Below are 144179 nucleotides of genomic sequence, written 5' to 3' on the forward strand. Positions count from 1 at the left end.
GACTGCAAGTTATCAATGTTCTTAAATTTTCTGTAATAGTAGCTATCAAGGACTAGAACTTTACATTTTTAAAATGGGTTGCATAGGTATAATATCTAAAACAAGGGTTGAAACATATATATATAGTCAATAATGTATAACAAAAATAACCTTAAATGTGTATCAATATATAGAGATCCATATAATGTAAATTGTCTTTTTGATGTTCTTTAGTTTAAAAGTAGATTCAATAATGTACCCCTTTATCCTATCATTCCTATATCCCCTCTTTTTTCTTTTCATTCTCTCTCCCTTTCTGCTTAACATTAGATAGGAGATAAAGAAGAATAGAGCAAAGGAAAGGAAATAAAAAAGGGGTCCCTAAATCTAACCCCCTTTAATTTATTTTTCCCTGACCAATACCATTAACAACTTGCAACCAACACCCCACCCCTTAAATGATGAAAAACATCCATCACCCACCAAATGACCAACAAGTACCTACCCTACATTTTGGGAATGGGGCGCCATTCTCTTAAAATTTCTTTCTGCCATCTGAGGGATACATTCTCTTTTGGGGACCCTAAGAAAAACTGGGATATTGTCCAGTCTTAAGAAAGTTAGTCACAACATTGGCTGTCCAGTTTCTATGTGATAGGAAAGTCCTGGCTGGAATAGTCTGTGAGGTGGGAAGATCTTAGCTAGCTGTTTTAAAGTTTTTCTGGATGGAGATTTAGGGGGAACTGTCATGGAGGCAATATGGGAGGGTGATCACGTGGGTTACTTGTTTTGTTTTCTTTGTTGTCTTTCCTTTTGCCCTGTAAACATATAAACTTGTGTGCTTTTTTTTTTTTCCGGAGCTGAGGACCGAACCCAGGGCCTTGCGCTTGCTAGGCAAGTGCTCTACCACTGAGCTAAATTCCCAACCCCAACATATAAACTTGTAAAGATAATATACACCTCTGTAATAACATATGAAAGGAATGTGCAATTCTGCTAAAGATTTTTTTGTTCTTTGTTTGAGCAGGTGAAAGGTATTAAACTTTATAAATTCGTTTGAATTGTAGAGTCAACAGTGATATGAATTTTTATCCATGACATATGAGAGGTTGGCATGTCATACTAAGTCTTGAGGACTCTGTAGCCAATTAAGTTTATTGGCTTCACAGAGACATTTTCAGCTACTCTGAGAGCTGTTCCCAGTAGAGGAATCAGCATTCATTTTACCCATTTTGTTGTTCTTCTTGATTTCTTTCTTCATGTCTGCAACCAAGTTTTTCGGGAGATCTCCCTTGGTAAAATTTAGTTTATTAATTTTGGTGGAATCCATAGCTTTTCATCTCCTGTGGAAACAAATACAAAGTTTCTCCCCCAACATGCATGCACATACACACACAAACACATGCTAATTAATACACACTCCTTTCTAACAGTCAGTATTTTTTTTTAGCAGCTGTGTTACCTGTTTCATTGACATTTAAAAATTTAAAGTCAACAAAGCTTCATTTAATCTCTCTATGGGAGATCCCAATATCTCTCTTCTGTTTTATGAGCATTCCCTTCAAGGTGTAGTTAGACCTTTTTAAGATCGTTTGACACGTAGGCATGTTATGCCATAATGTCTAAAAAAATTGCTGTAGTCTATTGGATACGTATGTCAGAGCATCATCAACTTCAATCTGCAAAGGCATCTCCAAGATAGCCATCATTTCTAATAAGTATGCAATTTCAGAATCATCCTTTTCAGAACTTACAGCAGAAGCCTCTTGGAATTCTGAATATGTATCAATAGTATGATGTATTAACACATACTTTAAATATTAACAGCACCAGCCAGGTTCCCCCTACAAATCTTCCTCCCAACTTCATATCTTTCGTTTCTCCCTTCCTTCCTTCCTTCCTTCCTTCCTTCCTTCCTTCCTCCCTCCCTCCCTCCCTCCCTCCCTTCCTTCCTTCCTCCCTCCCTCCCTCCCTTCTTTCCTTCCTTCCTCCCTTCCTTCCTTCCTTCCTCCCTCCCTTCCTTCCTTCCTTCCTTCCTTCCTTCCCTCTCTTTCTTTTTTAGTTGTTTTTTGTTGATTTTTTTAAAAAAAATATTGCCTACAGAGTCAAATTAGTGCTATCTATATGTACATGGTTGTGGGGTTGATTCTTGGGGTGTGGGTAACCTGCCAGAGTCCATACACTTAGGGATCATTTCAATTTCATTCCTGAATTTCTCTTTCATTTTCTTGTTTTATTCCTATTGCTGACCTGCTTATCCTTTTAACCGGGTTCGATTTCTTCTATGTTACCACTTTCCTCTCTAGGTCCTGGAATGGATTCTTCTGGTTGAGTAATCATTCAGGCCACTGATAATTAAAAAAAAAAACAGAAAACTTAAAATTTTCATATTACATTTATTCCAATATCTTTTAATTCTTTTGTTGATGAAATATTTGAAGAGCCCTATATGTCTTGTATCTTCATGTTTCTTTTTCTCCTATTTGATTTGTGTCTCTGTTGGCTTGGATATCTTTTCAGTTTTGGAATAGGAAATTGAATTATGCAGTCTACTCTTGATGATCCGGTTTTCAGTACCACCCAGCAAAAAGAAAACAGATACTTTAATAGAAAAAGGCATCAAATTATCAAAATACAGAAATACATTTAAAATCAAGACAAGCTCAATAATAGATCATCAATAACCACAACAGTTAAAAATTTAAATTGACGTCCCAGGTTGTTTGGGTAAATGTGCAAATAGTAAATGAATGAGATAAAGGAAGGATGGAGAGAAAGAAGAGACTTGGTGGAGAAATAACAGTAATGGGAAAATGAAAAGAAGAAGAGGGATAGAGAGGAGCATTATGGAGTCCAAGAGAAAGGAGCAAGAGAATTTACAAAAAAAAGGACAAAGACAACAAAGGAAAAAAAAGGTAGGACCAAAGACAAAAGGTTTCTCAATAGCAACAATGTTCAAAACACAAATCAAGTAACTTTAAGAAGAAAATTGAAATATAAGTGTATTTTAAGATGAAAATAATAAGATAAAGTAAAAATATAAGTATAAATGTCGAGGTGATGGGTATGTTGAACTGGTGGGCTCTTGCTTGTGTGCTTCTAGTTGGTGAATCTGTATTGGACAAGCAAGCATTTGATGTCTGCCAGAGGACCCTCTGCTGGCCACATAGAGTTTTGCAGTCTGTGGGCTGGGAATGCTCTCTTATCCAGATCAGACTTGATACATCATACTTACAGCTTTAGCTGAAGAGCGTCTCCAGGCACATTGAGATGCACCTTAGTAAAGAGATGTGTACCGGTGCAGGTTTTTGTTATACTTTCAAGGTGCTTCAAAGATTAGTCTTTTACATCGACTTTGATAGCCCTGTGGGTATCAAGTATATTCCTGAAACTCCTGAGTTGTTAGAATATGCAGTACTCAACAACTGCCAGGTTCCAGAATTTGATCCACTTGCAGGACTCATACTTAGAGCTATCAAAATTCAGAATGGTTCTCAGTTAATGAGAACAGTTCCTGGCTACCTTCCCATGTCCTCCCAGCCTGAGCCAAGTCCCCGTGCTACCTGTACATATGTCTTGTCAGGTTCTGAGACTTTGTTCTCCATCACTGCCCCTCCCAGCCTTCCCTCACCCAGTGGTGAGGTAGACCAAACTGAGACTCTCTGACACATGACCATTTTCTGTTCTCAGATGCATGGATAGCTCAAATTTTAGCAACAGATCATCTCTCAAAATGAACTTGACTGCTGTTCTATGAGTCATTTAGGATGACAAAGTAGGATTTCTCTACAATACTGACCCATCTGCTAGAAAAATCACTATCTCATTAAAACCTGGAACTAGGTTTAGGCTTGCGAGGGCTTAGGGCTTGTCCTGGAGGTAGGACCATCTGTATTTTCCCTTAGCCTACTTTCCAAAAGTAACTGCTGCTCTCTCTCCCCTGGCAAGAACTACATAGCCAAGTCTGTAATTAGGTTTCTTTCTCCAAGTCACCTGCTTATTTTAGGTTATCTTTCTCTTTCTTTGTATATTTCCAAATATCTTCCCCCTTTCTATTTATAAGAGGTGCCCTTTCTTTTTATCTCTCTTCTTCCCTGGCTCACGCAAAGTTGCCTCTAGTCTACCATCTTCTTGACTTTGGTTAATTTTGTGAACTAAAATTCCTAGAAAGAAGCCATGTCTGCAAAGACAGATTGGCTATTTAAAACTGTCATAATGTAGAGAGGTTAGGATGTTGCAGGTCCGGAGTCTAATTATGGTCTCTGTGCTAGCTTTAGCCCCTCTCTCCGACAACAGTCATTCTCTGCACATGTCTGTGTCTGAACTAACATCCCGTGACTATGAGATAAACCCTTTCTGAAATCTATTAATTTATCAGACCACTGGCTTCCACTAACCCCAAAGCTAAGAATGTCATCGCATGACATCCGAGGCTTATAGAAAAGCTTCTCCCAACTTTCTGTAATCATCCCTCTGATGTACTCACCAACATATTGAAACTTGTCTTGATTTATGATTTTTCTTTGTTCCATTAGACTATAAAGGTTCATAAAACTGCTTCCACGTTGCAACATGGAATTTGGAATAACTTAAGTCTGTGCTCCCAGAACATGCTTACTCAGAATGGTTCCAGAATAAACTTTCTCTTATTCATTTTAGGATGAGAACATTTTTTCCACCAATAATTTTATCTACCTATCTACTAGTGGAATCCATTTGGTAGTAAGCTTTTAATTTATTTATTTGATTCCTTTAAAAAATGAAGGCAGAGATAAAAATGCCTTGTACTGTTGTATTATCACAAAAATTACAACATCAAGACAAAAAGAAAGCTAAATATGGCCAAATTTATTTTTGGCAGATATTTATAATTTTTTCATAATGCAGTGCAACATACTACAGCTTCCAGTGCCCTATGGTGAAGATTGTTTTTTAAATTATGGTCAGCTATGAGGTATTCTTCCCCCTTTAAGTTGGGAAATGTTTCTTGAGTGCATCATAATATCTCACAACTACTAACTATTGGGACAGGTATTAATTATCTTCTGTAATATATACCTACTACTAAGTTTTTGTTTCATATATATATATATATATATTTGCACTTAAAATTATTGTTAAGACTTGTACTTCATTATTTTATAATGATAATGGGCCTAAATTAAAAGTAGTCATTTAGAGAGTGTACTGGCTGGTTTTGTGTGTCAACTTGACACGAACTGGAGTTATCACAGAGAAAGGAGCCTCCCTTGAGGAAATGCCTCAATGAGATCCAGCTGTAAGGCATTTTCTTAATTAGTGAAATGGTGGGGAGGGCCCAGCCCATTGTAGGTGGTGCCATCCCTGGGCTGGTGGTCTTGGGTTCCATTAGATAGCAAGTTGAGCAAGCCAGGGGAAGCAAACCAGTAAGTAACATCCCTCCATGGCCTCTGCATCAGCTCCTGCTTCCTGACCTGCTTGAGTTCCAGTCCTGACTTATGTTGTTGATGAACAGCAATGTGGAAGTGTAAGCTGAATAAACCCTTTCCTCACCAACTTGCTTCTTAGCCATGATGTTTTGTACAGGAATAGAAACCCTGACTAAGACAGAGAGTAAAGTATGTTGGGATTATTTTTACTTCCACCAGATGATTCTCATCTGGCTGGTGCTAACCCTTGCTGGCCAGGCTGAAGTCCAGGCTGGCCAATTCAGCTACCACACAGGCCCAGATCCAAGCCTTTGAGTTGGTCCACCCTAACATCTTGTATTAGTCAGGGCTCTCTAGAGTCACAGAACTTATGGAATCTCTCTATATATTAAGAGAATTTATTGTAATGATTTACAATCTGCAGCCAAACTAAGCCAACAGTGGGCAGCTGTGAATGGGAAGTCCAAAAGTCTAACAGGTGCTCAGTCCAGGAGGCTAGTTGTTTCATCTGGTCTTCTGTGTAAGCTGGAATCCTGAAGAAGATAGATAGATAGATGTGCAAGGCAAGCAAGCACAAGCAAGGGAAGACAAGTGAGCCTTTCTTCTTCCAATGTCCTTATGTAGGCCTCCACCAGAATGTGTGGCTCAGATTAAAGTTGTGTACCACCATAACTGGATCTGGAGCTCGTTTTGTCCCAGGCTGACCCTGAACTCAGAGATCTGCTTGCTTCTGTCTTCTTGGGTTAAAAGTGTGGTACCTTGCCTGGGCTTATGCTTTTTAGGGCCACTATACCTCAGATCTTCATGTCAAGATCTGGGTCATAAGCCTGTGTCTTCCAGCCTCAAGATCTGAATCACATGTGTGGACTCTATTTCTGGATTGTAGTTATTTCAGATGTAGTCAAGTTGACAACTAGGAATAGCCATCACATATCTACTCCATCTATGAGCTACTGGAGCATATTAAGGGGTCGAGCCTGCAGAACCAGAGCCACAGGATCTCCATTACTCTGGGCAATAAGATATCTGAGAGAAATCTCAGCCATTGATGATGTGGCAGAAGTCAGAGGCCTTGAAACAGACCAAGGACTTACTACAATGAAGGTTTGTACATAAAGCCTCAGCACATCGCAGCTTCCCATGCCCTATGATGTCATGGAGAGGTGAGAAAGATGGAGGATCAGAGTGGTGTGTGTGTGGTGGAACTGGAGAAGTGACAGCTGTTAGTTATATGAGAGAAGGCTGCAGTTGCTAGAGGTGCAGGTCACTACCCAGTAGGGTCTGCAAGGTTCTGTGTAGCAGCCTGGAGCTTGTGTAGACTCAGCTCCAGAACCATCTGCGGAGGCACATGCTTGCCCTGGTTCTGAACAGTGATGGGATGTTCAAAATGAAGGACAGTCCATTTATTGGATTGTCCTTCCTTGAAAGACCTCCATGGTCTATATTTCTCCTGGAGGACATGGTGATAATGGCTGGTGTTTCAGCTGAAGATGGTGGTGATGTCAACAAGCTGCACTGCTACTGGAGACCAAGCAGAGATCCTTGACATGTACTGATATTGGAGATCATGCGCGTGTTCATAGCCTGTACTCTAACCAAAAGCCATGTAGAAGCCCAGGATCCATGGTCTCACCAATTGTAAAGGGCATGGAAGCTATTTCTGTGACAAGGAAGCTACCCTCTGTCTGTAGGTGCATAGTTGAGAAAGAGGAAGTTGGAAAGCTTCTGTGACTGTCACTACCTCCACCCCTACCTCCAAAAATGTAACAGTCTAAAAAGGCAAACCATCCAAGAGAACTCTTACAAATTGCAATAGGGATGCTGATATGTAGCTCTCCACACTGATGGCTTCTGGTTGGGGTGTGGGTGGAGAAGGACTCAGCTTTCCTTAGAGGACTGGCCACTGGGAGTTGGGCCATGCTTATGGACAACACAAAGTGAACTTTTGTTTCCTTTTTCCCCCTTTTGTCTTTTGCTTTGGTGTGGGATAGGTCAGAAGGGAGGGAAAACAGACGAGGGAGGACTGAGAAGCGAGCTTGATTGGAGTGCATGATGTAAAATTCCCAAATAATTAATGAAAATATTATGTTAGAAAAACAGAAGGTCCTCATCCAATTAAGAACAATACCTCGCATGGGCAGTTGTGAGAACAGAAAAATCACTCAAAATATAGGAAAATTCCATATATTTGTATCTCTATCTATCTATCATCATCTATCTAACCATCATCTGTGTATCTGAAATAAAACACTCATAAGATTCAAATCAATGAAGATAAGAGAAAGAAAGTCAGCCTTTGCCGAGATGTGAGTCATAGGCTCCACACTTCATCAGAGACTTAAGAAGCAAAATAAAAGAAAGACAAAGAAAGAAACCAGATGCACACTTCAGCTCCCTCTATGGAAAATATTATATTTTTATAGTGTCCGCAAAGATACTAGAATAACAAAACGGTCATCATGCTCGGTAGGACTCAGTGAAAGTGAGAAAGCACAGAGCTGCCTAACCAAGACCACACTCACCTTATAACCACTGGTTGACAGTGCTTTTGTGAATTCCCCCACTGTGGTAACTGACTTCAGTGATGTTTTCAGAGTGTTGCTTTTGTCACGTTGGGAACAGATAACTGAACAGTTGCTTGTACACACTTGGTGGGATGGTGATGCTAAGTTAGAACAAAGGGCCTCACATTTGAATAAGTCACTGCAGAGCGTAAGTCAAGAGTACTATTGGGAACACTTAAAGGGGGGGGTTGGTTCTGATTTTCTATTACATGTATCTCTCTATCATTTATCTATCTATCATTTACCAATTATCTCTATCATCTATTTATCAATCAATCTATCTATCATCTATCATCCTCATCATCTATCATGCATCATTTATTCATCTATTTGTCTAATCTTAATTGAAGTACAATTTATACACAATCTGTGTTAAGTTCACAATTGCTTGGGCTTTGTTATAGGTATAAAATTGTAGAAATACTACCAAGGAGATCCTATATTTTCTTGTCAGACTCTTCATGCATTCCCTAACCCTGACCTTTGGTTATGGATACCTGCTGTATTGCAGGCTCTTACTTATGTTTTTTTCCCCTTGGTCTAAAATTTCATTTAAGTGGGATTAAATAGTATGTACCTTTGTTCACCTTTTTGATTTAGTATAAAGGCTTTGTAATTCCTATCATTCACTACATTTTCCTTTTTTTCTTCTATCACTTAGTGATGTTCTGGTATGTGACTACATTGTGAATTGTTTATTTCCTCCCAGGCTAGTGGACATTTTAGTTTTTCACTGTTATGAATAATGTTGCAATAAGCATGTGTTTGTCCAGGTTATAATTTTCATTTCTCTTGAATAAATCTCTAGGAGTGGGTTTTCTGGGTTCTATTTTGTCCTGATAGAGAAAATGGCCAACACAAGAATGAAATGAAGCCCCTTACTCTGAAGTCTGACTTTGTTGTCAGATGAGAATCAAAATTCCAACACAACAAATCTGTTTAGAGCCTTTCTCTTCCCAACTGCAGATTGAGCACTCCTTTACATCTGCTAGAATCACTTTATTATGGAAACCTTTTCCCCCCCGTTCAGCCGCATTAATGTTTCCCCCACTCCTTGATAAACCAGATGGATGAGTATTTGAACATTCTGTAGAACTCTCAAGAACTCCTGATTCTTAATGAATTTCTCCCTTTCCAATAGTATACCTCAGTATCTAGGAGGCTGGTCTATGCTTGTCTGATTTGAACAGCTGAGCAATGTTTTGTTTGTCTATGGGAGTATTTGCACATCAGAAAATGAGTGTATTCATGATCACTAGCAGTGCATGAGAAAATGCCCTCATGTTTTAGTTTTGTCCCTACTGTGTAGAGATAATCTCTTGTGCACTGTGTAAAAGGCACTCACCTGTTATTAAAAGGCTATTAGCCAATGAGCTGAGGCAAGATTAGAAGGTGGGACATCTGGGAGAGAGAGAGAGAGAGAGAGAGAGAGAGAGAGAGAGAGAGAGAGAGAGAGAGAGAGAGAAGAATTCTGGGATTTCATGAGGGAAGGGGGAGATTTTCACAAACCCTGAGGAAGACAGTTTCATGAAACTGAGGACCAGGTAACCTGCCACGTAGGGGGACTTTAGGGTAGAATAAATGGGATAAGTAAGTTGTGAGCTAGTTGGGGGAACTTATGGCCTAAGCATTTAGACATAAATATAATTAAGTCTTAGAGTTGTTATTTTGGGTAATTGATGTGCTGGTGGGAAAGCCTGCAGTTACATTACTGTCGAATGGCTATCCTACTGAGTCAGAGGCTAAGTTGCCTTTCTAAGTAGAAAGCAGATTTATACATAAATGTGTACTTCTGTGGACTTTTGTGTAATGCTAACTATAGCTGGTGTTTCTGAAGCAGTGAAGGCCCATTGAGTGAAAGCTGTTACTGCCTAGCTAAAGGAATGGAATCTACCAGTCAGTCCTGCAACTCTCATCTTCTCTTCTCACTTGAGTACTCAGAACAGCATCAAGGAGAAAATGCCAATCTTTGCTTGCCTTAGAGGTCTGTGATTCACCTGTGCTCACAGAGGGTCGCTGTTGGAACAAAGTCCTGTTGAATCTCAGAAAGTAAAATGTTAATTATAATATAATTTTGACGAAGCTCATCAGATATACTTTTTAGTAACATTCTAAATTTATGTAAAATGGTTTATTCTAATATACTATCTATTAGTATAGTTTTGACAAAATGACATTTTAAATTTAGGCATTTTCATTATTTAGTAATGAAACTTCCAAAAGAGGTTATCTTCTTAAATTATCATCTAGAAAATAAACATACCATTTTCTAATTTAAAAAATGATGTAGTTTTATATTCTGCTTTATGTAGTATGCCAACATTATGTTAGGAAAGTGGACTGCAGTTTTCAAAACAGAGAAAACAAAATACTTTTAATTTAGTAAAGTTCTAGCACATGCTTTTCTAGAACATATAGGAAAGAAAGTCACTCAATTTGGATTTTAACTATTTAAAGCATAAGACATTTTATTTTAAAAAATATGGTTACTACTAAGCTTAGCCCTGTAAACCTAAGCATAGTAGTTTTAGCTCAATTACATAAGTAATAAAATTGTTCTAAGTAAGAAAGAAATTTCAGAAATGCTATTCAATAATAATTCAGCTCACAAAGTTTTTAGTCACTTAAAATATAACATTTTTCAACAATCCTGAGATATCTATGGTACTTATTAGACTTTTAAAATAAAAATATAAAGGTTCATGTAGCAAAGAATATGATATAGTTAGCCATTTTCCTTTATTTCCTTCTTTATATACATTACAGAGGTCGAGAGAATCTGTCCCCTAGTTGGGTGCAGAGTGGCCCCCAGTTAGCTGCTGTGAATGGGTGTCTGCTGGCAATAGTTGATAGACATGGCATGAAACCTGTAGGCTCCTAGGTTGTAGCTCTTCGAAGCACGTGAGAGAACTTTACGTCCATCCTATTTCACACGTGCATATGGCACTGAACCACCATCTGGGGGGCACATGTTATGAACTTTGTTGACAGTAGGGATGAATTCACAATGATTCAGTCTTAATGCTTGCCAAGATCCTCTGACAAGCTATCCAGAATTAAGGGCTGCTGCTTACATGCGTGTTTCAGGAAAAAAAAAACTAACTACAATACTTGGTGGAACCCTTTTCACCAGTCTAGTGTTATAACCAATTAGAGTTTTTATACTTTTAGTCCCTCTTCTGAGGAATACAATCTGTGGGGAAAATCACTCAGCTGTGTTCACGTAGGTATATCCTGCTCACCACCTAGTCCTTTGGCATTTGTTCTGAGAGGGTAAGATATATCAGTACAAAAAGATTTCAAGGCTGCGAAGCTATTCCAGGTGTTAATAGTTAATCTATCCTTAGCATAAATGCCTTTGGAAGGCTCTCACAAGGGTCAACAATATTAAAAGAAAAGCATCTAAAAATAAATGATATGATCATGCATGTGAAATATAAAAACACATGTACATTTACTAAATATTCACCTGAAAACAACAGTAAAATATGATACTTGCCTAGCTGGCTGACATTTAATGCCAGAAACTCTTTCACAAATTTATTTTTATTAACTATTGTTAATGTACAAAAGCTTAATAATTTAAAATTTGACAACCATTTTAGGGATAATAACTTACTTAAAATAACCTATAAGTTACACTTAAAGTAGATTTCAAAGGGAACATCATACTTGCTGCTGTCTGGTCAGCAGCAGCAGCAGCAATGAGGCACAGGCTGGAGTCACAACATAATACCATGCTGTACCCTGCCACAGCCCAAGGATTCCTTTCAGAGTCCCTTATTCAGACCACAATAGGATAAGTGATTACTTGATATCATCTCAGAAAAGAATTTCAGGACAAGTCAATATGACATAGAATGAATTTTACTGAGTTTTTATAGAGATTTGAACCACAGGGGTTGCTAGGATCTCAGGGAAACAATTAGTAATGACAAACAATGTAGGTCTTTCAAAAAAGAGTGGCAGCTAAGTATGTCTACAATCCTTACTTAGGACGTGGGGTGGACTGTGAAGTCACATTTCACAAGATTAGTAAGAAACTTACCTGAGATCATACACCGGTTCATGAAATACACCAAAGAAGCTTCTAGTTCTTGACGTAAAACCTCAGGTCACAAGAGATGCACTGAAAGTTAAGGTTTTGGTTAATTAATCAACTAACTAATTTGTTTATTTAAGGTGTTATTCATTATACATGGTATCATGTTACACGAGGATATTTTCATGTATGTATTATATTCTGAGCTTATTCTCCCACTCCTCCCCTCATTTCTCAACCCTTCTATCAGGCCCTTTGTTCTTCAGTCTAGACAGTTTGATTTCTATTTTTATATCATATATACATATATATGTGATTTTATGTTTGATATTAAAAACTCTAGGAAGCAACAATGAGAAAAGCCTGTAATATTTATCTTTCTGGGGCTGGTTTAATTCATTTAGCATGATATTGTTAAGCTGAATCCATTTTCCTCCAAATGATAATTTTGTTATTCATGACTAGAAACATTATCTCTCTCTCTATCTCTTTATCTATCTATCTATCTATCTATCTATCTATCTATCTATCTATCTATCTATCTATCTATCTTTCTATCTATCTGAATGAACATTTGAACATTGCCCAGTTCTTATTCAAGTTTTTTAATCCACTGTCTAGAGGTATTTGCCATGCAGGTTTCAGTATACAGTCCCATGATACTATTGGTTTTGTGAGAGTGTCAAGTGTCTATCAGTATTAAGACAGTGACCCTGAAAAATGTCTTTTAAAAGTAGTGTTTTGCCTTTGCTCTAGTGAATTACCCAGAAGAAAAAAGTTTTCCCAGTGTCCCCTGCTTCTGCTACAGACCATGCATGGGTATTAGAACTGTCCCGGTCTTCTACTTGTGTTCACACTTTTTTTTAAACCATAAGCAAAAGTTTATAGGCATGTTTGTGAAATTCCCAGAAGAGAATGGGATGGGAAAGGAATAAGGGCTTAAGCACGATGCATTTCTATTTTAAACATTATTATTTGAAAATATATGCAAATTATTAGAATTAAATTACCATCTCAGTTTTGAGAGTTTTTACCCAGACTTCAGAATGAAATGCTTCTTACCCTCCTTTGCCATCTCTGTACCTTACCTCATCATGTAAACTCTGTCCCGGGAGACTGGACAAGTTCAGCAGTTGGGACTCTGTGCTACTAAAGCACAGGAAGTACTATAGTTGCTCTATTCACACACCTAAGATTCCAGGAGAGGTCTGTTGACTCAGAAGACTGGAGTCACTGACACATACTTTTGGTTATGAAATATATATTCATTAGTTTCCTTAACTTGGAAAACTCTTAAGGGTGAAGGGTCCAGCTTAAAGGGTCCAGCTTAACACTACAAACTCCATTTTGCGTTCATACTCCATTTTATAATTAACTTGCCCTCTAAATGAACTCAGTTACTGGAAAAACCCCAGCTTGTTCCAGAAGCCATGTAACCTGGTAGCAATTCAATTCCCCCAGTAGCAAACAGCCACTTCACTCCTAGCAACAACCAATCAGTTCTTAAGGGGAAAATATTTAATGTCTAAAGTAGATTGAGGAAACTAGCAACCATTGTTCAAACCAAGCTGTAATCATTACTAGCAATGCAGGTGCATCAAGCAAATGTCAGCCAATCACGTAACTGTCAGGTTGGAAAGTCCCTCCCCCTGCTACCATGATAAATGGGCAAAGCTTGTACCGGCTTAGGACCCTTCCACACCTTCTACTGTGGAGAGGTTTGAGGGTCCGAGGTTCAGCTTGAATAGAAACTTTTTGCTTTTGGACTTCTGGTGATATCTGGTGGTCTGTGGAGACCTTATGAACTGCAATAACAAAGAGTTAAAGTAGATTTCTCTGTGTGAAAAATAAACTGAAAACAATCAGCATAGGCATTGTGTTCAGGAAGAAAACCGAACAGGTTTATGACTCGCACCCACCCTACTCAGATACTACTGAGTGATTCAGCATTTAAACAATGTCTTCTGGCACACAGGGCTTTGTTTATCTCCTGTCTGCTTTCCATTATGCTGTTCATCACAGATTTAGACTGCTACAGGTATATTTAGAGCTTAGTAATCTATTATTTATAGTTTAAAAATTTAGTCAAAGTACTTAAATTGACAATTAAATCTTATTTATTTAGCATGTATAGCATATTGTAAAACGTGTCTGTTCTGAAATGTCTCAGTTGAACCACTTAGGTCATGCATTCTATCTTGTAATTATAATTTTTATAGTATATTTTATAATATAATTAATACTATTCATATTATATTATAAATGAAACATTGATATAAATATTTTATAAATAGTTAATATATTTATACATAAATAAATATAGAAATATATAGAAATATTTTATGAATATTATATCAACATACTATATTTATATTATGTAGCATATAATAAAACATTATCATAATAATATTTTATAATATATAATGTATTTTTTATAATGAGACTATATGAAATGTATGCATTATAAAACATATTGTTTTTAGCTATAATTACTGTATTGTATAGTAGAGCTGTCTTAGGGTTTCCATTGCTGTAAAGGGACACCACAACCAAAGCAACTCTTAATTGGGGCTGGCTTGCACGTTCTAAGGTTCAGTCTATTATCATCATGGAGAGAAGCATGGCAGCATCCAGGCAGGCATGGCACTGGAGGAGTGGAGAGCTCAGCATCTTGATCTGAAGGCAGCCAGGTGAGGACTGGCTGCCATGTGGTTAGGAGAAGGGTCTCAAAGCCCGCCCCAACAGTGAAACATTTCACCTACTCCTACAAGGTCACACCTCCTAATAGTGCCACTCCTTGGGGCAAGCATATTCAAACCACCACAAGAGCTTTTGTTGTTATCTTTCCCTGTTGATCTGGAATTTGTTTCCTGTGATCAACTCAGAATCCCATATTTTAATTTCTCCATCCAAACTTTATTCTCCTCTGCTCTGAGTACAACCTTCACATATGAGTAAGACCATGGTGGTAGCTGTGTTTTCAAACTTCACTTATTTAACATAGTATAATATTTTTTACATTTCTCACATTAGGATTTTTCTCATTTACTGTCTTAAAATTTCATTGTGTATATTGATAGTATATGGTGTTGTGCTTCAAAGGACCTTTGTACACAAATATATGTTGTTCACTAATTTTCTTACCCCCATAACTCCTCCTCTTTTCTCCTTCTCATTAGTCTTCCTTATGCCTTAGTTCGGTTTTGCTTTCATTCATACATGTAAACATAATTTTATGTATCTATATAAAATCTAGAAATCATAAATGAGAAAACACAACATTTAGCTCAATTCAGTTAATATGATTATCTCCAGTTGTGTCCATTTAACTGTAAATAATATAAATTTGTTCTTTTTGTGACTGAACAAAAGTTCCACAGTGGATGTATGCTGTATTTTCTTCTTTATCCATTCTTTGTTGTCATATACTTAGGTTGATTAAATAGTGTACTGCTTAGTTTTGTCTCCACATCTGGTAAGAGAGAGCCGTAACTGAAAATTTCCTCCATTTGATTGTCCTGTGGGCATGCCTAAGGAGAATTTTCTTCATTGTTAATTGATACAGAATCACCCAGCCAACTGTGAGGTATGCTATCCCTGAACAAGTGGACCTGGGATATATAATAAAGATAGCTAAAATTGGGGTTACGAGCCAACCTGTAAGCAGTATTCCTGCAAGGTCTGCTTTAGTTCCCGCCTCTGGATTCTTGATTTGGATTTCTACCTTTGCTTCTCTCAATGATAGACTGTAATCCATAAGCCAAATAAATTATTTTCTCCTCAAGTTGCTTTTTGTTATAGTGTTTCATCAGAGCAACACCTAACCAAGACACCAAGGTTGCAAATACGCCATGTTAATATAAAGGTGTTAATAAAATGAAAAAAGTTGAGTTTGTTATATGGAAATTTTGCTCTTACAACTATCTTTGCACCTTCTCTGTGAACTTGGTATTATGCTATAATACTTAGTTTTCAAATGGGAATCAAAGAGTTTGGCCTTGAATGTGAAGAAATTTTAAAAATATATTTTACATATATTGAATATATACTTTATGTCTTAGTTTCTTTTCTTCCCGTTGTGTTAAGACCCTGTGACTATGGCAATTTATTAAAGAATAGGTTTAATTTGACAGAGGGTTAGAGTTTATGATGATAGAGCAAAGGCTGGCATCAAACAACTGGGGCTGCAGCTGAGAGCTCACATCTTGATCCAGAAGCAGGAAACAGAGAGGACACTGGGAATTGCATGAATCCCTTGAACCTCCAAGCCCATCCCCAGTGACCCATCTCACACAAGGCCACACCCTCAACTCTTCCCAAACAGTTCTACCAACTGGGGACCAAGTATTCAAATGTCCAAGAAACTTATAAGGGTCATCCCATTCAACCCACAACAATGTAATTATAACTGTAATTAAACTCAAAATGTGAGTAACGCTTTGAACACTGTGTATGGGAGGAGGGTGTGAGTGTGTGCTCACATGGAGGCCACAGGTTGACATTAGATGTCTTTCATCTACTTTATTTTTAAGATGGAATTTTACTGAACCTGGAGTTTGCTATTTCTGCTTGATTGTCTAGTTAGGGAGTCCTTGGGGTCCGCTTGTCTCTATCACTTCAGCGTTGGGATAAAAGTTGTCGTCATCATGTACAGATTTTTATATGGGTCTTGGAGATTTGAACCAACGCCCTCATGACACTTTAGCATGGAGCCACATCACCAGTTTGAACACACTTATCTTTTTTTCTTATAAGACTTTCAAAAACATGTCTAGTAGACTCAATATTGTTAATAACGGTTCATCAATAAAAGCCAGTACCATATCCATATTTACTTTTCACCACTTTGAAAAAGTAAATTTTATAATTGGTTTATAGAAACCACGTTTCAATAAATCTGTATGTCATATTCAGTTAATATTCTTCAGTTTGTTTTAATATATAATAGGTAATTTCTTCCTAATGCTGTTTTTGATTTAAAAAAAAAAGAGTTTCATTACAGAATGGAATTGCCATTATATTCCAAATGATAAAAACGGTGTTCAGGTTTAATTTATAGCACTCTTTCCTTTTGTAGAAATATATAATCCATGGTGCAGTTCACAGTGGTACTTAAATCTGATCAAATAGAAGGCAAGGAAGTCAGTTACTTTCTCTATGCTCAGTTCCTCTTCTATGCAGAGAGGCTTAGATAAAAAGTGGAGGCTTCTTCCATGAAAACACACACACACACACACACACACACACACACACACACACACACACACACACACACACACACACACAGAAGGAGAGGGAGGAAGGGAGGGAAAGGGAGGAAGGGAGGGAGAGGGAGCTTGGAGGGGCAGATCTAGTAAACAAGTAATTAGCTGAATCAGAGCTCAAAACTCTGCTGAGGCTCTATGTAAATATTTGCCTTTCTTTGTTATTTTTACATTTCTATATCCACTATGCTGATCATCAATCTAGTTTTCCTAGAAGAAAAGCAGAAAATTTCTTTTTCCTAATCAACATCTTACCCAGGCAACACATGGAAATCATGCCCTATGAGTACTCTGCACCAGGAATTAAGCTAAGTGCTGAAACAGTAAACTAGCAATGTCTGTTTCCTTTTCCTTTTGAATTTATAGTCAAGTTATGTAGAAGAGTTAGTAAGAAGCCAAGGTTATGCATGGAATGAAAGTCAGTGTAGTGTGATTAAAGAAAGAAGATAAGTATTGAATCTTCCTTTCAGGCCAGCTTTGCATGGAACATTTGCATATTCCCTAACCATTCTGGGTGACAGGAAGCTGTAGTGGAACCAGGACCCTTGGATTCCATCAGTAGTTAAGAACTGGCACCTTGTCTCAGACTGTTCTCAGAGCCAGGACAAGAAAGCTTTGCCACAGGAAATGAGATAATGCATCTCTAAATTCATGTATCACCTCAGGAAGATACATAACCCTAAGATCTGTGTTTAGACTCTAGATGTCTTAGACATTCTAGTAAATATACAGCAGCTGCCCTTGGTTCCTCTTTTTTTTTTCTGTAGAGCTACCGATTCACATCATAATTAAGACTGCTCTGTATACTTTCATGTGAAGCAGCACATCTCCCTGCATTCTAAGAGAGCAGTACCTAATAACCCAGTTTTCTATAGAAAAAGAGAGAAAGGTGGCATGAGAGAGAGCTAGGGCACTGTAGGGTTAGATGCCCCTGATTTGCTCTTTAAAAGCTACACAAAGACCAGGCGTGGTGAGGTAGACTAATCCCAGCAGAGAAGATGTGGGATCGAGGCACTGGAATATTGAGCTCAAGAGGAATAAAGAAGACGCCACATTACCTTGGCCACTCTGTACTCATTGAATAAATAGAAAAAGGTAATCTCCAATTTGTAGAGTGCACACGGAATTTGAAAAAATAAGCTATACAGTACAAATAGGAAGACTTACAATGTTACCCAGCCGTGCGAACAGGGACTTGGGCTTTTTGGTTTAACAGAAACTGAAAGACACGATAGGACCGACCCCTCCTTCAGCGGTTTTATGCTAATATGAGAAGTTCAGTTGTTAACATTAAGAGTGCAAATGTTCGACATGTAAAAGTCGGCAGTGACGTCACTGACTGAATAGAGTCCGAGTTCAGCTTCAACCCAAACTGGTGTGTTATGGGAGCATCTTCCTTTCACAGTAAGAGTCCCTGAGCTGACCAACGGCCTGGAACAGGATTTCCTGTTTACCTTGAAGTGGATGTTGTGGTTTGTTCTTAATGATTGGAGGGCAGCCCAGTTCTCAGGGAAATGCTCTCACTTAAACGTAGAGCAGGAGAGGAGAAAGAACAATTAACTCTGATTTGGTTGCATACTTCACAAAACTGAACAAATGTGTGAATGTCACACTGACAGATTTATTTCAATACTCTACCTCCCTCTACCAGCATTCACCGCATACTAGAAGCAGGCATTGTTGTAGGGATTAGTAACGATAACAATGAGCAAATGTTAGGTCTTACTTTCAGGGAGACCATATTTTTATTTAGAAAGTCAACAAGATCATCTATGGTCATAAGATGATGTGGTGATGGTCTTTGTTGTAACTTATTTAGTATTACATGTCTCTCGGCTTCTGCCTCTAGGGGCAAATATTTCTGCATAAGAATCCCAGCAATCAGGGCTGGAGAGATGGCTCAGTGGTTAAGAGCACTGACTGCTCTTCCGGAGGTCCTGAGTTCAATTCCCAGCAACCACATGGTGGCTCACAACCATCTGTAATGGGATCTGATGCCCTCTTCTGGTGTGTCCTAAGAGAGCAACAATGTACTCACATAAAATAAATTAAATCTTAAAAAAAAAAAAAAAAGAATCCCAGTAATCACTGAAGTTTGCAAAGGAAGGTCTAATTTTCAGCTCAAACTTCTAATTTGTTTCCCACCCCCCCTCCTTGCCTCCAGAAAATACTCAAGGAGTGTGCAAACATGACAAAGAGCACCCAAATCTCCCTGCTATCAGTGCTCTCTTCGCCTTCTGTGTCTTGTTTCTTATTCACAAACTATCCATCAGAATAGAAAACAGTCCCCAGACCCACAGATTACAATTTGAAGTTAGATGAGAGGACGATTAACATTGTCTGCTTGGAGCCAATAGATTATTAACTAGGTTGGAAGGCAGCTGTAACTTCAGTAGGGATCAGTTGGTGACCAGACAATGACAGCTAAAGTTAGAACAGGGAAAGATGGTTGTTTAGAACTGAAGACTCAGAAGCAGCCATATCTGTGCTGACTTCAGGGAGCAAGATGGATAGAGACATTGTGAGGAGGCCAGCTTTCTGGGTCTGGTGATGCTGTTTTCTGTAGAGGGAGAACTTGGAAATCAGAACTTACTGAACATATTAAGCACGCCACTGTTTAGAAGGTCCTGTTTCACAGAGATGTGTCCAAATGTAACTCTGTCTTACAAATGATTTTAATCTCCCTTCCTGAGCATTCAGTCTGGATGATGGTAAGAAACACCACACAGTTCCAGATCAGCTCAGATACCTTCCAGAGTTTCTCCAAATTAACCTGCCTCTGTAGCACAGACTCTTCAGAAATCAGATAATCTCTGGCTTTGGGAGAACTCTCAGGCCCTCTGAGGCACTTGAGATGCCCTGTTTACAGCTATTTGACTTCTTCTTTTGGTTGTGAATCTTTTCCGATCTGATCATGATTCACCTCACACGAGGCTTTGTTGCTGTCCCGCATTTTTTTTTTCCGGAGCGACCTTTTTTTTTTCTAGAATGTAAGCCCACTTTTCCTAATTGAACATAGAAGCCCAAGGAAGTCTTTCATGTCTTCTTCTACATAAGCGAGTCCCCTGCTTTTCTGGGCCTTCACAGAATGCTGGAAGAAAACATCTCCTCTATGGTCTAGATCCTAAGGGTCTAGTTTATAATAGGAGGAAATGATGAAAATCTATGATAGCACTGTTAAAAATGTTACTCCTATATTTCTAGACTATGAATATATTTCTGAGAATTTATATATTGCTTGTTATTAGATTCTGCTTTTCTTATGGCATTTAAGGACCTATATCCAGTTTGGTAATAAGGAATGAAACTCATCTTTTTTTCCACGTACAACTAATCATTAATATGTATTGTGAACTGAGGAGACTTTGCATTTCAATATACAATGTGGTTCTTGAGATATTTCATGATTACCTTCATAAATACTGTTTTGTAACTACTAAGGGTATTGTCACAGATAAATGTACCCACTATGTTTCTCTTTCATGCAGTTTTAATGTCTAGAGTGGGTAAATATGATACATGCTGTTCTGAGATTATCTGGTTTGGCTTTCCCTGGGATTGTGACCATTTCTTAGGTGTAGAAAGTAAAGGCTTGTAGAAGGTTGATTACAGTAACACTATCTTTGGAAGAACTAAAGCATTCTAGTCACTTGTCATTTGGATACTCGTGTCACTGTAGCAGAGAAGCTGATATTGGTGTATATTGACTGCTCGAGGGATACACTGATGTTGATGCATATTGACCATCCTAAGGGATGCACTGATGTTGGTGAATATCAACTGCCTGAGGGATGCTCTCAGGAAAAGGCTTCACTGCAGGTGTCACAGTGCCCCTCAGTTCTTCCTTGGAAAGACTGTATAATAGGCCCCCGTAATTTTAAAATAAACCAAAATCTCAAGCTATGAAGTTCCTAGTTGCTGGTAAATTTTGTTAGATTTTTGCATTCTCCTGTCACATTCTTCTCTTTTCCTAGGTTTTAGACTCTATCACATTAACCTTTTCTATGACATTGGCTATAGTTATTTTGATGATTGTTATATTTTTTGCCTAATGTATAATTTCATGGGAACGTTTTGGGGGAAATAAGGAGAAATCAGGATAGGCTTTTGTTTGTAATTTGTCTTTCATAGGACTACTACTTGACAGTTTTAATCCTGTTTTTCATATAAAAATTCTCAGTGATAAAAAAAATGAGGTGGAAAGCTTTCAAAATCTTAAGAGGAATATGTAATATTTGATACTAATATCAACCATAAATTATTTGATGTATTTTCTCACCGATGTTTCTACTTACTGAAAGTCATATGAAAATTAACTTTCCTGGCTTCTTCAAGCCTGCATTTGATTGAATGAAGTAACTTCTACCAGGCCTTCTGTCATAAATTTTTTTAAATTGGGAAATCCTAAATTAAAGGAAGGAAATGATCACAAATTGATAGGAATAATTCATTATATGGCGAGTATGGATTGTTACTTAGATTCTCTAGTTCCGAAAGCTCCATTTCTCACAAAAAATGGAAGGAGCCTATTCTTTCACTTGAAGGGCCATCATGAATGCAGCAAACACAGCTGTAATTACTATTCCAGTCCCAAAAGCCACTGTGATGAAGTCATGGAATCGCAGTCTCTTCTAAGCTTATAATTGTGTGTGACCATATGCACAGTTTATATTACTATACTGGTGTCCTCTGAAAGAATTATGCTCTGGAAACATTTAAGTCAAAATTAAGCTTTGCTGATCTGTTAATAAAGTAAACAACCTTGATTTAGTGAAAATAAATCACACACCAGGGACAAAACTATCAGCTCCTTTGTGTGGGGTCACAGCTCAGTGTTCTTTAGGAACAGGAGAAAACTTACACAGCTGTTTGACTGTCTCAGTGTCAGTCAGTAACTGCACTCCACCCCCACCCCATTCCCCCAATATCTTTAGGCTAAATCAGCATCATCCTGGGTTCCTCTTCCTCTTTATTTTGATTCTGGCTCTGGGGCTTCTCTTGTCAGAGTAGGGTTTGTTCTTCAGACCGGTGGGGCACTGGTTGCTGGTCAGGCTGAAGCACAGTGGGGAATGAGGACATTTGAAGCTGTTGTACACCCGTCACTGTGCCTGAGGCCAGGTGTTCGTGAGAGAATTCATGAGGGCTTGGGCATCTGAATGTCTGCTTTTGTAGACACTGCAACAAACTCTCACCTTTCAGGGATTGCTCTAAACAGCGCCCATTTCTCTCTGAGAAGTGGCTGGACAAAAATAAAGAACTGTAAACCAATCTTCCCCTTCAACATGGCAGATGTTCAAACACATATTCATCTGACCCTTCTGACCACTTCTGTCTGAGAGACCAGAGGTATTTGGCCTTTTCTTCCACATTTTTTCCTACTTCTGCAAATTGTCATGAGTTGTGAATTTGGAAAAGACTTTTAAAAATCTCCTTTGGGTTTAGACAAATTCAGGAAGAAAAATTATATCCAAGGAGCTATAATTCAGAATTTAAAGTGAAAAAAGTTCTAAATGTAGCCAGTCATATCTTTTAAAAGAAACCATGAAACCATAACTTAGATTAAATGGCTAAAATGTTTCAAAGTGTTAAAAGTTCACTTATTGCAATAATTTGATTTTACTTATCAAAAATTGTACAACTAGAAGAATATGATAAAGAACAAAATTCTGTCTGGTTTATTAACCAGACTGGGTTTTCTTTTTGTGCTTTTCCTGTATACGTATTCTACATTATGTGGCATATAATTTCTATCTTTCAATAACTTTATCTGTGTCCCTGATTTGAGACTAGTCAACTCATTCTGGTGTCTCTAGTGACTATCATTAGCACACTTGGGTTTGGAGGATGCCTGTGTTATTGTATAACTATTTTCAACAGCTCTATGAGCAGTCTTGGAAACTGACTTTCTCCTTCAGTCAAATGTTCTTTCAAATGTTCTCTCACCCTTGGTGGCTGCCTAGGTGCAGAGACATTGATTCAAGCTCTAGTTGCAATTCCAACTCACAGAACTGAGATTTAATACTGTTTAAAACTACTAAGTGCTGGTGTCATTTATTATCCAGTAGTGGATAAGCAAGGCATAGCATATTTGTAGTGTACTCTTGGTCAAGTCAATAAATTTGCCTGGTTAATGTCTTTTGTGGTAAATTTTAACTAGGTTGATATTTCCCAAACTTAATCAAGGACTTAAACCGTTTTAATGGTTTCATATCTAGCTGTAGTCTCTAGACACAATCCCCTAAGTGTGCCAAAGTTTATTGCCTTGCAAAATTACCTAAAAACAATTTGAACGTTCAGCAAACCTCTCTCTGTGGAATACTGGTCATCTTCTAGAATCATAAGTGTTAAACGATTTGGTTTCCTCTGTCAATTCTGTGTCCAGATGATACAGTAGAGCTCTCAGACTAAATCATGTGCAATGGGAAGTGTTATAGACCTGAGGTGCCATTTTTATAACGTGCACAAGGATTTTATTGAGCACTGAGGGTAAAAGCTGTAGACACACTGCCAATCACATACAAAATGCTGATATAAAGAACCCCAGTCCTGAACTTAATATCAGATGAGAAAACCATGCACTTTGGAGGCTAACTCATTAGCAGCTAAACACAGAAAGAGCTCTCCAGTCCACTGTGTCCTTTGAGGTCTTGTTTGTGTCCTAAAAATATAGCTCTACAAAGAAATTCTGAGTGCCAAGAAGGACATCTTGCTTTTCTGATACCAGGATCATTCATTCTTATAAAAAGACCAGGCTATCTGGTTCTCCATGGGAAGGACTAAAGCAGGATCAGTATAACTGTCCACCAGGAGTTCCTCCAATCTTGAATGTTACAATGTGGCTTGTAGGCCTAGGCAAAGGGACTCAGTGTGTTCAGTATTACTAACTAATCGTTATCTTGAAGAATATACATTTAAGCAGGCAAGGATTATTTCAGATCTATTATAAACTTATTAACAAATCTTTTGGAGTAAGGGCATGCTATCTCGTATTTCTCTCTTTGAGCACTGACCTCTGGTTAAGACCTCACATAGTAGTTGGGCTATGAATGGGAAGGTAAGTGCAAGTGCAATCAGCAATCATCAGCCAGAGCTTCCTTTAAGGCTTTACTGTTAGCATTAATTCTCTTCAGTTCATTGATTCACTATGCTTCCAGGTGTCCCTGCATTACTGATCACTGCATAGATGTGTCAATTCATCACTGGCCACTGTATCCTTGCATCATCCCTGCATCATCCCTGCATCACTGACCACCGCATCACTGGATCACTGGATCACTGCATCACTTCATCACTGAACACTGAGTTCCCATCCTCAGGATTCCAATATGTTACTCCCACGTGGGTTGTTGCAATACCATTGTCACCTGTAAGACTTTAGTTTCTGACAGCTAGAGGCAACAATGGAGTTTGGCAATTGCTTTTTATCTAATCCAGTGTAGTGAGGGCCGGCAGGGTCCTTGGGGTGTGTTCAACTGCACTACAGTCTCAGTACAGCCTGTATCTGAACAACTGCTCATTGTCCCGAAGCTTTGTGTTCACATTCTTAACAGAGCTTTCTCTTCCTAAAGAATGTGTTTTTCATTGACGTACAGGCATGCCAAGTCTGAAACTTAAAATCGAAAACATACTGTGTTATCTGAAAGCAAGGGCTTTGGAAAAAGTTGCCTGGTGGAAAATTACTAGGTTGGTTTTTCCTGGTGCCCAAGTATATACTTTTTTTAAAAAATAATCATCCACTAGTCATTTTGTAGTTTTAAAAGAAATCAATAGTTATGTGGGAAAAACATGCTATTAAAGTGAGTAACCGATGAGATGATAATACAGGAAACTTATGCATGTTCTCATCCCAGGGGCCTCAAGGCTGTCATAGACATTTGTTTTCTAAAAACATATCACTTACTTAGTGGGACTTTTGCATTGAGAAGTGTTATGGGAAAGCAATATGATCATAGAATAAGACTAGTTCAACATGAACTGTCTCAACCTGACAACTGTTATCTAATATGCAAATTATATATAAATGTAATACATTCCATGTATATAATTATATACATAGTAAATAGTAAAATGCAATTTTCATAAAACATTTACTTAAGGATATCATAGCTTTTATTTTACTTGACCTGTGTTGGTTCTGACATCTACTCAAGGCAGAAAGGACTTTTCCTGAGTAGAGCTGATCCTATAAGAATGTGGCTTTCAAACTCTCTTCACTAGTCTTTCTTTAGCACACTTGGATTATGACTGGCCTAATGGCGGTAGTCACTAACCCTGTGCTTGGCACATAGAAACTGCACAACCATACTACATTTCATAGAGTTGTGTTTTAGACTTTCAGAATTAAAACTGCACTGCTGATGCTGAGAGTTGGAAGGAGGGTGACAACTTGGTTGGTTTATCCTAGACTCAAAGATAATAATGCTCACTTGCACTGGTGCCAACACACACACACACACACACAGACACACACACACACACACACACAGACACACACAGACACACACAGACACACACAGACACACACACACGCATACACACACACACACGCATGCATATATATGTACTGTACACCCAGGTATATGTATATATGTATAAATTTTTAAGTCTTGAGCTGATTTTTTTCCTTAACAGACTAAATTAGGTTGAAGTAATATGGAAGTGCACTCAGATCTAGATCAGATCAGGCTTTGGTCTCCAGCTTTGGTCTTGCTGCCTTTTTTTTTTTTTTTTTTTTTTTTTTTTTTTTTTTTGTGATGAGCCACTGTGAGCCAGCTGGTGATGACGTCAGCCTGGGGTTTCAGTGCTTGATCTAATCAGTGTGCCTCCAATCCCTCATCTTTCCCAATTGCAGTCTTCCAGAGTCAGGAAAATACAGAGGTACAACCCTGTATAGAGAGAGGGATTTGCTAGGAAAGGCTCCCCTGTAGGAGTCTCTCCAAATTACTTACTGACCTCTGCTTCCAAAACTGCAATAGTAACAAAGTTATGCCCAGTGGCCTCTCCAGTGCTTCCTCAACACCCTGCAAACGACATGAAACTTTTATAGTTAAAAAACAATGTCATTTTAACCTTCCCTTAGGTATCAAATAAGCTATTCATGGCCAGAGGCTCAAAAGAGCTGCTACAATCGTGCAGTTCTTGTGTTGGTTACATTTTTTTGCTGTTGTTATTGCTGTGATAAAACACCTCCACAGAAAGCAACTTAAAGGAAATCAGGTTTATTTTGGTTCACCATTCTGTGGGGATGTACGTGTAGGCTATTATGGTTGGAAGGCTTGGTCTAGGAGTATGGAGCTGGCATGTGAACCAGGAAACAGATCAGTCACATTTCCTTCCTATACAGGAAGCAGAGAAAGACAACAGAAAGAGCCAGGCTATGAAACCTTCATGCCCTCCTCTCTGGGACACATTTCTCCTAGTAATGCTCTACTTTCTAAAGGTCCCATGACAGAAACTGGCATGACCATCAGGGGGCCAAGTGTTCAAACACATGGCCCTGTAGGGGGCCTTTCATATCAAACCACAACCGTCCGCAAAAAGCAAAATATAATAAAAGTTTAAAAAAAGTAAAGCCCCTCCCATTTTTTACAGCCATGTTAAAAGTCTTCAGCCTTCCCAGAGTTCTTGAAGTTGGCCAGAATATGTCTCTCCAAGTGTCTAGAGTTGACATAGAAGCTACAGCTGATGATTTTCTCTAAGGCGTGAGATATGATATTGAATTTGGGATGCTGGCCTCATTTTCTTTGTCATGTCCCAAACTCCATAGTATAGACCTTATATGCTGGTCCATGGGGGATTTAACAAGGGTCCCAAAGAGTATGTGGTTTCATCTTTCCCCAGAAATTCCATTTTCCTCTCCAGTTTGTCCTTACCACCCACAGCTTCCTAAGGTGTTAGCATTGTTAGCATCATAAGAGAACTGCTGATAGTCACTCAAAGTTTGGGAATGTGTTATTTTTCCCATTAACCATGCTGAGACAAAGTCCCCTCCTCTCCCTGACTCTTCCCTTCCTTTCTTTTCTTTCCTTTTCCTCCCCCTTCCCTCTCTCCTGCCTCCTTCTCTGCCTTCCTGTGTTTTGTAATATTATAGTGTTGATTCTTTAACCGTTAATTGAAAGAGATCATACAAACACACAGAGCACACAGCTTGATGAATGAACCCACACCATGTGGTTGCCCACCCTGACGCCTTTATCAAGTTTTCACTTAGGACGAGAAACAGTCTTGTTCTCAGTTGAACAACCGAGTCTGAGTAATCTTGCTGGGTGAGAGCTTTTAGTGTAGCCGTGAGTTGGGGCTTTGCTCAAGGCTTGTGCTCATAAACATGTTCACTATTGATGCCAGTAAGGCCTCCCCAGGCAAGGCTATCCTAGTCAATGGAAGAGGGGAATAAAGGAAGACTGACTTTGCTTTCTCAGTATAGTGATGGCATCACTTCTCCTCTTGATTCACACTTTTCCTCCTTTGTCAGTTCAAGAATGGTAGGGAAATAGATTAAGGGACAGCAAGTTCCTAATGGCATTGGTGGATAGTCAGCATTTTTTCCTTTGAAGCTGACTGATTTAAATGACACAAAAAATGCCTTTGTATGTGTGTATATCATGAGCTTCACTTTTAGGGCAGGTTGTTTCTTTTTTTCTTTTTCTTTTTTTTTTTCTTAACAGTTCCCAAGAGTACAACATTGGCTTCATTCTAAGAGAAAATAAATGAAAGAAGAATCTGGAAGAGCATACATTGTTCTGCTTTGAGGCAAGCCACCGGGGCAGTTCTGTTTACTAATACCTGGCTCCCCCAGCTGTGGTAGATTTAGCGTCCCTTTGGCTCAGTTGTCCTTGTTCCTGTGCTTTTACTGTCTCCAAGCAGATGTCCTGGCTCCGCATGACCTTCTCCACCAAGCAGCTCTTGGCCCTCAGTCAGTCACCCCACATCCCAAGCTTCTCTTGGGTAAAGCAAGGCCAGAGTCCAGCCCCTGGGAAGGGCTGTTTATGGCCTTTGCTCTTGCTGTTTTCCCCTTAGTTGTCACAGGATCGAGTTCCAATGCTGCCAGAGATCTCTCCAGCCTGCAGTTTTACACTCAAGGACCCGCCTCTTTCAGAGTCATTATAAATAATCCAGAGACTGCATTTAATTAGTTTTTAATTTACACAATGGTAATTAACCTGTGATGAATCAATAAATGAATAGAAGTCCCAATATTGCTAAGTGAATATTTTAGAAATGTCCTCTAAGAAATAAAAAAAGGAAGCTCATTAGATCCATTGTTTTTTACATCCACATGTTTTCTACTCTCTACTTATAGAAAACTTCACTATGTCTCGCTGTGGAGTGTATTCTATATTTGCAGGCAGATTTATGTATCTATGGCCTGGAGCGACACTGTCAGAAATTAGTGGGCCTGGATCCCTCTTGATTTAGGGGGCCTGGGAATATCTCCTGTTCTTATCTGCTTCTCTCTCTCTCTCTCTCTCTCTCTCTCTCTCTCTCTCTCTCTCTCTCTCTCTCCCCCCCCCCCCCGTGTGTGTGTGTGTGTGTGTGTGTGTGTGTGTGTGTGTGTCTATGTGGGAGGAGAGGGAGAGAGACTGAAGGAGACAGTCAGCAGGTAGAGGACACAAGCCTGAGAGAATATGGCCATTTTTTTTCACACATAAACTGGTAAGCCAATCTGTCCTTCGTTTTTTTTAATCTATCATTCCATTCCTTTACATCTTAAATGATATCCCACTTCCTGGTTACCCCCTCCCCCCACAAGCCTCCCATCCCACAATCTCCCTCTCCTCCCTCCCCTTTGCCTCTTGGAGGGTGCTTCCCCACACACCCACCCTCTCCAGCATCTCCCTATGCTGGGGCATCAAAGTTCCACAGGACCAAGAGTCCCCTCCCCTGTTGATGTCAGACAAGGTCATCTTCTGCTACATATGTATCTGGAGCCATGGATCCCTCCCTGTGCCCTTCTTATTTGAATAATAACAGGGGTTCAGTGGAGAACATGGAGTTCCTATGAGGACATGGGCAAATAGACACAGTTCTTGGTGAGAGCTGGCATTTGTTGGGGCCTTAGTGCTAAACCCTATGCTTTTCTCTCTCTTTCTTCCATCTTTTATTTTGTCTCTTTCTTTTGAGACAAAGTCTCTTGTAATTCAGATCGGCTTTGAACTCACTGTGTAGCCAAAGGTTCCTTTATACTTGTGGTCCTTCTGCGTCAATCTCCAAGTGCTGGGATGATTTCTGGTTTATATCACCATGCCTGGTTTATTTTCTGCCAGGGAGTGTATCAAACCCAGGGTTTCACTATATGGGCAAGCACCAATTGTGCTATGTTACTGGATCTCCAGTTTTTCTTATAAGAAAAAGAATTTTAGTGTTGCAGTATTCTTAGAGGAAATTGTAACACATTAAAAGAGACATATCCACGAAAGCTGTGCTTCCAAGGAGTCTTTCCTGTTGCGTGCTGGTTGTATGTAAGCTGCTTCTCTTACTCCCAATTACTCCACAATGTTACTTGCTTCCAAGCTCACACCATTCAATTTAGCTACAAATTTTATGTCCAACAGCTAAGATATTAACAGCATCAAGAGAAACAAGATACTATACACTATAATAAACTTTACAAATAAGCGAGATGGATTATAGCTGTATATTCAAGTTTCAGGCTTTTAGGTTGAGCTTGAGCCCAGGAGAGTTAGTCAAACTCTACTGTGGCTAGAGGATATTTTTTAGCTATAGTCAATCAGAATTTGAGAACTGTTTTGTATGTGTTTGTTGTTTACAAATCCCAACTTATCAAAGTAGAAAAACCATTGAACTGAGAACGGGGTCCCCATTGGAGGTCTAGAGAAAGAATTGAAGAAGCTAAAGGGACTTGCAATCCCATACAAACAACAATGCCAACCAACCAGAGCTCCCAGGGACTAAGCCACCATCCAAAGGGTACACATGGACAGACCCATGGCTCCAGCTGCATATGTAACCAAGGATGGCCTTGTTGGGCACCAATGGGAGGAGAAGCCCTTGGTTCTGCCAAGGCTCAACCTCCCCCAGTGTAGGGGAATGTTAGGGCAGGGAGGAGGGAAGGGGTGAGTGGATGGGTGGGGGAATACCCTCATAGAAGAAAGGGGAGGAAAGACTGGATAGGGGATTTATGGATGGGAAACCGGGAAAGGGGATAACATTTGAAATGTAAATAAATAAAAAAATCCAATAAAAAATAGATAAAGTAGAACTGCTTTGCTAAAAAAAGAAGGAAAGAAAACAAAAATAATTAGAAGTCCCAGTTCCTGTTTGAACTGGTGCATGTCTTGTGTATGCTGTCACAGTCTTTGTGACTTCATATGTGCATCGGTCCTGTTGTGTCTGCATGTGCTGTCTCCTGGAAGTCATACACTACATCTGGCTCTTACAATCTATCCACCTCATCTTCCACTTATATCTCTAAGTATGGGCAGGAGAGATTTGATAAGAATATTCCACTTGGAATCGAATACTTCAAAGTCTCTTACTCTCTGCACCTTATCCAGTTGTGCACTTCTTTGTTACTTACCATCTCCTCTCAGAAGAAGCTCTCCTGAGCTATTGGTAAAGCAAAGTGTTATTAGGAGTCGTTTTATTGCTACATTCCTTTAGCAGATCCTAGCCCCTAATCTATACAGTCTCAGGGTCTTGACCATGTTTGTAGTGTCAGGTGTAGGTTCCGTGCAGGTTGAGAAAGGGAAGGGGACACAAAGTCCTACTTTGAATCAAGACACCATTTACGACTGATACTTTCTTGGAAAGGGAATTTCAGTTTTCTCTGATTTATCTGATTCAGTGTTACTGGGTGTCTCTACCACATTCCATGGTGGGCCACATGGCCAGGAGTAGTTGGCTAATAAAAAAGTTAACTCTGTGCATGTGCACTTTTGTTTTGTTTTGGTGCTTTTTCTTCTTTTAGTTTGTTTCACTATTTTTCTCCCTTTTTTCTTTCTTTTTTGAGAGGGAGGGAGGAAAGGAGGGAGGGATGTAGGGAGAGAGAGAGAGAGAGAGAGAGAGAGAGAGAGAGGGAATTGGAACTCAGTGTGACCATAGGTTGCAGCTCCTGACATTTAAAGAATACAATTTAAAACCCTGCCTAGGACTGTTTTTCACTCTGTGTAAATTCAGACACATTATGTGAGAGAACTAGGAGGAACCTGGTCTCTTTATGGCAAAGTCTCTACTATTAACACCTTGATGCAGGGGAGGCGGAGGGGACCTGGATATATGAAGGCATTTCCCGCCTTTTCCTGGACTTCATGTAATCTGAAGAGAATGTCAACTGGAAAAGAGAGGAATAGCAACAAAGAGACCAGCACCACAACAATAGAACCCGATCCCAAACCAATCCACTGCCACCATCAGAAACTGAAAAGAATCTAGTACTACTAGGTTTTGTTTTGTTTTGCTTTTTCCAGCTCAGTGGGTCATTTGTAATCTAAGGGTAAGTTTGAGAATAGTTTTCAGGAAAAATAAATCAAGAGACAAATGAAACTAGAATTCTCTCTGTTCATTTCCACCTTTCCTTCCACTTTGGTGTAGCTCTTCATTTGCAGCAGGTAGCATTGTGATTTAAAACAAGGAAACAGCTCCCCGCTTCTAGCTGGAAGATTAACAGCTCTGGCAACTGGATGGGAAAGGGAGGTAGAAAATGAACAGGCAGTTTGGAACAGAGATTATTATCCTTACCTAGGAATGCTTTTCTCCTGCCCTGGCCAAAAGCCAGATATGCTAGAATGGGCTTGTGATTTCTGTTCTGGTTCCTTTTTTATCTTTCTTCTCCTTTATACAACCTAAGTGAGCCCCACTGCCTAGAAGCCATAGTAGAGGATGTGACTGAAATCGAGAGGCTTATGTACACCTTATTGGTAAGCCAGCTGGATTGGTACCTTCTCTGTGATGCACTCCAGTCATTTCCAGGCCAGACTTGAGTGCAGAAAAATATCTACCAGGCATTTCTTTTTCAAGGTCTGTGGGTCAAGAAACTTAGTTCCCACTGTCTATGATGTCTCTGGAATTGGACTGAGCATGCAACCCCAGTTCCTAGTATGATTTTCAAAAGTTTACTCCAACCAAATTAATTCCATAACTGAGCAGCACTGTTGAATTCCAGATTGATTGATTTTCCCTTTCTCCTACTGATTAAAAGCTAACCCGATAAAATACACCAAGATCACAGCACAGGGAACACAAAGCCGTTTCAGAGAGCACAGACTAGTCCAACAGACCTTCCTTCCCCTTGAAGGGTCACACGGAAGGGGGCCATCAGGAAAGTAGTCAGAGGAATTCCTGGTGGAAAGGGGGAACAAGATGTTCTACCATACTCTTTTGGTCTTACATAGATAACTGTTCATTCTTTGCTCTTTCTTTTCTGTTGTGTATGTGGCCAGGAGCCAAGGGTTGATACCAACTCTTTTCCTCATTACTCTGAGGATTTAGAGCCTTCCAAGACCCCTTGTGTTTCCTCACAAGTACATTTTTCTCTTCTCTTCATACAGAGAACACATGTTGTCCAGACTGGGAGATGTACCCTTGTACATGTTCTCTTTTCCTTACAGTGTCTGAGACAGATACCAAGTGGTATGAGAAAAAAAAAATCTCAGGTGACCCAGACAAGTACATGCTAGTTTTCAGGGAAGTAATTAATTCTTCCAGAGGAATATATTACTCTTGAGTTTGAAACATATTCTGGACTGCTTCCTTAAAATCTCTTCTGAAATCTTTTCAAAGTGTAATCAGGAGGAGATTAGACAGAAGAAAGCAAGAGAAAGGGGGGAGATGATGGCCCTTATGGCCACACTACAGGGATTCAGCTAGAGGCTGGGTCCCTAGGAGGAAAAGAAAATAGCCTTTGGTCAACTTAGTTATGGGCAGAAGGGTCATATCAAACAGGAACATCCCAACAAAAAGAAAAGAGTCTTCTAAGCCAAGTCCATTTGCCAAAGAATCCATTGGATGGTTCAGTGTCCCCAGAAGCAAGGTCCCCAAGTTCCGGGGTCTTTCAGATGGTCCAATAAGCAGAATAGATGGACTGAGGGGCCCCAAACTTCTCTGTGACTATACATCTCAGATAATCATTTCTAATGAAAGGCTTTAGATACCTATGTCAATGGAAATGTTTCTTCAACCATCCCTTTCAGACTTGTCTAAAGGGTTTCTAGATCAAAGATACAATCACACTAAGACAAAGAGTTAGACTCTTGTCAGCCCCCATTCTAATACACAGAAACTCATGCCTGCTCCTGCTAGAATGGAATGCTTTCTGCTTCCCCAAGGACTCTCGTTTGACTCATCCTGATCCCTCTCTTACCTTTATTCTTTTGCTCATGTTTCTGTCTGGCCACCAGTCAATGCCTTTCTTTCCTCACTTTTCTGGCTGTTATGCAAGTGGAACCAACCTTTGCACTTCCAAGGTCCCTTAACTGGGGCTTCAATTGCCATACCTAACAACTTCACTCATCAGGAAGATCGGTCCCCACCCAAGTTTCCCAACAGTTAGAGTTACCTCTTCAGGAGAGAAAGCAAAAAACAGGAGATAGAAACTCATCAAGAGCTTATAGACAGTAACACCAATTCTTATCCTTGACCATAAATGTCTTGGTTTTATCCAGGCCAAAGGCTAGAAATGCTTCCAGTTGGCTCCCTTTCCTACTCTAGTTTCTTGTTATTCTTTTCCTTCTTTTGCTCTCTTCTTTACAGTGGAAATGCACTCTATTGCTATAAGCTATAAAATAAGACTGACTCAGTTACCTAGAAACTCTTGGAATGGGCCTACTGGACTGATTGGCCTCATGCTTTACCACAATATCCGCTAATAAATCGTAGGCAAAGCCCTAGACCAGCAGCACCATGTTGCCTGATTTCTGGGACTGACTACTGCTCTACTCTACTTTCTTTCTCTCATGTGTTCTTGAATCGAGTTTGCAAGCTTTTCTGAAACATTTTTATATGTGTTCATCAGAGATAATGACCTATAGTTTCCTTTTTGGTTCTTCCTGTTGCATCTCTATTGGATTCTGATGTCTATAAAATTCATTCTTTGGGCGTATGGAAGAAAGCACCAGGAAGCCACTGGTTTAGGTTTGCTCTGGTGTCTGTTGGTTTGTACAACACCTTAACTTCCTCTTAACTAACTCTGGCTATGCACTCCTAAGGCAAGAAGGCCTCTGTTGCTCTCAAAGATCCTCTTTTGCACAACCAGATTTAAAAGTGAAAACAAAATAGGCCAAACCATTCAGGTCCCCAAATCCCTACGCTTGGTTTCTATTGCTTGGTCTTGAAAGCTCTTTTTTTTTAAATCTTTATTAATTGAGTATTTCTTATTTACATTTTGATTGTTATTCTCTTTCCCAGTTTCCGGGCCAACATCCCCCTAACCCCTCCCCCTTCTTTTCCTCCCCTTCTATATGGGTGTTCTCCTCCCCATCCTCCCCCCATTACCGCCCTCCCCCCAACAATCACGTTCACTGGGGGTTCAGTCTTGGCAAGACCAAGGGCTTCCCCTTCCACTGGTGCCCTTACTAGGCTATTCATTGCTACCTATGAGGTTGGAGCCCAGGGTCAGTCCATGTATAGTCTTTAGGTAGTGGCTTAGTCCCTGAAAGCTCTGGTTTGTTGGCATTGTTGTTCATACGGGGTCTCGAGTCCCTTCAAGCTCTTCCAGTCCTTTCTCTGATTCCTTCCACGGGGGTCCGGTTCTCAGTTCAGTGGTTTAATGATGGCATTCACCTATGTATTTGCTGTATTCTGGCTGTGTCTCTCAGGAGAGATCTACATCCGGTTCCTGTCGGCCTGCACTTCTTTGCTTCATCCATCTTATCTAATTGGGTGGCTGTATATGTATGGGCCACATGTGGGGCAGACTCTGAATGGGTGTTCCTTCTGCCTCTGTTTTAAACTTTGCCTCGCTATTCCCTGCCAAGGGTATTCTTGTTCCCCTTTTAAAGAAGGAGTGAAGCATTCGCATTTGGTCATCCTTCTTGAGTTTCATGTGTTCTGTGCATCTAGGGCAATTGAAAGCTCTTAAGAATTTCACAATTCCCAGAAAACCCAAGTAGATGAATGAAGGGCCTGGGAAACTTTCAGGGAAGGACCCAAGGCAATGGATAATCTGAAACAACTGCTCTCCACAGTAATCTGAGATAGTCCTAGGAGCTAACTGTATTTACTCACCTATCTACCTTGCACTACACATTTTGTGTGGCTAGAGGAAAGAACAATTATTTCAAGTTTAATTTTTAAAATTTTATGGATTTATTTCTACTGCGTAAGCTTAACAGAACAAGACAAAACAGATCAAATATCTATGAAATCAATTTTTTGTGTGATTATCTTTGGTGAAGTAGAAAAGGCTGGAATCTTTTCAATCCAGTGGTTTTTCTGAATACAGTGGTTCATTTGAATGTTAACAAATTCTTCGCTGCCTTTATATATGAGTCTATAATAAGCCCCACTTGCACTTGAAGAACATCGCTCATCTGGGTAATTGATAACAGAAGCTTCCGTCCTTCCACATCCCTATGGTGATCTCAGTGTTTATTGTTCAAGCTGAATGGTGGCAGCTGTTTACTTGCTTGTGTATACAATGGCTTATTGGAATGTTCTCTCCAAATTGAGATTGTTTTTGTTTCAAATTTTGTATTCACTTACTATCAGTGTGAAACTGTGTGATTATGCATTTTCCACTGCAGATGCGGCAAAATGATATTTGAAGTGCCAAGAGTGATGCTTGTCTTCTTTATATATGTTTATCACACTGTTACTCTAAGCCTGTTGACATTAGTTAAATATTGTTGTTTCCTAGCAATGATACTCTTTGATGCGTGACATTCTTTCTGGAATCCAGCCTTGGCAGATGTGCTTGCTTTTTCACCCCTTGTGGTGTTGAGGATGGAGAACAGAGTCTCACAGCTGCTAGGCAAGTACTGCCTGCTGACTCCTTAGCTGAGGGCTCAGATCAGCTGACATCAGTCCAGATCTTGGCTTTCAAGCCTTCTAATTGAGTCTAGGTCATTTTATTCTACTTTTGCTGGGGGTAAAGATTTCACACAGCCACAAAACTAGAATTGAGCGCATTCTGCTTTGATGAGATATTTTAGAGGAAACATTCTCTCTATAGTAAATAAAGTAATTTATTTACTATAAATAAAAATAAATAAATAAAAATCTGGTTATGGTAGCTCACATCTGTAATCCTAGCACTTTGTACGTAGAGGTTAGTGGATTAGGACTTGGAAGGCAACCTCAGCTACATAGGGAGTTCCGGGTCAACCTAAGCTGTCTGGGATTCTATCCTCTTCATAACAAGTAAAATAATGATCTCAATGTCATTGTGCTTAACTGATATAAAAAATTAGTTCACATGGGCACTGGAGAAAAGCTCCTGAACAAAACACCAATGGCTTATGCTCTAAGAGCAAGAATCGACAAATGGGATCTCATAAAACTGCAAAGCTTCTGTAAGGCAAAGGACACTGTGGTTAGGACAAAATGGCAACCAACAGATTGGGAAAAGATCTTTACCAACCCTACAACTGATAGAGGGCTCATATCCAAAATATACAAAGAACTCATGAAGTTAGAATGCAGGGAGACAAATAACCCTATTAAAAATGGGGTTCAGAGTTAAACAAAGACTTCACAGTTGAGGAATGCCGAATGGCTGAGAAACAGCTAAAGAAATGTTCAATATCTTTAGTCATAAGGGAAATGCAAATCAGAACAACCCTGAGATTCCACCTCACACCAGTCAGAATGGATGAGATAAAAAACTCCAGTGACAGCAGATGCTGGCAAGGATGTGGAGAAAGATGAACACTCCTACATTGTTGGTGGGATTGCAGACTGGTACAACCACTCTGGAAATCAGTCTAGAGGTTCCTTAAAAAATTGGACATTGAACTACCTGAGGACCCAGCTATACCTCTTTTGGGCATATACCCAAAAGATTCTCCAACATATAACAAAGACACGTGCTCCACTATGTTCATAGCAGCCTTATTTATAATAGCCAGAAGCTAGAAAGAACCCAGATGCCCTTCAACAGAGGAATGGATACAGAAAATGTGGTACAGCTACACAATGGAATACTACTCAACTATCAAAAAATGACTTTATGAAATTGATAGGCAAATGGTTGGAACTGGAAAATATCATTCTGAGTGAGGTAACCCAATCACAGAAAAACACACATGGTATGAACTCATTGATAGTGGCTATTAGCCCAAATGCTTGAATTACCCTAAATGCAGAGAACACATGAAACTCAAGAAGGATAACCAAAATGTGGATGCTTCACTCCTTCTTTAAAAGGGGAACAAGAATACCCTTGGGAGGGGATAGGGAGGCAAAGTTTAGAACAGAGACTGAAGGAACACCCATTCAAAGCCTGCCCCACATGTGGCCCATACATATACAGACACCAAACTAGATAAAATGGATGAAGCAAAGAAGTGCAGGCTGACAGGATGTGGATGTAGATCTCTCCTGAGAGACACAGCCAGAATACAGCAAATACATAGGCAAATGCCAGCAGCAAACCACTGAACTGAGAATGGGACCTCCATTGAAGGAATCAGAGAAAGGACTGAAAGAGCTTGAAGGGTCTTGAGACCCCATATGAACAACAGTGCTAACCAACCAGAGCTTCCAGGGACTAAGCCACTACCTAAAGACTATACATGGACTGACCCTGGACTCCAACCTCATAGGTAGCAATGAATAGCCTAGTAAGAGCACCAGTGGAAGGGGAAGCCCTTGGTCTTGCCAAGGCTGGACCCCAGCGAACGGGATTCGTGGGGGAGGGTGGTAATGGGGGGAGGATGGGGAGGGGAACACCTATATAAATGGGGAGGGGGTTAGGGGTTAGGGGGATGTTGGCCGGGAAACCGGGAAGGGGAATAACAATCGAAATGTAAATAAGAAATACTCAAGTTAATAATAAAAAAAAGAAATGTAAATAAGAAATACCCAATTTAATAAAGATGGAGGAAAAAAATAAATAAAACTTAAAAAAACCCCAAAACAACAAAAAATTAGTTGTCAAATAATCCAGAAACCTATACTGGAGTAGGAGCCAAGGACATCTTCCTATGATGGCCCCTGGAATGAGTGATGTTTAATGCAGGGCAATAGTATTTATTCTCTGAAGCTAGAATTTTATAGATCTCAAAAACTCAGTAGAGATACAGCAAGAGAAACAAAAAGAAGGCATCAGTCTGTTATCTCTAGAAAACAAAGACACAAATTTCTCAATAAAAAACTTACAAATTAACTTCAAGAGCACATGAGAATATCTATTTTGATCAAATTGCCTTCATTTGGAAATTCATGAATGATTCAATATATTTGAATTAATAAATGCAATCTACCACATTAATAGACTCAAAGACAGAAATCACATAATCATTTTAATAGATGATGAGAAAGCCCCTGAGAATATTCACTGTCCTTTCATGTTATAAATTTTAGAAAAACTAAGAGATAGAATACATTTTAATATACTAAAGGATATGTACAATAAACCTATAGCCGATATTATGCTAAATAGAGAAAGCTCAGAGCCTTCCAACTAAAATTTGGAACACACTCTCCACTCCTGCTCCATATAGTGCTTAAAGCTAGGGCCATAAGACAAAAAAAGAGAAAGAAAATGGGAAAGAAAATAATAAAATAAAATAAAAATAGGAAATTAAATTATAAAGGTCTAAATATAAATTTATATATAATGTACAAAATATAAAATATTAAGTATAAAATATAGTTCATAATGTATAACCTACAATGTATAACATATAACCTGTAAAACACAATATATACATATAATTAATATTCAATAATTAATGTAATATGCAATACATACATGTTATACAGAATATGGAATACATAATATTGAATACAGAATATGAAATATTTAACATGTAACATGTAACATATAATATAGTATAAACACATAGCATATAACATGTAATATACAATGTATAATACATAATAAATATATAATATACAATTATCAACATATAACATATACATATAACACATCAAACATCACATATAACACATAATACATAAGATATAACCAACATATAACACAACATGTAACATAATTCACAATACATAATAAATATATAATATACAATATATACTATATAATACATGATACATAATGTATAATATGTAGTATATAGTATATGATATATGATATATAGTATATACCATATATAATATATGATATACAATATATGATACATTTATATGTAATATAATATAATCTATAATGTTTATGTACAATATATAATGTATAATATGTAAATATATAACATTTATCTATAAATAAATATATACATATAATAGAAAATATAAGAAAGGAAGAACCCAAAATAATTTTACTTGCAGATGACATGACTGTATGCACAACAGCTACTGAGGATTCTACCAGAAAAAATTTCAGAGCTGATAAACACTTTTGCAAAAGGGGCACAGCATATATATATATATAACATTCCTATGTGTCTGTGCCAATGACAAGCATACTGCGAATGAAATTAGGGAAGTAATGTCATTCACCATAGCATAAAAAACAAGAAACAATCAAGCTTGAAATAAATCTGATCATCAAAATGAAAGACCTGTGCAATGAAAACCCTAGCATAGACCAAAAGATTGACTCGAGGAGGACAGTAGGTGATGAAAAGACCTCGAAAGAATTAACATTACAGAACTGGCCAACCATTGAAAACCAGTCTGCTGCATCACTGTAATCCTCATCAGAATCCCAGTGCCATTCCTTCCAGAAATAGAAAAAAATGTGAAAAATTTATCTGGAGGAGCCGGGGCGATGCTCATCATTTGGCTGCAGGTAATATTTAAAGACATCAGATGGGAGAAGAGAAAGGGAGAAAGAAAGCCCCATAGCTGAGGTACCGTCAGAAAACTAAATAGTGCTGGAGGTGTAACCACACGTGACTTCATGTTATACTACTGAGCCATGGCAGAAAAAATAGTAGGTGGAGGATACCAAAAATACATCCTGAAGGAAAGACGTCATCTTTAATGAGTGGCTCTAGGAAACTGTATATCTACATGCAGAGAAAAGAAACTGAATCCTTATCTCCCATCCAGCATACAAATAAACTCCAAGACCTCAAAAATTGAAACAAAACAAAATAAAACAAAAAAAAAACAGCCAAAATTCTTACAGAGAAAGCTACTGAGTGCTCTCAAAGACAGAGACAAAGATAAGGGCATCATAAGTTAAATTTTGGATCATTTGTTGGTTCAGGGAAAAGGACAACAAGAAATCGAAAGGTTCCTGTATGGCAAAGGGAAGTATGGACTGAAAAGAGAGCTGGCAGAACGGGAAGGCAAACTTGCTAGCCATATATCTCACAGAGAATTAATATGTAGAATACACGAATAATTCTAAAAACTAAGCATCAAAAAAAGAAACAGCCTACGTAAAAATACGTCATAAGTCTGGACAGAGTTGAGGTTTGGGTGGGAGAGCCATAGAAATAAGGATAGATGACAGGGAAAGTCATCTGACCTGGGAAGTGGGCAAAACAAAGGGGGAGAAAAGGAGGATAAAATAACAGTAAGAAGGCCTGAAAAAGTCACAAGGAATCATACCATTAATCACCTACCTAAGAACACCTATAATACACGTACACCAATCTTTACACATACATATATAGTTTAAATATTTGTTTTCCATCAGGGCTGATAATGGTAACTCTAAGAGCCACAGACCATTTAACAAAACCCCAAACACTATGCATGAGAAGCCCTCTCTTGAAGTTTTGGTCCGTTTTTTTCAAGAGACTCTCAAAATGTTATACATTATACCGATTGCCTTTGGCTGCTCCTCGGGAGTAGAAGGCAAGGCACCAGGCACTTAGTACCTCAGACATGGGACCTTCAAGCCCTTGAGCTGAAACTGACCTGGAAACTTTTCCAAAAACGCACCATACAAACTTCTGAAGCAGGGAAGCAACTAAAAGTCTCACCCAGCCATGACGCCCATGAATGACAGCAATGACCAGCACGGCAAGAGAAGCCTAAGTGTTCAGTCGCTGCAGACACACCTTGGCAGCAACCCTGATCTCTAATTCTACTAAAGATGCGCTCCACAACAGGAAACTGATGCCTGTTGCTGGAAACGTAGGCAACTACTCCAGGCTAGTGAAGTCATGAGTCTTAGAGGAAAATCTACAACCACCCAATTTACTAAATCTGCATACTTTCTAACTGCATTCTAAATATTTGTCTGTGTGCCCACAGCTAAGTGTAGCCCTCACCCCTTATCAAGGACACTTCCCTTTGCAATAGGCAGAAACTGTTACAGGAAACCATAATCAATCAAAATGCAGAGATGTGGTCCCCAGCCCTAACTGATACATATGCATCGCAACTACTGGACCTAAGGCTCAGGGATCATTTTGGAAGGGAGTTCAAAAAGATTGACAGAGACAGAGGAACAAAGAGATTGTATATCCTAGGAATGTCAGAAGCTACACCCACAAAAGTCTCATGAACATGATTGTCTAAACATGAGCTGAACAAGAACAGCACTAATAGACACACTAGCCCAGGAGATTTCAACTCTCCTCAAAAATGAACCAAATAACCAAACAAGCAAACGAACAAAAACCTACAGGTAACTAAGGAATGCCGAGAGCAAGAAAAATCTTCCACAGAGAAGAGTATAGCAAATGGTTGTCTGATACCAAATGGTTAGCCCATTATATAGACTGAGAAGGTTATATTTATATATTAGGAACACACACACACACACACACACACACACACACACACACACACACACACAATAGCAGTTAATGAAAAAAAGAGGTAATAAATTTGAAAGAAAATGGTATATGAGAGGGCTTGGAGCAAGGAAAGGGAAAGGGGAAATTTGGCAAATATCTTATTATTTAAAAACATAAAATAAGCAATAAAAACAAAAGAAATTCATAGAAGTAACAAACACCTTACAAAGTATTCAACATTTTTGACCATCAGGGAAATGCAAACAATGTAAATGACTTTGAAATTCTATCTCACCCCAGAATGTCTACCATTAGGACAGCATTGGAGGACAAGCCCTGTTGACTAGATGGGGAAAGCAGAGCCCTTGTTCACTATGGAAGGGATAGTAACTTGGTGTAGCTAGTATGGAAATTATTTTGGAGATTTCTCAAAGAGGTAAAAATAGAACTACCATATGACCCAGCTATGCCACTCCTAGACATACAGCCCAACGCCCAGACAGGTGTGTATGCTCATTGCTGCGATACTCACAGTGCTATGAAATAAAATAATTGGCCTACATGTGCTCACTGGTACAGCAATGACATGGTTGTTTTGAAGGCAACTCACCTCTTTCTGTTTGGATTTGAGGCTCTGTCCACTGGAAATACCTGGTACTGTAAGCCTGGTTAAAAGCCCATGATTGGGAGGGTCATGGCCTCTTGTAGGCAGGCTTGATACTGATGTTATGCTAAATGGACCTGTAACAGACTGCTTTCTAAATGTTAATGTTTTTTAAATCCTTAGACTAGTGCTATTCTTAGCCTTGGCCAGAGAATCTTCTTTTGGCGTTGGGATAAATTTAATTCAGAGACCCATAACTTGTCAAAGGGCTGAGAATAAATGACTAATGACTGCTGAGCCCTCATTTGGACATATGTACTTCCCAGGTCCAGGGACCATCACAGCAAAGGTCATATATGGGAAGATTGTGTGAGCTGGAGGATGGGCAGGAGTGCTCTGAAATATTGTCTTCAGTTGACACTGGCTGATGTTCATTGACGTGGCCGGTAAGATCACAACAAACAGCAGGGAGGGGTCTGCAGGGAAGAGGAAGGGACTCTACAGGTGTACGAGTGGGTATCAGAGGGCAATGGAGGTGGGCATGTTCACAGGACATTGTGTACGTGTTTGAAATTGTTAGCGGTTAAATAAAAATTGTTAAAAATGAGCAAGCGAACATCTTGCAGGAGTCTATTGAGTTGTAACTCGGGTTGTTGGTATAAGGAGAGAGTCTTGAATATGCACTCGATGATTTCTTTAAAGGCAAAGGGACAAGATTTCTCTTGGGAATGATACATTATATTCAAGGTTTTCTTACACTTGGATCTATTTTGTTTGTTTATGTCATATTCAATATTTTTACTCTGGGTCACCACAACGTTTTATGTCACAGTGGTGTGAGGGGAATTTCCAATATGTCTGTTTAGGCTGACAATATGGATTTAGACTGATGGTGAATAGTGGCAGTGATAGATTCATGAATATGGCTTTACTGTGTTGGACATGTTATTTCTGGAATTAAGGATATTATGGGATTATTATGCTTAATCAAAGGAACAAAAATTACAGTCTAAAGGGAGAGACTACTGTAGCCACATCAGAGTTGTTTTTCTTCTATTGAAACTTAGTTCTTGGAACCATGTATAAATCACAATTCTTTATGTATGAATTTGAAAGTAGATTTTTAAATCATAGCACACTTTAACATTCTCTTTGTTCTTCGCTAAGCAAGATTAGATTTTACAATGATTAGGTTTACAATTATTTGAGGATGTTTCCATATAGAGTAAGAAACTCATTTTTCCTTGTGAGTTTTTGAAGATCAAGAAAGCACCTTGTGGGGTTGGAGAGATGGCTCTGTGGTTAAGAGTACCGACTGAGCTTCCAGAGGACCAGGGTTCGATTCCCAGTACCTTCATGGCAGTTTACAACTGTCTGTGACTCCAGGATCTAAGCATCCTCACTCAGGCATGGATTCAGACAAAATACCAGTGCTCATAAAAAAGAAAGCATCTTGCCTAGATGATCACACCCTGTACATGCAGTTTAAGAGTTACTATGTATCCTCCCTTATTTGTATCTGAACTCAAATTAAATGTATAGGATGCACATAGAAGAATGATGTCAAGTTGGGTACACAATTTAGCCTTGCAGGCAATAAATACATGTTTTAATAACTTTGGTTAAAAGAAAAAAACTCCTAAGCTACCCATCAAGCTACTAAACTAGATAATCTATTGTAGAATGCTTGCAATTATCAAAGTCATTCTTGACATTGTTTTCAAGTGAAACCCGAAATAATTTTATAGGCAGGTTGTATGTCATTTGAATTGTTAGCATTCTCTTCTAATTTCCTCCATAAACCAGAAATTATTAAGTGTCATGCTAACATCTGTGGCTAAACATAAAGTTGACAAAAATCAACTTTAATGGCTTTTTCCACTCTTCAACACTGCATAACTTCAATCTGGCTTTAAAAGAAAGTCTGGAGTGTCAGAATAATATGCGCTTCATTTTTCTAACCATTTTTGTGTTCTCACAGTGAGCATAGCTTTGATGGAATTTTTTTAAAAAAATTGGTCTATGATGATATTTTGTTTTCATGGGGTCTCAAATGTTCTTTGTGTCAAAATCTCAGAGCCTTGAGGGCTATAGCAATCATCTGGCTTAAAATTTCAGTTATAGTTTGACAGAAAAAGATATTTCTATATCATGGGGGTCTAACTCAGTGGGAAATTTATTCAGCACAACGTCTGGATTTCAACGTGGTGGTAATTGATGAGTGTAGGGGTACACAAAACCTGAATTTATATTGCTTACTTGAAAATGTATATAACACAATGTTTAACATCATTTTATGTTATTATTGTTAGAATTTTCTATATGTGAGAGGAGTTTATTGCATCACTATCTCTTCTTTGCTTGTCACTGAAGTTACATTTTGAGACATTTTTGACTGAAGTGTTGACTGGAGTATTTTCTCCTTGGTTTTGACCTTCATTTCCAATAGGAAATGGGTGTCTTTTGATCCTGTTCACCCAGCAGGGATGCTTTTCTCATCCAGAAGTGATCTTTTTTCCCCTTCTGGCTCTTCTATTTGTGGTTTCCATTTTTTTTGGCTTTTCATTTTGAGTTGCTCCAGGGTTCCTCTGTCCCCTCTCTGTCACATACATGTAACAGATTAGCCAAGTGGCAGCAGGCCACTGGGACTAGTGCACTCCAAACATCTGACATTGTTCCTTGGATAAATTTTTGTCTCGTTATTATTGTTGATGTGGTTTCTAGGTGACCCTGGTGAGAATGTCCAGAAGGTTCTTTGTACTGTTGACAGTTCCAAGGCTTAGCAGATGCTTCCTGTGATAGACAGATGACTATCTGGTGCCTCAGGACTTTGCTAGGACTGCGTACTCCACCGATTACGTTGTGCTAGATCCTGTGTCTCACAAACACACACCCTGCTCTTCCCTCTGGGAGATGACGTCGATTCACAGAGCTTGGAGAGACCCAGGGTCACCCACTCTATGTCTGGAAAGCTACTTTTGATTCTGTTTCTCTACTTTATTTAATTAAGAATTTTAATTCTTTTTAATGGCATGCATGCGTGCGTGCGTGCGTGCGTGCGTGCGTGCGCGCGTGCATGCGTGTGTGTATGCGTGTGTGTGTGTGTTCCTCTGTGTGTGAGGGGATATGTGTCTGTGAATTCTGGTGCCCTCAGAGGCTAGAAGCTCTGGAGTACCTAGAGGCTAGGTTCTCTGGAGTTGGAATTGCAGGTGGTGGGATGTGGGTTCCGGTAAACTCAGGTCCTCTGTAAGATCAGTCTACACTTCACGTGGCTGCTGGGAAACGCAGCAAGAGCAGTATGCAGTCTTTATTGGCTCATCTCTCCTGGTATCATTTCTTAGCGTTCTCCTTGTTTGATCACCCCACTCACACTCTAAGAAACACATGAGAGACTATCTTTAATGAAATCAGTTGAATTTTAACACCAGAGCTTATCTCAAACCTATAAAAGCAAGTTATATTATTTGAATTTCAAATATCAATGGCAGAGGTATTTTACTCATTTCCTGTGTGGACTTTTTGGGATGGGCTCACTGTGCTCTTTCAATAGGATGATTTTATATTAACCTGTGTACATGTATATCATTCTAAATAACTTGTTAGGACTAGCGATTTCACCAAGAGTAAGAGGAGATTGTAAGAGGATTTGAATATTTGGCAATCACACTCAGACACACTATTACACTGTTCATCATCATATTTGACTTAGTGTTAAAGGGATGCTTTTGACCATGGATATCTTCAGGTTGTGCATGAAATGGAGTTGTAAATTCACCTGAATATTTAAGGACACAAATACTTTATTGCTTTCCTGTTGCCACATAACAAATAATTCTAAAACCCGGTGACTTAATGAAAGTAAATCCTAGGTACCCGCAGAGACAGATTTTAGTGAATACTTGAGGTTCTAGTAAAGATTCTTTTTTTCTCAGGCTACAGTAATCTGAAGGCTTTGTTGGGACTATAAAATTAATTTCTAAGATCTCTCCTTGACTGGTAGTGCTTTAAGATGCCTCTGCTCACAGTCATAACCAGGGTGAAGTGAGTTAGAAAAGTTTGATATAGGGTCTCAAAATGTAGCATTGGCTTGCTTGGAACTCTATGTAGAGCAGGCTGGACTTGAACTCATTTGAGTCTTGCCCTTCTGCTGCCTCCAAAGTACTAGAATTAAAAGTGTGCTTCACTGTGCTCAGCTTTAGATTTGGCACTTTAAATAAACAAAACAGAACCCTTTAGAGAAGATTCCTAGTGGGTAAGGTGACCCCGGCAATGGAAATTGTGAGTAGTACTGTTAAAAGCAGGGACTGAGAATGTCACCAAGAAAGAATGCTGTCAAAATTGGTAAATGGCATAACATTGAGGATTTCTGTGGGGGCAGTCTCCAGAGATATTCCTCTGAAAATTTGGTTATGCACAAGAGCTGACATTTGGTCGTCTATGACAGGTCTTTCAACATCCAAACAAACACAAACAAAACAAATGAAACAATTTAAAATTATTTGTATTGGTTCTTTGAAAACTTTGTATAATACATTTTGATCATATTTACCACCTACCCCCAAATCTTTCCAGATCCAACCTCATTCTCCTTCTCATCCAACTTTGTGTTCTTTTCTCCCTCATCAAGTCCAGTTTGTACTACTGAAATATTCTTGTAGATGACACTGGAGTGTCAGTGATCAAGCTTTCAGGGGCTACACTCTTACAGAAAACTGTCTCTTCCTCTCTAAGCAGCTAACAGTTGCTAATAGTGTCTTCGCTATGGGTGCAATTTCATCTCTAACTGTTACCTCCACTTTCTGTGCTGAGATTTGTTCTGGGTTTAGCTCTTATAGGTTATATGCATGACGCCACACTGCTACGAGTTCATACTTGCAATTGCCTTGCTTATGGACAAGATACTGTTTCCTTAGAGCCACCTACCACTTCAGACTCGTACTCTCTTTCTGCCCTACCTTCTGCAATAATCCTTGAGGTTTTGGAGGCTTCGGTACAGAATATATGTTCCATTTATGGCCGAGACTTTTTCAGTCTTTTATTCTCTTCGCCTTGGCTACTTGTGACTCTTCGTGTTAGTCAAAATCTACTGCAATAGGAAACTTCTTTGTTGACAGTTGAGTGATGTAATAGTCTATGGGTATAAGGATAAGTCATTAGAGTCAGTTTAATACTAGGTCCATGTGGTTGTTTGAATCAGAATGGACTGCATAGACGCATATACTTGAATGCTTGGTCCCCAGTTGATGGAACTGTCTGGGAAGGATTAGGATATGTGACATTGTTGGAGGAGGTGTGTCACTGGGGAGGGCCCCAAGGTTTCAAAAGTCCACATTAATCTTGTGCTTATGGATTAAATGATAGTTCTCAGCTACTGCCTCATTGCTATTCTTATCTGCCTGCTGCCATGTTCCCTGCCAGGGTGGTCATGAATTTTACTACATTCTGGACCATGAATCCAGAATGAAATACTTTCATTCATTTAAATCGCCTTGGTCATGGTGTCTTAATGAAATAGAAAAGCTATTAACTAAGGCACCCTATTTCATATAATGATACCAGTAAGCTCTCACCTAAGGTCTCTTCTCTTCCTAGCCACAGGTTTTTATTTAAAAAATTGCCACCCTTCTTTTTTTATCACAGCCGGGAAGAATCCAGAGCAGCACAGTGATTCAGACATGGAAATAGAAGAACCAGGAAGAGTGAAAAAATCGAGGCCTGGTTTTGCTTCCAGTGACTGTGAAACTCGCTGTCAAATCTGCATGGGCTGGAGAAGACAAGCCCGGAATTGAGTGAGAATAGAATGCTTCAACTTACCTTAAGCTGAAAGATGATGAGGGAGACTGTTGTTACATCTAAAGTCATCAGAAGGTTATAGAATCTATCTTAGGCCTGGCTAAGAGGCAAGAGATGGAAAATATGACAGAATAGGTTTGTCAGAAAACCTGAAAACAAGTTATATTTTTAAATTCTTTAAGTGCTCATTCGATATATCATTTGCTTCAAGTTTCTTAGATGTCATCTTTAAACTGATATCCTGGCATGCTAGAACCCTTCCTCTCTTTGTCCTTATCCTGTAGCAGTTGTGGGATGTAGCAGAGAAGCAAGTGGCCCATGCAGAGTAATGCTGAGAGATATGCTGATTGCACTGTGGCTATTTCTGATTTACTGCTTAGAAACTATTTGGACTCTGGCAACTCCTTCAGTGTCCTGTGCACAGCTTTTCAAAGTTGAACTGGAACTAGTTTTATAGATAATAAATAGATGAGTCAAAAGGTGAGAAAAATATAACCATACTTGTTTGACATTTTAGAGAGCATTTTAGTGGCTCTCAGTGTGGCAGGGCATCAGTCTCATAGAAAACATTCTATGCACGCTAAATCCTTCCCTAGAATGTATTTGTTTTGCCTTAGTAGGGGTAAGAAGTTCCTCGTAATGTAAACATATATGGCTTTATTTAAGCATTTAAAGGTGTTCTGTACAGAATTTACATAATTATTAAGTAGTCACTGTCAGAGGATTCTATTACTTGTTAGAAGTGTCTTATGGCTTTTATAACTATATTTTTGAATTATCAAACATTTTGATAGTACTTGAGATTCAAACTAAAACTTAGGCTAAAGTTAGTTCAGGTGACAAAGCAGTGTTCTCTATGCTAATTCCGCAAGGGAATTATAACATACTTTCTAAAAGAGACTCTGCTGAGTATAGCCCTTTACCCATGAGCCTCTTTTATGTATTTGAGTGACTTTCACACACAGGAGATGTTACTTGAATTGTGACACATTTGTTTCGGTTAAAAATGTTCCCCAGCACGAAATGGCCTCTTAAGGGATAGACTGTTCGATTATCACATGTGGCAGTTCACCATGCAGTACATAAAGCAGGAACAGGCAAATCAGATTTGGGACAAGGAGTAGACTTTCTTGAGAATGAAAACTCAGACCAAATGAAAGCGTTCGTGTTTTGCAGCACATGGTTTTGCACTTGACGTGGCTGGATTGCAATTTTATGCTTTCCAGATTTATGTCATTTGAAATTATGGACATTGGATCAGATCCCCATGTTGGGCATGCTCTGAGGTGACATTAAGTGAGCCTGCGATCTGACCAACCCACAATTTGACACAGGTTTGGATAAGCGAAGTCAAAATGTTTCCCGTAAAAGGCTGTAAATTTGGTAAAATTAAACACAATCTCCCTATAGACAGAGACACTGTTTACTGAAAGAAAATTCTGGAATATCTTTCACGAATTTCGATGGTTTCTAGGGAGACACTCCTTAAAAATAGGAGAATGTGTCCTGGGCCTAACTCACAGGATGATTCCAAAGCAAGTTTTTCTGGCTCCTCGAACATGAAACCGTATCTCAGAAGACGGCTAAGAAAACAGGAAGAGTGGGAAGGTTTTAAGGAAGTTTGCCATTAGTATGTTAGGAGCCTCTACTAGTCATAGTTGATTTGGCAAATATGTAGTTGATTCTTGTTAATTTTATTTTGTTGTGTAACAGTTTGCCACGTTAGGCACCTGACACAGCACCCGTTCATTAGGTCACAGTTGGTAGGCCAAGACACTATAATTCTCAGCTCTCAGACTGTAGCTGACATCAAAGTATTGCCCATGGATGTAGTTCATCTGTAGCTCCTTCAATGCTTATTGGTTGAAGGTGGAATTCTTTTCTTTCAGCTTGCTGCTGGCTTTCAACCCTCAGACCTAGTCTCCTGAAAACCTTACTCAGACCGTGTAATTAGGTCAACATGGAATCTTGTCTGCTCCTCTTTCCTGGCTCTGTTCATATTGAAGGTGAGAATTTACAAGAGCATGAACCACAGAGGGGCAGTTACCTTAGATTTCTCCATTCAAATTCATTGTGGCCACTGCAGCTGGCATTCTGAAGGGATTTGGGTGTCTAGGACACCTGCCTCCTGAACAGGAGTTCGGAGCTCTGGTTTGCCTTTTTAGAGTTTCTGTATCTATGTTGGTCTATGTACGCTTTCATCTTAGAAGTACTTTGTGTCTTACCTCCTGGTCATCTTGGTTTACTCTATATAGTGCCAGTCTGCCTTTCTGTCCTTCATTCTCACACTAGAGTCCAGGTCAAAGTCCATGGAAAGTATGGAGGCTCCATGCCTCTGGAGCTTAAAATGATGGGCCCATATGTTCTCTACTCATGAAAATCACTGGCTTGGAAATGCATGTAGAAATGTGCACTTTTAGACCTTTCAGGCCTAGGTTAAAGACACCTTCTAAATTAATATTCATTTTTTAATCATTGGGTTTCTATATCCCATGTCTGATACAGTCTGAAACAGGCTTTCAGAATAGCAAACAGTGAGTAGTGGTTTCCCCCTCCCCCTTCTTTTGAATGCCTTTATCCATGGGCATGAGGTAAAATTTCATTTACATGTCAGATTGCCTTCACTTTGCACACACATTTTTAGAACTGCATAGTTAAGGGGACGGATAAAGGGATTAGTATTTATGTTCCTTTTTGTCTATATTTATTGAAAAGACTAAGTTGCCATGGCTCTTTGAAGAACTCAGACAAATGCATCTGAACATTTTCCATCAAACAGGAGGTAGAGGATCAAGTATGGATTTTCTCTTTATAGCTCTGTTGGCAATAAGATTCTGAACTAAATTCACATATGCCTCCTCCTACTTGGTTAACCGCAACATCTGTTTGTCTCCAATGGCATTTGTCCATTCATCTACTGTCTCGTGTAGAAGATACTCCACCATCCCTTTTAAGGCCAAATGTTGATGAGTAGCAAGCAGCTCTCAAGTAACTTTAGTCATGGAATTAGTTCTCAGCCAAAAAGCATGCCTTGGTTACATCATGTCAATTCATTGCAAAGGAGATTGATTTTGTTTTTCTATGATGTTGGAAATTGGATTATTAATAATACCATGCTATTTGGAAGGAGCTGGATATAAGAGATAGAGACAGAAGCAGATGAAGCATACCTTTTATTTACCACAGGATATGAAGGTATCCACTTTGACTTAAGGACCATCAAAAGTTTAGTTGATTTTCATAAAGAGGTACACTTTACCTTAAATTACATATTTGTATGTGTATGTATGTTTTGAAATTAATGTACTTTTATTGGGTTTTGAAAGATTGACCCTTCTAGTCCAGAACAAGAATTCATAGCTTGGCTTTCAAAATATTTTCTCTTTCTAAAATTGATTTGCAGCTGTGAGTTGGGACAGGGACCAGCTCAGGAGAGGTGAGGGCTGTGAGGCTTTGGTGTCAGCTCTACTTTGGGCAGATTCTTTAGAACTGGTGCCCATCTTTGACTAGCTGCTCTGTGTCCTTCGTTCTGGCCAGCTGTAACAGACTACTTGGTTTCTCTCATTAAACAATTGAACTGAAATTATTTATGTTGCACACCAGTGAAAACAAGGCACATCTTTTGAAGAAGCAGGAAGATTCAACTGGCCTGGGAATCTAGACTTGTAACGACACTTTCTGCAGGAAGACAGCCCCACACCCCGCTAGATTTCCGGGTGATATGCTTAGATGAGCCTTTGGTATTGTCTTCACCTCCACTTCATCTACTTCTCACACCATGTTTCTGATTTCTGTTTGGCCACTACATCTTTTTTTTTTCTGGCCCAAAAGCGAGTATTTTGTGATTCTTCTGCCAGTCTTTCTCAGACTCTCGTCATATCTTTTCTATGTGGTCCTGTCATCCAGTCATGGTTCCTGTCTTTTCTAATTTTCATCTCTTCACCTCTACCCAGTTGACATCTTCTGTAGCTGGACTTGCATCGTCACACCCTATGCCAAGAATGAAGAAGCTTGGGGAAGGGGCTGACATATATTCACCCTGAAGGATCTTACAGACTAATAATGACAGTCTTACCAATTAGGGAGTTAGTCTTCTTTGACTTTAATTTTAAATATTTAAACAATTTGAAAGTATTCTTCTTCTGTCTAGCTTTGGTGTTGGTTACTTTAAAATAACTCCATGCTCACTTCTGTAGACTAAGCATAGATAGATTCTCATATGCTTCTGTCTGTATTCAGAGACACTCACTTCATTGCCACCATGTCTGCCACTGAGAAGAATTAATGTGCTAAGTGTATGGAGTGGAGCTGAGGCTGCCCTCTGCTACAGACATTGGCTTATAAATGTTGATTGTCAGTAGTTGTTTACCCAAAAAAAGTCTTATCTCTGTGGAAATGCCAATGTATGACTCTGTATGCTAACTGAAAAGAAAATCTGAAGAGATTAACCAAACATTTTACAGAAAGTATACTTCAATATGGAAGTATTTCTCTTTCCATTTTACCTTCATAATGGTGTTTACAAGATTTTCTGGAAACGTCTTAGGGAAACATGCAAAGTCATAGTTGTGTTTATAGAAAAATATAATATAATGAAGTTTAAGAATTGCTAGAGTCCTACAACAAGTGGCAGGCAGATCCTAGAACCCGACACTTCTGTGTTCTGGCCATGGAGACTCTTAGCTTTCTTTGTTCCTTTTGCCAAGGGATGACCGGATCAGAAAACATCCTCAACTAATTATTTGGGCTCCCCATGTGGTGATTATTCTGACAGCATCATGTGTATTACAACATTTGGGCTCCAATTAGAGCTTTGTTCACCATGGGGGTCAGTGCTCATTCCAAGGAATTGACACTCAGATGGTGCGAGGGGGAGCTAGGTTGATTTTTGGTGTTGTTGTTTGGGATTACATGTTACATACTTAGAGTATTTTGTCACTACTCAGAGCAGGGGAAGAGAAAGTTACACATAATAAAATTCTCACTTACACTCTTATTCAAGTTATGTCAAAAGAGTGGATCTTACTAGGGCATATTCATGCATATGAGCCATCGCTCTGTTATATTTTGTTGTTATTTCTCCCTCTCATCTACTGCCTCCTGTCTGTTCATTCGGGTTGGTTTTCTTCTTACCCCAAATAGTCTGCTCTTCTGTTTCATGTTATATTTATTCTATTATGCTTTCTTTTCTTCCCCAATGGACTCCCTTTAGACTCCTCTTCCTCCCCTTTCTGTCTTCAACACACACACACACACACACACACACACACACACACACACACACACACACACCCTGAACTCTCAATTCCTCATATAAGTGCAAATGTAGAATTTTTTATTGAGTTTGACCCATTTTATGTAAAATAATGATCTCAAGTTCTGTCCATTTTCCTATAGATACCATAATTTCATTTTCATTTTTATGCCTAAAAATTCTATTTTGTTTATGTAACATGTTTTCTTCTTTCTGCTACATACATAAAATTCTAGACAAACTTGTTTTTTGTTTTTTATTGATTATTTTATTTATTTATATTTCAAATGTTGTCCCCCTTCCTGGTATCCCTTCCACAAACCTCCCTCCCATCTTCCCTATGCCTCTAAGAGGGTGCTCCCCACCCACCCACCCATCCCCACCTTATCACTTTTGCGTCCCCCTATGCTGGGGCAATAAGTCTCTACAGGACCAAGTGCCTCCCCTCCCCATGATGCCAGATAAGGCAATCCTCTGCTACATATATAGTAGGAGCCACAAAAGTACCCATGTATACTTTTTGGATGGTGGTTTAGTCCCTGGGAGCTCTGAGGGGTCCGGTTGGTTGATATTGTTGTTCTTTCTATGGGGTTGCAATCCCCTTCAGCTCCTTTAGTCCTTCCCTATCCCTTACATTGAGGTCCCTAGGCTCAGTTTAATGGTTTACTGTAAGTGTCTGCATCTGTCTAAGTCAGGTGCTAGCAGAGCCTCTCAGAGTACAGCCCTAGTGGGCTCCTGTCTGCAAGCAGTTCTTGGCATTAGCAATAGTGTCAGAGTTTGGTGTCTGCTGATGGGATGGATCCCAAGGTGGGGCAGTCTCTGGATGGCCTTTACTTCAGTCTCTCCTCCGTTTTTTGTCCCTGTGTTTCCATGTATGTCTTTTGGGTCTAGGTTACTTCATTCAAGATGATATTTTCTAGTTCTGTCCATTTGCTTGCAAAATTTGTGAAGTCATTGTTTTTCCTAGTTGTAGTATTCTATTATGTAAATATATCACATTTTCTGTATCCATTCTTCTGGGTTGTTTCCAGCTTTTGGCTATTAGAAATAAGTTGCTATGAGCATGGTGGAGCACATGTCCTTGTTATCTGTTGGAGCTTCTTTTGGGTATATACCCAGTAGGCTGGTTCTTCAGGTAGAACTATTTCCAATTTTCTGAGGGACCACAAGTTGTTTTCAGAGTGGTTGTACCAGCTTGCAATCCCACCAGCAATGGAGGAGTGTTCCTCTTTCTCTACATCCTCTCCAGCATCTACTGCTCTCTGAGTTTTTTTTTATCTTAGCCATTCTTGTTGGTATAAAGTAGAATCTTAGGATTGCTTTGATTTGCATTTCCCTCATGACTAAGGATGATGATCATTCTTTAGGTGTTTCTCTGCAATTTGAGATTCCTCAGTTGAGAATTCTCTGTTTAGCTCTGCACTCCATTTTTAATTGGGTTGTTTGGTTTTAGGAGGTTAACTTCTTGAGCTCTTTATATATTTTGGATAATAGCCCTCTATCAGATGTGGGGTTGGTGAAGATTTTTTTTCCAATCTGCAGTTTGCTAATTTGTCTTATTGCCTTTTGCCTTCTATTTTATGAATGGAGACACATTGGCATTAGCCTTTCTTTAAAGGTTTGGCAGGTTTCCACAGTAAATCTTTCCATTCATGGGCTACTTTTTTTGGATGGGAGAATTTTTATTACTGCTTCAGCATCAAAGTTTATTATGGGACTTATTTAAATTATTTGCAACTTTGTTTAATTCTGGTAGGTTATCTGTGTCTGGGAATGTATCCATTTCTTTTAGATTTTTTCCAGCATTATGCAATATAATTTCTCAAATTATTTCCTACTGATCTAGATTTATTTCATTTGAATCTCTTGTAATAGTCCTCTTTCATGTCTAATTTTTATAATTTGCATATTTTCCTCTTCCTTTTGGTTTATTTGCATAGGAGTTTGGCAATCCAGCTATATCTTCATAAAGAACAAAATTCATGTTAGATTGATTCAATATATTATTCTCTTAAGTTCCATTTCAGTAATTTCTGCTCAGATCTCCCTTGTATTTTGTCACTGCATAGCTTTTCAGTGTGGTTTGTCTTTGTTTACCCTATAACTTGAGGTGCATTACATTATGCAATGAGGTTCCATAAGTTATTTGAGATTTTTCTGAATTTTACAAGTAAACACTCATAGCAAGAAACTGTTTTAGCAATAGCCCGAAGGTTCTTTTATTTTCATATGATTCTATCTATGACTATTCAATCTCTTTCCTGATTTTTTTTGGCCTTCCTGCTATCCAAGAGAATATTTTGTGTAATTTTTTCAGTTTCTCATTCTACCAATTCCCAATTTATTTCACTATCATCTTATAAGGTGTTCTAGATTATTTTGTTTCCTTTTATATCTTAAAACTTGTTTTGCAGTTTAGAATGTGGTCCCTTTTAGATAAAAGCTATACCAATTCCAAGTGTATACACAGATGACTCAGTAACCATAAATAGAGATACACGTATGCCCACAGTGCTCATGACATTATCCACAAATGCAACTACATGTCTGTCAGATGAGCTGATGAAGACAACGTGGAGTGCGTACTTAGCCAAAATAGAAGAATAAAATTACATTATTTGCAGGAAATTAATTGGAACTACAGGTCATTATTTTAAGTGAAATAAACAAAGATCATGTCTTCTCTTTTGTATGGCTCTTAGAAAACAAAGGGAAAGATGGCCTGAAAATCGAAGGGGCTCCAGGGAGAGAAGGGAGGCTGGACAACTGTGAGGAGAAAACGAGGACGTAAGATCGTGTAGAGACATAAGTTGTTTATGAGCATGGATGAGAACACCATAATCCCCACCATGTGGGACAATTAATAAGTATTAATACAAATAGAAAAAATTGTTTGAGTTTGTTCTGAATTGTGATGACAGTTTGATTGTTGCAAGCAACAGAGAAATTAAACAAAATTTACTCATCTCAGATATAAAAGATGAAACTACCTCCAGGCTTAGACTATTTTTATTAGGTTTTAAACATTTGGCATTTGTGTGGCAAAATCATACATAAAGTTGCCTGCATTCTCATTACAAATTAAGAGTTGGTTTACATTAATTTTGCTAAGAGACTCATTCTCCGACAGAAGGAAGCAATACAAGGTGGGAAGCAGACAGTCCCGTTTCTGACAGCTCTGAGATGGTCCTGATGCTGACAGCTCTGAGTTTCCACATCCTTCAGGCTCCTCAGTAAAGTTTTAGAGTATGATTTACTGTCTGAGAGTCATGCTGAGCAACACAGAGCTTACACTGTTTCTTTCCAATCTGACTGAGATCTTACAACAAAGTAGGTAGTATTAGTACTCAAGTCCAAGTTTACATTATTGCTAGATTCACCCCCAAAATGTTTACTTACAAGGTATCAGAATTTGTAAATATACTAATTATGTTAGTTTTCTAGAGATAGTATAACAACATAGTAGAGACCATATAACTTAAGTAATAGAATTTTTGTTTGTGTGGGGTGGTTTTGGAAGTTTAAAAGTCTGGGATCAAATTTCAGTGGGATTGGTGTCCTCTAAGGCTACTTTTCCCCAAGTGCCTGTCTGTATTCTCCCTTCTTCTTAAAAGGTCACAGCCATACTGTAAGACAGCCCATCCCAGTGGCTTGACTTTCAATTCATTACCTTCCAACTCCAAGTTTATTCACATTTTGATGGCCAGCAACACACACACTTTAGAGTCTAGATAATTCAACCCATAATAGATGTTACTGACCTAAGACTGAGCAAATATCAGATACTGTTCACGTTTCAATGGGATTTAGAATCTAGTTGGGGAAGTAGCATTAGGCAAAGGCTCACATAAATTATACATTTTGCAATTACAGTGGATGCTTCAAGAGAAAGTTTAATGATGTTAAAGACTAACAGACCAGGAAGCTTGATTAGATCAGTGGGAACAGGGCAAGAACAGCTTCCTGAAGAAGCAATGACTGGCTTGAATCTGATAGTGTTAGGAGCATGGGAGGGACGGTCGTACAGATGCATCAGCCCAAGAGCAGAAGAGTTGGGGGTGGCAGCTATGATTTGAGGAGAGAGGTGCCCCACTGATTTTTGGTCTTTGGGTGAGGGTTTTGGTCTTTATTCAGGAGTCATCAGAAGCAATATAAAGTTTCAAGGTTGACCTGTGTTTCATCAACAGTCTGCTTGTAAAACGTTCATCCAACTGATGTCATTTTCCATTCACTTCTAACAGGTGGACCTCCTATCATGCACACACAGAAAAAACTGAAGACGTCAGTTGTTTTGGACTTTTAATAGCTACAATTCTCTAGCTCTAATTTTGTGAGACCTAAACATTCTATAAGAATCTCACTTAGGCTTTGAAAGGGAGACTCCACAATTCGGACCTGAGGAAGGCGACCGAGGTCTAATATCGATGTGACTTGAGGTCTTCCAGTTAAGCTTTGTCATTTCCCGTCTGCCTCCAGGAGGCTGTCAGACATTTGGATCTAATCTTCCAGCAGGGAACATTGCTGACTTCCGGGAGGAAGCCTGGAGGAATTCTGTGGCTGCCCCAAAGAGGGGGAAAAATGTCTGAGAATCTAACAACAAAAGTGCTGAAGTCTGTATGGGTGAATGGTTAAAATATTAAATGCTTGAAAATATTAAGTGTCTCCAAATAGGACAGACACTTGAGTTTCTAGGTATGAGGTGAATATAGACGACTGTTTTGAACAGAGTATGAAGCAAGTTCTATTCATATATAAAAGAAGAGTGAAAAATTTGAACCATCAATGCCTTCTTTTTCAAAACTTAAAAATGATGACTGGAAATAGAAGAAAAACTAGGGAAGCATCTGGAACACATGGGCACTGGAAAAAATTTCCTGAACAAAACACCAATGGCTTATGCTCTAAGATCAAGAATCGACAAATGGGATCTCATAAAACTGCAAAGCTTCTGTAAGGCAAAGGACACGGTGGTTAGGACAAAACGGCAACCAACAGATTGGGAAAAGATCTTTACCAATCCTACAACAGATAGAGGCCTTATATCCAAAATATACAAAGAACTCAAGAAGTTAGACCGCAGGGAAACAAATAACCCTATTAAAAAATGGGGTTCAGAGCTAAACAAAGAATTCACAGCTGAGGAATGCCGAATGGCTGAGAAACACCTAAAGAAATGTTCCACATCTTTAGTCATAAGGGAAATGCAAATCAAAACAACCCTGAGATTTCACCTCACACCAGTGAGAATGGCTAAGATCAAAAACTCAGGTGACAGCAGATGCTGGCGAGGATGTGGAGAAAGAGGAACACTCCTCCATTGTTGGTGGGATTGCAGACTGGTAAAACCATTCTGGAAATCAGTCTGGAGGTTCCTCAGAAAATTGGACATTGAACTGCCTGAGGATCCAGCTATACCTCTCTTGGGCATATACCCAAAAGATGCCTCAACATATAAAAGAGACACGTGCTCCACTATGTTCATCGCAGCCTTATTTATAATAGCCAGAAGCTGGAAAGAACCCAGATGCTCTTCAACAGAGGAATGGATACAGAAAATGTGGTACATCTACACAATGGAATATTACTCAGCTATCAAAAACAACGAGTCTATGAAATTTGTAGGCAAATGGTTGGAACTGGAAAATATCATCCTGAGTGAGCTAACCCAATCACAGAAAGACATACATGGTATGCACTCATTGATAAGTGGCTATTAGCCCAAATGCTTGAATTACCCTAGATCCCTAGAACAAACGAAACTCAAGACGGATGATCAAAATGTGAATGCTTCACTCCTTCTTTAAATGAGGAAAAAGAATACCCGTGGCTGGGAAGGGAGAGGCAAAGATTAAAACAGAGACTGAAGGAACACCCATTCAGAGCCTGCCCCACAGGTGGCCCATACATATACAGCCACCCAATTGGACAAGATGGATGAAGCAAAGAAGTGCAGACCGACAGGAGCCGGATGTAGATCGCTCCTGAGAGACACAGCCAGAATACAGCAAATACAGAGGCGAATGCCAGCAGCAAACCACTGAACTGAGAATAGGTCCCCCGTTGAAGGAATCAGAGAAAGAACTGGAAGAGCTTGAAGGGGCTCGAGACCCCAAAAGTACAACAATGTCAAGCAACCAGAGCTTCCAGGGACTAAGCCACTACCTAAAGACTATATATGGACTGACCCTGGACTCTGACCCCATAGGTAGCAATGAATATCCTAGTAAGAGCACCAGTGGAAGGGGAAGCCCTGGGTCCTGCTAAGACTGAACCCCCAGTGAACTAGACTATGGGGGGAGGGCGGCAATGGGGGGAGGGTTGGGAGGGGAACACCCATAAGGAAGGGGAGGGGGGAGGGGGATTTTGCCCGGAAACCGGGAAAGGGAATAACACTTGAAATGTATATAAGAAATACTCAAGTTAATAAAAAAAAAAAAAAAACAAAAAAAAAAAACAAAAAAAAATGATGACTGGATATGTGCTCTTGTCCTTACTACTACTGAACACGTTTTTCAGATAAAATTTCTCCCCACCTTCAAAAAAAAAAACCTCCTGTTTAAAGGAAATGATGTAGAAACCAGCCAACTGAAAGTTCAAATAGAGACCAACATATTAATTTTCGAACAAGCAGGGGTGAAGTTACAGCTATCCAAACGTCCACCCCAAATGTGTGAATGAAGCTTACAAGTATCAGTCCTAGTGAGTTCTTGAATTCTATTTTCTGTATAAGCTGCTGATTAAATTTCCCCTGATTTATGATACCAAGAAGAAATACATCAGGGTATGGTATGAGAAGAACATTTACTGTGTGGAGACTGTTACAATGTGTGTTTTGTAGAAGCTTCATGAGGAGAGCAGCCTGATTTAAGGCAGACAAGTGAGCATTTGGGGAAATAGTCACACTTTGAATAAAACTTTTGCAATGTTTTCTTAACAGCAGGTTATTTACTGTTAAAATATGAAAAAATAATAAAAAACGATTTTTCCGGAGGCTGGTCAAGTGACCAGAAGTGAGAAAGTACCCGAGTCTGCCTCAAATTAAGTCTGTCTCCAGATGCAGTATAAAAAGCTGTTTCCTTTATTGCTCAAGGCAGATTTTAAAGCTTTTTATGGAAGAAGCGATTTCCATTATTAAAATATCTGCTATGCTTTTTTATAAAGACAAAAATAATCCACTGACCCTTTGACTCAGAAATTAAAATATTAAATCCATGCCTTTACTCAACATACATTTGAAGACAGGGTTTATTAAAAAAAAAAGCAAGAAATGTGCACTCTTCAGTTGATAGCCTGAGAAAACGTTCAAAGACTTAAATTCATGTGTTTCATTAGTATTTTTATTTGACATTTAGAAACAACAATTCTGCCACTTGAACACGTTTCACCTCTAAAACAAATATCTTTAAGAATTTAAAAATATTTGTGCTCAGGACTATAGAAATATTAGTCCTGGGAAGGAGCCCTTCATTTACAAAAATGACGTTACTAATGTCAGACAAGGCAATTGTGTAACTGGGAACCAAGGGACTTTGTTATTCGAGCCTGAACTCCAGCTCATAAGTTGTGGCTGCCTTACCCAAAGCTTTCACCAACTGTTATCAATTTCCACCTCTCCTTCATTCCCAGGCGGTCTTGCAAAAACAAGTGGAGGAAGGAACAATAATGCAACGATTAAACGCCTCTCCACAAATTCACACCCCCGAATTAAACATCGTTTTGGCTTCCTCAGTACCCATCACCCCCTCCCCCCAACACACATTGCCAGAACATTCTTACATAAAAGCATCATTGTTACACGTGAAAACAGGGACCTAATTTCTTACACCTTTTCTGGAACATGCTTACTGTTTTAGAGTTGAAGCTAAGTAGAGCTGTCACAGCAGCCTGTCTCTTCGGTAGCATCGTCTGGTCTTCACATTGGTAGCAAAGGATTGGCAAGTGTGTTAATGTGTGTGGGACTCTCCCATCCCCGCTGGAATGCCCCAGAACGTCTCTGCTTTCCTTGGCAGATATGAGCACTCTTATATTCTTCTGTCATTTTTCTCTGTAACAGAAACAGCCCAACAGGAGCGATTCTACGGCGGGAGCCTTCACACTGTACGTGGCCCCGCGAGCACTAAAGCATTGGTAAGGAAACGTCCTTGTTGAAAGAAGCCATTTGAGAGAGTGAAATCTTAATCGTTACTTTTTTCCCCTGTTAATCATTTGTTTACTATTGCCAAAACATGAATTGTACAATTTCACCAAGGTCCAAGCACTATCCTAGAGACCTGTAGGAAGGAAATGGAGGAGCTGAATGAAACCAGAAGAACAAGCCACCGGCTGTACACAGTTTTATTTGTCCAGCATAATTTGCTCTGTGTTAATCGACTTAAGAAAAACACAAGGAGACTCTAAATACATTCTAGTCTTTCAAAGAGGGACTAGAGTATTTCTTTTGGGGTTCCTGCTTTTATCTATTTAGACAGTGATCTGTATTTTTAATTTCTCAGCTTTGCTAGTAACGTGCTCAATAGCTAAAGTGAGAAGGGTAAGACTGTAAATTATTTAAGTAATAAAATGAAACTTTAATGTGTATACTGTAGCAAAATTAGTTAAAGTCTCCATAGTGGGAGCGATTTTAAATAAGTAAAATGACTGTGTTTTAGTAAAAAGACACCGACCTCTTCAGACTTTCCCCAGCAGTACTTCTTCTTCTAGTTCTTCTTCTAGTTCTTCTTCTTCTTTCTTCTTCTCCTCCTCCTCCTCCTCCTCCTCCTCCTCCTTCTTCTTCTTCTTCTTTCTTTTTTTAAGAAAAAACTTCTCATTAAGAATTCACAAAAGAAAAAATAAGTAAGTTCTCAGAATTCATTTTTTTATAAACCTAATTTTTGGTTCCTAAATGAAGAGTCATAGTTGGGATCCTGATATGTTATCTTATATGTTTGGTAATTATTTAAACATGAAAACCCTATATTTTTCTTTTTACCTTCCATGTTTTTTTTTAGTTGAAAATAGATTCTTCTCTCATACAATACATCCTGATCACAGTTTCTCCTCCCTCCCTTCCTCCCAGATTCTTCCCACCTTCCCTCTCGCCCAGATTCACTCTCGCTTCTTTTCCCTTCATTTAAAAAAAAAAAAGCCTCCGAGAGACAACAACCAAACATGAAAAAATCAAACCAAAAATAAACAAGATACAATGAGACAAGACAACACTGAACAATTATTCTGCTATAATCATAATCAGTACAAGGTACATTGATCATCTCTGGGATTGTCAGATAGTGGCTGTTGGCATCGGGTGTTTTAACATCAATTTGTAATATAATTGATCATGCTTACAGCTTGCAAAGAAAATGATAGCTAATTCCTGGTATTCAGATACATTCGGTGGGAAAATATTCTTATTTAGAATTAACATAATATACTAATCTTATTTACTAATTCTTTTTTTAATAAATTTTTTTTTGTTTTTTGTTTTGTAGACTTATTTATTTATTTTATGTACGCGAGTACACTGCAGCTGTCTTCAGACACACCAGAAGAGGGCATCAGATCCCATTACAGATGGTTATGAGCCACCATGTGGTTGCTGGGATTTGAACTCAGGACCTCTGGAAGAGCAGTCAGTGCTCTTAACCACTGAGCCATCTCTCCAGCCCTTATTTACTAATTCTTAAGTAAGAATTTTTAGTCTCCTTGGGCTCCAAATTTCCCACACCTGAAATAGCAATATTGTGAGAAAGAACATAAAATTTTTGTTAAATTTGTAATAGATTTGCTAAGTATGCTGGTGGTTTGATTTATTATTGTGATTCTGATTTTTACTTTTCTAAAGTATAGATACATTTCATTCTGCTGTGAATGAAGGTAATAGCATATAGGAAAAGAAACTTCCTGTTATGCATGTAGTTTAAATTTAGAATCGTACTGAAATACATGAAGTTGAGAGGCACATGACTCTTCATAATAGACATTATGATTAGAAGAGAAATAAAATCATGACTTCTATACTGGAAAAGAAATAGACGTGAGAAGACTGAGTCTGGACAGCATCCCTGGAATTCTAGAGTTCTTAGAGCTAGGGGGACAAGTATGGTTAGCTGCAAGGGTCAGATGTGGGAGATAGTTTGAAAAGGGCACCTCTAGTTTTTGTTTTAGGTAAAACCCATTAATGCAGTCTCTAGGAGAGTTGATTTACTCTGGGCTAAAGCAGAATTCGAGTCCCTAATGTGGCCTGGAATCTACAAAGTACAGGAGGATGGTCCAAAAGGATCAGCATAAATTCACCACTCCTGCTAGACAGACAGACAGCCCCGTGGTCAGACAGCCCCGCGGTCGGTCCAGGCACAGCTGTGCATCAGTGTGAAATCCACGGAAACTAGGAGGGAAAAACAATACCATTATTTCTGTCCTGTTTTGCTCTAAATGAGCAGGAAAGAATATAAAAAATAGGAAATTGGTATCATGGGAGGTTTTAATTATTATTTTCTTTAGAGAGTAGAAAAATGCATGACTAAAAAGAAAACTCATAAAGTCAGATTTCAAAATATTTTCAGATATTTTCCTTTGAATTTTTTTTAAACAATTGTGTGCACCAATGTGCCCTGCTTTTTATTGAACTCGGGTCCTAGTATTTGAAAAGCAAGCACTTTACTGAGTCATCCATACAAATCCCTCGATTTTCTTCTTTTTTCCCCCATCTTTATTAAATTGGGTATTTCTTATTTACATTTCAAATGTTATTCCCTTTCCTGGTTTCCAGGCAAACATCCCCCTAACCCCTTCCCCTCCCCTTCTATATGGGTGTTCCTCTCCCCATTACCGCCCTCCCCCAAAGAATCCCATTCACTGGAGGTCCAGCCTTGGCAGGACCAAAGGCTTCCCCTTCCACTGGTGCTCTTACTAGGCTATTCATTGCTACCTATGAGGTTGGAGCCCAGGGTCAGTCCATGCATAGTCTTTGGGTAGTGGCTCAGTCCCTGGAAGATCTGTTTGGTTAGCATTGTTGTTCATATGGGGTCTCAAGCCCCTTCAGCTCTTTCAGTTCTTTCTCTGATTCCTTTGAATTTTATATGAGTCAAGAGATATGTATTAACTACTGTCTCAATAGTAATTCAATATCAAGAATAAAGACAAAGGAATACGCGATATGCTAGATAATTATTTCTGAATTATTCTTTAGCTGAAGTATCCAGACAAGTGTTTCCCTTTTAATTTAGCTTAGGTTTTAAATGATCACGTGGTGGCTTCAATACATGCAGTTTTATTCCATGTACTACATGCTTTCAGAAATGAATACATTACTCCTAAATGCCACCCGTTCTTACAGCTGTCATGAGAAAGGGTCCCCTGTCTCAATCTCTCAAGAAAATGTCAGACCATTTTTAACCAGCTCTCTCTTGGTACGAGCTTCCCTTTGCTTTTGTAATGATAACATAACCTGTACCTCAGGAAGCAACTTTGTGTTTTTCTCTGACTTTTTTTTTTCTTTTTGGAGCTGGGGACCGAACCCAGGGCCTTGCGCTTGCTAGGCAAGCGCTCTACCACTGAGCTAAATCCCCAACCCCAACTTTGTGTTTTTAATAGTCTCCTGGTGACTGTGTACCTCAGCGGTGCCCTGTCCTCCGAGAGGTGCCATGTAGTCTGTGGCATGCTCTTCTCATTTTGCTTTAGCTCATATCTTTTGCCCTTAGCAGAATCATAATTCTTTCTTTCATGTGTTTAAGATTTACATGTCAGACATCCCAGTCATCAAAGAGCTCTGATTTTTAAAGATCTTATGCTTATATAACGTAAGTCTGGCTGAAAAGTTCAAATGAGCGAACTCTATATTAACCCCAGATCAAGAATTCCTGAGGACAATGAAAGTATTAGCAAATAATCCGTTTCTCATTTCTGACTGGAAAAAGTATTAATTGTTCTTTCTAAAAACACGAGGGAGCTGTGTTGTGTCGATTTCTCCAGGTTCTTAATATGCATACATGGCTCACTCTTGAGATCCAAGATGAAATGGCTTCATTTATGGCACGACAGATGCATTTTCTATTTCCCCAAGTACATTTTACACTGGATGTATTTAGTGAATCTTGCAGAAAAGGAAAGTCTATCATATTTTAGTTTGTCAATGAAAGGTAGATAAAGGTCAAACGAAGCACAGAGGCATGCCATCAATGACAGAATAACAGAGAAATGCTGCATTAGTCTATTCCAGCATGGCCCCAGCATCGTGTTTGATTTCATAGAGAGGAAACTCCAAATGTGCTCAATGAGATGGACAATATTTGATCTTGTCATTTTACTGATAATATTTAATAATTTCAGAGGATCAAATAATTTTACTTTTAATATTCAATTGTCATATTTATAGATCTTTATTTAAATTAGCTAAAGAGAGATAATTGAGAAAGTTTAACATTTTAAACAGTCTCAAACAGAAATTTTAAGTATAATGTGAAAACATCTATTCTGTTGCCTGCCAATTGTGGATATGATATTTCATTATTACCCTCCTTCTGAATAGTTTGGTACATATTTCTTCCAGAGAGAAGTGTCACATACAAGATTTGATGTCAACAAAGAAGGCTGGATCAATAAGAACTGGATTCAAAGCCAGAACTAGCTACACAATGAGTTTGAGTCCAGCCTGGGATACACGAGACTCTGTTTCAAAAACAAAACAAAAACAAAAAAAATCGATGTGGAAAAAAAACACTGATGCTTTGTGGCTGTCTAATCCTTGGAACTCCATTGGTTTCCCAACTGTTCCATATATATATCTTCTTCTTGTCATGAGACCAACCTTTTAAAATTTCTTATTAATATCACTTGGCTAATGTAGTGTCTGCTATGTTGCTCCAGTACATAGTTACTATTTTCATAACCAATGAACATTTTATAGGATGATACATTGAAATTTGCAAATATCCTAGTCTTCATAAAGCTATGAGTTTTTTGTTGTTGTTGTTGTAGCAGCACGAGCTCATGTTTTTCGATCTTGCTTGATGAGTTCTAAGCCATCACTGTATTGATTTACTTTGATGTTCAAATAATCGGTGGTGTCTGTGGAATACTAAACTTTCCTCTGGATTCTTTAAGCAGATCTTATTTACTTTTTGTACACTTCCTTGTCTTTGACCACAATGACATTCTTATTCTTAAAGTTATGTGTCAGCATGCTCTCTCCTGCATTTTCTTGTTGACTGTGAAGTTGCCATTTTCCCAAAGGGAGTATGGTTGAGGAGTTGAGGTTGTCTATGGAGATGTGAAAGATGGCTGTCTATTTGGATTAGGGTTACAGACACCAGACTGTCTTAGTGGTTGGAGGAAGATTTATGCTTGGGTTACCTACAGGTATGTTTTAATGAATCTACACTGACACATCAATACCAACAACGAACACATGTTCAGTCTGTCTCTATCCTTCCCTGACTTTTACCCTCCTTTTCCATAGTGAAAGAAACCTATCATTCCTTGGGTGTGTTTATTTTTTTGGCAAATTCAATACACGTAGGTAGTCTTTTAAAGACTACTGCTATATAGATATACTGGGTCATAGTCTTGTATAAGGAACTTTTCCCACTTACTAATGCAATACTACATTGGAAATTTTATTCTTTATTGTTGATTATTTTCCTTTTTCTCTGCAATTTTTCCTATATCTCAGCTATTTTTGTGACCATCCATTAAAAAATAATGGCCTTCGCAGGTCTTTGTTTGTAGCTCTTGACATTGAAGAAGTATTCTAGACAGGAATCAGCAATAAATTGTGTGGTCTTGACCTGAAAATCTAGCTGTTGGGTCAGACTTACTCATTACAAAGCTTGAATGGGAGATAAGGCTCTGGCTCTACTAGTTTAGGTCCACAGCAACCTAAACTCTTGAAAAGGAAATGTGACCCAAGAAGTTGCAAGTATATCTATGTCTGTCAATAAACCCAAGTTCTCACAAGCACAACCGTGGGGTCAAATAGAGGCGAAAGGGTAGCGTAGCATTAAGTTAAACTAGGGGCTTAGTGTATGGACACTGGAATCCAAATCTGATGATCTGTAGCCTGTGGTAAGAGATGATTATTCCACCAGGTCCTTGGTTCTTTTCAGAATGAAACGTGTGAATAACCAAGGTTGAATAAAGAGGGTGTGACCCAGATCAGGAAGATCAAAGACAGCCCCAGGGTGTAGACCAGAAGAGGTGTGCAAGGAATGCCAAGGGAAGTACTGGTAAGCCAGGCATTAGACAGGAAGATGGGAGTGCCAAGAGCCAGACATGGTGATTACTTTTACCCAGGGTGACAAAAAGAGGTCAAGATGCATTTATGGTTCTACCCTTGTTTCTTCTTCTCTTGTCAACTGAAAAGAAAAACTAAGACCCATTTGTAAACTAGCTCAGAAATGTTTATGCAAAGAATAAAGCAGAATATTATTGTAATAGCAAAATTATAGCAAAAGAATTATAGCAATATGGGTAATTTTATGTATTTATATAATTTGTTTAGACACACATAAGAACAAAGAATATGAAGATTTTTATGTCTTAATGGTCCCTGTCTTAGTTAGGGTTTTACTGCTGTGAGCAGACACCATAACCAAGGCAAGTCTTACAAAGGACAACATTTAATTGGGGCTGGCTTACAGGTTCAGAGATTCAGTCCATTATCATCAATGTGGGAGCATGGCAGCATCCTGGAAGGCCTGGTGCAGGCAAGATGAGAGTTCTACATCTTCATCTGAAGGCTGCTAGCAGAACCCAGTTAGGATAGGGTCTTAAAGCCCACACATACAGTGACACACCTACTCCAACAAGACCACAACTATTCCAATAGGGCCACACCCTTTAATAGTGCCACATCCATCTCAGTCCTTGTCACTGTTTTTTAGAGACAGGGTTTTATGTAGCCTAACTTGCTATGGAGACAAGAGTGACCATGAACTTCGATCTTTGTCCCTCCATCTCCCAAGTGATGCCATTATAAACAGGCACCACCATTTTTAGTTTTGTATGATGCTGGGCATCAAACCCAGGGCATTGTGCATGATGGGCAAGCTCTCTCCAAACTGAGCCCTTGGGCCCCTGTCACTGTTTTGACAGATCAGTTTTAGCCTGTCAGTTTTCTGTGAAATCCATAGCACAGAACTGAGTTCTTTTTGTTGGCTTGGCTGAATGAACCACTTCCGGCATGACTAACAATTTCAGAACTCTTGAGCAATGGCAGGGAAGCAGATACATTTCCTTAATCTGATGCAGTGATTTACATATACATTTAAAAGCAATAGAATTGCTGGAACTAAATGGTCTATTTGAAAATAAATCGATGAAATGAGAGAAAAAAAACTTTAAATTCATCCTGTCCTTTTCCTCATCTCGTCTCTTTCTGGATATAATCTTACTGAGAGAGAAATCACGGGAGAGAAAACAAAAAGAAAAACAAAAACAGCTGAGATCATGTCCAGCCTGGGCTGCATCTCAGCTCTGATCAGATTTATCTGAGGTCCCAAGTGGGGTGGTGACAAATCCTTTTTCCTGGCTTCATGCCTTCACCACAACTAATAAATAATGAGCTCAATATTTTAGGAAAGAATTATTGCATTATCTTTCTTTCTAAAATATTTGCTTTGGTTACTAGCCACAATGCTTCATATTTAAACATAGAGCACTGTGATCTGTATCTATAGCTATCAATGTGCGATTGAAGACAGCATGGGACAGGATGCACATACATAACCCTGTTTCAATGCATATTAAAGTTTCGCTCTGACATTAGGGAATAATCATCAATTAGTCATTTTGTACTGAATAAAGCCACTCGTTGAGAGTGCCGGGGGTGGTGGGTGGGTCAGTCTACTGATTGTTCATAAACAAGGCCAGGAAGCAGCAATGATGGAGAAGAAATGAGTCCTGGCAGGCAGAAGCCGAGAGCTGCTTCTCCAGGCACACAGGATGTTCCGTACAGTCTCAGGCTCCCCCCTGGAAGGGAAGAGCACAGCAGCCCTGATTGACAGTCATCTGTTGAGGTCAGCCTCTGCCAGAAGTAACTGCTACCGTTCAGAAATTACTTATCTCTCTATTCGTTTACCATAGTTCTCTCCCTCATAGGCAGACATGCTTTTATATTATTTTGATTTCAAAGGAGCAGGAAGAGCCAAAAGCAGCGATGAATGCAGTTTTGTAATACCTAGTAAATACCATTGTGTATCATAAACATCAAATCCACGATAACTTTCATCCAAAAGTGGGATTAGCTTGATTCAAACCACATGAGGAGGGAAGCAGCTACTGTGCAAACACTTCACTTCTTGCTTTTCCAGATAGAAGGCAAATTCGTTATAAATCATGAACAGACTATTTAAAAGCCCTTCGTAGTTCTGACGGGACAACGTTAATTGTTGGAATTTTTTAGAATGTAACATTTTCCAGAGATAAACTCTAATGAAAGCTATTTGGGAGAATTAAGACTATTTATTGGAGATGAAGAGAATGATGAGGGAAAGCAATTCTTTAGACAAATTCCAAGTCTCTTCTCCTAAAAGAAAGGCAATTCATCCCAACAACATCATCCCAACTGCAACACTCATCCCAACTGCTCATTCCGTCTGTTTTCTCAACACCAAGTCTCTTCCACGGTCAGTACTTGTAAGGACTTTTCAACTGCACCCACTCATCCTTCCTGCCCTCTTCCTAAAATTTGAGAGTCTCTTAAGTAAGTGCAGTTGGAATGGACTCTGGTTCCCATCCCAGTGTTCATATGCATAGGCCTGAGGATGAACACAGCTCACAGAAGGCAGAATCTCTCTCCTGAACATGAGAATACGACACTCTCTGAAGCCAAGTTCTGTTTTATTCATTTTTATTTCCTGATCTTTCAAGTGCAGTAGCTAACACAGAGCTTGGCACAAGGTCAAAGGCACTCAGTAAGTAATTGGTAAAAAATGGAAGCAGACAAACCCGGATTCTGCTCTGGCTGCTGAGCCACAGGGAAACCGTTGCTTCCTCTTTTCTATCCAGGATGTTCTGTAGCAGCTGTCTTCATTCACTGCACGAGATGAGTCGCTTACAAAGTGCTCTGCAGAGTCCTGAGGATAGACTGTGTCCTCAGGGGATCTTTGTTCCCTCCTCTGGGGCTAGACATTTCGTTTTCTTCAGGATGCATTCCTCACTGTCACAGAGGAGCACAGTGGTTCATGGCACTCTGGATGGGGTTATTGGGAGGATTACAAGGTCAGATGTTTAGAAATCTGTTTTGGACATTAAAAAAATGACAAAAAGAGTTGAAAAGATAAGAGCTGATAAAAAAGTATTGAAAAAATCATCAAAAGAATTTAAAAACTGATCCATTCAAAGTTCAGTTTTGTGCAGGGTGACAAATATGGATCGATTTGTATTCTTTTACATGAAGCCATCCAGTTTGGCCAGCATCATTAGTGGAAGATGCTGTCTCTTCTGTAGTGTGTATTTTTTTTTTTTGGCTTCTTTGTTGAAAATTAGTTGCCTCTTGGTATGTGGAATTATACCCAAGTCTTTAGTTCTAGTCCATTGATCAATGTATCTGTTTTTAATGCCAATTTCCTGCTGTTTTTATATTGTAATTCTGTAATATGATTTAAAATCTGGGATTGTGAGACCTCCAGCAGTTCTATTATTATTCAAAATTGTTTCAGCTAGCTTGTTGTTTTGTCTGTCTGTAGTTTGGTTAGTTTTTTGATATATGTGTGTGTGTGTGTGTGTGTGTGCGCGCGCGTGTTTCTTTTTTTTTTTTGTTTTTTTTTGTTTTTTTGTTTTTTTTTTAATTTTATTTTTTTTATTATCTTGAGTATTTCTTATATACATTTCAAGTGTTATTCCCTTTCCCGGTTTCCGGACAGACATCACCCTCCCCCCTCCCCTTCCTTGTGGGTGTTCCCCTCCCAAACCTCCCCCCATTGCCACCCTCCCCGCATAGTCTAGTTCACTGGGGGTTCAGTCTTAGCAGGACCCAGGGCTTCCCCTTCCACTGGTGCTCTTACTAGGATATTCATTGCTACCTATGGGGACAGAGTCCAGGGTCAGTCCATGTATAGTCTTTAGGTAGTGGCTTAGTCCCTGGAAGCTCTGGTTGCTTGACATTGTTGTACTTTTGGGGTCTCGAGCCCCTTCAAGCTCTTCCAGTTCTTTCTCTGATTCCTTCAACGGGGGACCTATTCTCAGTTCAGTGGTTTGCTGCTGGCATTCGCCTCTGTATTTGCTGTATTCTGGCTGTGTCTCTCAGGAGCGATCTACATCCGGCTCCTGTCGGTCTGCACTTCTTTGCTTCATCCATCTTGTCTAATTGGGTGGCTGTATATGTATGGGCCACCTGTGGGGCAGGCTCTGAATGGGTGTTCCTTCAGTCTCTGTTTTAATCTTTGCCTCTCCCTTCCCTGCCAAGGGTATTCTTTTTCCTCATTTAAAGAAGGAGTGAAGCATTCACATTTTGATCATCCGTCTTGAGTTTCGTTTGTTCTAGGGATCTAGGGTAATTCAAGCATTTGGGCTAATAGCCACTTATCAATGAGTGCATACCATGTATGTCTTTCTGTGAGTGGGTTAGCTCACTCAGGATGATATTTTCCAGTTCCAACCATTTGCCTACGAATTTCATAAACTCGTTGTTTTTTTTTTTTTTTTTTTATTTATTTATTTATTTATTTTTTATTAACTTGAGTATTTCTTATATACATTTCGAGTGTTATTCCCTTTCCCGGTTTCCGGGCAAACATCCCCCTCCCCCCTCCCCTTCCTTATGGGTGTTCCCCTCCCAACCATCCCCCCATTGCCGCCCTCCCCCCATAGACTAGTTCACTGGGGGTTCAGTCTTAGCAGGACCCAGAGCTTCCCCTTCCACTGGTGCTCTTACTAGGATATTCATTGCTACCTATGGGGTCAGAGTCCAGGGTCAGTCCATGTATAGTCTTTAGGTAGTGGCTTAGTCCCTGGAAGCTCTGGTTGCTTGGCATTGTTGTACTTTTGGGGTCTCGAGTCCCTTCAAGCTCTTCCAGTTCTTTCTCTGATTCCTTCAATAGGGGACCTATTCTCAGTTCAGTGGTTTGCTGCTGGCATTCGCCTCTATATTTGCTGTATTCTGGCTGTGTCTCTCAGGAGCGATCTACATCCGGCTCCTGTCGGTCTGCACTTCTTTGCTTCATCCATCTTGTCTAATTGGGTGGCTGTATATGTATGGGCCACATGTGGGGCAGGCTCTGAATGGGTGTTCCTTCAGTCTCTGTTTTAATCTTTGCCTCTCCCTTCCCTGCCAAGGGTATTCTTTTTCCTCATTTAAAGAAGGAGTGAAGCGTTCACATTTTGATCATCCGTCTTGAGTTTCGTTTGTTCTAGGGATCTAGGGTAATTCAAGCATTTGGGCTAATAGCCACTTATCAATGAGTGCATACCATGTATGTCTTTCTGTGATTGGGTTAGCTCACTCAGGATGATATTTTCCAGTTCCAACCATTTGCCTACGAATTTCATAAACTCGTTGTTTTTGATAGCTGAGTAATATTCCATTGTGTAGATGTACCACATTTTCTGTATCCATTCCTCTGTTGAAGGGCATCTGGGTTCTTTCCATTTTCTGGCTATTATAAATAAGGCTGCGATGAACATAGTGGAGCACGTGTCTCTTTTATATGTTGAGGCATCTTTTGGGTATATGCCCAAGAGAGGTATAGCTGGATCCTCAGGCAGTTCAATGTCCAATTTTCTGAGGAACCTCCAGACTGATTTCCAGAATGGTTTTACCAGTCTGCAATCCCACCAACAATGGAGGAGTGTTCCTCTTTCTCCACATCCTCGCCAGCATCTGCTGTCACCTGAGTTTTTGATCTTAGCCAATCGCACTGGTGTGAGGTGAAATCTCAGGGTTGTTTTGATTTGCATTTCCCTTATGACTAAAGATGTTGAACATTTCTTTAGGTGTTTCTCCGCCATTCGGCATTCCTCAGCTGTGAATTCTTTGTTTAGCTCTGAACCCCATTTTTTAATAGGGTTATTTGTTTCCCTGCGGTCTAACTTCTTGAGTTCTTTGTATATTTTGGATATAAGGCCTCTATCTGTTGTAGGATTGGTAAAGATCTTTTCCCAATCTGTTGGTTGCCGTTTTGTCCTAACCACAGTGTCCTTTGCCTTACAGAAGCTTTGCAGTTTTATGAGATCCCATTTGTCGATTCTTGATCTTAGAGCATAAGCCATTGGTGTTTTGTTCAGGAAATTTTTTCCAGTGCCCATGAGTTCCAGATGCTTCCCTAGTTTTTCTTCTATTAGTTTGAGTGTGTCTGGTTTGATGTGGAGGTCCTTGATCCACTTGGACTTAAGCTTTGTACAGGGTGATAAGCATGGATCGATCTGCATTCTTCTACATGTTGCCCTCCAGTTGAACCAGCACCATTTGCTGAAAATGCTATCTTTTTTCCATTGGATGGTTTTGGCTCCTTTGTCAAAAATCAAGTGACCATAGGTGTGTGGGTTCATTTCTGGGTCTTCAATTCTATTCCATTGGTCTATCTGTCTGTCTCTGTACCAATACCATGCAGTTTTTATCACTATTGCTCTGTAATACTGCTTGAGTTCAGGGATAGTGATTCCCCCTGAAGTCCTTTTATTGTTGAGGATAGCTTTAGCTATCCTGGGTTTTTTGTTATTCCAGATGAATTTGCAAATTGTTCTGTCTAACTCTTTGAAGAATTGGATTGGTATTTTGATGGGGATTGCATTGAATCTGTAGATTGCTTTTGGTAAAATGGCCATTTTTACTATATTAATCCTGCCAATCCATGAGCATGGGAGATCTTTCCATCTTCTGAGGTCTTCTTCAATTTCTTTCCTCAGTGTCTTGAAGTTCTTATTGTACAGATCTTTTACTTGCTTGGTTAAAGTCACACCGAGGTACTTTATATTATTTGGGTCTATTATGAAGGGTGTCGTTTCCCTAATTTCTTTCTCGGCTTGTTTCTCTTTTGTATAGAGGAAGGCAACTGATTTATTTGAGTTAATTTTATACCCAGCCACTTTGCTGAAGTTGTTTATCAGCTTTAGTAGTTCTCTGGTGGAACTTTTGGGATCACTTAAATATACTATCATGTCATCTGCAAATAGTGATATTTTGACCTCTTCTTTTCCGATCTGTATCCCCTTGATCTCCTTTTGTTGTCTGATTGCTCTGGCTAGAACTTCAAGAACTATATTGAATAAGTAGGGAGAGAGTGGGCAGCCTTGTCTAGTCCCTGATTTTAGTGGGATTGCTTCAAGTTTCTCTCCATTTAGTTTAATGTTAGCAACTGGTTTGCTGTATATGGCTTTTACTATGTTTAGGTATGGGCCTTGAATTCCTATTCTTTCTAGGACTTTTATCATGAAGGGGTGTTGAATTTTGTCAAATGCTTTCTCAGCATCTAATGAAATGATCATGTGGTTCTGTTCTTTCAGTTTGTTTATATAATGGATCACGTTGATGGTTTTCCGTATATTAAACCATCCCTGCATGCCTGGGATGAAGCCTACTTGATCATGATGGATGATTGTTTTGATGTGCTCTTGAATTCGGTTTGCCAGAATTTTATTGAGTATTTTTGCGTCGATATTCATAAGGGAAATTGGTCTGAAGTTCTCTTTCTTTGTTGTGTCTTTGTGTGGTTTAGGTATAAGAGTAATTGTGGCTTCGTAGAAGGAATTCGGTAGGGCTCCATCTGTTTCAATTTTGTGGAATAGTTTGGATAATATTGGTATGAGGTCTTCTATGAAGGTTTGATAGAATTCTGCACTAAACCCGTCTGGACCTGGGCTCTTTTTGGTTGGGAGACCTTTAATGACTGCTTCTATTTCCTTAGGAGTTATGGGGTTGTTTAACTGGTTTATCTGTTCCTGATTTAACTTCGATACCTGGTATCTGTCTAGGAAATTGTCCATTTCCTGAAGATTTTCAAATTTTGTTGAATATAGGTGTTTATAGTAAGATCTGATGATTTTTTGAATTTCCTCCGAATCTGTAGTTATGTCTCCCTTTTCATTTCTGATTTTGTTAATTTGGACACACTCTCTGTGTCCTCTCGTTAGTCTGGCTAAGGGTTTATCTATCTTGTTGATTTTCTCAAAGAACCAACTTTTGGTTCTGTTGATTCTTTCTATGGTCCTTTTTGTTTCTACTTGGTTGATTTCAGCTCTGAGTTTGATTATTTCCTGCCTTCTACTCCTCCTGGGTGTATTTGCTTCTTTTTGTTCTAGAGCTTTTAGGTGTGCTGTCAAGCTGCTGACATATGCTCTTTCCTGTTTCTTTCTGCAGGCACTCAGCGCTATGAGTTTTCCTCTTAGCACAGCTTTCATTGTGTCCCATAAGTTTGAGTATGTTGTATCTTCATTTTCATTAAATTCTAAAAAGTTTTTAATTTCTTTCTTTATTTCTTCCTTGACCAGGTTATCATTGAGTAGAGCATTGTTCAATTTCCACGTATATGTGGGCATTCTTCCCTTATTATTATTGAAGACCAGTTTTAGGCCGTGGTGGTCCGATAGCACGCATGGGATTATTTCTATCTTTCTGTACCTGTTGAGGCCCGTTTTTTGACCAATTATATGGTCAATTTTGGAGAAAGTACCATGAGGAGCTGAGAAGAAGGTATATCCTTTTGCTTTAGGATAGAATGTTCTATAAATATCCGTTAAGTCCATTTGGCTCATGACTTCTCTTAGTCTGTCTACATCACTGTTTAATTTCTGTTTCCATGATCTGTCCATTGATGAGAGTGGGGTGTTGAAATCTCCCACTATTATTGTGTGAGGTGCAATGTGTGTTTTGAGCTTTAGTAAGGTTTCTTTTACGTATGTAGGTGCCCTTGTATTTGGGGCATAGATATTTAGGATTGAGAGTTCATCTTGGTTGATTTTTCCTTTGATGAATATGAAGTGTCCTTCCTTATCTTTTTTGATGACTTTTAGTTGGAAATTGATTTTATTTGATATTAGAATGGCTACTCCAGCTTGCTTCTTCTGACCATTTGCTTGGAAAGTTGTTTTCCAGCCTTTCACTCTGAGGTAGTGTCTGTCTTTGTCTCTGAGGTGTGTTTCCTGTAGGCAGCAGAATGCAGGGTCCTCGTTGCGTATCCAGTTTGTTAATCTATGTCTTTTTATTGGGGAGTTGAGGCCATTGATATTGAGAGATATTAAGGAATAGTGATTATTGCTTCCCGTTATATTCATATTTGGATGTGAGGTTATGTTTGTGTGCTTTCATTCTCTTTGTTTTGTTGCCAAGACGATTAGTTTCTTGCTTCTTCTAGGGTATAGCTTGCCTCCTTATGTTGGGCTTTACCATTTATTATCCTTTGTAGTGCTGGATTTGTAGAAAGATATTGTGTAAATTTGGTTTTGTCATGGAATATCTTGGTTTCTCCATCAATGTTAATTGAGAGTTTTGCTGGATACAGTAACCTGGGCTGGCATTTGTGTTCTCTTAGTGTCTGTATGACATCAGTCCAGGATCTTCTGGCCTTCATAGTTTCTGGCGAGAAGTCTGGTGTGATTCTGATAGGTCTCCCTTTATATGTTACTTGACCTTTTTCCCTTACTGCTTTTAATATTCTTTCTTTATTTTGTGCGTTTGGTGTTTTGACAATTATGTGACGGGAGGTGTTTCTTTTCTGGTCCAATCTATTTGGAGTTCTGTAGGCTTCTTGTATGTCTATGGGTATCTCTTTTTTTAGGTTAGGGAAGTTTTCTTCTATGATTTTGTTGAAGATATTTACTGGTCCTTTGAGCTGGGAGTCTTCACTCTCTTCTATACCTATTATCCTTAGGTTTGATCTTCTCATTGAGTCCTGGATTTCCTGTATGTTTTGGACCAGTAGCTTTTTCCGCTTTACATTATCTTTGACAGTTGAGTCAATGATTTCTATGGAATCTTCTGCTCCTGAGATTCTCTCTTCCATCTCTTGTATTCTGTTGGTGAAGCTTGTATCTACAGCTCCTTGTCTCTTCTTTTGGTTTTCTATATCCAGGGTTGTTTCCATGTGTTCTTTCTTGATTGCTTCTATTTCCATTTTTAATTCCTTCAACTGTTTGATTGTGTTTTCCTGGAATTCTTTCAGGGATTTTTGCGATTCCTCTCTGTAGGCTTTTACTTGTTTATTAATGTTTTCCTGTGCTTCCCTGAGTGTGTTCATGTCTTTCTTGAAGTCCTCCAGCATCATGATCAAATATGATTTTGAAACTAGATCTTGCTTTTCTGGTGTGTTTGGATATTCCATGTTTGTTTTGGTGGGAGAATTGGGCTCCGATGATGGCATGTAGTCTTGGTTTCTGTTGCTTGGGTTCCTGCGCTTGCCTCTCGCCATCAGATTATCTCTAGTGTTACTTTGTTCTGCTATTTCTGACAGTGGCTAGACTGTCCTATAACCTGTGTGTCAGGAGTGCTGTAGACCTGTTTTCCTGTTTTCTTTCAGCCAGTTATGGGGACAGAGTGTTCTGCTTTCGGGCGTGTAGTTTTTCCTCTCTACAGGTCTTCAGCTCTTCCTGTGGGCCTGTGTCTTGAGTTCACCAGGCAGGTTTCTTGCAGGGGAAAAGTTGGTCCTACCTGTGGTTCCAAGGCTCAAGTTTGCTCGTGGGGTACTGCCTAAGTCCTCTCCGCTGTGGCAGCAACCGGGAAAATCTGTGCCGCTCCTTCCGGGAGCCTCCGTGCACCAGGGTTTCAGATGACGTTTGGTGTTTTCCTCTGGCGCCTGGATGTGCACAGAGTGCAGTCTCTTCTGGTTTCCCAGGCGTGTCTGCCTCTCTGAAGGTTCAGCTCTCCCTCCCACTGGATTTGGTTGCAGAGAACTGTTTATCCGGTCTGTTTCCTTCTGGTTCCGGCAGTGTCTCAGGCGCAGGGGTCCTGCCGCTCCCGGGCCCTCCCCTATGGGAACCCAGAGGCCTTATACAGTTGCCTCTTGGGCCAGGGATGTGGGCAGGGGTGGGCAGTGTTGGTGGTCTCCTCCGCTCTGCAGCCTCAGGAGTGCCCACCTGATCAGGCGGTGAGGTCTCTCTCCCACGGGGTTTGGGAGCAGGGAGCTGCTGCGGTCCGGGATCCGCCGGTGTGGGACTTCCGGTAAACACAGGAAGTGCCCGGCCTTAGAGGAATTTTGCCTCTGTGTGTCCTGAGTTCACCAGGCAGGTTTCTTTCAGGGGAAAAGTTGGTCCTACCTGCAGTTCCAAGGCTCAAGTTTGCTCGTGGGGTACTGCCTAAGTCCTCTCCGCTGTGGCAGCAACCGGGAAGATCTGCGCCGCTCTTTCCAGGAGCCTCCGTGCACCAGGGTTCCAGATGGCGTTTGGTGTTTTCCTCTGGCGCCTGGATGTGCTAAGAGTGCAGTCTCTTCTGGTTTCCCAGGCGTGTCCGCCTCTCTGAAGGTTCAGCTCTCCCTCCCACGGGATTTGGGTCGCGTGTTTCTATATAAAGTTGAAAGTTGCTTTTTAATTTCTATGAAGAATTATATTGACTTTTTAAATGGGTATTGCATTGAATCTATAGATTGCTTTTAGAAGCATGGGGATTTTCACAAGATTAATCCCACTCATCCATAAACATGGGATATGTTTCCATCTTTTGATGTCTTCTTCAGTTTCTTTTTTCAATTTCATCAAGTTTTATTATACAAGTTTTTTTCATTTGCTAGGTTAGGGTTAGTTATATAGATACCACACACACACACACACACACACACACACACACACACACACGCGCGCGCGCCTTCTTGAGGTTATTTTGAAAGATATTGGTTTTCTGATTTCTTTTTTTCAGCCTACCATTTCTATAATAGGAAGCTAATAATTTTTTGTATGTGTTAATTTTATATACTTATACTTCGCTGACAGTGTATCAGCTGTAGAAATTTCCTGGTTATTCCAAATGAATTTGCAAATTGCTCTTTCTAACTCTATGAAGAATTGTTGGAATTTTGATGGGGATTGCATTGAATCTGTAGATTGCTTTTGGCAAAATGGCCATTTTTACTCTATTAATCTTACCAATCCATGAGCATCAGAGATTTTTTTCCATCTTCCGAGATCTTCAATTTCTTTCTTCAGATGTTTCACTAGCTTGGTTAAAGTCACACCAAGGTATTTTATATTTGTGACTTTGTGAAGGGTGTTGTTTCCCTAATTTCTTTCTTAGCCTGTTTATTCTTTGAGTAAAGGAGGGCTACTGATTTGTTTGAGTTAATTTTATATCCAGCTGCTTTGCTGAAGTTGTTTATCAGGTTTAGGAGTTCTCTGGTGGAATTTTTGGGGTCACTTAAGCATACTATCATATCATTTGCAAATATGTATCATTTGTAATATTTTTACTTCTTCCTTAACAATTTGTATCCTTTGACCTCTTTTTGTTGTTTAATTGTTCTGGCTAGGACTTCAAATACTATATTGAATAAGTAGGGAGAGAGTGGGGAGGCCTTGCCTAGTCCCTGATTTTTGTGTAGTTGCCTCAAGTTTCTCTCCATTTAGCTTGATGTTGGATACTGGTTTGCAGTTATACTGCTTTTACTATGTTTAGGTATGGGTCTTGAATTCCTGATCTTCCTAAGACTTTTATCATTAAAGGGCATTGAATTTTGTCAAATGCTTCCTCAGCATCTAGATTGCAAACTGATACAACCACTCTGGAAATCAGTCTGGTGGCTCCTCAGAAAATTGGACATAGGACCCAGCTATACCACTCCTGGGCATATACCCAAAAGGTGCTCCAACATATAACAAGGACACATGCTCCACTATGACCATATCAGCCTTATTAATAATAGCCAGAAGCTGGAAAGATCCCAGATGTCCTTCAATAGAGGAATGGATACAGAAAATGTGATACATTTACACAATGGAATACTACTCAGTTATTAAAAACAATGACTACATGAAATTCTTAGGCAAATAGACGGAACTAGAAAATATCATCCTGAGGGAGGTAACCCAGTCACAATAGAACACACATGGTATACACTCACTGATAAATGGACATTAGCCCAAAAGTTCAGAAAACCTAAGAAAAAATTCACAGAGCATATGAAGCTCAAGAAGAAGGAAGGCCAAAATGTGGATGCTTCAGTCCTTCTGAGAAGGGAGAGCAAAATACTCATGGGAGGAAATACAGGGAGAAAGAATGGAGCAAGGACTCAAGGAAAGGTCATCCAGATACTGCCCCACCAGGGGATCCATCCCATATGTAGCCACCAAATCCAGTCACTATTGCTGATGCCAAGAAATGCTTGCTGACAGGAGCCAGATATGGGTGTCTCCTGAGAAGCTTCGCCAGAGCCCTACTGATACGGATGAGAATGGTTGCAGCTAACCATTGGACTGAACAAGGGGACCCCAATGGAGGAGTTAGAGAAGAGACTGAAGGAGCTGAAGAGGTTTGCAACCCTATAGGAAGAACAACAATATCACCCAACCAGACCTCACCAGAGCTCCCAGGGGCTAAACCACCAACCACTGAGTATACATGGGGGGACCCATGACTCTAGCCACATATGTAGCAGAGGACAGCATTGTCCAGCATCAATAGGAGGAAAAGCCCTTGGTCCTGTGAAGGTTCATATCCCCAATGTAGGGTAATGCCAGGGTGTTGAGGTGGGAGTGGGAGCATCCTCATAGAAGCAGGAGGCGGGGAACTATGGGAGAGGGGGAAAGGGGATAACATTTGAAATATAAATACATAAAGTTTCCAAGAAAATAAAATTAAAAAAAAATAAAGTCATGAAAAAAAAGAAATTTCCATGTTGATATAAAATTATACATTTGCAAATAAAGATAACTTGACTCCTTCTCTTCCTACTTTTATTCCCCTGTTGTTCTTCAGTTGTCTTATTGCTCTGGCTAAGACTTCAAGTATTATATTGAATAGGTATAGAGACAGTGGACATCCTTGTCTTGTTCCTGATTTTAGTGAAAATGCTTTGAGTTTCTTTCCATTCAGGATGATGTTGGCTATTTTCTTGTTTTAAATCACTTTTATTATGTTGAGATCTGCCTGTTTTACCCCTAGTATCTCCAGTTCTTTTATTTAAAAAGTGATGCTAGATTTTGCTAACTGTCTATTCTGCCCCTAAGGATATGATCATGTGTCTTTTTCCTTTAGTGTTTTCTGACACACTTATTTTAAATAAGATGTTCAATACTGTGAAAGCCAAATAACCTGCAATGATTTGAATTTCAAAAGTGGGCAACAAAACCGTGAGTAGCAAACTCCTTAACTTGTGAAAATTGTTTCTACTTGGTCTTCCAGGTAGAATTTGGACTCATGGAATAACTTTAATAATTCACTTATGTACTTGCTTGTCCAAATTTCAGTCTGTCTCTGGATTGCATTTGGAAACTTCATAATCTCTTCTGGCCTGAGGAGTTGGCTGATAGGGTGGCATGGAGCTATTTGGGATTTATCTGCTGATTTAGGGCCAGAGCCTTGCTTCTCTCTTGAGCAAGGCTCACTGACTAAATCCCCCCACCCCTTTCTCTTTTCTAGATTTTAAGTTAGGATGTTGATGGTTCAGTTGGTTGGAATTAGCATAGGCTTGGGAAATGGTAGGGAGCTTGTGATTTGGGAGGGTGAGCAGAAAGAGGAGAAATGCTAGGAAAATAAAATAAGATTTTGAATTTAGATACCCTTTTCCTTGTTCAGACAATGCCTTAGCTGTTTTAGTCCACAAGCCAGAGAGCTGTGCAAATGTGTCATTTAAAAGAAACTTGACTATCTGTCATGCACGAGTAAGCAGATGGCATTGTGCCTGTATGACTTTCAATGGCACTTACCATGTGTGAAGAATTAATAGTGTATGATATTTCGGGTTGAACTTACTAACTATAATCAGGAAATGTTCATTAAAAAATACTGGGAAAAGTGGAGGTAGAGGAGGCTATAGCTTGGAAGTATTGTATAAGATGTGTAAGATAAGAATAAATAAAGGGATAAAAGAAAATAAAAACACACCAAAACCCATGTACTTACCTGGTCAGCCAGGGAGTAAATGATTAGTGGGCAAAATTTATACAACTGTTGGTTGTGCATACTGAGATTTAACCCCTGGTTTCTGTCCAGTAATAGCACACACAATTGCTCATGATGGCAGCATCAGGCCTATTTCAGGAAGAATTTAATTCCAAGTCTTTAAAAGGAAAGGTGGTCATTTAGAGGCACCCACAGAGTCCTGTACAAATAGCTACATCTACTATTTTTCTTTATATGAGACCAAGGACAGAAAATTTCAAGAGCTGATTCCAGGATGCTACAGACTTTATGAACACCGAATGGTAGAACTTTACAGATTTTTTTTAAATTAGGTTTCCAATTCTTCCTGGACAAAAGCTGAGCCTCTGTGGGATACTTAAAAAGGGAGCTTGTTGGCCATTTGGTATTGGATAACCAGTTGGTGTGCTCTTCTTTGGGGTGGACTATTTCTTCCATTCTTGCATTCCTTAGCTGCCTATAGTTCTTTGTGAAAGCATACAAGTAACATTATATAGACTGAGAAGGTTGCATTTATGTATTTAGGAACTTACATTGATGAAATGAGAGGACATAAATTTGAAAGAGAGTGAGGAGGCATATATGGGAGGTTTTGGAGAAAACAGAAGAGAGAAATGATACGATATAGTCTTCAAAAATAAAAGAAATAAAAAAAAAACAAACTTTACAAAATGAGCTTGCAAAAATGAGATGACCTATCATCTTCAAAAACGATGCTTTCCAGACCGAGAGCCTTTAAACTGCTCTGAGTGGTGGATTAGCCTGCTACAGAGGCTCATGGGCAGGGCCTCTGGTTTCCTCAGATGTAGCAGGGGAAACACAGAATGCTTCACGGAGCCATGACATCTGATATAAACAAGACAGCACAGGCCAAGCAAAGGTTCTGGAAACTACAAGGCATCTGCTTGGTCTTTACCCCCTCTTTTGTCTCCTGTTTCCATTACCCTTAAGCTGTATAATCTTGCAATTAACACAAACTGTGAGTTTTTCTTTTTATTTTTGTTGAAGACTGCCTTTGATACTGAGTTTATCCTAAGTTTCTTTCAATCTATGGAGGCCAGTGTAACCATTTTCTTAGAAAGTGTCTGTGTTGAAAAGATAATAGTTTTGGTCACTTTGACACATACTTTTTTTTTTTCTTTTCTCCACAACCTGTTTAACCGGGTCTCTTTGGCTCACAGTATGTACTCTAAACAGAATGGATACAATGATAGGTATGAAAAGGACAGTTTGATATTTTATAGAAAGGTAAGATGTCAATCCATAACAATTACTTATTGTACATTTCAAATATCTACAAGAGACGATTTTGAATGTTTTTAACATGAAGAAATGGTACATGCATGGAGGAATGTATGTTAGTTGTCGAGATTGTTGACTACACGGTGTACACATGTAAGGAAGCCTCTCACCATTCTTTGTCTGCACAGTTACTATGCATCAGCTAAAATGTTTATAAAAAAATTTATGGAATATGCTAATTCTATTGAAGAATTTTCACAATACTGGAATCAAAAGCAATTTCACGCATCTTGAATCGTGAGTTTGAATTTGTTCTAAGGACTCTTGGACAAGATAACAATTAGGATTCACGATTTATATGTAAAACAAACAAGGTAAATTGGTCCAGTTAACTCTTCCTTCTTTTTCCTCCTTCTTCCTCCTATGTTCACTCCCTCACTCTCCCCTTTCTTGTTCCATGGTATCTTTTTTTCCTTCTAGTTTTACTCTGTTACTACTAATGTTGTCTTCTTTTTAGGGATCTATACAAATGAAACCAATATTTAAAAAATAATTTGTGCGTGTCTGTGTGTATGATGATGTTCATGTGTGTTCATGTGGGTGATTTTATGTGTGCGGTGTGTGTATGTGAGACATGCATAGAGAAGAGAGGGCAAACTTGGATGTTGAGTCTCAGCTCCTTCCTTGTTTGCAGTCTCCTGTCGTTTGCATTGTGCACGCTAAGCTAGTTGGCTTGCATGCTTCCAGGGGGTCCCCTATCTCTGTCTCTCACTTGGATTACAGATGCACTCTACTATGTTAGCTTTACCTGGGTTCTTCAGATCTGAACACAGGTTTTCACATCCGTGTGGCAAATGCTTTAACCTCCTGGGTAATAACTATAGCCTCTCAAAATGTCTCTTGAAAATTTTATCTCTTCTAACAAGAATTAAATGAGTTTTACTTTCTGAAATTGCATATAATCATAATTCCTAAATTAAAGGAACCTCTTTCTTAATATTGGGTCATTAAAATTTTTAGTGTTGTCAAAGTAGAACTATTTAACTAGGATATGTTTTATGGAGAATGCCATGTGACTATAATTATTAACAATTATGAAGAAAAGGTCATAGAACAGATTCTAGATAATTTGATTGGGTAATTTGAGAGCAAGAGCTGCCTATGAAATTACCTCCTATGCTAAAACTTTGTAAATCATCTAAAATCTCAAATTTCCAAGGTGTTTTATGGTGGAATAATACTTTGTGAGTTTCTGGCTTCTCTACTCTTTAAATCATTACAGAGTAAATTGGCCAGAAATTACTTAGAATTGTCCTTTTATAAAAAAAAATACCTTGGCAATTTTGGAGCTCAGAAGACTTATAAGGCCAGCATTTTACTTTCAATCGTTCTTAGTAAGTAGGAAACAAGAAATGACAGTTGATGAGAGATAAAATATAGTATGTCCTTAGGTGCACTTAAAAATTGCTCCAGAGTCAACTAACCTGCAGTGGTAATCCTCAACCAAAGTAGCCCTGGCACTTAGGACTCTGAACCACTCACAACTCACTACAGATTGGAGGGAGGGTCAACATTTCACATGTTGATTTTTTTCTTGTGGCAGATGAAAGTCAGACCCTGTGACTCCAATAATTGTAGATTACATGGAGGGATAGACTATAACTCATTTTTTTATAAGACCACTTACTAAGTCAGACAGGAAATAATCATTTGCTCTGGATAGGAATTCACTTTTAAAAAGGCCACCCATTTTCTAAATGTTTGCCCCTTATGTTCTCTGATGTCAAACTCTTTTCATTTATTTAGCTGTTCTTTGTATTTTTAAAATAAACTTATGTTAGCTTATATGAATTTTAGTTCACATGGATCTAATTTGGGCCTTTATTAAGATAAAATTCTCATTTGATATTTTTTGACTTTGTTAGTACTATGAATAACTTCCTCCTATTAGATATGTGTGTTAGGCTGGAACCCCTCCCCCATATCCCACACTAGCTAGGAAACCTCTTCTGCACTTCTCCTCCAACCCCTCCTACCTAGGAAAAACTCCTCCCCCCAACCCCTCAGAGAAAACTCAGGATTAACACATGTCATCACTCCTAGTTTCGACATTTCCAGCTACCTATCCAGTCCAGTTTTTGACCATGTATGGGAGCAATCTCAGCTTCTAGCTTGCACGTCATCACCCTGTGCCCAAGACCCATAAAACCTCCTTGCAAACAGTAGTCTAGCATGGTTGTCCTCTGAGAGGCTCCACCTAGCAGCTGACTCAGAAATTGTAGGACACCATCGACAAACAGTAGACAGAGTTTGGGCACTCTTGTGGAAAAGTAGGAGGAAGGATTGCTGCCCTGCAGAGATAGGAACTCTACAAGAAGATTATCAGAGTCAACTAACCTGGACCCTTGGGGCTCTCAAAGAATGAACCGAAGAACATACACAGGCTGGTCCTAGGCCTGCCTACACATGTGTAGCAGATGTGCAGCTTGGGCCCTGTACAACTGGCAGAGGGCTAGTCTGAAAGATGTCTGTGGGATATGTTCTTTTAGTTGGGCTGCTTTGTCTGGCTTCAGTGGGAGAAGAGGTCCCTACACTTGCAGAGACTTGATGTGCCAGGATGGGAGGACACCCAAAGGGGGCCCCACCTGCTCAGAGGAAAAGGGGAGGGGAGATACAGGGAAAGATTTTGGAAGGGGTTCAGTGTGACCAGAAGGGTTCTAAGCAATGCTGTTTGATTACCTGGTGAGAATTTAACTGGTTACACATTTCAATAAAATAGAAATTAGAATTTTCACTTGAAATCCTTGAAGTATTATTTAATATGATACTTAGTTTTCTTGGGAGAGGAAAAAGTTAATTGAAGGGAGAGCATTTAGATGAAACTGTGCTTTTCTGTGTGCTGGTTCAACCCTACAAATGTAGAATGCACATGATTAGGAATCATCAGAGAGTCACGACCTAGTACTAAGAATCCAAGGAGCATCTATCTGCTGGGCTGAGATAAATGAGTGTGATCAAAGAATAATATCCCTGCGTGGCTTTGCTTGGCATCAATAAACTGGAGTAAGCTACTTGTAAAGAATGATTACTTTCCAGGCCGTATTTGTGTCTGGAGAGGGTCAGCTTGCTATTCTCTTTCCTCGTGATTTATTGACATCATCTAAAATCTCCACAAACTCTTTTTCCATTCCATCACAAAAGCTTTTACTCTTACACCAAATTACAGTTTTATTTTTTAGTGGTTGTTTTGTTTATTTATATTTCAAATGTCTGTCCTCCTTCCCAGTTTTCCCTTTGAAAACCCCCTATCCCATCCAGCTCCCTCCTGCCTCTATGAGGGTGCTCCCCCGCCAACCCACCCACTCACCCACTCACCTACTCCAGCCTCATCATCCTAGCATCACCCTATGCTGGGGCATAGAGCCTCCTCAGGACCAATGACCTCCCCTCCCAGTAATGCCAGAAAAGGCAATCTGCTACAGCTGGAGTCATGGGTCCCTTCATGTGTACTCTTTGGTTGGTGGTTTAGTCCCTGGGAGCTCTAGGAGTTCTGGTTATTTGATATAGTTGCTCTTCCTATGGGGTTTCAATCCCCTTCAGCTCCTTCAGGCCTTCTCTGAACTCTTTCATTGGGGTCTCCATGCTCAGTCGGATTGTTGGTTCCGAGCATATGCATCTGTATTGGTCCAGAGCCTCTCAGGGGACAGTTATACCAGGCTCCTGTCAGCAAAGTGAGTCTTGGTATCAGCAGTGGTGTCTGAGTTTGGTGTCTGCAGATGGGATGGATCCCTAGATATGGCAGTCTCTGGAAGTAACCTAGTCAGAAAAGAGCACACATGTTATGTACTCACTGATAAGCAGATATTAGCTTAAAAGCTCAGAATACCCATGATAAAACTCACAGACCATATGATGCTCAAGAAGAAAGACCAAAGTGTGGATGTGTCCGTCCTACTTAGAAGGCAGAACAAAATCATCTCGGGAGGTAGAGGGAGGGACCTGGGGCAGAGAGAGGGAGGGGAGGGAAAAGGGGAAGTCAAGAGTGGGAGAAGACGAAAACAGGAGAGAAATACGGAGGGTCAGTAAATTGAAAGGAGGTGTGTACAGTAGGGGATGGGGAACTGGGGGTAGCCACTAGATGCCAGGGAAGCAAGAGGCTCTCAGGACCCAATGGGGATGTCATTAGTCAAAATACCCAACAAACAGGAGATAAACCCTGTAGAGTCCATATTCAGTAGATAGGCACAGCCTCCGGTAGAGGAATGGGGCCACCTATCCATCTCAAAAAATTTTAACACAGAATTGTTCCTGTCTAAAGGAAATGCAGGAGCAAAGAGTGAAACAGAGACTGAAGCAAATTACAGTTTTGATGAATAGGTATCAGGTGATAAAACACATGGAGATCATTGACTGGAAGTTAAAGATAGAAGTGGTTGTAATTGAGAGAACAATTTAGTTACTGTCAGCTGATTATTATGTGGGGAAATCTATGCTTAACGCATCCACACAAATCGCCCCATAGAGTACAAAGGAACTTTCGTTTGCAGACATCATCCCCTGTATTATTACCTTTACCTATTGTTCAGGTGGAGAGGTTGAGTCATGAACTGGTCAGTATAGAACTTCCGCAAGTCTCTTTCTGCTGAGATGTTGACAGTGATTTGAACACTGCCTATGAGAACTCTAAACAGCAGACAGGATGAGGCAGCTATGGACACCTCTCCTTCCCCCTGCTTCCCTCCCTCCTCCCTCCCTCCCTCTTCCTTCCTCTCTCTCTCTCCCTCTTTCCTCCCTTCCTCTTCTTTCTTTCCCCTCCCTGCTTCCTTCCTCACCCATCCTCTGCATTCTCTTCCTTTCCTTATCTGGAGTGTTCTTTAACGATTTTTTATTTTCTCCTTTTCCTCAGCTTATCTTCCTCCCCTCCTTTTCTCTTGTTTTCCATTTCCCCTTCCATTTTTTTACATAAAACATACAATTATTTCATAAGTATTTTACTAAGTATCTTTGAACTTACAGTTTGACTAACACTATTAGAAAACATCGTAAACATCATTTCAGGATTCTTATGGTTTTCAAACGGAATTGTTTCATCTCTTTAACTAGATTCAATTACATTTATTTAGAATATAAGAAATCGAAACTCAAGCAATGATAAAGAGCTTGCCATTTCTTTCTTTTCTCCTGTTCCCTATGTCTTTGGAAGGAAATAGGGATGAGAACTTATGCAGTTGGCCCTGTGTTCTAGAAAGAACTAGACTTAATTTGGATGAACAACAGTGAAGTTAGTTAAAGGAAACTGTGACAGTTACCTTCTCTGTAAGGTTAGGTAAAGTCATTGCTCAGCCTTTGCTGTGGTCTCCCTCCATCATTCTCACCTTCCTAATCTTTGTGAAAATACAGGTTTCCTTCAGGGTTAACTACAATATTTGTACAAACAAGTTTTTCTTTTTGATGCAATAGAAATAACTCTGTTCCTCAACAGAAAATAAATCAATTTCTTTAAAAAAAAAAGAAAAAATAGTTTAACTTTTACACAGCATGTGATTAAAATAAATGTTAGTGTTTTCCACCAGGTGGCACCCTGTTTTTGAATTTGGTGAGTGTCCAAGAGTTGAAAGCCACTCTAATTTCAGAAACAGGAGCAGCTCTGGAAAAGAATTTCAACTACTGGGATTGAGTTAATAGAAAACAACACACCCAAAACTATCCTAAGTCCAAAGTAAAATTCACAGTCAAATAATTTACATTTAGAAAAATAAAACTTATACAAATAAAGGTATCCATAAGTTTATCTTACCTCTCTAAGTCACAAATACCTATCTTAAGACTTTTGTTAGTGTCCAGATAGCATTAGAACAGGAACATATTAAGCCATTGAGTGTCTTATAGCATGAGTTGACCTATTTTATAAGTGAGTCATCAACTTTGTAGTCAAAAATTCCTAGTTAAGCACTTTAATGTTTTGTCCCAAACCATGGATCAACAGTGTAGATCCTCTGAGTTATGCAATGTGAAGCTAGTTCTGTTAGCCACATGGTTCTTTATGCACATGATTCTTCGTAAGCATGTGGCTGAACTATCACAAACCATCCTTGGCGCACTTCTCAGTGGCCTTATCATGTGCACTAGGAGCTAATGTGCTCTGGATGTCATGCTAACAGGCAGGGAAAAAAATAACCCAGTCAGAGCTTAGTATTCATTAGTAACTAAGTTTAGCTGAGTAAAATTGAAATTGAATGATACCTTTGCCTCTAGAGATTTATCTACTAATGATACATAGCCTTTCTGTGAAACCAGAGAGTTCTGAAGAACTTTGTTGTTCAGGAAAAAAAATGGGAATAAATTAAAGACATTTATCTAAAAATCTGTATTAAGACTTCAGGACATGAATGACTAGACCTCTTACTGCTCATATGTGATGAGCCTGGACCCAGACCTTGGCAATTTCTGTGCAGCTCATGAAGACTGACAGAGGAAGAGATCGCAGAGCCAATTATAAGTCTGATTGACTTATCTGGAAACAAGGTTTTTCAGAAAAGGTTTTGCTAAAACTCATTATACACTTGCCTAAAAATGTCATAGCTGGCTTCGTTTGCTACTCTCAAGAAGGGACCCCCACCCTGCCTCTGCCAGAAGAACACATATACTGAGCCCTTCCTCCGCAGGCATCTGAGGATCTACAGAGAGAATCTTTTAACTCGGCAGAAGATGTACACCCGTGCTTAGTGTTGGAGCCTCGCCCCAGTGGAGCTGGGTCTACTTCCAATACTCCATTCATCCATCAACACTGAGTCATCCGAGGACTGAACCAAAAGCACCTTTCAGCTGCTCTGTAACTTGCCAAACTGAGCCAGCAGCAGAGATCTGAACAGTCATTAAACAAAGGTGGTATAGACATTCAAATCAAAACCAAACACCCCTGAAACAAAACCAAAAACAATAAAACAAACTACCACTGACCTAACTTTTGAAACTCAGTTCGTATATCAAACCCACAAACAAAATAAATAATACAATATGTCTCCTCTAGAGGTTAGCATTCTACAGTAGTATTCTATACTAAAGGCCGCTTAGATGAAGTAAAAGACAATGATTTCAAATGATAATTATAAATATATTAAAGGAACTCAAAGAAGATATGAGTAAATGCTATAATGAAGACTGTGAAACACAGTTGAACAAAAACAATTCAAGATGTAAAAAGAGAATTCAATCAAGAGAATTTCTGAAGAAAAGTCAAACTGAAAAAAATTGAAAAATTTAGTAAAAAAATAATATGCTCAATGGAATGTCTTACAAATAGAATGCACCAAATGAAAGAGAATGTGTGAAGACTTGAAGACAAGGTAGAAAAATAGGATCAGTCAGTTAAGAAAGAGATCTGAAGAGAAAAAGAATAATAAGAAAACACACACACACACACACACACACACACACACACACACACACACACATCCTAACCAAACTAAACCAAATGAAACCAAACCAAACTAAAATCCCAGAGGCAGAACATGTTAGAACTTTGGAATTGTGTAAAATACAAAACCTACAAGTCATAAGTATAAAAGAAGAAATCAAGGTTGAAGACACAGAAAATATTTTCAACCAATTTATAGGATAAAACTTCCCCAATCTAAGGCAAAATATGGCTGGTTTTTATATAGAAAATCAAAATATACAGGATCAGAAGACAGAGGTGTTAAATTTTGTAATAGACAAATTATTTAATATTTTGAACAAAGGGAAGAGGATTGCAGACTGGTACAACCATTCTGGAAATCAGCCTGGAGGTTCCTCAGAAAATTGGACGTTGAACTACCTGAGGACCCAGCTATACATCTCTTGGGCATATACCCAAAAGATGCCCCAACATACAAAAAAGACTTGTGCTCCACTATGTTCATAGCAGCCTTATTTATAATAGCCAGAAGCTGGAAAGAACCCAGATGCCCTTCAACTGAGGAATGGATGCAGAAAATGTGGTACATCTACACAATGGGATATTACTCAGCTATCAAAAACAATGACTTTATGAAATTCATAGGCAAATGGTTGGAACTGGAAAATATCATCCTGAGTGAGCTAACCCAATCACAGAAAAACACACATGGTATGCACTCATTGATAAGTGGCTATTAGCCCAAATGCTTGAATTACCCTAGATGCCTAGAACACATGAAACTCAAGACGGATGATCAAAATGTGAATGCTTCACTCCTTCTTTAAAAGGGGAACAAGAATACCCTTGGCAGGGAATAGGGAGGCAAAGATTAAAACAGAGGCAGAAGGAACACCCATTCAGAGCCTGCCCCACATGTGGCCCATACATATACAGCCACCCAATTAGACAAGATGGATGAAGCAAAGAAGTGCAGGCCGACAGGAGCCGGATGTAGATCGCTCCTGAGAGACACAGACAGAATACAGCAAATACAGAGGCGAATGCCAGCAGCAAACCACTGAACTGAGAACGGGACCCCCGTTGAAGGAATCAGAGAAAGGACTGGAAGAGCTTGAAGGAGCTTGAGACCCCATATGAACAACAATGCCAACCAACCAGAGCTTCCAGGGACTAAGCCACTACCCAAAGACTATACATGGACTGACCCTGGACTCTAACCTCATAGGTAGCAATGAATATCCTAGTAAGAGCACCAGTGGAAGGGGAAGTCCTTGGTCCTGCTAAGACTGAATGCCAGTGAACGTGATTATTGGGGGGAGGGCGGTAATGGGGGGAAGGAATGGGGAGGGGAACACCCATATAGAAGGGGAGGGTAGGGGTTAGGGGAATGTTGGCCCGGAAACCGGGAAAAGGAATAACATTTGAAATGTAAATAAGAAATACTCAAATTAATAAAGAAAAAATGGAAAAAGAAAAGAAAACTGTAAAGATAGGAGTACCAAGTCACATATGAAGGCTCATCAGAAAGTTACCTCAAAGACCATAGATACTGACACACAGTAATATATCCATCAAAACTATCAGTTGCAATCAACGGAAAAAGCAGAAATGTCCATGAAAACAACAGAGTAAAGGAATCTATGACCACTAATATAGTTCTACAGAGGATACTAGAAGGATTAAGATGGCACATAGAATATATTCCCAATTATAAAACAGTTAATCAAAGGGGATATAAAATTACAGAAATTAATATATTATTTGATAATAACTTTTAGCATTAGTTATTTCTGTTCCCTAATAAAGACACAGATGAACAGATTGAATCAGAAAACAGAATCCATTTTTTTTGCTGCCTACACACTTTCCTACCCATAATAGATAAAGCATCTTGGAATAAAAGAATGGAAAATGTAGAAGCAAATGAAATTAAAAATAAGAAGATGCTGGTATTTTAATATTTAACAAAATAGATTACAATCCAAAATTAATCAGCAATGATAGACACTTCTTACCAAATACTCATTAAGGTTACATCTGTCAATAAGATATTACAGGTATAAATATATATGCACGAAACATAAGGACACTCAATTTCATAAAAGAGGTAAATGCTATTATTCTTTAACTTATGGATTGACTTCAGGGTCACATTGTTACCACAAGGTAGGTTGTCTAGAAAACAATGAAAAACAAAAAACTAGACAGAGAAACTCTGGAGATGATCAAATGGACCTAATAAACATCTACAGACCATTCCGTCCAAACAGTAAGGACTACAACCTTTTCAGCAGCCCATGAGACTTTATTCCTCATGTATGAGGACATAAAGTAAGTCTCAAAAAATAGGAAAATTGAAATTGCATCTTGCAGTGTATCTGACTACAGTTAAATAAAGCTGGCCATCATCAGCCATGGAAACTAGAAAGTACACAAAGTAAACAATATACTACTGAACAATAATTGAATCATGCAAACAAGAAAGAGAATTAAACCTTCCTAGAACTTAATGAAGACAAAACACAACATATCATAATCTATGCACATGATAAAGGCAGTCCTAAGAGTTTACAGCACTAAGTACATGAATAAAAAACAAACAAACAACAACAAAAAACCCAAAACAACAACAAAAAAATCCAGAGATCTCAAACTAATAACTTGATACACATGAAGACCTTGAATAAACAAGAACAAGCAATGTTTAAGACAGTAAATGGAATTCAATAAACAAAATTAGGACTGAAATTAATAAACTAGAAATGAAGATATCAGTAAAATTTTCTTAGTTCTTTGAGAAGATTAGCAAAATGGACAAACTTTTAGACTAATTAAACAAAAGAAAGAGAAAAGATCCAAATGAATTAAACTAGAGCTAAAAAGAGATACATTGCAACAGGCACAGAGAAATTCAGAGAATAATAAGGACATATTTTAAAAACCTATATTATATTATTCTACTAAACCTAACAATCTAAAATAAATGGATAACTTTCGAGATATAGATTTACCAAATAAAATTAAACCAAGATAAAAGGAATAATTCAAATAGATCCAGAATTACCAAATAAGTAAAGGTGATAAATAAAAATTTCTCAACAAAACAAAACAAAACAAAACAAAACAAAAAACAAACCAGGGCCCAATACACTTACATAGAATTCTACCAGACATTCTAAGAAGAAATAATTCTAACTCAAACACCCCTTAGTGATTCCCCTAAGATATTAAAAGAAAGAACATTTCTAAATTATTTTTTGAGAATTCAGTATTAGTTTGATACCAAAGCCAAATAAAAACCCATAATAAAAAACTATAATTCACTCTCTCTGATGAAAAAATATAAAACTTCTCAGTAAAATACTTGTATACTAAATTAAAAGCTCATCAAAAATCATGCAAAATTTTAAATGAACTTAGCCTGGAAGTATAGAAATATTTTTCATCCATAAATCACTAAATGAATCTGCCTCATAATTAGACTCAAAGACAGAAACCACAACATCATCATCATGTTAGACACCTTTGACAACGTCAAACATTCCTTCATGATAAACAATCTAGTGAGTCTAGAGATACAAGGAACATATCAATCAAAATAAAGCCAGTATAAAAATATTCACAAAGCCAATGCCATGCTGAAAGGAGAAATACTCAAAGCATTCCCATCAAAATTTGGAACAAGACAAGGGTGTCAACACTCTTTACTCCTTTTCAATGAAATATTTGGACTATTAGATCAATAACTCATGTGAAGAAGATAGAGGGTATGGCAGTTGGCATCTCAGAGTTTTATTGATGTGAAGAGATACCATGATTACAGCAACTCTTAGAAAGGAAAGCATTTAATTGGGGGCTGGCTTACAGTTCAGAGATTTAGTCCATTATTAACATGGTAGGAACCATGGCAGTGCTCAGACAGACATGGTGCTGGAGAAGGAGCATCTGAATTGGCAGGGAGCAGGAAGAGAGACACACTGGGCCTGGTTTGAGCATCTGAAACCTCAAAGCCCACCTCCAGTGACACAGTTCTTCCAACAAGGCCACACCTACTCCAACAACACAGTCATACCTTCTAATATTGTCACTCCATACAAGCCTATAAACCATTTTTATTCAAACCACCAGAATAGGAAAAGAAGAAATCAAAGTATCTTCATTTTTAAATCACATAATTTTTCTCTATAAAAGACTATAAAGACTCTACTATAAACATGACAAATATATTGAAAAAATAATCAGGAAAACAATCCCATTCACAAGAGCCTCAAAAATATACAGGAATGAATTTAACCAAGGAATTCAATGGTTTGTAAAAAGCTGTGTGTCAAAGAAAATACCAAAAGATGGAATGCCTCCAGTGCTCATAATTTTTATAGGATTATTATTTTGAAAAAATCTATAGTTTAAATGCAATTCCCATCAATATTTCAAACAGTTATTTGCAGAAATTTTAAAAATTAATTTTTTAAATTTTTATGTGGCAACACAAAACATGCAGAATGGTTACAATAATTTTGAACAATAAAAAGACTTGTTAGAGGTATCTAAGTTATACCTTAGAGTAAAGATAATAAAATCAGCATAGTACAGCTACAAAAACGGACTCATTGAACATTGAAAGAGAATTGAGGACTTGGATATAAACCCACGCTCCTAGATTCACATGACTTTTGACAAAGAACCAATTACACACATTGGAGAACAAAACATCTTCAAGAGCTGGTGATGGTGAAACTGGATAGTTCTATGTAGAAAAGGAAACTAGATTCATCTCTCGCAGCATGTGTAAAAGTCAACTCCAGATTTATCCCTCAAGATAAAATCTGATAACCTGGCTCTATTTAAGGAGAAAGTAGATAATCTGTTTGTATTTACAGGCACAGGAAAGAAATTTTTAACAGTACCCCAATAGCACATGTATTAAGACCAACAATTGACAAATAGGACTTTATGAAACTAAAATCTTTTCTCCAGCAAAGGACAGCATTATTTAGGTGAAGAAACAGTCACAAAATGGGGGGAAAAATCACCAACTAACCAACTGACACAGAGTCGATGCTGTAATATACAAAGAACTAAAAAAAAAACCTAAATAATTAGTCTGTTAATTAATTAAAAACTGGGGCATGGGACTGAACAGAGTTCTTAAGAAGAACAAATGGCTTAGAAGTAATTTTTAAATGTTCCACACCCTTAGGCATAGGAGAAATGCAAATTGAAACTCTTTTGAGATTTCCTATTATCCAAGTCTGAAAGGCTAAGATCAAAACACAAACTACAACAACAGCAGCTGGTTGCTGTTAGGAAAATCTCCTAGTGACTTCTTTGAGAATGGAGAGCTAAGGTGACTGAAAGTTGTTGAGTGGAAGCTGGCGTCAGTGACGATGGGCCTTCTGATAAGATCTATGTAAGGAGGATCCCCAAATAGCAGTTTACTTGGTCACAGTCCGTAAGAGACAAAGAGCCTGGTGTCTGGAGTTTTTGGCAGAATTGCATTTTATTCTTTTCTAGCAGAAAACAGGGAAGACACACCATCCAGCATGATGACTATTTTGCCTTGCCCCACTCAAACCACGCCCACTTCTGTAATGAAGCGCTGCACTACAGAGTGTCTACAGAGTTTGTCTGAGAAAGGTTGGGATAAACACCGTGCACCATTCCTTCCCATATTAGCAGGTAAATATCACTGGCTTCAGGCATCCAATCAGAGGAAAGGTTGCTTCTCACATGTTTATCATTTTCAAGAATAAGATTTTTCTTTTCTCGATGGCGTGTGGTGTGTGTTCTTCGTATACCTGATGTGCACGCACCTGTACAACTCTGAAATTGATCTGGAAAATTTTTGTTTGCCATTTTTCCAACTTATTGTTTTGGCTACGTCTGTTAATCAAACCAGAACCTGGCTAGGCCCTTTGTTCCGGGGATCTTTTCTGTCTTCCAAGGCTAGAATTACAGGAGGATGGAGGGACACTCATCTACTCTAGTATTTGGCTTCAGTAAACTTTAACCTTCTCCCCTATTCTCTGCCTGGATTAAAAAACTAAAACTTAGATGTTATTGCTAAAGCATCTCCATGGCTTTCTGCTTCCCTACCTTTCTTAGCATGCAGGCTCAGGAGGAATATATTGAGAATGAGATGGGTTTATCTTTCTACCTCTCCTCATTGCTACAATTTTCTAGCTTGAGCTTCACACTATGCATGTTTTCCTTCCTGGTATTACACTGTCCCTCTGGGGCAAGCTGGAAAGTGTGGCCAGCAACTGCCCTCCTAGCTGGGAAGACCTTTTACAATGAAGAGTCATGATTACAAATATATTAAAAACAAAGTGTGGTTTCTTTTGTCACACAATTAAAAGTCTTTCAAGTGACAGTTTGGTGTTAAAGGGAACCCTAACATTAGCAAGTTCCAGAACAGTTCTTAAAGACCCTAAGAGTGAAAAAAGTCACTTGTTATGAGCAAATGGAAAATAATTTCTTAAAGAACACACACTTTACAAAGGCAAAAGCAAACAAGTGGACCAGATGAGGTCTCTGATACTTTCAAAATAGAAAGTATGCTGTAAAGAGATACACAGGGACTCTTACTTGGGTCCCATCTAAGGGGCCCACATCTCACTCCAAGTAAGGATCCCACGTTCATACTGACATCTCCATCCATCTCCATGGCCTGCCTGAGGACTATGTCTCCCTCCCAGGTACATGCTGGTCCCTCTTTCCAGGAAGAGGCCTATGTTTATGCCAGCCCCCAGATGGACCACATGAGAAATACTTGTCTCCAACTTGCCCTCTGCTTCCCTTCTACAGGGAGTGAACGAAGACTCACTTAGCTAACCCCATTTGCCCCTGTCACCATCCCACAGACTTCACTCTCCAGGTAGGGGCTCCAGATTCACACCATTAACTCCATCCATGGCCTGCCTGAGAACTACATTTTCTTCTCGTGCTGATCAGTCCTTCCTCTCTATGTGGGGACTCCAGTCTTACACCACCAACTCCACTGACATCTGTGACTTGCCCGAGGACCGTATGGACTGTGCTTCCTTAAAACCGCACACACTGTATTCCCAGGTTAGGGCTTCAGACTCCCATTGTACATGTGCCTACTGTTCAAGATGCCCGAGGAGAAGTCTTCAGCACTTCCGCCAGCCTCCCAAGAACTGGCTTTGAGGTTTTTCTAGCTCTGCAGAAGGTCTGCTCCTGGGCTTAAAAATGTCTCCTGGCAAGGGATGAGAGTTTCACAGTCACTTAGTCTCTGCACCTTGACTAGTTGCGGACCTCTGTGCTAATTGTCACTAGGGTTTGGTTAATCAAGGATTCACTCTGTATGGCCTTAGTGCACACATAGATAATTCAAATGTGAAGCTAATATCAATGCTTCAGACGAGATTTAACAATTCCTCTGTCCTTGAACAGCATTCACTTTTATTCAAATGTATATTTGAGAGTGTGAGGAAGACTTTGAAATTCAACTATGTAACTACTGGTATTCTTACTACTCTGAAAATTCTCATTAAGTAAACCTTAAAAATGAGAGTAAAATGTATATACAGGACTGAAGGACATTCTGTTAAATGAAAGAAACCACACATATGAAGACAAACACAGCATGTTCTCTTCTGTATCTGGATGTTAATGTTATCAAAGAGGGAATAGTGGTCAGAGGCTAAGAAGTGTATGGGAAGAGAGTAAGATTGGATGTCAAGGACAGTGTCATTGATAGCCCATTAGGATGATCATAGTTTATAACATTTATTACGTAGTTCATAAACAACTAGAGGAATGACTTTCAATAATTTAATTTTGTAGAAATGATAGGTATTTAAGGAGGTAAAAATGCTGATTATTCAGAAGTCATTGCATACACACATTAAATTATCACACCAGACACTGGAAATATGCACTAGTCACATCACACATCATAAATATGCATTACTATTATATCTTAATTAAAACCCAAAAGATTAAATAATGACTCATAGATGGAAGCTAACAAAAGACATAGCCTAAAGGTCCAATAGGATGTTGAATATTCTAGGACTTGTTGGGTGTTTTCAGAAGAAATGCTTCATGTAGGGAGTATAGCCAATTAGAGAGAGGCTACGTGTATTGGTGGTTGGCAAAATTTAAGAGTCAAGTCTGCTCAAGCCCACTGGAGCCCAGATAATGTCATTAAAATCCCCAGATGCTGGACATAGGAATGTAGGGGTTAGTGTTTGCTCAAATTTTTCACTTTTGCTTCACTTTTGCTTTGGTATATTTCCTTGGACTGTCCTGATTTCTTTTGCATTACAACATTTTCTGTGTGACATTGTATGTTGGAAACATGTAAGTTGTATTTTAATCTTATAGGTTCTCACAGTTCAGAGTTTTTCTTGAGTCTCAGAAGAGTCTGAGCTTTTGAATTAGTGTTGAAACTTTTGAAATATGATGCTTTTGAAGTTGGGCTGAATGCATTTTTCATTATAAAATGAACATGAAACTTTGGGGACTGGGGGTTGAATGTAATAATTTTAAAGTAATATGCTTAGGTGTTAAATTGATCAGGAGTGCTTGTGATTTTCGGCTTGCTAGGATGTAGAAGACACACATCTGGTGCCTGTGAGGGTGTGTTCAGAGAGGTTAATGGAATTGGATCAGCCACCTTGAATGTGAATTATATTCTTGAGTAGACTGGGGGCTCAGAGTGAATGAAAGGCAGAAAATAAGCTGACCATCAGTATTCATCTCCCTCAGCCTCCTAATTAGGATGTGGCCAGAAAATCCACAATCCTGCCGTCATGTCCGCACTAGGATGAATTGTACCAGCTCACCATAAGGCAAAAATGAAGCCATCCTGTTAGGTATTTTCTCACAGTAATGAGGAAAGCACCAAATACAGGAAGCAACTCATTCATCAAGGGATCTACTTTTGTATATATATGCTCACTCATGCCTGATAAATTCTACACTATTGATTAATTTTCAAATATGGATGTGAGGCATCAAAGAAACTCAAGTTCATCTAGGGTAATTCAGGCATTTGGGCTAATAGCCACTTATCAATGAGTGCATACCATGTGTGTCTTTCTGTGATTGGGTTATCATCCCTCAGGATGATATTTTCCAGTTCCATCCATTTGCCTAAGAATTTCATAAAGTCATTGTTTTTGATAGCTGAGTAGTATTCCATTGTGTAGATGTACCACATTTTCTGTATCCATTCCTCTGTTGATTTAGTTTTACCTGGGGTCTCTGCCTGAGGGATGCAGGAGATGGCTGGTGTTCTTGAAATAAGATTAAGGGAGGGAATAAAATTGATTATGTGGTGCTAACAGATGACTATAATTTCAGCACTTGGTTTTTGAATGGCTAGAGGAAGTGTGTGTGTGTGTGTGTATGTGTGTGTGTGTGTGTGTGTGTGTGAGAGAGAGAGAGAGAGAGAGAGAGAGAGAGAGAGAAAGAGAGAGAGAGAGAGAGAGAATCAAAGATGACTTCAAGGTTTGTGAAATTCATAATGCATAGGACTGAGGCTTAGTGATTGGGAGGGTGAGTTAGGAGATGAGGTTCTGAATTGAACTTCTCTGCTGCTTGAGAATAGCAGTACTGATAAATAAATAAAAACTTTATTTTCCCTGAAAACATTTTGTGAAATAAAGTGAATTCTGAATTGTAGTAGTTTTGCATCTCAAAATAAAAGCACGCCTATATGTTTATCTCTCAAAATTCACTTCTTTGTGCCTATTCTTATCTCCAAAACAAAAGACAAAAGGAGAGATTATACTGACCTAATCTGAGACAGATCCCAGTGGCATAGCTTATGAGATTGAGCAACAGAATTAGTAATGCAGCATTGGCAGTCAAAATGCAGAGATAACATGTCTACGGTGTGCTTAGTCATAAATGGGGCATCTTTATTATACCTCTTACCTGCATGACTCAAGGACCACCTTGGAGTAAGGGATAGAATACTGTATGGTCACAGTCTGGAGAGGATATGGCTTAAACAGAACCTTCTGGACATGGAAAGCTCATGAACTCAGGGCAGCTGTGGTTCCTGCCCGAGCCCATCCCGAAATCAAGCCAGTCAACACTAATCTGGATCAGAGAAGAGCTCACCACTCCCTATCTCTAAGGTGAGGGGCTATCGACAGTTGCTGGCTATTTGGGAAGGAGAGTCTATCTGTTTTCCTGAGGGTGTGACCCCATGGCTAGTGAATGGCTGCAAACCCACGAAAATATATGCAGCTTTGTTTGGAATGTGAGGGACAGGAAGGGTGGGAGGAAAATTTAGGAGGAGTTAGGAGTAGGGTGTGAATAAAATAAAGAACATTGAATATATATACATATATATACACACATAATATATACATATATATATGCCAAAGAATTGATAGAATAATTATAAGAATAATGTAGCATTGGATGATTGTACTGACTGGTTTTGTGTGTCAACCTAACACAAGCTGGAGTTATCACAGAGAAAGGAGCTTCAGTTGGGGAAATTCCTCCATGAGATTCAGCTGTAAGACATTTTCTTAATTAGTGAAAGGGTGGGGAGGGCCCAGCCCATTGTGGGTGGTGCCATCCCTGGGCTGGTAGTCCTGGGTTCTATAAGAAAGCAAGTTGAGCAAGCCCAGCAAAGCAAGCCAGTAAGTAACATCGTTTTATGGCCTCTACGTCAGCTCCTGCTTCCTGACCTGTTTGAGTTCCAGTCCTGACTTTCTTTGGTGATGAACAGCGATGTAGAAGTGTAAGCTGAATAAACCCTTCCTCCCCAACTCTTCTTGGTCATGATGTTTGTGCAGGGATAGAAATCCTGACTACCACAGTGATGGTGTAAAGTAAACAGATCCATAGATTTGTAGTTGTGAATGTGAGTAACTGACTAAATAAAGTGGAATGAGTGCACACATCTTTCTTATAGAAAGATTCAAAATAATATACCATATGATCTCCAAAGGAACCATAGAGCAAACTCCACTCCTTAGCTTTAAATAGTCAAGGGACAGTAATTTATTTCTAAAGTGTAGTGTCTAAAGAAGAGGAAAATTGTTACTTTGCAGTAAGAATCATGACACAATTGAACGTATCCATGTGATTGGGTTACTATGACCACTCATGAGTCATGCACTTCTGAGAGATCTGTTGAGAGGGATATTTTCCTTTTAGGACAAAGAGTCTCACAGATACATAAGTATAACAAGTCTGTGCAAAGTAGGATCCTGCATTGGCTACTGAGACAGAAATACACCATCAAAGTAAAAACTGGTGCAGTCTGAATGAAGTCTGAGGTGTAGCTAACAGAAACATAGGTATGTGGTTCTAAGTTTTAAGACCATGCCCTAGTAAAGTCAGATGATGCACCTGCTATGTAGGAATCACCTGTACTGTCTTTGTACTTCTGCAAATCAAGCCAAAATTATTCTAAAATGTTAGGTAACACCAGCAACATTTTAGCTTAAAGTTTCCATTAAATGTTGCCCACCTTTGTGTATGTTCAGAAACCTTCTTGGCTATGTAGTCAGAGCATCATTTATGCATATAGCAGCATTTTTGTGCTTACTTTTATTCAGCTATGAATACACCTGTTTTAATTGACAACTCTTTTGAGCACTGAGGAGCTCACTGCCCAGAAACTTTAGCAAATGGAAAGCCAGTGCCCACACGCAAGTTAATTCCATACAGCGATGAATATATACTATTGTTCCAGAGCTCAAGAAGAGGTGGCTGCAATCAGTGTGATTGTGACGAGATGGCTCTGGGTTTGTAGCATCAGTGAAGGAAGAAGTTTCAGATCAAAGAGCTTAATTCCTTCCAAACCCTCCAGACCGCACACAGATTGGGTGTGGCCTCTGGGGATGATTCAACAGTAAAGTCATCTTCAGGACCAATAGCAACCTCTTGTTCTATTTAAATTACCTTGGCGAGTGTCACTCTATAGAATGAGTAAGAATTTTTATGAAAGTAAAGTGGCTATTTAATATTTAATATTTAATAATTCTGTAATGCTTGGATGTTCATCAAGATCAGTTTGTTATTCTTGGGAAGAAAGAACAAGAAAGAATTAAGGAAATTCACTAACATTGAACTTTTTCTTTTTTTTTTTTAACCTATCAGTAGCACCATTGACGTGGGGCATTTACATCCTTAACACTAATCCAGACTGATATTATGAAGCTGCTCTTCCAGTTTTCAATGTCTAAATAATTCTAGAATGACTCAAGTTTTGTTTGTATTCCCAGATTTTCTCAGTCAATTCCCTAGGCTTTCAGACTGTGACAAAGATGCCTATCCAATTAGAAAATTCAATGAAAAAAAAATAAAACCCCTCAGAACACATCCATCTTGCTGTTGGGTGGTGTGGTGATAAAATGGCTGATGGTTGATGATGGATTTTCCTCCATTCCACTGAAGCTATGCGCAGCCACAGTCCTTCATTTTGCCAAACAGAAGTTTGGAAACTTTTTAAACTAACAAATTATTTGCCAGCATCATAATAACGTTGAGCTTCTAGATAATTGTAGAAAAGTTACCTTCCATCTTCCTTATATCTGGAAACATTTTTGATAATTTATTCTTTTGATTTTAGGTTTAATGATTTCACACTGATTTGATAGTCATATATTTAGTATATCTAATCACATATATTAGGATTATAAAATATAGCTAGTCATGAATTAAGCTAGACTTCTTGAGCTAGACTGATAAACTTTTAAATACATAGAAATTACAGCATATAGAATGCTTTTCATGTGATAAAATGAACCACTAAACCCAGCAAAGATAATTATTTGTAGATTCTGATCTTCAGATTCAAACAGGTTCCTGCTAAAAATGTTAAAATTGGTAGTTTTGGTTTCTGATTTTATTTGCACATTTTCTCAGAAGATTACAAAATCCAAGCTAGTAAAACTTACTATAACTTTGTTTTGAGAAAAACTTTTTTGATGGAAAACATCTTATATGCAGAATAGTAATCGACATCCCTAGGATATGTTTAGGCAGTTTTTACTCTTATTTTTTCATTGGTTTCTCTTGGATTATGAGCTTTCTAATCTGATCCTCAACACTTATACTCTTTCATTTTGAAGCTAGAGAGATCTTTTTTAACATCTATGCTCCCTGAAGGAAAATCCTGCTGAGCTAGCATTTTCCTGATGATCTTTTTGGGAAAAGCCACACAATTTAATCCAGTCGAACTACTGTGGCACAACTTTGGGATAAGAATAAAAAGAAGAGATAGAATGGAAATTTCCAAGAATTTATTAGCAATAAAAGGTTTTAACTAGGACTTTTTCCAGTTATTTGTTTCCTGGTTGTTGAAATTGTCTAACAGAATTCTGTGGAAAATGGTCAGTAGCTTGTGTTCAAGGGATCTGGAGCAGGGGCAGGGGCTACTCTTTTTTTTCTTATTTTCTCTCTTTTTTTGTTTGTCTCATTTGTAACCTTTAGTCAAAATTCTCACCTCGACTTTAACTATGAGTCTCTTTTAGATTGAATATTTCATCTTGTAGCTGCATTCTTTTGACGATTGGAGCCTTTTAAGCATTTTAAAGCAGAAATTTAAAGTGTACAATAAGTTGTTAGTTTCATGTCAGCAAGAAAATGCCTCTAAGTGTTTCAGGCATTAGTCTCTATCATATCTAAATACACTGCAGATTTTTCTGGATAGGCTAAGATAAAAATCTACCTTGGCCGTTGCATAGTCGTGTCTGAGAATGTCATAAGCAAGTGTCTCAGTTCCTACTCCTTGGGATTATGAGTAAGAAGATACAGAAGGAGTCACTTCATCAGCCAAAAGACTGAAAATGTTCTGAGTATTGGGTAAATAGCAAATGTCATTAGAATTTCTCAGAATATCTAATGGAATTTACACATTGTAATTTTCAGATTAATGTGAATGTTCCGAACACATATTTAGAGAACAGAAACCTAAAAGTAAAAACAAAAATTCTAGGGGGAGTAAAACTTTCAGAGGCAATATCAGTGTTGTAGACCTGAGGCTGACATTTTTTCATTTCACTCTTTCACAGTTTTATGTATTAAAGAACCCAGAAAAAAATACTTTGGGGAGTAATTTAATTTTTTTATCTTTTATTTCAAAGTAAAATAAGTAGCTTTTGTATTGCTAGCTCTGATTTATGGCTGTTTTGCAAACAGACTTTCCAAATTTTTTTTATTCATTGAAAATTCAAAAAATGTGTACAATGTATCATGATCAAATCCACCCCAACTCCCTCCCTCAAGTCCTTCTGCGCTTTCTATGTGGACACGCCTGCCTTTTACCTTCCTATCCTCTTTGTTAAATGTCCTTATTATAACCCATTAAGCCCATATGAGCATAGAAGTGAAGCCACACTCCCAAGGAAAAATAGCCGTCCCCCTTAGCAGCCATCAATTGCCAAGCATGCCTCAGCAAGGTTGGGTCCGCGCTAGACTCTTCCCCCTCCACATTGCAGTCTTAACAGCTTATATAGCTGACCGCTGATGCTGACTTCTTGTATTCAACAGTCATGACGTACCCATTGAACAAGATTTCACAGCGCTTCTCCCTGTCCTCCAGGTCTTGCATTCTTCCCTCCCACTCTTCGGTGTTCTCTGAGTCTTAGGATAGATCGAAACAGATGTAATGTCTGCCACTGAGCACTGACAGCACCTACAACCACTCTGCTTAAGCACTAACCCCTACACAAAGAAGTGCCTCTGGCTTTTAAAGAAAAAAAAAGCCAATACCTTTATTTTTTTTAAGTATATAATCTCTCTGGCTATAGCATTTTAAATCCATCCAATCATTACTTTCAACATAGAGCTCAAAAGACAGATTTGCCTGACATTCATCTTATTAATATGAATACAATGAGGAAGCAAATTGGCATTTATGTGAAGTAGAAACAGAATGCTGAATAACTCGTCTCTAGTCAAAGGTTACTTCTAGACTCGTTTGCTTAAAAATCAGCACTAATCTGGGACAGTAGGATGACTCAAGGCATTAGCTTCTTCACCATCAATATGAAGATTGTTGTCGGGTTGACTCAGTGCTTTCTATTCCTTTCTTCTGAGACAGGTGAAGGAGATTGGGAGGAGGAGCAAAGGGTCATGGAGTCTAGTACTTTCGTCTAGGTATCATTAGCTTCCTCAGTGACCCCAGATTGAACTTCTGATGTAGCCAAGTCTCTCCAAAGACTTTTAGTCACAAAGGGAAATGAAATGAGGGTACATGAGTCACTGGACATTCTTTAAAGTTCCTTGCAAAACACTTTCCTAAGGGGCAAGCGGCAGTATCATTCTTGTCTTGAAAGAACATAGCACACATAGTTGAATAACATGAAGAAACCATAATAGGGATGGTGCAGACATTTAAATTCCATCCAATATGGTCTATTTGGTAGCTAAGACCAGCGCAGCAAAAGAGAACTTCTGCCCTTTGCTGGAAACTTCTTATGAAAAGCTTCCAGGAGCTTAAATCCTTTGTACTGGAGCACAGAGGCTAACTGCCACCTTGAAGTAGCATTTTCTATTGTGGAATTAGTTGGAAGAAGATGACCCTTTGAGTTGAGGGCCAGAAACTTTCTCCCAGAAAAGATTTGCAAAAGTTGGGTCAGAGTGTAGTAGAATTTATTGGAAATGCTTCATCAAATCCTTGGTAAGTCAAGCCAAGCTGCTCCCTTTATTTCTCTGAAGGAATAGCCCTCAAAGGAGAGGCAATCTGGTGCAGTTCAGGAATGTCTCTTTTGAACCAGCTCAGAACATACTGTGCAGGACATTCAACGAGAAGCTTCCTATTAAAAAATTGTCTCTTTTAGCTGATGTAATTATTTATTGTGACTTACCTAACAAGTGCTAGAATATAATAAAATTGTCAGAATATCACAAATTAAACAACTATATTAACTTCTGATCATTTGTGTGCAAAGTAAAGACATATTCTCAAAGATACAGATATAGATAAAGCTGAAAAATGTTTTGGTTAAAGACATAGAATAGACACTTTTTAAATTAGCAGACAATATCTGTTTGGATTTCCAGTTGTATTAATGTATAAAATCAGAGTGTCTGTATTACAAGAAAGGAGTATTAGACTTTAGAGTAAGATCATATCCATGATAGCTAAATTTTAAATGAAAAGAGGAAAATCAAAGCTTGTCTTTTTTCATATAAAATAAGCCTCTTAGCACCATTGTTTATATTTAGAAAATGTGAAAACTATTTAAAAATGAATTTAATTAAATTTTGATCAAATTTAATATTGAATCTTTTTCATACCAGATAGCTGTTGGCTATGAAATTAATGGAGTTTGAACTTCAATCTTTCAAAAATGTATAAGGTTTTTATATAGTTTCAATTATATTAATATATATTTGATAGTATAATATTGAATATATGTATAACATCTAGATTGAGGAAGTAGCTTATTTGCATAATTCAGTAAAAACCGAATGGTATGTATCTGTTTACCTTTTGGAGTACATTTTTAGCTATACCTTCACTTATTACTAAGTAACTTTAAAGTGCTATGACATTAACTGAAATATTGTCATTTTTGGAAATAGAAATTCTATAGATCACCTAATTATTGTAATTTGATTTGCAAAACAATAGAAATTGTCCGTTAATGTTGTTGACTAGAGCATACCAGAATTGGGCTTGGAAAACCCATGAACTGATTCTTGACTCTAAATAATTGAGATAAATAGCATCATAGGTGCTATAATTAATTTTACAGGGTACCACTAGAGAATAGGCATGAGAGAGCAGTGTTTACTGTAGCTGGGACTTTATTGGTAAATAAAGAGACGTGTCTGATACAAGGTAATAATTAACATTTGAAAGCTGAATTCAATTATTTGTCTTCTGGCCCAAAGTTAAATTTAAATAAATCTTTCTGACAGAAGCAGCATTCATATCTATACTTTGGCCATTTCTGACTGGCCTCCTTTGATGACTTTCCCTGATGATTCTTCATTTTATGACTATTGATCAAACACTAATCATTTCATTACTGACATATTTTATTCATCATCTGTCTCAGTTGTTTTCGTACTTGAATATTCATCTGGGTGGGTTATTAAACACGGTTGTCTCTGGGTCAGCCAGTCTGGAGTAGAGAAGACAGTTTTCACTTTGAACAAATTTTCAGTCATGCTAATGTTAAGGACCTGTTTCAATTAGCCCAGGCTATTGTATTATTGCTACTATATACAACAGACACTCGTTTCTAACAGTTCCTGTAAGGAAGGTCTAAGGATGCCAGATGTATAAAATAATTCTAATTCTTCTTCCTCTTCTTCCTCTTCTTCCTCTTCTTCTTCTTCTTCCTCCTCCTCCTCCTCCTCCTCCTCCTCTTCCTCCTCCTCCTCCTCCTCCTCCTCCTCCTCCTCCTCTTCTTCTTCTTCTTCTTCTTCTTCTTCTTCTTCTTCTTCTTCTTCTTCTTCTTCTTCTTCTTCTTCTTCTTCTTCTTCTTCTTCCTCCCCCTCCTTCACCGTCCCCCTCCTCCCCCTCCCCCTCCTCCTCCTCCTTCACCCTCCTCCCCCTCCCCCTCCTCCCCCTCCTCCTCCTTCACCCTCCTCCCCCTCCCCCTCCTCCCCCTCCTCCTACTCCTCCTCTCCCCCCATCTGGGTGAAATTATTGTTAGGACGCTCATCTCAGTTCATGATGCCCATTATCTTCATGTTTCTCCACATGGTGGGAAAGGGTAGTTTGCCCATTGGTTACTTCTTATAAGTATGCCAATCCTCAAAATAAGGGCTCTATCCTAAGGACCTGACTACTCTCAAATGTCCTACCTTCCAATTCCATCAACTGGGATTAGTGTTTTAGCATGTGAATTGGAATGGAGCACACAGATATATGCATCCAGAAATGTGTTAAAAAATAAAGGTTTATTTGATTTCTAATTGAGTCAAAATTGGTTGACAATAAGGAACCTGCATTTTCATGTCTCCCCATCAATTCTGCATATCAGTGATATTTGAACACCACTGATGTCCATATCTCTAGTTTTACAAATAATAAAACTAAGATGCAAAAAGTCACGAGTTATTTGTGGAAAATATGCAATGTATAAGAAACAGATCAAGCTTTCTTTCTCCTGCCTTGTCTCCCTTCAATAAATCACAACAAGTCACATTCTGAGTACAGCCAATATTATCATCATAACTTTCAATGTTCTCTTTCTTTGTAAGTTATTTTCTTAATTCTTGGATATATTTAGTGAAGTCCCAGATCATTAAATGGGGGAAAAACTTTTTACTATGTTGGGGATGGACAGGCTTACAATAGAACAAAACTCATCCCACTTTTCAAGAAATTTTTAAACTTGTAGAAGCTATCAAATTCCCACACATGGCAAAAATACACCCGCATAGTGGTAATAAAAGGCAGAGTTATAGTTAAGTGTCACTGAAAAAGCACAAAAGAACAGAGGAGGGCTTTGGAATGATTAAACAAATATATACCTGGTAGACAGATACTGGTCTACTTGCCAAGCCCTTTCTTCTTTATTTTCCAATTAAAAGTAATAAAACTATTTTATTGAATTTCAGGAAGTTGGTACTTTTTAAAAATTCTATATCTTCTGCACACAGATTAGCATTCTGTTTACTCTAGAAGCACAAAACCTTGGACTTTACCATTGTCCCTTCTCTCCTGTGTCACACAGCATAGAAAACCCAAGTCCTGATGCTTCCCTAAGCCCTTCTGAACTGCTACAGCTACTCTGTGACCATCCCTAAGCAAAGGACAAGGAAGTAGGGTGGAGTATTTACAGAGACCAGCTGCTGACTGTGAACTCATTCCGCAATGTGGGGAATATCTATACAAGTTATGCCACATGCATTCTGGAATACACTGTACCCAGAACACAGGTGAGTTTCTCTTTGTGTTCTGTATGGCTCAAGCCAAAGCTGATGATATTATCTAGTCCCTGAGGGAGCTCAGAAGTTTGGTAAAGGTCAAAGGGAGACTCCTTAAGCATTCAACACTGAGGTGCGAGAGGACCTGGGAACTTCTGCAAGTTACTTGTGGTGTCAGGGTCATACGTCCCCCATGTCAGACATCTGTCCGGATAAAGCACATGAGCCCACTTCTGGTGTGTGTAGTGGCTTCTGGAAACTCAAATGAATACAAAACTAAATCATTGCCTTAAACACTGGGAAGAAACCTGGGTACAGCACTATGTTAATCTATGGTTTAGTTTCTGCTGTCTCTTTAACAGTTTTACATTCTTTTTTTTAAAAAAAATACAAATTATTGTATTTTATTTGACTCCCATTGCAGTCCTCCCTTCAAACTTCTCCATCCAACCATCCTCCTCTTCACCTCTGAGATGGTGCCCTCTCTCCTCATCCCCCTTCCCTGGGGCATCTCTATAGGATTAGGTACATCCTATCCAGCTGAGGTCAGACAATGAAGTCCTCTGCTACAAATCTTTGGAAGTTCCCAAGGGTCTGGGTGAGTGGACACTGTTGGTTTTTCCTATGGGATTTCCACACGCTTTAGCTCCTGCAATCCTTCTCCTAACTCTTCCAATAGGGGTCCCAACCTCAATTCAGTGTTTGACTATAATTATCTGCATCTGTCTCAGTCAGTTGCTGGTAGAGTCTCTCAGAGGACAGCCATGTTAGGTTCCTGTTTGCAAGCACAACATGGCTTCAGGAATAGTGTCAGGGTTTGGTAACTGCTCATAGTATGGGCTCCAAGTTAGGCCGGTGTCTGGACAGCCTTTCCTTCAGTCTCTGTTTTACGTTTTTATGAACCAAAGCAACAGCAAGACTGACACAGCAGCAAGGAGGAAAGACGACTGTGGGCCTGTGGCTTCACTGGCACACGAAACTCACTTGAGACTGAGAAGGGGGTCTTAAAATAAAAAGTAAGCAGGGGGATGGAGGATGGGATAGGGGGTTTCCAGAGGAAAAAACCAGGAAAGGTGATAACATTTGAAATGTAAATAAATAAGATATCCAATAAAAAAAGTAAGAAAATCCTCCTTCCATCTCTCCCCAAAAGAAATACCTGCAGACCCGTAAGGTCTGTTGGAGTTAACAGCTAATGAGTCTGTAGACTTCACTCACATTGGGAACATCTATTGAAGTCCTGGTCAATCATGCTACACATAGTTTCTCCAGATACACAATGTGTCCAGTTGGTAGTATCTGCGTTCACCACACTAGGATGGCCTTCTGCCAGAGCACCACATGGAGTTAATAGATATCTACAGAATCTTTCACCCCCAGAACAAGAGAATATATCTTCTCAGCATCTCACAAAACCTTCTCCAAAATTGACCATATAATTGGACACACACATAAAAAAGCTGTGGCATATATATATATATATATACATATATATATATATATATATATATATATATATATATATATATATCTCCACCAAAACTAGATAAGATTGATGAAGCTAAAAAAACACATGCTGAGGGCTGGAGAGATGGCTCAGAGGTTAAGAGCACTGTCTGCTCTTCCAGAGGTCCTGAGTTCAATTCCCAGCCACCACATGGTGGCTCACAACCACCTATAATCAGGTCTGGTGCCCTCTTCTGGCCTGTAGTTGCATACATGCAGGCAGAAAGTTGTATGATGTATACATAAATAAATAAATAAATAAATAAATAAATGTTAAAAAAAAACACATGCTAAAAGGGATCTTATGTAGATCTCCTGAGAGACACATCCAGAGCATGTCCAATACAGAGGTCAATGCTAGGAGCAAACCACCGAACTGAGAAAAGGAACCCCTTTGTGGGGATTAGAGAAAGGATTGGAAGAGCTGAAGAGGTTTGCAATCCCATAAGAACAGCAGTGTCAACCAACCAGAGCTCCCAGGGACTAAACCACTACCCAGTGACTATACATGGACTGACTGAGGGCTCCAACTGCATATGTAGCAGAGATCAGCCTTGTTGGGGCACCAGTGGAAGGAGAAGACCTTGGTCCTGCCAAGCTTGGACCCTCAGTGCAAGGGAATGTCGCAGGGCAGGTGGTAAGGTTGGTAAATGGGGGGGGGACACCCCTCTGGGGGAGGGGGAGGGGATAGGGGGCTTATGGACAGGAACCAGGAAAGGGAATAACATTTGAAATGTAAATAAAGAAATATATCTAATAAATTTTTTTTAAAAAGTTCGCATGGTAGTGTTGGTAAACTTTGAGAATCATAGTTACTTCTGAGGTTTAGTAAAGCACAGAAATCCAATTTTTCTTTATATAGGTTCAGATTCTGGAGATATATTTAGGATACCTGATGATGTCTAATTCTAAAATTATAATTCTTCTGAAGACTTAAACATTAGAATATAATTGCATCATGTCCCCCCTTGCCTTTAATCCCCACAACTCCTCGCACTTATTACTCAAAAGTCCTCCCCTTATTACTCAAAATCAGAGGCTCCTTTATCTTTAGTTGCTATTGTACCATATACAGATGTATAAATGTCTACGTATGCAAATACAATGCTCTCAGTCCAATTAGTGCTATTTCTGTGTCTATTAGGGCCGACCATTTGACACTGAATTAAATTAGAGGGTCTTTGTGAAGAACTATTTCTCTAAACATTCTTTAGCTTCTTGTGGTATGTGGGTTTTTTTTTTTTTTTTTGAGATCTATGGGTGGGATTTACCCGCTTCACACTAGTATGTCTATTGCTATTACATAATTTTGAGATATGATGGGAAAAGCTTCTGTCATTTCTAGGATACCTAACCTCACAGCAGCTCTCCTGGAACTCTGGCTCATACAGTCTTTCTGCCCCATCTTCTGTGATGGTCTCTGAGCCTTAGGTGCAGAAATAGTATTGCAGAGGAATTAATTGAGGCTGGATACTCAACTCTCACTTGTTCTATTTTGATTGATTTTAGATTTCTGTAATGACTTACCTTCTGTTGCAAAGAAAGGTTTCTTTTATTTGGGGTGAGAGTTACTCACCTATAAGTGGGTATAAGGCTAGATATTTATAATGTAGTTAGAATTTATGCTCATTCAAAATATTAAATATTAAAGTAGTAAGAATGGTGTCTACTCTAAGACCCATGACCTTAATAGCCCTGGGTGGTGGATTAAGTTTCTGGTACCAGACATGATGTCCTTCCTGTTGAGAGGGTCTTAAGTCAATAAGAGAGACGTTGGTTACTGTCGGTATCAGGACCACTTATGCAGTCAGATTGGAGCTATTGGCTATTATGAGTGCCACTTATGTGGTCAGGCTGGTCCTTGTGGTAGGTTCGTAAGCATCACGGCTCATAGGACTCTAGGTTTCTTCTCTCCCTTGGAAGCTTGCATAGCAATTTCCAGGACTACAAAAGCTAATTTTCAGGGAGGAAGTGACAGGTCAGAAACAGCTTATTTTCTCTGGGTCTTGTGTCGAAAGTGTATGTTGTCTTCAGCTATAGGGATTTACCTTCCTTTAACATTTGCAAGACAACCAAGGGAAACAGCAATAGCCTGTATTATTTCAGAAGTTTGTTGGCACAACGTCTCTTCATACATTTATTATTCCATATACCAAAAATAGTTTGTTTCTTTTATTTTAAGAATTAATGGCAGCCTCTCACCCTGTAACCGCAGCTGACCTGGACTTCACCATGTGGAATAGGCCAGTTTCCAAGTCTCAAAGATCCACCTTTCTCTGCCCTCTGAGTACTGAGAATTAAAGATGTGTACCACCACACCTTTAATTCCCAGAACTTGGGAATTTTTCTTACTGTGCTAGAGAAAAAAATGCATTCTAAGAAATAAGAGGCAGAAACATTGTTTGAACATGTATATTTTCTCTGAGATCTTACTAGTTTAAATTATGAGTTTCTTATATCAACCTTTTATGAATAAAAGTCATCCAATTTATCTACTTATCTGGTCATCATGACAAAGAAATGCCATTCAGAGTATGGCAGGGAAAAATGAAAGGAAGGAAGGAAGAAAGGAAGGAAGGAAAGAAAGCAAGGAAGAAAGAAAGAAATCAAGACACTATTCTTGTTGGGACTATACAATATAGGAATTTCAACTGCATGAATGATATTTTAAGTCTATGTTTATTCATCCAAAGTTCATTAATCAAATTGAATTAACCTTTTCAAATTGCATAGGTGTCATCTCCTTCCTTCCCCCCTCCCCCTACTCTGTGCACTAAGTCAGTATGTCTAAACCATCCTTACAGAGCAGTGAGGACTTAGGGATCATTACTTCCACTGTAGTTCTCAGTACTGAGCTTTTGATCATTGAAGCTACATAGCTTCACGTGGGTGTGTAGTGTGGTTAAAACAGTTGATGACTTGTTTTTCTTTGACTATTTAGCAGGCATTTTAATGAATAAGGTCTGAATTATTTCTTGTACCCACAAGCCATAATGAATTCATCATTTCAGAAGAAAGTATTTTTATTTCTGAGACACTATGTTCTGAAGAGTCAACCCAAGCTGTCTACTGAATTACATCGGATTGGCCTGGGACTTTATTGCTAGGTTTTCCATTAGCTCAGGGCTGAAGCTCCCTGCTGATGTGACTGAGAGAGCCCTCTTTGCTCGTGGACCAGGGAGAGAAAAGCAAGAGATAACCACAAGGCGATGACATTTAACAATCACTCACAGCTATTTTTTTCCGAATATGACAGATATATTCCCCACTTCTCCAGTTACTTTATGAGAGGAAATTTGAATATAGATGAAACACAAGGACCAACATTTTAAGATTACCATATAGAGGGTATAGAATGCCATTTCAAGATCTGATGTTTATAACCACAGCATATGAGAACCATTTCCCCCTCTGTTCATACTCCACACTCTTAATCTTACCATATAAAACTGTTATAAGTATCACATACCATATTTTTATGTCAAATTTTAGAGTAAGGTTCATTTACATTTGGTACCTAAGACCAATAAAACTTATAAAACCTTATGAATTGTGGGGTAATAATAATAGGCAACATTTTATATTTAAACTTAAAATACTGCCTGATATGTATGTGGTGACAAATATTGAAAATATGATGGACACATGTCATGTTGTTTCTCAGGTAATACATTAGCAATAGCTAACGTGATTTTCATCACTATTCATTATTGAATATTTATTATTGCTGCCTCTGTTTTACAAGGAATTTGACATATAGTTAAATGATTTACTGAAGTTAAAAAATTGACCAAACTGATATTTGAACCCAAGCCATAGGTTCCAGGATTTGTGATCTTAAACACTAAAAGAGTCACACATGTAACCAATTGATTATTTATGTGATCACATATGATTTTAATTCATGTAAGTGGTCTCAGCCTAATATGATTGAGGCTGACAGTGAGAAGGTCCCTTATAAGGTATCAGGGTAAATTCTACAGTTGTATAATATTGAGCATTTTTTTTCAGTGTTTGGCTTAGTGGGTACTGTACCTGTTTTAGGAGACTAATTTGCTCAAGTAGAAAAGTGAATGTATTTAAAAAAGAATGAAAATTATCTCTAAGCTTTGAAAAAAATTGCATTTGAAGTAAGGAATTCTGAACTCCGATCTTCTTTGGCTTGGTAGCTCTGTGTTTCTCTCACTGCACGAAGCCCAGCAGACCTGGTGGGTAGTGAGCTCACAAATGTACTGGGACTGAATTTCAAGTTTCAGCATGACCCTTGGCACGCACTGGCAGTACACCAGTGGCTAGCTCAAAGAAGCTTACGATTTTGATATTGATTCAGTCTGCATTCCCTTCAATTGTATCATACTTTTAAAAGTTGTTTTTAACAGCTGCTGTGATAAAAAAAATCAGTGTGAAAAAGGAAATGAATGTGCAGTGTCCAGTGATTCTTGAGTTTGGGGAATCATGAGAGTCATGTATATATATATATATATATATATATATATATATATATATATATATATATATATATGACATATGAATATTTTGTTTTCAAATGGTTGTTAAGGCATATCGGATATATATTTTGATAAACTTAAGAAAATCTTTATTTGGATGTGGTCACTTAACAAAGAAAATTGTCAGCTATTTAATTTGTACTAGGATCACCATGAAAACTCGGAGTATTGAGCACACATCAGGGGCCTGTGAAATAAGAATGTTGAGGAACTTCTGGAAGAGCAAATTAGCTTGGGGTGCATCAGGACATTTTTTGTTTTACAATTCTGTTACTTTTATTTTTAATAATTCAGCACATTAATAGTTATATATCTGCTTAAATATGCATGAGGCTGATGCCAATAGCTTGAATTGTATCAACTCCAAGCCCCAATGCTACATTCCTAATAACAATTCTGCAATACCCCAGCAATCTGCTTAAACATAAAAGCAAACAATAATAAAACACAAAGCCCATTTGTCTTTCTGTGCTAACAGTTCAAAACATATTCCAAATACTGAGTTAGGATCATGTACCTGTACACCATGAAATGACCATAAATTTAGTTTAAAATAATACACAAGAATCCACCACATGTTTAGTAGAATTTACACCAGAATCTTTCCAACATAGACTCCAGATGAGAAATGTGAGCTAGGATGATCTTCACAAAGAAGTGAAAAGAGAAAATAATTTGCCTCCCAAGATCTGTCCATCTTAGCTAGTTGTAAGGTCAATCCACCAAGTTCCATAGTTCAATAAACCAACAAGTATTACAACCACGAATGTGACTGAGCCTTTTGGACTTCTAACTTCCTGGGAGACTATTTGATCTCATGACTATACATGAAGTCTGGTAACTTTAAGTTATCATTTCTTTTGAAATTCCAGCTTCTCAGGTCTCTCTGTACATGAAGTGACAAAAGATGCAATATGCATTCTCTTGCATCAGAACATTTTTAACTCCAGTATTTATTTGAGAATCAGAAGAGATGCTATTAAATTCTAAGGTAACCGTAATAGTCAATGAGTCTCTGGCAAGGCAGAGATGAATTCAAGTAACTTGTTAATTTCATGTATCACTAACTGGTAGTTAAATACTCATTATCTATTTATGGATTCTCATATATTAAGCTAAAGTTAACACATTAACTGTTAGCTAAATGAGTCAATCATTAACACACCATCTCTCTATTTTTGTTTTGTGGGACTTATATCTCATGCTTGGCATGAGCTATGCTAGAAGTACTATTTAGCCTTGAGCTACACCTTTTAGGGGCAATAAGCAGGGCACAGTAGAAGGAGTGAGGCAAAGCCCAGCTATACAGTAACCCTGCTGCAGGGACAATGTGGCTTTTATGCAGCTTTAGAATAAAGGCATGACTCATTTACAAAGTGTTGACTCTTCTGCATGTACCCCACCTTTACATGCAATCTTTTTTTTGCTGAATACTACTTTTTTTATTAATATTTTTTATTAACAAGTATTTCTTATTTACATTTCGAGTGTTATTCCCTTTCCCGGTTTCTGGGCCAACATCCCCCCCTCCCCTTCTTTATGGGTGTTCCCCTCCCCATCCTCCCCCCATTGCTGCCCTCCCCACAACAATCATGTTCACTGGGGGTTCAGTCTTAGCAGGACCAAGGGCTTCCCCTTCCACTGGTGCTCTTACTAGGATATTCATTGCTGCCTATGAGGTCAGAGTCCAGGGTCAGTCCATTTACATGCAATCTTATGAACAACTTTATGTGGTGAGTGTTTCATAGAGTTTCCATATTCTAATGACACATAGATGACTTTCAACTGCTCTGAAGATTTTCTGTGCCTTTGATGATGGTAGAACTAGTTTTACGTGATCCTGGTCCAGAATTTTCATCTTTCACTTTAGCTGATTTCTTTTTCTTAGATCTACTTTTTCAGACTTCACAGGGCTTTCAAAGGCTCCCTGTCTGCTTTGCTTTGCTGTTTCATCTCTCCCTTAGCAATCCCAGAAGACTTTTGAGGAACCAGCAGGACTAGGATGGACTGACTACCTTCTGTTATTAAAGACTAAAATTCCAACGAGACAGGGCAAGGAAACTGTCTTCCTATCCTATCTTACAGCCAGAGAAAAGGATTTAAATCCCTAGTAGTGGTGATTGGCTACTAAAAAGTAGCATAAAAAATTTAGCCTGCTGGACCCACTGTATACTAGAAGACAATTCTTCAAGGAGGGTGAGATACAAGATACAAATAAAAGTAATCTGGTTATACCAACCTGTGGGAACCCAAAGGCAAGAGCTTAGGAAGCCACTTCATGCATTGCTCTAGGAAAGCCATTCCTGTGCAGCTTGATTCAAGGAGTGAGATTATTGGCTATTTGTTTCTTTCCTTTTCCTCCCCCACAACTTTTAATTTTTAGCTTTTTGTGAATTTCAAATCATGCACCCCAATCCCACCCATATACACCCTCCACCCTAATAACCTCCCTATGAAACAAAATAAAAATAAAAATTAAATCTTGTGGAAGCTGAGGTGTGTCGTGGTGTGTCACCCCCAAACAGCTTTACTTGCAAACTTTCATTGCAGTGAGTCACTGGTCTAGTTCTCAGGCCCTGACTTCTGCTACACCAGCAATACTGGAACCTCACTGGGACTCCTCTTAGATACCTTGTGGTTGCCCTGTGTTGTGGAGGTCTTGCAGCTTTGGTTCTGCAGGGCAGGCTCCTTCATTGTGCTCCAGCAGTTCATAGATGGGGTAGATGTTGGATTGGGTCAACTCAAAGCCCTGGATCTGGGCCTGAGTGGTAGCTGAGTTGGTCAGGCTGCCAACTCTCGCACAGTCACAGTCATACCACACTACGTAGGCCAGCTCTCCAGCACTGCCCAGCCCTCCAGCACTGCCCAGCCCTCCAGCACTGCCCAGCCCTCCAGCACTGCCCAGCCCTCCAGCACTGCCAGGCTGCAGAGACAGCTCTCCTGCATTCATGTACTTGGGGGCTAGCTCTCCCTTGCCTCTACAATTAGGATCCACTCTCTGAGTGCTGCAGCTGACTAGAGGTAGGGACAGTTTTGCACAGCCCTCAGACATGAACATGGTCCCAAGCAGTAGCTCAGAGCATGGACATCTTCATGACCTTTGGTAATAACATGGGCCACAGATATTGGCACAGACTCCTGCTGCTGCAGGGCCATGGACCCAGACATGGCTCTTGGATTCAGCACAGGCCAGGACTTCACCATGACCTCGGGTGGACTTTGTTATGGCATCTAGACTACCTGACAAATCTAGGGATATATGTTAGTCAGATTTCCTCCTATTCTAGGGTCAACACCATCAGATATCTCTGGGCTAGCCAAGAAGGGGCTGAGTAAGATGACCATATGAATATGAATAGATGTTGTGTGGTAAGTCTAAAGAGAGAGATATAAATATTGGAGAGAGATAGGAGTATATGTCCCAGCCCAATAGGTAAGAAAACAAACATGACCACAGTAAAGATAACCCTACAGATAGTCAATACGTTTTTAAGTAAATTGAAGTATCTGTAACAGTCTTCCTGTTTTCCTTGTAACGTCTTCAGATGTTTGGTGCATTTGTTTTGAGTGCTATGATATTAGTTAATTAAGGATTATTTTCCAGTTGTTACAACAATTGTGACAAACTTAGCAGCTCAAACAATAGAAATTTATCGTCTTTTATCTACTGAGTTGGGGAGATGGCTTGGTGAGTAAGAGTACTTGCTATAGAGGCATGAGTACCTAAGTTTACATTCCTAGCACCCATGTTTCAAAGTCTGGAAATGGTTACCCATGCCTGGAATCCAAAAAGTGGAGGACAAAGACAAATAGGTCCTGGAAACCCATTGATTAGCCAGTCTAACCAAAACAACAAACTTCTAGTTCCATGAGAAAGAAGTACATGTACATGAAACCGATGTGCATGCAATACACACACATACAGAGAGAGACAGAGAGAGGGGAAGAGAGAGACACACAGAGACAGAGGCAGAGACAGAGAGAAAAAAACAGAGAGACAGACATGCACACACAGACAGAGACAGACACAGAGAGACAGAGACAGACAGACACACATGTGTGCGCGCGCGCACACACACACACACACACACACACACGCACACACACAGATCTAGCACAAATCTTCCAGACACATATAAAGAATTTTGGGCTATGGTGATATACACCTTTATTCCCAGCACTCGGGAGGCAGAGGCAGAAGGATCACTGAGTTCAAATCCAGCCTAGTTTACGGAGTGAGTTCTACAAGTTTATGGCAGGCATTAGGACTTCCCTGTCCTAAAAGCCAGTGATTGCTGTTCATTCGATGTTTCCCGTGTCAAATCCCACCCACTGCTTTATGGAGCTCTATTTCTGGCAATGTGCTACTTGTGCATTCTTACACTTGAGGTTTCATCTTCTAAATGCACCTCTTCTCCTTAACAAATTCATTCTGAACACTCACTGCTACAGTGGAGATGGCAATTGTAAGGAGATGAAATGAGGTCCAAAGAGTAAGCCCTACTTCGGCTCATCTCTGGTTCTAGAAGAGAACATCAGGAGAGCATGTGCAAGGAGTAGAGAGCATATGAGGACATAGTAAAAAGGTAGCCATCTGAAACCCAAAGACACAAGAGGCAGGACAAGACATAGTTGTTGACATCTTAGTATTGGATTTCCAGACTACAGAATTGTAAGGACATAATTTCTTTTGTTTAGACCAGCCAGTATTTTGTGTGAACTGAAGTTCCCAGAATAAGGCCACACCTTTGTTAAAAATTCTACTTGACTAAATGACTAAAATCTTGAGACTGTGGAGAGTTGGGGTGTATCACAGCTGTAGGAAAATTATTTTGGGCTGTCTTTATTACCCTTAATGGGTATTCATTACCCACAAATGTATCTAACATAGCATCCCTCCAATAAGTAGGTAACTCTGTCTGGAATGTATTCATTGACCTATAGTTTTCTCCAATATGAAACTCTAATAATGACTGATATCAGTCACTATCTAGAACATATACAATATTTTTTCTTGCTTTTCAGCAACTTATCTAAGTGGTTTTCTATCAGTGTATTTGGGAAACTCATTGATTTATGTCTTTCTTTTGTTCTGTGACTATAGATTTTTGTTTAATGCATTTCTACCTTGGAATATGTTATCATGGTGTGATAATTAGTTTTACTTGTCAATCTGATACAGCATCTCAATGAAGAAATACCTATGCTGGGTTTGCATGTGGGTCTGAATGTGGAGGATGACTTTAATAAAGTTAGTTGATATGGGAAGACCCAGCCTAGTGTGGATGGTACCATTCCCCAGGCAGAAAGACTTGAACTGTATCAGAGAAGACATTGCACCAAGTACAAGCAAAGCAAACGAGCGAGCAATCATGCATTCATTTCTCTTCGCTCTTATCTGTGGATGTTAGGTACGTCTTGTCTCCTTGACTTCTCTGCTATGATGAGCTGTAACTTCGAAATGAAACTTTTCTTCTCTAAGTTGCTTTTGTCAGAATATTTTATCACAGAAATTTAAATGAAACTATGACAGTTCATAACATAACAGAAATAGTTATTGTAAGGATAAGGCCCCTATAAAGCTCTTGTTGCCCAAAAGGCTAGGTTTGATTGCTTATCCCAATATACCAATTAAAGAGACAACTAATGACAATGAACAAAGGAAGAAACTTTATTCAGTAGAGCTGTGTTAGGAATGAAAAAAATGAAGAGGATCAGGGACTTCAAGTCCATTATAGCTACCAGCATGAGCTTTAAATAGATAAAAAAGAATAGACTGAAGAAAGAGACATACACAATTAAAAATCTTAGGCAATGTCTGATCTTGTTCACTGCTTGCATTCTACTTCAGCAAAGTGGCAGTAAAAAGTCCATCGTGCTTGAATGGGTGGTTACTGCTGCTCTAGGTTGCAGTTTCAGCCACATGAGTTATTGTTGCTCTTACCTACTGGTGCTTACTGCAGGCCTCTGTTATTTGTAGAATTAAGGTTGCTGAATGTTCAAGACATGCCTTACCTTTGTGTCTTTTTCCCTGAAGAGGGTTAGGATGGGTGGAGTACATGAATATGCCTTGGATAATTACTCTGCCTAAGTAGTGTCAGCAGGGATGTGGCTCAATAGAAAAGAGAATGAAGAATGAAGACAGAGGTGGCAGACGCTTATCCTGCTTTGGTTTCCTTGTGGGTACAGATGAGAAGTTGGTGCCTTTAAACACAGGCGGTTTCTGAATGCCTTTTATAATAAGACAGATCTTGAAAAACAATTAGTTAATTTAAAATTTCTGGTAAAAGAGATCTTGTTCAATCAGATCATGTACACTACTTTGAAATTATACTCATTACAAGATTATATATCTACATCTTTATATTCTTATATAGATGCTCATGTGCACACACATATATACAGACCTATGTACAAATAAATAAAAATATGCACCCAAATACATATAACATATATATACATAAACACATGCATATATACATATACACACATACAAATATATATCAGACATATGTATAGACACATATACAGACATATGCATAGACACATACAACAGACATGCAGACAGACACACTTATATTGACATACACAGATATTAAGGAATTTTAATCCAACATGGCTGCTCTGATAACATCTAAAGACCTTCTAAGTCTGTGTGATAGGGTTTGAATGTAGACACACCACACACCTTTAATCCTTCTTGCTTCATGTAATTTTAAAATGCATGCTTGCTCCTTGCCTAGTACCAGCAGTAGCCATCTCGCCCAGCTCCCACAGCTAACTCCACCAATCCTGCCCACCTGAGTCGCCATAGATGGAAAGCACCAGACAGCTTTAATATTGTAAAACCATCCAGATATTCTCCTTAGCCTCCAATGCCTATGGAGACTTCAAACTATTGGTCGGTCTTCAGCCTTGTCTGAATCCTCTCCCCCTCTCTCTCCACCTCTTCCTCCTGGGAGCAGGAAGTTGTACCTTCGATTGGCTTCTGCCATCTTTAATGACCAGAGAAGGTTCACATGAAATCACCTGAGTAAGTGATTCTTCCAGGGCAGCCCCTCTTGAAGAAGCAGAATTAGCACCAAAATATGAACAGCACCAAGGCAATCCACCATACCTTCTGCCTGCAATACATGCACACCCTTAGTATATAGTTTTAATCCCAAACAATTATGTCTAATTGAGGGGCAGACAAGGTGATGAATCAGAGAAACATTTGACAAAATGACTCAGAGATAAGATACACCCAACTCTCAGAAGAACAGACAGGAAAGGGAGGATATTTAAGAGCAGTGCAGGAAGAGATTCAGTCAGTTGAATCAATCTAGTTAGTCGAGTTCAGTGAGTGTAATTTCATTGCAGTCTGGATGCGAGTGACACTGTCAGTTGAGTTGAGTTGAGTTGAGTTGAGTTGAGTTGAGTTGAGTTGAGTACAGCTCAGCTCAGTTCAGTTCAGTTCAGTTCTCTTAAGTTTGTGCCACAGAGGCAGTTGAGGCCAGAGAATAAAAAGGAGGCAGAAGATTAGAAGAAATTGGCAGTTAGTTTGAGGCCAAACACAGCAATTCAGTGAGAAGCCAGATTAAATCCATCAACTTGATGAGGAGTTTGAGCCAGTACAGCTGAGTTGAAAGAATCAGGCAGAGTTCAGAAAGAACTAGAAAGGGTGAGCTTATTAAACACTAAGCCTCTGAGGTAACAATTACATCCGGTGAATAAAAGTCACTATTACACACAGGCACACATTTTCTTGCTCAGACAGCTGAGAAGGCCTAAAAGAAATGACACTCCAGTATCAGTAAGTACAGCTTGGGCTTAGCTCTTTTCTTTTCTTTTGACTCGTTGTTTTCATGTTTTCTTTTGCTTTCTTTCTTTTTTCTTTTCTTTTCTCCATCTTTTGGTCAGTTTCACTGTTTAGGATAGAATAGTCCCAGACTTACCATGTAGCTCAAGGAGGTCTCTAAGTTTTGTCAATCTTTCTGTTTCAGAATCCCAAGTACTTAGCTTATATCCCAGAGTCACCAGTTCTTAAATCTAGTTTTTAATTTAATGAGACAAGGGTCTTTGGAGACGTGAATGATACTAGGATTCTGACAAAAATATTCAAGATGATCCTGAAGCAAGATAATATTGATAGAAAGTAATACTGGACTAAAAAGAAATAAAGAAAGAAAGGGTGAGAGGGAGAAAGGTGAATGGAAGGATACTTCTACTCAACATAACCTCTGTCTAATGTAACAATGGGAGGATATCCTATATCAGGCCAGAACTCTTCAGAATTGTTAAGATCATCCAACACAAGTGAAGTCTGCAAAACTTCTACAGCCAAGAGACATGAAGAAGAAATGTAAGATGGAATCTTGGGTGGGAGGACTGGGTAGTGATTAACAAATTCTAAAAATTCGAGACTTCAGTTACAATAATGCATTAACACTGATCTACTAATTATAATAGATGAATATCTTCTTATTTTTTAACATTTTTAATTAAAATACAATTATATCACTACCCTCTTCCCTTTCCTCCCTCCAATGCCTTATGTCCTCCCATTCACTCCCTCTCATATTGATGGCCTCTTTTTCTTATAATATAACATAATACATATAATATAATTATAATATTAGTAATTATATATTACCTAGATATACACATACACACACATACACACACACATACACACACACACACACACACACACACACACACACACACACACACGGAAATATCTAAATGCAACCTGTTGTGTCTGTTTTTCTTGTCTGTATGTATATGATTTCAGAATAACAATGACCAGCATGGTAAGATATCCCACAAGTAGAGAAGTGACAACCTCCAGTGGAATATACTCTTGTTAATTTCAGCTCAGGGAACTTCTTTGTACCCTAAGCAAATCTCTAGAATTTGCTAGAGGAGACATATATTTGAGAACAAAACACTGTGTATTAAAAATTTTAGAATCCTTTATTCCTTTGCCATGCCATAAACCAATGCTGGTTTTGATAAGAATAGGTGAGATAATTCAATCATGTATGATGTTAGAAGTATGAATTTTAATTACCTGCTGAGTACATTAGAAACCTTTTTCTGATACTGATTAATAAAATTTAATATTACCATAATGTGTCATGACAGTATTTTGCCAAAGCTAATGCCAACTTTTAGACAACTGGTCTTAATCTACATTTTATGTATCTTAAATACAGCATTAGTTGACATCATAATTTTAGGGGCCCTAAGACTAAGATTGGCAACATTTCTACTATAGTTCACTTCTAAAGAACAAATCTTAACAAGTGATAAATAAATTCCCTTGGGCCATTCATGATCTAGTTGTATAACTCAAAGGAATAAACAAAAACATCTGGCAAGATTAATCTATGTGTAGATAAATTAATGTTGAACAGCAGCCAAGCACTAGAATTATCTCTTAGAAAACTGATTTAACAGACAGTCTGGTGAAAATGGTAGGCATTTTAATTTGAAGAAATATAGAATTAACTAAGGTAGTTGAGAGGTGTCTCTAAGTCTTCTTTTTTTTCTTATTTAAAAGTTTATTTTTATTTATTTTTTTCATGGATTTTTTAAATTTACATTTTAAATGTTATTCCCTTTTCTGGTTTCCTGGACATAAGCCCCCTATCCCATCCCTCCCCTTCTTCTATAAGGGAGTCCTCCTCCCCATCCATCCCCCCTTTCCTGCCCCCTGACATGCCACTACATTGGGGGTCCAACCTTGGCAGGACCAAGGACTTCTCTTTCCATTGGTGCCCAACAAGGCCATCCTCTGCTACATATGCAGTAGGAGCCATGGGTCAGTCCATGTATAGTCTTTGGGTAGTGGTTTAGTCCCTGGGAGCACTGGTTGGTTGGCATTGTTGTTCTTATGGGATTGCAAGCCCATTCAGCTCTTTCAATCCTTTCTCTAATTCCTGCAACAGGGGTACTATTCTCAGTTCAGCGGTTTACTGCTAGCATTCGCCTCTATATTTGACATGCTCTGGCTAAGTCTCTCAGGAGACATCTATATCTGGTTCCTGTCAGCATGCCCTTCTTAGCTTCATCAACCTTATCTAGTCTTGGTAGCTGTATATATATGGGGCACATGTGGGGCAGGCTCTGAATGGCTGCTTCTTTAGTCTCTAAGTCTTCTTATAACAGTACAATGAGTTTTGGCCTGTGGTTCCTTAAGTTTTTAAAATTTCCTGAGTTTGTTTTAAAATTAAAAGTCTATTTTCATAAATTACACATTCTCCCAGCAAATAAGTTTCTTCAGAACTGAGTAAATATTGGTATGAATTCCTCAGAGTATGGTTAGGTCACTGTTGCCATTAGTATTGTTTGTGAAACTGTCAAAAGTATCAGTTCCTGTACATTACACTAGACTTGCTGAGTCAGGAACTCTTGGGGAGAGGCCTGAAATCTGTACTGAGCTCTCTGTCTGGTGAAAACCTATATATGTCATCTGATCATAGTGCTCTCTGTGAAGTTATCAACAAATGGTGACTATTCTTAGAGAAAATGAACTAACACAATTAGTTTAGCATCTTTATTTTTGGGAAATAAGATCTGTGAATACTATACCAATTCTACTATGTAATAACTAAGTACAAACCCCTCATTTCTGATACTGAATCTAACACATGCAAGATGCTAAGGTACAGAACGAACTGCTTTGGCCTTACCTCTGAAGTCTACTGCGGTATCCATATATTCACTACTGCTGGCTTGATGATTCTTTTCAAACCCATCTCATCTTTGCAAGTGAAACATTCACCTGACCTACAGAGACAGAAATCTGTCTGAAGTCAGCTACAGTGTACAGTGTATAAATAAATAAAACTTTTAAAAAAGCAAAGTAACTTTATAGCCAGGTATGATGACGTATGCCCCAACAATCACATTAGGGTCTCTTTATTACAAACTCAAGTTTGGGTTTACTCACCAGGGAGCCACAGGACACTTGGTGAGCAGCCGTGAAGTCCCCTCAGGACAAGGTTCTATGGGAAATGGGAGTGAGTGAGGCTATGTCCATCCTGGCAAGCGTCTAAATGAATGACCATTGTAAGCAGACAGGTGGTGCTCTGAAGCAAGACCATCACAAAATGTCAGATGTCCGAAAGTACATCTGACACAATCAGACTAATCTTTGATTAACTGTCCCCATCCTAATACCTGATCACAAGTGTCAGCAATGTTTCCACTCAGAACAGTTGTCGGGGCTTTCCCAATGCAGGGAATCTTTCTGATGTGGAGTTCGGTAAGATGCTCACTAGGCCCATGCAGTAATTTTTAAAACCACCTGAAAAGCTTTTCTTAAAGTGGCTTTTCTTAGATGACAGAATGTTACTTCAGACTTTTTGAGTCTCTGTCCTGGAATTCACTATACAGACCAGGGTAGCTTTGACATCACAGAACTGCCTGTCTCTGCTTCCTGATATAGATGTCTCCTGAGAGACTTAGCCAGAGCATGTCAAATATAGAGGCGAATGCTAGCAGTAAACCGCTGAACTGAGAATAGTACCCCTGTTGCAGGAATTAGAGAAAGGATTGAAAGAGCTGAATGGGCTTGCAATCCTATAAGAACAACAATGCCAACCAACCAGTGCTCCCAGGGACTAAACCACTACCCAAAGACTATACATGGACTGACCCATGGCTCCTACTGCATATGTAGCAGAGGATGGCCTTGTTGGGCACCAATGGAAAGAGAAGTCCTTGGTCCTGCCAAGGTTGTACTCCCAATGTAGTGGCATGTCAGGGGGCGGGAAAGGGGGATGGATGGGAAGGAGGACACCCTTATAGAAGAAGGGAGGGATGGGATAGGGGGCTTAGGTCCGGGAAACCAGAAAAGGGAATAACATTTAAAATGTAAATTAAAAAATCCATGAAAAAAAGGGCTCAAGCAAGCATCTTTTCCAAGAGAAAGTTATGGTTATAACCCAAGCAATTTGGACCCAGAATCCAAGATCATAAGAACTACGCAAGCGTTCGCTCACAGCATGCTTCACATTACAAATCGACAGCATCATCATTACATTTATTAAGTTGGGGTTTTGGAAGGTAGCTGTTTCTCATAGTCCAGACAATATATTTCTGTTTTTCTGAAATGGTTTCCTTACTTCTTGTATTCCCTAAAGATACAGGGACTCTTCACTAACTCTATGTGGAACAGAGTTTGTTGAATCAAAGAACACTTCTGTTGTTCATCTCAAAGTTTTAATTCATGTATGCTGTACATGTAATTCTCAGTGCCATGAACTCACACAAAACTCCTTAGATGAGTAATGGTTTTCAATCTGCTTGAAACTATTAGTCTTATTACAACCATGGTAAAGATAAGCCTTAAACACATCATCTCCAAGTCCAAGATCACAGAAACTCCTAAATAATGATGATCCAATCACAACATACACCAAGATCTTAGGAACTCCTAGAAGATGGTGATCCAATCACAGCACACATCACAGATTGATTACATTGGAATCCTCTCCTGGTTGGTCTTTTGAACTAGTGAATAAGGCACAACAGATCTAAATTTAATAATTTATTTTTCATGTTATTGCCTAATTCTATAAATTGTCTTATTGTTCTTATGTTAGCTTATAGAGAAGTTATATTTCCTTAATTATATGTATTTCTCCATGTTTTGGTCAGAGAAGGCCAAATTGTTAATAAAATGCTCAAAAACATGTGGCAAGATATGATGAATTATAACTTAATAATTGATAGAGATGGCTACTAGATAATAACTGGAAAGCAGCCTTATTCTTGATCTAATGTTCAATTTTAAAAGATGTTTGGAGATATAGACTTGATTCACTCATGTGCACTTCATGTAAAATGTCTATAAAATATAGAGCCAGTCATTTATTGAAAAATATTTGAATGTAGGACTAGAAAATCCTAGAATGAAACTGATATAGTAAAGTAAATATATCAGTGAAGTTATATACATATATATATACATATATATATAATTTATACATATATAATTTAATTTAGGCTTTATCGGGTTTTAAATTTAAATGTAAAATTTACAGATAAGTGAACTAACTTTATGTTCATCGGCAAACACATTTTTCTCAACAAAATGATTGAATGAAAGCAAGATGGCTATAAAACCAAAATATATTTAATCCATTTAAATTTCTATTTTTATTTTTTGGAACTTGACTAAAAGCTCCTGATTTGCTCCTTATCTCCAAAGGCTACATGCTTATTAAGCCCTTTATTAGACTAATGATTAGTATTTCCTGGAACTGTGCCTCACAGAGACAGATAATTGTTTCAAGTCTGTGTTTCACCTCCAAATGTGTCACTGAGCTCTAGGTAGGTGGAGAGTTGTGCCGTTTGCGTTGCCTTTGCTGGTGAGTTTTGTTGAATAAATGAGTGAGCTAATGAATGGGAAAAACACAAGGACTGAGCTACAAGAGACGCATGACCTTTTATAATTTACATGGGCCTGTTCTCTTCAAAGGTTTTATGCTTCAGGCTTTTCTTAAGAATGTTGCCTGTTGCATGTATCCCAGGTAGGCAGAATTTCCAGCCTTTCTCTGCCAATTTCTTTCTTTTATATGTTAATCTTGAGGGAAAGTAATGGCTGCCAGAACCAAGAAGAAAAAGTTAGAAATGAGAGCTGATTGTAGAGTCTTGATCATTCAAAGAATGCAGACAACCTAAGATGGCTCTTTGAGATAGAATTCGGGAGATAAATGTCTTTTGACACCATTTTTCCTTTCATTTGTCCTGACGATTTCCATTGACTCAACCCATAGGAAGGCAATAGGCAGAAGCTGAGAGGAGTAGCCATGTGGGTAGATCTGGAAGGGACAATGGGAGATGTCTAGCAGGAGAGCAGGAAATATCTATCTGTCTTTCTATCTATCTATCTATCTATCTATCTATCTATCTATCTATCTATCTATCTGTAATTTATTATTAACTTTTGATGGTTCTTTGAACAGTAAGCATGCATCAATTTTTTCTTGCCTGTATTACCAGAGACGAGGACAGAGTTGAATAAAACAGACCTATAGTGATGACAGAAGTGGGGATACTCTATAGAGGCTTCTGGAATCTACATGGGCACAGGTTAGTTGACTCTGTAGGTCTTGTCATGGTATCCTTGACCCTCATTTATTATTCAATTCTATCTCCTACTCTTCCACAAGACTCCCTGAGCTCCCCCTGATGTTTTGCTATGGGTCTCTGCATCTGTTTCCATCCATTATTGGATGAAGCTTCTCAGGAGATAGTTATGCTAGGCTCCTGTCTACAAGCATAGCAGAATCATCAATAGTGTCAGGGTTTGGATCTCTCATATGGAATGGGTTTTAAGTTGGGTCAATCATTGGTTGGGTGTTCCCTCCATCTCTAGTCTCTGCTCCTTCTTTAACCCTTCATATCTTATAGGAAAGACAAATTTTGGATTGAAGATTTTGTGGGTGGGTTCATGTTCCTCTCATTCAACTGGAAGTCCTTCCTGGCTATAAGGGGTGGCCAGCTCAGTCTCTATATCCCCCACTGGTAGGAATTTAAGCTAGGCTCAACCCCATAGACTCTCAGTAGCTTATCCCATCCCAGATCTCCATGTAGTCCCAGAGATGCTCCTCACTGATTTCCAGTCTCACTTCCAGCACTCTTCTGCCTCCCCTTCCCCCATATTTGATCCTCATTCCCATACCCCTTCTCACCTGCCTGTGACTATTAGGTTTCCCCTTCTGAGTGAGATTTGCACATCCTTCCTTGGATTCTCTTTATTACCCAGTTTCTTTGAGTCTGTGGATTATCTTGTACTTTATGGCTAATGTCCACTTATAAGGGAGTATATACCAGGCCTGCCTTTCAGAGTCTGAGTTTCCCCTCTAAGGGTGATAGTCTCAAGTTCCATCAATTTGCCTGTAATTTTCATGATATTTTTGTTTTTAATAGCTGAACAGTATTCCATTGTGCAGGGTCTTTATCTATTCTTCAGTTAAGGGACATTTAAATTTTTCCAGTTTCTGGTTATTATGAATAAAGTTTCTATGAACATAGTTGACCAAATACCCTCGTGGTAAAGTGAGACATCTTTTGGGTATACGCTCAGGAGTAGTATAGCTAGGTCTTGGGTAGAATTATTCCCAATTTTCTGAGAAACCACCAAATTTTCAAGGTGGTTGTACAAGTTTCCCCTCTCACCAGCAATATAGGAGTGTTCTCCTTGCTCCACATCCTCACGAGCATGTGCCGTCACTTGAGTTTTTGATGTTAGCCATTTTGGGTGTAAGATGGGCCTCAGAGACATTTTGATTTATATTACCCCGATAACTAAGGACATGGAGCATATTTTTTAAATGTGCTTCTCAGCTCTAAGAGTTTCCTCTGTCAACAGTTCTGTTTAGGTCTGTACTCCATTTTTAAATTAGGTTATTTGGTTTGTTGATGTTTAATTTCTTGAGTTCTTTATATATTTTGGATACTAGTCCTCTGTCAGATGTATGGTTGGAGAAGATCTTTTCCCATTCCATATGCTTCCATTTGTCCTGTTGATGGTATCTTTAGCTTTGAAAAAGACTTTTAGTTTCATAGGTCCCACTTATTAATTATTAACCTTACTGCCTGGACTATTAGTGTTCTGTTCAGGATTTTGTCTCCTTTCCTAATGAGTTGAAGGTATTTTCCCACTTTCTCTTCTATTAAAATATCCAGTTTAACATTGAGGTCCTTGGTCCACTTGTTCTTGAGTTTTATGCTGGGCAATAAATATGGGTCTATTTGCATTCTTCTACATGCAGACATCTAGTTAGACCAGCACCATTTGTTGAAGATGCTTTCATTTTTCCATTGTATGATTCTGGATTCTTTGTCAAAAATCAAACATTTATAGGTGTATGACTTTATTTCTGTGTTTTTGATTCTATTCCATTGATTAACTTTTCTGTTTTTATGCCAACACCACACAGTTTTAAAATACTATTGCTCTGGAATATAACTTCAAATTAGGGATGGTGACACCTCCAGAAGTTCTTTTATTGTACAGAATTATTTTAGCTATCCTGGGATTTCTGTTTTTTCATATGAAGCAGGGATTTGCTCTTTCAAGGTCTGTAAAGAATTGTGTTGGGATTTTGATGGGAATTATATTGAATCTGTAGATTGCTCTTGGTAAATGGCAATTTTTACTATGTTAATCCTACTGAGCCATGAGTATGTTTGATTTTGCCATTATCTGACATCTTCCTCAAGTTCCTTTTCCAGAAACTTGAAGATCTTCTCATATAGGTCTTTCATTTGCTTGGCTAGAGTTACACCAAGATATTTTGTATTATTCATGGCTATTTTAAAGGCTATTGTTTCTTAATTTCTTTTTTGGCCTGTATAAAGAAGGCTACTGATTTTTTTAAGTTGGTTTCGTATCCTGTCGCTTTGTTGAAGATGTTTATCAGCTGTAGAAGTTCTATGGTAGAGTTTTTGGTGTCACTTATGTGTACTATCATATAATCCTGGAATAATAATACTATAATTGTATGACTTCCTCTTTTCCAATTTTAATCACCTTGATCTCCTTTAGTTTGTCTTATTGTTCTAACTAGAACTTCAAATGCTATGTTGAATAGATAGGAAGAAAGTGGGCAGTCTTGTCTCCTCCTCCCTTGTCTTCTCCTTTATTTTAGTGGGAATGTTTTAAGTTTCTCTCCATTAAGTTTAATATTGGGTATTGGATTACTGTATTTTGCTCTTATTATGGTTAGGTATGTACCTTCTATCACTGATTTCTCCAAGGCTTTTAATGTGAAGGGTTTTGGGTTTTGTCAATGGATATTTCAGTATGTAGTGAGATTACCATGTGATTTTTTAAATTTCAGTTTGTTTATATGGTGTATTACATTGATGGATTATCATATATATTGAACCATCTCTGTATCCCTGGAATGAAGCCTACTTTATCATGGTAGATGACATTTTTGATATGTCTTGGATTAAGTTTATGAGTATTTTATTGAGTATTTTGCTTCAATGTCCATAATGGAAACTCATGTGAAATTCTTTCTTTGTTGGGTCTTTGTGTGGTTTAGGTATCTGGGTGACTTTGGCCTTATAGAATGAGTTTGACTATGTTCCTTCTGTTTCTCTTTTGTGGAATAGTTTGAGGAGTATTGGTATCAGCTCTTCTTTGAAAATCTAGTAGAATTCTGAGCTAAAATCACCTAGCTCTGGGCCACCGCTGCCTCCTTCTTCTTCTTCTTCTTCTTCTTCTTCTTCTTCTTCTTCTTCTTCTTCTTCTTCTTCTTCTTCTTCTTCTTCTTCTCCTCCTCCTCCTCCTCCTCCTCCTCCTCCTCCTCCTCTTCCTCTTCCTCCTCCTCCTCCTCTTCCTCCTCCTCCTCTTCCTCCTCCTCCTCCTCTTCCTCCTCCTCCTCCTCCTCTTCCTCCTCCTCCTCCTCCTCTTCCTCCTCCTCTTCCTCCTCCTCCTCCTCCTCCTCTTCCTTCTCTCTCTGTCTCTCTGGTTAGAGACTTTTAATGATTGTTTCTATTTACCCAGGAGTTATAGGATTATTTATGCAGTTTATCTGATCTTGATTTAACTTTGGAAATGGTATCTATCCAGACTCACCACCAATGAACTTCTTTTAATATACCCTTTAATGTATACCACATGGAGATAAATTCTATTAGTTTTTGTTCAATGGAAAACAGTTTTCATTTTTTTGAGAATTTTCTATAGGTGAAAAATAGAATCAATATGTCAGTTATTTTGTATCTATTTCTAAGTCCTTGCTTTTGTTTCTTTTCTTCTCTAAATTTATTTGGAAATCACTTAATAGTGATTTAATAGCTTTCTTTTGTTCATATCATTTGATATTTTTTCTTGGGGAATTTTGGGTATAAATATGATTTTTGATTGAGTATATTGCATATGAGGTAACTGCAGCTAATGTGAGGGGAGAGTGTACCTCCTCCACTGGGCAGGTTGGGTGGGGTGCTGTGACCATCCTTAGGGAATCCTTTTCTTGGAACATGGATCACATTGCTTTTCTTTCTCAGGAAAGCATTGCAGTACAGGGTTTAGCTTCATAGTGTGACCTTTTAATTTATCTGGATTCAAAATTCACTCTGTTGTAGGGAATACAGATCATGTTTTGAGACACTAGAATTGTTCCCCTTTTAAAAATTCTCATTCCTAATGATTCATAAACATCTGTTGGTTTCCTTAGGCCTCAGAGGAAAACTCCAGATTCACAGACCCTGGCTGCATTCTGAATCTGCAAGTAACCACAGCACCAAGGGAGATAGCTGTCAGCTCTCCTGTTTTCCCCGGAACTTTCTGGTTTACTTTGCTCTGTTCACAGGGGCCCCTCCCTCCAGAATGCTTGTCTACTTAGAATGAGGGGAAAATAAAGAAAGAAAAACATTGAAATTTCTGCTCTATCAGATGTTTTGTGTTAGCCTTTTATCTTTCCATCCTGTGTGCCTCCACTGGAAAGTATTTTTGAGGGGAAAACTCTGAGTGGAGGCCCCTGAGCTCCCTCATTTTGTTTGTATCATAAGCACACCAAGAGTTCCCTGTAGCTTTTAACTCTGCACTGCATTTCTCCTTCAGAACTCAGTTGAACTGTTCAGACATGAGCTATGCTGTATTTAGTAACCCCACTCTCAGATCCTTTCTGAGCCTGAATTTTGCACTCTATCCAGCTTTCATTCATTCTGTTGACAATGTGAGTCTTCAACAAGCTGTTCTGAGCTTAGTATTAGAAATTTCCTTCATTGAATTTCTATTCTCCCCATAGCTGGTAAACTCAGCAGCAGTTTTCAAGGTTTTTTTTTCCAAATAAAGGTTTTTCTCTTGATGAATATGAGCATCTCAGTGAGATTCCTGCTCCATGTAGTACTGTCAGCTCCCTGGCCTTCAGGAAAATATATTTATTCATTCTAAGGCCTCCAAAAATTCCAGCCTACTACAGTTTAAATATAAATTTCCAAGTTCAAAAATTTTCTCTGTACTTCATTATTTCAAAGAATCAAATCTTGTCATCTACACTATGTAAATCTGATGCGGATGGGACTCCAGTTTCCATGCAACCCAAAGGGAATTTTTGTCTCCATTTCTAAAACAAGAAAACAAGTTATTTGCTCTCAAAGGACCATACTGAGAAAAGAAATCCACATTGGATAGTAGTTGCAGTTATTCCTATTTAAAACATAGAAAAACGTAAATATTACCAAATTTATATTATCTTTTCCCATAATGTAGCAAAGCTAGAAATCAAAAGGAAAAGTTTAGAACCATAAAACCACAGTAAAAGAAACAAGTTACTTTCCTACTCTTCATGATTGAATCAAGGTATTAAATAACTGAGATCTCTTTTTATTTTGAGACCCAGGCCAGCAATTTGAACTTGGTAGGTAGCCCAGGTGTTTATCGAATTTCTGTTCTTCCACATCAGTCATTGAAATACTTGGGATTGCAGGCTTGTGCCAGGAGACCCTGAAAACATTTTACTTTTCAACAACAACAACAACAACAATGACAACAACAAAAACAACACAACAGCAACAACAACGATCAAGGAAGAAACTAGGGAGATGCAGAAGCCATTCATTAGTGACAATCCTAATCTTTCCACTTATCATTCTGAAGAAACGAATGTTTTGATCTGCTGACCTGTTTTAGGCAATTGCAAAAAAAAGTTTCACACCCTTGGATTTCTCTTTAGGAGACATATTCTTAACAACTTGTTCTTTGCATCCTTCGCCATTTGAATAGGCCAAGGAGTTTCTGTATTGTCATCTTCAGTTTCCCTTTTCCCGAAGGGTTCTTCCCTCAGTTTACCTGTTTCTTATGCTTTATTGCTCCTAGAAAAAGAGCCTGGACTCATCCATTAAACATTTACCTTTCCCATAACTGTAAAAGATAAGTCATGTGACATTTCCTGCCCAGTGCAAAAAAGGTCCCTTCCTCCAGCTCTGGGACAGTGTTCTTTGTTCATATTTCTACCTACAGATGGATTACTAAGGTGTGTGGGATGGGACAGGGTTTATCTGCCATACCCTTCACTTTCCTTTTACTTCCCAGCCAGGCAGTTAACCAAGTCACTATGTATTCTCAGAGAACTAACTGGGTTTCTTATATTCCCGGCATTCTCCCGGTCTGCACCTATTCTCCAACGTCAAAGCTCCTTAGCGTGTTTAAGTATGTGTTACAGCAGCACCTCTGCGTTCAGTGCCAACATCTGTGTTAGTTCTCCATTGCACTTACTCCTGGGAGTCAGGAGTCCAAATTGGGTGAGTAAAGTTTCATTCCTCCCAAAAATTTTAGGGGATGATGTGTTTTTTTGTCCTTTCCACCTTTCAGAGGACACATAAATTTCCAGCCTCTTAAAATCATCTTCCAAGTTCTAAGCCAGTATCATAGCATCTTCCAATCTCTGGTTCTAATGCTCTCTTTGAGTCTTAAGATATCTGCTGGCTCTGATCCTCCTGTCTCTCCCTTTCCACAAAGGCTTTGTTATTGCAGTGTGACCATCAGGAGAATCTTCCCATCTCAAAATCAGTCCTTGCCATAATAGGTAATACAGTTTCAGATCCTGGGGATCATAGACACATCTTTAGATGGCCTCTCTTCTATGCTTTTCAGCCATAGACTTCAAATCATTAGCTTGGTAGGATTATGAACTTTTAAGTTAATTTTTTTCTCATTTACATATTATTTACCATCTGCAACACTAAGTCAATGATTGACAATTTCCCTTAGTGTTTTCCTTGTAAACTTCCCCTCACTTTATGCAGAAAAAGTAAGGTGCCCCAGGTGTTGGAAGGGCCATTAAATATAATTGACACGAGGATTAGATATTTCTTTTGATTTTTTTTAGGCACATCTCATTAGCTTTGCATTTTCAATGTGCCATTCTTTCCAAAATACCTATTCATTTTTTTCATGCCTAATAAGATAAAAGACTTTAGAACATTGTTAGTTAAGCAATGTCTCAGTAGGTCCTTTCTGTTTCGGTGTTGAATAGAATGAAGAGAATAAACAGTGACATTTAGGGCTGGCACTAGAGCCTGAGAAAAATACCTCTTTGGTGCAGGTGAACCTCTGTGTAGTCTGCCCTGAAGCATAACTTAAGGAGCTATGTCTCCACTAACTTACAGAACTACTGGTTAACAATCCAAGCTTTTGATTGGATTTTAGCTTGAAAAACTGACTAAGATGCAGTGAGGTTGTATTTCTTGTATTTTTTTTTTTGTTTGTGAGCCTGGTCTTTAACAGCTAAGCCATCTCTCCACCCTGAGGTTTTATTTTCTAATCTAATAATTGCATTTAGATTTTTGGAAAAGCTAGTCTCTGTAAGAAATATACTCAATTGAAAACAACTTCTTTGCACCAAATGAAAATAAAATTTTACATTTCCCCCTCTTATTTAAATGATCTAAACACATTTGTTTTAGAATGCCTTTGGGAAAAGTCAAATAGGTAAAGGTGCACATCTAAAAACTGAAAATCATTTCAAGCAATCTAGAGCTTATAGGATTTAATAACGATCATGAAACAGATAAAATTTCATGGCTCTTTTACTCTGTAATTCATGGAACTTTCAGAGTTCAAAGCCACCCTTTACAGACTACTACAGAAGGAACAGGCCAAATGTTCCTCCAGAGTCTGCTGTTGGGTCTGAATTTTGTGCTAGTTCAAGGGTAGTTTGAACAGTTCCTCCCCCTCCTCTTCCTGCAAAATGCAGTTGGATATAGATTGCTACAGATAATCTGATGTAATTTCCATTCAAAGAGCCAAGGCCAGGACCAAATTCTAGTCACTTGATATTTTGCTTCATCCCCGTCAAAGATTTCTTGTCAGTTTGCAAATAAAAGTCTGCACTGTTTAGCCGTTGCATGCACATTCCTACCACATTGTCTGTTGCCCATCTATTCTGCTTCCTTCTTTTTTGTAGGATTTTCAATGGCCTGAAAGTTCTTTCCACAAGTTTTGTATCACATCTTGAGTTTCTATGTTCAGTTATCTTTTCATTCTTTTTACATATAAATATCTGTAGAATAACTGCCACACACTATCACTTAACTCACTCCTTAGGCTTTCTGCTCTTTGCATTCTATAGAGACATCATTTTGGTAGGCAAAATGAATAGTTGTATAACCTAAAAAATAAAATGATATAACCTAGCACATCAGAAACCAGAGCCTTACTGATTCGGATTAGGACACTTGCAGCTAACCATCAGACTAAGCACAGGGACCTCAATGGAGGAATTAGAGAAAGGACTGAAGGAGCTGAAGAAGGGGTTTGCAAGCCCATTGGAAGAACAATAGCAACCAGCCAGACCCCCCCAGAGCTCCCAGGGGCTAAACCACCAACCAAAGAGTACACATGGGGGGACCCATGGCTCCAGCTGCATATGTAGCAGAGGATGGCATTGTCTGCCATCAATAGGAGGAGAGGATCTTGGTCTTGTGCAGGCTCTTTTCCCCAGTGTAAGGCAATGCCAGGGTGTTGAGGTGGGAGTGGGTGAGTGGGAGGGGGAACATCCTCACAGAAGGAGGGGAAGGGGTATGGGAGAGGGGGGAACCAGGAAAGAGAATAACATTTAAAATGTAAATACAGAACCTATCCAATAGACAGTAAAATAAAATAAAATAAAATCCCCTAAGGGGGAAAATAAAGACATTGCATCTTAACAATAGTTCCAACATAGCATTGACTATAACCCACAGAGAGACTGATCCATTGGTTACCTTATGCTTTGATTTTGTTTTCAAGTGAGGCAAAAACTGGATAATGACACAGACTTGAACACAATTAAAGGTAGCAAAACAGCAAGGACCAGTGTGAGACCATCCAAACAGCATCCTGCAATGCTCACATGCAATTAATAACTGCCAACAGTAAGAAACACAGTAAGCCACCCACAGGCATATCCGTCGCTTCATCCCTCTTTCTTCCTTCTTTTCATTCCACTTTTTTTTTTCACATTTTAAAAAAGAAAGTGGCAACTACTGTTTATGATAACCACATGGTCACAGGTTATTTTGACATTCTTCAAGCTAGTTCAAATGATCAGCACACAGAACGTTACCTCACCTTGTGAGGAAGAGTGTCTTCTGAAAATGATCTATAAAACCATGGCAAACTCTCTAGTAGGAGACATTCCGCAGGATAACTGTCTGTTCTTTGTCCTTGAAAATGCCTCCCAAAGAATGTTGTCTTGCAGGTGTGCCAAAATCCACTGGTAAGTTCACATCCAAGGTTCAAAGACTAAATCTAGTTAATGTGGGTCAAGAATGTTACAGTGTAGAAATGATAACTATATATATATATAGTTATATACATATATAACTATATATATAAACACATTTTGTTGATTTCTTCTCTGAAAGAGTTTTAATTTCTAAGTTACATGAGCACTTATTTCTACAGAGTAATACAATTCTACAAACATATTTCAAATGTTTAGGGCACATGTATAGAAATAATAGCTTTGATTCCTGAGGTCAGTATGAGTAGGACGTATTGCAGAGTAATCCAAGTAGCACTAAGGATCACTTAATTTAGTTAATCTTCTGGCTTTACAAGGCAATGTGACTTCATTATCTCAGTGGCAATACTGTGTGGACCCTGAGTGCTCATTGAAGCCACTCAGTATCTATTTACATTCATGCTGAGAGTTTAGGAATAATAAACTGACCATAGAAAATATCTGTGCTCTAAAAATGCTAGTTATCTGTCAGGACCTCAAGCAAAAATTATGACTTATTGAGGAAACCAGTGCGCGCGCGCGCGCGCGCGTGTGTGTGTGTGTGTGTGTGTGTGTGTGTGTGTGTGTGTAGTATAGTCCAGGTCAGTGTAGTTAGGTGTCTGAAATGAACTCTTAGAATTGAGCACATTAAAATGAGGATGATTTCTATAAACTGGGCATTGCAGGGACACAGCAGTAATTTCAACACTCAAGACACAGAGGCAGGAGAATCCGGAGTTCAAAGTCATCCAAGTCTACATAGCAAGTTTAAACCTATCCCAGACTCAATGAGATCCTGTTTGAAAAAGATTCCCCTCAAGAATGATTAAATAATATTAAAGAGTTCCAATATTTATTTGTGATGCAAGGAAGGTGCATGAACAGTTAAGTTTGAAGTAAACAGTTTCTTTGAAAACATGGAAGCCCTGTTATGAGAGAGCAGAACTGAGGAATGCTTTGGGAGAATGGAAGTTGGTACTCAAGAAAGAATGTTTTGGGGAGCTAGAACCTGAACTGGAGCTTGAAATACTGAGAGCAAAGAATAGAGTAGAAAAGGACATGGGGAAGGGGAGCAGGGGGGCAGACAGAACCACAGGAAGCATGGGACAAAGATGTGTCTAGAAAATTAAGAGGAATTCTATGCATCTGAGACACAGAGTACAGTGTAGGGCAGATGTGAAGCAGAGAATGCTGGGACCTTTCATGGTCCAGTTGTATATGACTTCTAAGGTAGTGGACACTCACTGTTATCAATGATAGATCCAGGACAGCTACTCTGAGTTCACTGTCTCACCACCACGAAGATTAAAGAGATGGACTCTTGAGGGAGTGGGCGAATCAAACCTTATTAAGAATGATTACAGAAAAGTGAGAAACTGAGGGAAAGTAAGAAAAACTCTGAAGGGTTGGGAGGAGTTTCCAGGAGAGGAAAAAGCTGTTGAATTTCTTCTGGAGTGTTTTTAGGGCAAGACAGAAGTCTAGTTTGGTTGTTGAAAATAGAAGGGAAATGCCCATCTGGAAAGGAGACTTCCAGAAATAAAAGGAAGTAGTAAAGAAGGTGATTAAAAACTGTGATGCCAGAAATTGTTTTCCTAAAAGTCAACCTTTTCTGGTTATTTCATAGGGCATTCCTTTAGGCATTGTATAACTACATGGGTCAGCTTGAAAACTCCTTTAATAAAATGTTTTACACACACACACACACATACACACACACAGTATTCTGTAATATATTGTGGTCAGCTTGAAAACTCCTTTAATAAAATGTTTTACACACACACACACATACACACACACAGTATTCTGTAATATATTGTGGTCAGCTTGAAAACTCCTTTAATAAAATGTTTTACATACATTATATATAAAGTATATAATGTATTCTGCAATATATTGTGGATAATATACATATACTTGAACTGAAATCAGAAAATGTTAGAAATACTATCTGTGTTATATTTTGCAAATTTATAACTTTAATTTTCATTTTGTGATGTTTTGTTTTGTGCTTCTTTGTTTTCTTTTGGACAGGTTGCAATGTCTTCATATTTCGTTTTGTCACATTTCCTTTACTGTTTACTCATACAGAAGTGTATAAAAGGCTGGTGGGCAAACAATACCTTTTCCTAAGGCAATGCAGCGGGAGTGCAGCGGTGACAGTGCTGGGAATGAATGGTGTCAGGATCAGGGAGGCAGTATCCACAGGCACGCTGCTACAGTTTCAAAACTGGAAATCCTAGATTCCTAGCTTCAAAATTGATGTCTGTTTTGTTAGTTTTAAAATAATAAAGATCAACAGAGAAATACTACTACCATGTGTAAGTGTGTGTGTGTGTGTGTGTGTGTATGTGTGTGTGTGAATGTGTGTATGATGTTTAATACAAGAAATAGTGTATTTTTCTTTAAAAAACAAACATATGAAGCCAATGTTGTTTGAAGAGTAAAGAGTCTAAGGAAATGATATAAGTTCAGTTGGCTAGAAAGGACTCGGCAATAAATTTAAAAGCACATTTTAAAATAAAGCTATTACATATATCTTTTTCTTTTGGGTATATTTAAAACTTTGAAATAATGATTATAACATAGAGCCATCTTCCTTATAAAAAGTAGATTCAAAAGTGGATTCTTTAGTTCTCTTATATCATAAAGCATGTTCTGAGGCACTAACACAACGATGACTAGCTGATATGTCTTCTGTCCAGTAGAGAGCAGTCACAGTCCATGAAGAGATCAGAATTTAGGGCACATAACTGAGTTCTGAACCTTTGTATCAGCTTCTTGTTGAGTCTGGACTTTCTAGAATACAGGCTAAGTGTTCTCCCTTGTGTTCAGAATTCCTTCTCTTACTCGTCCTTTATGTTATAGTGTTTATGTACCAAGTTATATGGATTCCAATGTGTATACCAAGACTTGTGACTGACTTGTGCTCATCTCAAAATAGGTACTTTAAAAAATCTGTACCACACACACTATGTAGTAAGGAGAAATAGATACAGACACAAATGTTAAGCATGAAGATGGGGAGAGCTTAACACTCCATGAAAGAATAATTGTCAGCATGCAGAAAATCCTCCTAGTGACAAATAGCCAATGGCTAATGGATAACATCCTCATGAAAACGTAATGGTGTGTGTGCGTGCGTGCGTGCGTGCATGCGTGCGTGCATGCGTGCGTGCGTGCGTGTGTGTGGGTGCACATGCACATCTGTGTTTATATGTGTATAGGCATGTATATGCATTTTCAAAGGAAGGCCAGAGGTCAATATCCAGTGTTGTTCTTTGGGAGCTTCTTTTTTGAGGCAAGATTTTATTGGGATTTAGGGTTCACACATTAGACTGAGGTGTCTGGCCAGATAGCTCCAGGGATCTGACTGTCTCCACTTCCCCAGTGCCGAGATTATAAGCGCCTATCACAATATCCAGATTTTTCTTTTTTTGTCTTTAAGTTACAGGCATATGGGTATTTAAGTCAAGTCTCATGCTTGCACAGACAGCACGTGACCAAATGGGCTTGACCAAGATCTCCCCAGTTTTGAAACATAAGCTTTGACTACCAGGCAAATGAGGGACAATTGAACAAGGATTCACAAAGGGAACTTTAGATGATTATAATAAGGGAAAATGCATTAAGGGCCACCAACTCAAATGCTACTGCTTGTTTTATACTTCTTTCTCACTGTTATGAGATGTTTTGTACGTGCATGCAGCATGAAGTACTAGGTGGTAATAATTCACACATATACATATATATTCATACAAATACACCCATATATAATCTGTAGTGATTACACTGTGGTAATTAACTTTTCCATATCATCTAACATGTAGGCATAATGTTTACATAATGTACACATAATGTACATTGTGCGTAAAGTTTACCTCCAGGTTATTCCAATGTTGATTTCTCTGTCCGCATATCTTGATCCAATCAGGACAGGAAATTGTAATGGCTATATACCAAGAATCTCCTGTGTCGAGTTCTGGAAGCAACTCTTACCGTTTGTTCTCTGCCTTGTGAACAATGCTGGTCACCCAATGGCTGTGCAGAATAGAGACTGGGGCAGGATATCTGCCTCCAGAGGGAGGAGAAAGGGAGAGAGGCAGATTCAGATTAACTAGGAATATGTTGGGGGAGCATCCTAGGTACCTAAGAGCAGTTAATTAGCCACATGGCAGAATATAGGTTAAAATAAATTGGAGAATTTCTGATCTAATAAGAGAAAAGCCTCGCTATATGGATAAAGTATTTGTAAACATATTTTCAGACTAAGTCTTATTTCTGGGAGCTTGGGGCTGGGAGGAAGAACAGTTCTAAATTCTACATAATATTAATCATTTTTATATGTTGAGATCTTTTGTACCTTTTCAGTTATCTTCAAGTATATCTTAGCTTGTTAAAGAAAATTGTTCCCTGAGCATGGAAGAGAAAACCAGGACTAATTTCTCCTGCCTAACTATATTTTTCTACCCCTTCGTTCTGTGCCCGTCTTAGGCTCTACTGACTAATAATTCCATTCGTTCCTCCTTGAGACTGTACTTTTCATTAGTGAGTGAAGACATGGTTTTCGTCTGTCTGGGCATGCCTCATTTCTCTCAACACTTCAGTCTTGTTGATTGTAGCCATTCTTAGTGAACAGAGATAACATCTCCCTATGATTCCGACTCTGATCAGTTTAGGTGGTGATTAATGACATCCTTTTTAAACTTACTTATTGTCCATTTATATTTTTCCCTTTGAGAAATATCTATTCCAATGTTTCATCTATTGTAATTATATTATTTATGGGTGTTTTTTGAGAGTTTTTGATATTTT

Source organism: Rattus norvegicus, chromosome 8 (genome assembly GCF_036323735.1).
Source record: "Rattus norvegicus strain BN/NHsdMcwi chromosome 8, GRCr8, whole genome shotgun sequence".
NCBI classification, from domain to species: Eukaryota; Metazoa; Chordata; class Mammalia; order Rodentia; family Muridae; genus Rattus; species Rattus norvegicus.